Source organism: Phodopus roborovskii, unplaced genomic scaffold, assembly GCF_943737965.1.
Source record: "Phodopus roborovskii unplaced genomic scaffold, PHOROB, whole genome shotgun sequence".
NCBI classification, from domain to species: domain Eukaryota; kingdom Metazoa; phylum Chordata; class Mammalia; order Rodentia; family Cricetidae; genus Phodopus; species Phodopus roborovskii.
This window is the reverse complement of record NW_026126618.1, coordinates 10,279,956-10,424,134: the sequence shown is the minus strand read 5'-3', so window position 1 is coordinate 10,424,134 and position 144,179 is coordinate 10,279,956. Positions and strand designations below refer to the sequence as shown.

Genomic DNA, 144,179 nt, shown 5'->3' with positions numbered 1-144,179 from the left:
CCACTGAAGGTTTGTTTGTTTTGTTTTACTGCTATTATTTCACAAGAATTTTCCATTTAATTCTTATACTCAAGCCATATGAAAGGCAATATTACCCCCATTTGGAGAAAACTGAGCCTCAGAGAAGGGATATGTTCACGAGAAGGAAGACTAGCGGAATACAACATCATATGGTACTTCCCACAGCTACAAGAATGTCAACTTTTAGTTAGCCACATTTTTGTACAGATAAAAAGGACAAACTTTCCAGTCCACTTTGGAGCTAGCTGTTAGTTCTTAACCAAGATAAACCTGGGAGCTCTGTGTTATTGATTATAATCATCCTTAATGGATGAAGACCATCTCACTTTTTTGTTCCTTCTGATTTCCCTAAAATCAAATGTAATAGCTGAAGTTACAGCAAGCCTTTTGATTTCAAGGTAAATTTTCAAAAATGAACATCAATCATTTACACAGGAACATGAAGGCTTACTGAGTCTGTGACAGTGTGAAGCTTCATACTGCTACAGAAAGCCTACGCCTGAATTTATATTGTTCAAATGAGAAAGAAATATGAGCTATTTTTTAGCTCTTTATTTCCCATAATAAACAGCTAATCTATACAAAGCAGCAAGTACGCTGTAGTTACCTACAAGCTAAGACTATGTCATTGCACCTGTTAGGGGCAATATCCATCCATTTGCAAACAAAAAAAAGTGATGGTGGCTATTTCATCTGCAGTTTAAAAGGCACACATTGAAGGTCCCATGCCTTCCAGAATTGGAATGTGACTCCCATGCACCTCAGCCAGTTTTCCAAAATAATATTCTACATTTTCTGATCCCCTTTGCCAGCTTGCCTCCTACCAGGGTAACACTGGTCAGCATCTTGTCATGGAGGATTGCTAGCCCCACTTAAAAACAGCTGGAGGAATACCTTTGTGAAGCCTATAAGCATCTAATACAGGAACCTGAAGTCAGCTAGGGAGTGCATTTATTTTTGGCCACCATTTGTTTCTTTAAAATTCATGCCCATCAACTTTCAGCTAACACATTGCTTGTTTCCTGTCCTGCTGTAGTCATCAGCCGATTCAGAACTTGCGGAGTTCAACACCTGGAGTTTATAGCTGATGAGAGTAAGTGGTAGAGGGCAGATACGAAGTGCAGGCAAGAACTGAGTCTTCTTTGGCCATCAATCACCCCTCTCTAAAGTAATTGTACCCCAGAGGCCATTCAGATTACCTTCCTGCACTTGACCTTTAATCTTAGCTCCAAGCATATAGACACTCAGAAAGTCACTGTGATGCTTTTAAACTGAGCCTAACTTTTAATAATTAATAAGGACAATGATGATGATACAGCTATTGTGGGGGTGTGTGAGGTACTTCTTACGTTCACAAGAGCTTCATGGGGTTGGCACTTTGTCACCCTTACAGACAAGTGAGTAAAGTGGCTTTTGCATTCAGGAAGCAAGCCAGCAGTGGACTTCAGACCTGAATCTACAGATTCTGACTCCATAGTTTGCTCTTAAAGCCTCTCACACCTGCCTGTTGTTACCTTAGCTCATAGTTCAAGTTGTTACCCCATAACAACTCTTACTAATGGAGCAGCTTCCTTCCAAACAGCTTTCTTTTAAGATGGCATGGTAAATGACTGATCTCTCTCTCTCTCTCTCTCTCTCTCTCTCTCTCTCTCTCTCTCTCTCTCTCTCGCTCGCTTGCTTTGTTTTCAAGACAGAGTTTCTCTGTGTAGCCCCGGGTGTCCTAGAACTGGCTTTGTAGACCAGGCTAGCCTGCCTGGAATCCACAGAAATCCACCCGACTCTGCCTCCCAAGTGCTGGGGTTAACTGTATGCACCATCACCACTCGGCTTTCTTATTTGTTCATAATCTTTACAGGCAAGATTTAAAAACTAGGAGGGAAAAAACAGAAATGGGCCATAAAAGATAAATGATAGAAAATTCTAACCAATTATAACATTTGAACATTAAGTTATTGCCAGATGTGTATAGTTACTCCTTGGAAACACTGAGAAAACAAATTGAATTTTATGATGCTGGAGAAGGCAGTCTCCAAATGCTGAAGGTGGAGGAAAGAGAACTCAAGTTTGGTGGTTAAAATGGACAACCAATCGGAGATGTCTGTAAAATGTTTCTCGTATTGGTTAATGAACAAAGCACTGTTGGCCAATAGGAAAGCAAGGTAGGTGAGACTAGGAGACAAGGAGGAGAGAGGAAGTAGTAAGGGAGATCCAAGGTGGACGACAGAGAGAGAAGAACGCCAGCCCCTCTCTCTGGTAAGATATGACCAAGTGGAAGTTAGATTAATAGAAATGGGTTAATATTTAAGACAGAGCCAGCAGATAATTAACTAGTAACTGGCCAACAGCTTTATATCAAATACAGAATCTCAAGTGTATTATTTGGGGCTGGTGCAGCTGTGGGACCAGACCAGAAGGAAAAGCATACTTGTAACAGACAACATTTGCAGGATATCTTCCTTGATTGCTCCCACCTTTTATATTGTGGCAGAGTCTCTCTTGACCTTGGATTTGGCTAATCTAGCTACCAGGTAGCCTTTGGAGATTCCCCTCCCCACATCCCTGCAGTGTAAGCAATGGGATTTCGGATGGGCTCCCAAGCACAAGTAGACATTTACTGCGAATACCCATTGAGCCATCTCCCCTGTCCCATGTCCCATTTTTTCTCCACCTCCAGTTGCATGTTTTTATAAGTAATATTAACATGTAGACATTTTTCTCTCATCTGAAGGAATAATCTCTAATTTTACAGTTTGATTTTTAATGGGGAAAGCAATATCCCATGTGTAGACTTTGTTTCAGCAATCATTTTTATTAGCAATGAATGTGGTTTTCAAGATCTTCATCCTTGTAGCTTCACAGTCAGGATGACAGCCAACCTCAAATTCTCATTTAGCACCTGCCAACACGGTGCATTTTAAGCTTCTGGTAAAGACAAAACAGTTTAATTTTTTAGTAATCCCTGTATAAACTTTATGTTGCATGTTTTACAAAGCCGCACAGTATCATATGGAATCACATGTGATCGTATAAGCCTTTTAATGAATTCTGTTTTCTCACGTAGTGAGGTTTTACATGTGTATTAGACATGAATTATGTTACTGCTAGCAGTTCAATGAGTCTATAAATCATGACTCTTGGTTAAAAAAATTGACTTAAGTATAAGCCTTTTTATCTGTGTGACATGAGTGGAAAATTGCTAAGTGAATAGTAGCAAATTCCATGTTTGATCACGAATTTGTCTATTGGTTGGGTTTTAAAGCAAGTCATAGTCATGCATGGATTTCCTTATTTAGCCTGAGGCAGTGGAACTTTCTCTAAAAGTCTTGCTCAGGAAATAGTCTTCTGTGGTCTTTTCTTTAGATTTGTGACTAGATCAGGAGCTAGGCAATGCTCTTTGGCACATTAGGAACCAGCTGAGGCACTGAATACATGGGAACTTTATGTCTACTGCACCACCATTTTGAAGAAAGGTAACAGGATATGAAATTATCGCTTTACCTATATAGGAGACCCTGTCTTAAATAAAATAAAAGACAATAAAACTGATGGTAGCTTTTTCAGGGTCTTCCCAGAAGTGAGGGAGAGGGACCAAAGGAAAACGTTTCTTGGGAGAGAATGAAAAACAGTTGCATTCTGATTGGACCTTAGTTATGTTAACAGCATCTCAGCAAAGCAGTTAAAAACAACATAGACTTGAAAACCTTGCTGGCAAAAGGTCAGTCTCTGACACATTGCAATATTCCTTACCTTGAAAGTCATCAAGATGAGACAAAGAAAATTAACTTTAATAAAGTATTGTATTCATGGTTTAGAAGCTCAAACTGCTCAACTAGAATACAAGAGATAGAAAACAAAAGATACAAAAACAAACAAAAAACATTAGAGGTTTAAGCAGCTGAAGACTCTTAGCATCCTGGCCTTATTATTATGGTTAATTAAGGATTTTTGCCTAACATTGGCTGAGGATCCTTTAAAGGGAGCTTCTTAGCCACAAGTAGCATAGGCAACATTAAAATGCTAAAACAAATCTTACAAGGAAAGAAGTCCAGCAATAGACATAGGCTGCTAGGGCAAGTTCCCTGTTATAGAGACTGTCCCCTTCTTATTGCTATGTAATCACAAGATGGCTATGGCACATTGAAGGTTTGTATCTCTTCTTTAGGCAGAAAGAAAGGAACAGCAGCAGACAGACTAGCCAGCTGAGCCCTGAGCCCGTTCTGTTCATCAAGAGGACATTTCTTAGGAGCATGTGTCTCTCCACTGTCTGTTTTATTGTGTTGGTCACAATTGGGTCACACAAGACTCCAGAGACTGTATAAGTCATCCTGAAGTGAGTACTGAAGAGGAATGACGTTACATTATGTAATTTAGAGCAGAATAGCAATCAAATTTCCCAGGAACCCTGTCCTAAACATGTTAACCAAACTTCTTAGGGTTTGTGTTGACAGAGAAGAGAGGATTCGAGAGGATGCCAGAGTAGAGTCAATGCTGGCTTGTGTCAGAATTAGCCATGGAGCCCCTGCCAATCTTCATGGTTGAAATCCAATCCTTTTGAAAAGCAATGTATCATTTCAGTGCCAGATCCTTCTGAAAAACAAACAAACAACAACAACAAAAGCCCTTGAGGATATATTGGTAAAATGGGTTTAGTATTTAGATAACTATAAAAAAAGTCTCAGAGACTTGTTTTGTGTATTCATACATTTTTAGGCATGTATACAAAACAATAAAACATAGAATCCCTTTTCCTTTTTCTTTTCTCCCCAGAAGCAGCAATGATCTCTCAGGTTTGCCATGAAATTATGAACTCCTTTCTTTGGAAAGAGAGGAAAAATTTTATTGTACATGGGAAGAAATTTAACTAGAGGTCCTTAGTAGAGACAGTACTCCTTCTTCATGGTTAGGAAAATGCTTTAAAAACTAGGATCAAAGTCTAAAACTCACTCATCAGCATGGCAGAACAGTGGTCATCGGATGCTGCACTCAGTGACCATGGGGCTCTAAGGCCCAGGAGAAAGCTCGTTGTCACAGGTTGCGCAATTGCTACAGGAGGTAGAGTTCAATCTCAGACCTCCTGACCCTGTCTTGGAGTGCTTTTATCTCTAGCTCTCTCAGCCTGCCGCTGTCCAACAATCTGGGAAAAGAATGTGGGGTGTGTAGCCTTAGTTCCTGTAAGAGAAGAACAGATAACAGGAGGAATTTCCCTAGAGAACGGTACCTCTCAGCTATTAGGAGGAGGCCAGAAGGATCCTGATAGCACAAATGGAAAGATAAAGCATGTTTGTATACAACCAGCAAGCCTGTCTGTGTCAAACTTTTCCCTCTACCCTGTCTTTATTTTCACATGCATTTATTCAGCCTCTGTTTTCTGACACAGAGTATGAAGTCAATGCTGGGCTTTGGAGGAAACTAAATTTTAAAGTGTTTTTCCAGATTTTACATGTGTTCACAATCAAAATTATGGCTTACGGTCTGCTAGGAAAGAACTCTCCTCTTCAGGAGTTCAGTGCAGATGGCTTCTCTGCCAAAGAACGAGTGAATTTCTAATTTCATAGAATAACACCCAGTGAAGAAGTTGACTTTTGTTTGGGGGTCAAACTGCCAGTCATGTCTGTCTTTTTAACCATTTGAATCATGTTCGTTGTGCAAGAAATTTTGCCAGTGAGACAACTAGAACTCATGGTAGGTTTCTAGGTTTGAAAAACAGCATTCATAGCCAAGCGGTGGTGGCGCATACCTTAATCCCAGCACTCTGGAGGCAGAGGCAGACAGATCTCTGTGAGTTTGAGACCAGCCTGGTCTACAGAGTGAGTTCCAGGACAGCCTCCAAAGCCACAGAGAAACCCTGCCTCGAAAACACAAACAAACAAGCAAACAAAATAAGTAAACAACAACAACAACAACAAAAAAAAAAAAACAGCATCAGATCTTCTATCTTCCTTTCAACCTATGTGCCCCCACATTGAGTAGAATGGTGGGAAATAATCACATTTTGAATAGTACTATTTTTTCAGTTTTGTTAAATCATGAAATTTACATATCAGAGAGTATCTCAACCCTCATCAGGAAAGTTTCTCCTTGCAGTAGATGGCAATTAACAAACAGGACCCTAACTAGTTAATGTGCAGAGAACAAGACAGCTTGGCATGCTCACCCATAGCTGGGTATCACATTCTTTTCCTAAGGCTCGGGGATTTTTGAAAAAGAGAGGAAACTAACGTTGTGAGAGCAGAGGTGGTGGACAACATCAAGGAAACGGTGTTTTCTGAACACAACTGGGCAGTTGGATACATGAGCTTTTGTGGTATTCTATAAGAAAGATGCTCAAGCCAGTCAAAATCCCAGCATAGAGAGGGGTTGGGTACAAGAATCCTACCACCAGAGGAGAATCTATTGGCATTTGATAGCTGCCAGGAGAAGGAGAGTCAGTGTTCTTTAATGTTGTGACCACTGGTAAGTCAACTACAAACCAGGCAGGCCCCACTCCCAAGACTAGTTTTGCAACACAAACTGGATGTGATTGGGGAAAGAAGAAAGCTCAAAATGGGATGGGAAGTGGGGGAAGGTGAGGAGTGCTTCTAAGAGAGCTGGGGTAACTAGGAGAGTTAAATCTGTTCAAAATACACTGTACGAAATTTTCAAAGAATAAATGTAAACATTGCTTTCAATTTAATTAAACGTATTATTTATAAATGCATAGTGCATAGAAATACTATGAACTATAGACCAGTATGTATATGGCTGTGAATGTGTAGGATTGTAGCTCAGTGTCCTATAAAAGTTGTGACAGATGCAGATCAGTTTTGATGGGGGACAGAAAAAAGCAATACGTAATTCACAAAGGAGTACTAAGAGGTCTATTGCAAAATCATAATTCATCAAAGGAAACTAAAAAGAGCTTCTGCCCCACCAAAAACTGCGTGTATCTTATGCCTTTTGACCCACAAAGAAACAGAAAGAAGTAACTTTTATTTTCCCCAGTTACTGTGATAGAAGCAATAAAAGTTTCAATGGCATACAGTTGGTAAGTGGTAGAGACAAGATTGCAACCCAACTCTATATGAACTGAAAACCTGTGTTTCTTCAGGGAGAGAGCCCTGTCCCCAGAACAGCATAGTTGAAGATCTGTGCATGAAGTTCCTTTCTTTATATGGAGTCATGGATGGCATGTCCACCTTGATCTCCAGTGAAGACGAAAGGCATCCTGAGTAATTGCATATTTATTCTTAGAGATGCACTAAGCAAGTCTACTGTTACAAGGGTCAGCATCAGTTTTCTGACCAGTCTCTTCTAAGATCAAAAAACTATTTTAAGTCTTTTTCTTTTGGTTCAAATCTCATTTCTTACTTTCACTAATTTTTCTTTTACTCTTCAGTCTCTGACACTAGGAGACCTACAGTTCATGAAGACATACATGTCTTTCCCTAGAGCTCCTGGCTCACAACTCCCTCTCCAAAGCAGGCCACATTTCCCAGCAACTCTATCTTAGAGCTACCACTGACCTACTTTGCCTGATAGTAGATAAAAGCCCTTCCTGCCAAAAGAGGTTTTGCTTGAACAATTGCAAAAGGACTGCTGCTGAGAGATGTCACTAAGGATCAGGACAGGTCACACATGGTCCCATGTCTTCTGTTTAGAAGACTCTAAGAGTATGTGTGAACTGCAGTGACTTGTGAGAAGCAGAATAGGAACTCATCTGCATTCCACAACATTGACTCACCCCAGCTCCTTGAGAGCAGCTCTTATGCTCAGGACCCTTCCCAACCTTAATATCTTGATCTGGTTGTTGGATATTCTTTAAGACGCTATTGAATTTACAGAGCATAAACTTTAACACTGAGGACTTGGCTAATCAGCTCATCAACTATAGGAATGTATCTAACAGAAAAATTATGCTTGTTACTGTGTCCATTGTTGTTGGTATCTGTCCTTTATGTTAATGTGTAAAGCGTGAGAGAACTAGGAAAGAAGGACGGATTTTCCAGTAATTAAAAAAAAAGTATGTATTTATGACTAATCATGTCTACTGAGTCGGGCACTATGCACAGTCTGAGGGTGGAAAGATGAGTAAGACTTATCTGCATACATAATGAACAGTGGGCCCCCCTTACTCATCAGTTTTGATGCCTGGATTCCACCCATAGTGGTTCCAAAATGTTCAGTCTTACACTTGCTATACTAAATAATTACGGCCATAGTGGATATGTCTGGACTGAACACTTACAGATTTGTCTCCTTTTCTTTATAAACAGAACAGTACAAGAATGTTCATGAAGAATTCGAATTACATTAAATATGAAGGTAATTTAGAGATGTGACAGATTGTAGACAGATACATTTTTAAGCATCTGAGACGTTTTCATCTGCATGGTTCCTGATGCCTTGTAGATGCCAAGGAATGTGTATATATACATATACATATACGTATACATATACATATATATACATATATATAATTATTGTCAATTACACCTTGATTAAAAATGTTTTCAAAATACATATTTTGGGCTAATGAGATGACTCAATGGTTACAAGCATGGCTGCTCTTCCAGAGGATGCAGGTTCAATTCCCAACACTCACATGACAGCTCACAACTGTCTGTAACTCCAGTTCAAGGAGACCCAACACCCATGGCAAAACACCAAAGCCCATAAAAACAAAACAAAACAAAAATATGTATTTTCTATTCTTAATTTCAAGTAACTTTCATAAAGGATGATTGTGACAGATATGTATAAGAGACACTCTGAGACTACTGCAGGTCAATTGCATGGTCTGATCCTTCTGGGAGCCTGAAGACAAATGTGTTCTATCACTTTTATTTAACTCCTGGTAGTTGTATGATTCCTCAGTTTATAATGTGTCACTCTCTTCCCTGCCCCTATCACTACATGGCCTTCTTCTCTCTGACTTTATCTTCCCACAACTTCTTTCAACTCTAGTCACTGAATTTTAGAGCCTTCAATTCAGCATGAACATATCACAAAGCTACCCACATGTCTGCAGCCCCTATTGACTATTGCACTGAGGTTCCAGGTAGACCTGAGCTGTGGAAGGTGATAATCAACTCCACACATTCACTTGTCAGTTACAGGAATTTAATCAAGAAGCTAATTTCTTTAGATCTCATGTATAAATGGAGACTAATAACAGCACTTAAATCTTAAATCAAGGGGTCATTTCAATAATATCAATGTATTCAGGATACTGTTTGGCAAATGATAATTGGTAAATAAATGCTAAAGAATATTAGTTCTAAGTGCTGGAGTGCACTTTTTTGTGTAATAATAGTCTATTATTGGCTCATCTTTGGGGGAAGGCTATGAAATCCATCCTGCTGAAGATCACTCCCAAGATGCAGCAGAACCCCTTTGCATGTTCACAAAAGCTTTCGAAGAAGAATCAGTGTGCCAAGAGTTTTACAGTTATGTGGAAGGAAAGTCATGTTCCAAGAATGTGTACACTTGGGGACTGGCTGCCACCACTTGATCTCCACATGAAGATGATACTGGGTTGAGTAAATCCTGGGCATGGAAGAATCAGAGGCTAACATTTGGCTGTTATTTCCTATTAACTTGGATAGGAAACCAAGATTTCTCTCCTCTCCCTCTCAGACTTCCAAGTATGATGATGGGAAAGCAACATTTGCCAGAATACAAACAGCTATTGGCCCTTCAAATTGCAGTCTTTGGGGCTTGGTCCTGATGGCAGATCTACCATGAAAGATGGAGACTTCAAGATCCCCTGGGAGATGTGATGCTCAAATTCCTGAAGAGATTGAAGAGGCTGAATGTGTGGCCCCTGATGGGCTACAAGGAAGTGCAGCCAGTTGGTTTTTTTCTCCCAGCCTAGTTCAGTCTTCCCGAGCCTAGGCATTGGCATGAATTCATGTGCCATCCCTCTCAAACACATGGGTCAGTCATTGGTGCAGAACAGTGTCTTCTCCCATTTGGAAGAGGACCCCTCCAAAATGGGACAGAGATCTTTGCCAATGTGCTCAGTGACTTCTAACCATGGATATTGCTGACTGTAACTACCTGGTAATGTTATAATGTTACTCAGTGTCAGCTAGAGTGTGTCATTGTGATAAAAGAAAACTCTCTACCCTTATGATGCTTGACTTCTAATGAAGATACTACCAATAAAAAAGAAAGCTTAACTATAAGCCTGTAATATCTGGAAACCATTAGCAGTGCAAGAGGATGAAGATGCTTCTTTATATTGGTGAATTCTGCTTTATGGAAACCCCACCATAGGATCCTTGACACTTGAGGATTGTCAAGACTGAAGTGAATTTTCTGTATCACTCAATATTTAGGGAAGTGTATGTCAGGAAAAGCAATGAACAAGATCAAATACTCTTAAGAAAAGCTAAATGGTTTTAAGGGGCCTGTAATCAGATGAGTTGGGAGTTTTAAGAAGTTCAATGAATTAGAGGAAAGCAGATAGAAAATGTCCAAGATTATAGATTTCATCATGGCATTTCCACACTTAGATGTTGTAAACTTTGACCCTAATGACCCCATAATAACTCTCATGGTTTGTATTCTTCCTCTCAAGAAGCACCCTTCCACTTTCATACATCTTTAGACTATTATTTTATTCAGAACATACTAATACATTTCCAGTTCCTGGTAGCTAACACATACAAACCTGACTGGCCACAAGTAATCTACTGAGTCTGGTGTGTCAAATGACTGATTGGTCTGGAACAGAGAAGAAGACTTGTGCCACATTATCAGAGCTTCTTGTTGGATTTTGAATCTTTAAACTATTGGTGCTCTTTTGCTTCCACGACAAACACTACTCCAAAGAGAAAGTCGCTCTAGGGATGAAGCAGGGAAGAGGAGAACACAAGAACTATTGGATAACTTCAACCTCAAGGCTGTTGGACTTCAGGGCTTCTCATGACGTGAGCCAATGCTCATCCTCAGAGGCTAAATCACTGAGTCACTTTTATTATGGGTTCATTCAGAACACTCTAATGCACTGTTGTCTATAATTGGGGTAGTCCCTTCTCTCCTTTATAGAGATGGAAGATACCTTTCATTCAGAGGCAAAGTAAAAGATCATATCTTCTATTAATCCTTCCCTATCCCTTGGGCAAGAATCATTGACAGTTTTATTCTCCCATATTTTTTTCCTGATTTTATGATAACTAATATTGTGTCAGTTTAACGAGGTTAAGGATTGTCAGAACAGTTAGTAAAACATCATTCCTCAGCATTCTTGCAAAGCTTCTAGAAGAGATTAGCCTTTAAATACATAGACTATGGGAAGATGGTGTCTGCTAAAGGCTTAAATACAAGAAAAGTACAGACGGGAAGATTCCCTTTCTAAGTTGGGACATCCATCTTTTCTTGACTTCAGATGTGGGCACTTCTGCTTCTCAAATCTTCACATTTGAACTGAACAAAATTGAGACACCATCTTTCGGGTTGTTCTAGGAACGTTGACGGCATATTTTGTGACTTAGCCACAATAATCATGAAAGCCAGTTCCTATAATGACTCTCTCTCTTTTTTGCTGTCTATTTCCTTCTCCCTCTTTCTTCCTCTTCTCCACACATATGTGTGAACATAAGAACACATACATAATTGGTCTGTTTCTCTGTGGGATTCTGAAACACCCTTCTACTGGTCCTCCATTCACTCACTGTGTATTTACTGAGGATTTGTATATGGCAGTTTCTCTTATAGGTCAATCCACATACAAGTAAGTACAATGGTGGAACTCTCACACTTCATGGAACTTATGTCCTCGATGGCAAAACAAACTAAATACCAACATGGAAAAAAATGTTTGAGGGGTATTTAAAATGTTTGCTAGTGAATAAAGCTACCAAAAAAAAAAAAAAAAAAAAAAAAACAAAAACAAAAACAAAACCAAACCACAGGATGGGTAGCCAAAGGGGAGTGGCTACAGTATGAAGAGGGGTAGGAGGATGGGGGAGGGAGGGAAGGTTTCTTTCAGAAGATGAAATGTAAACAAATATTTCAAAGGCATCAGGAAGGCCAGGTGTGCTTGGGTTATACAAGTAGTGCCAGCACCTGGAAGGTAGAGGCAGGAGGATCACTGGTTTGAAGTCAGCCTGGGCTAGGTAGCAAGACTCTTGTCTGAAAAAAACAGTAAGAAGTAAGTGTATATTTGGGGGAAATGAGGCAGGGTGTTGGCCATGTAAACATTAGTGTGCCATGTAAGAGAAAGAGCAGAGAGCTAGGGAAGGCCAGCTTCTATAGTGGGACTAGGACAGGGGAAGGGAAGAAGGAAGCAAATGGGAAGCAGAAGCCAGATGCGTAGCATCTTGTAAGACCCTGACCTGGATTTGGGCAGACACTGTCAAGTTCTGATTTCCGACTTAAAAGCCTCACTCGGTTGCTGATTTGAGAACTAACTTTGAGAGCATATTTCTCAGGCTGTGATTGTCTATTTGTCTCTAGCATTTCTCCCCCTTATCAAGATTGATGCTTATTCATTTTAATATGCTTGTTACTCAGTATTGTTTGATTTACTGAGTGATCTTCAATTTGTTGACTTTTTCTATTTCTTCATTATTCATTATATATATATATATATTTGTGTGTGTGTGTGTATGTGTGTGTATACATATATAATGACATCTATGTGTGTGTGCTTGTATTAAATATAACCTGAAAAGGTGTGCTAAGCAAAGTATATTTCATAGAAGATGAGACTAAACAGGCAGACAAAGTTAAGTAAGGAAAAAGAGAAAGTTACACAAACTTGCACACAGGAAGATAGCAGATTTAAAACAAAGAATAGAACAAAATGAATTAGGACCTAAACGAATTTAGGAAAATAAATGTATCAACTCAATATCTAAAAGGACAATTCCCCTATAATTCAGTCTATTTCCTTTAAAATTAAATGTTACTAAAAGCCTGGGAAGGGACTCAAATGACTGTGTTGAATCACTCACTTTTAGAGGCAGATCACCAGCTAAAGAAACGTGTCACCAGAATCTAAATCAAATGTGAGCTTGAGGCACATCTGCTACTTCCAAGCATAAACTTGCAAATTCATTGAATTGTCAGACAATTGATAGGTTTTACGGAACTTACGCCTTAGCACCAATTGTCCTGTATTTGAAAAGCTGTATTCATGAAATCACTGGAAAATATTTATAAGCTGCATGGTGCCAGGCATTGGCAAATATCCTCCTGAAGCGAAGAAACCATACAGCAACCTCCTTCCCACATAACCCCTATGGTTCAGTAGGATTGGGTGACCTTCCTGGGAACTCTTTACTGGAGTCTGCATGTGTGCCAAAAGCCCAGGGAAGCTTGCTGCGTTGTTCTCATTCAAATACTAAGCTGGCTGGGTTCTCATTCAGGCATCTTTAGACACACTTCCTTCTTGCTCAGCAGAACTGCTAATTGGCACAGGAAACATCCTGGCTTTGTCTGCTTTCTATGCAAGTTGGAAATGCTTCTACCTGACTGTGCTGACGGAATTATACTTTCAATGGTATGAATGCCCCAGACATTTCAATGACAACTTTGGAAGCAAAGTAACACATAATACAGTTAGCTGGTCTTCCACTGTCTTGTGAGACAATGTAAGTCATGTAGAGCAGAAATCCTCAGCAACTGGGGATTAAATAAAATAGGTATTTGGGATATAGCTATTTAAGTGTGGTGAAAGCCGAACACAGGGCTTTTCTGTTTCTATGTCCTGCACCATCAGTGGTCCCCACCCACAAGTTTAATCTGTTCACCACTTGCTGTAACTAAGAAGGATTATTATAGTCACTTTCCCAAGAAATGGTTTTTCATAAGGTCAAGAAAGCATGTGGTATTGCCAAAAAGAAGAGTAAAGAAAATAGTTCTTGTACTTACTGCCAGCCAAAAGCACCGTGTCTCATATAGATTTGACTGTGGAGGCAGGGGTGGGTAAAGGAAGCCTTAATTCCTATTTTTAGGTCCTTCCTGCTTCTCCTGGATTTATGTAGAGTGAAAGGCAAGGGGGAGGGATAATTAATCATTTGTGAGCACACTGGGGACTTGGGCTTAAATTATTATTATTAAGGATGGCATTCACATTCTGAATCTACTTGCCCAAGGCAGCTTAAATTATTAGCATATGTGTTTGCATATATTGGGGGGGGGTCATGTAGCTGTATCAAGTTTTACTTGAGTCTTTAGGGGCTGTCCTTAGAGGATGTTATGTTCTGTTGTGATGATGTATTCTGTTCAAATGCATCACTTTGAGCAACATTCATGATCCAATCAAAAAATTTTAAATAGCAACTGACTCACCAGGTAGATGACTATGTATAGAAAAGTCATCACCAGACTTTTCTACACTCCATTAATAAGAAATCCACTCATGCTACCTTCTTTGCAGTGTCAGAAGTTATTTGAGTCATTAAAATCCTGTGTGCTGACAATATGCCCGGGACTGACATAAACAATCGAATGGACGAAAAAGAAGTCCCCTGGAGAACATTTGTTCAGACAACGATTGAACTGTGATTTGCAATTCTTGTTTGTTTGAGTTAGCTTTTTAGAGGAAGTTTGGAAGGGTAAGATTTTATGCTTCAAAACTCAACTAAAATACTCATTAAATATGCAATGCTAAACTAGAAATTGTTTTCAGGATCACAGTGAGTTAAATAGTCAGTTCTTGAGAGGGCATTAAAATGACAGATAAAACAGTTACAGAAATAAATACAAAATTCTCATGGGGATTTGGTGTGCCACAAAAGCTGTTACTTCAACACAGTGAGGGAAATCAATTATTTACTAAACAGGGGTGAAACAGCTGGCTAGCCATTTGGTTGAAGTTCAAGTGTACTTTACATTTTTGAACTGAAATAAATATTTTAAAACAAATAGCTTAACAACAACACTAAAGGAACATTTTTTAAAAGTGATATAATGTTTCTTTATTATCATGAAACATGTAACCCCTTTTTAAAAATAAACCGACACATGCAGGATACATGGAATTAATGACAGAATTGACTATATAAGACTTGAAATTTCATATCACAGAATTATATAAAACACAGCACCAAACTGGACAGATAGAAAAAAAAATTATCACTAAAGTGTAAATAAATAAATAAACAAGCAAACAAACTGGTAAGAATATCTGCTGAACATAAAAATAAGAATTGAATTTCTAGGTGAGTAAAATTATTCACAAACCCACAAAAATGAGAGGCACTCAAAAACATAGTCAACAAAAATGTAGATAGGAAATTTACAGAAAAGAAAGCATAAAGGCCAATAATCATCTATTTCCCAAACATGTACCGAAAACCATGACTATTCATGATGCTTAGAGAATCTGAGAGAGCAAAGCAGGGGCAAAACCCTGCACTTAGCACACTTCATCGTGATTGGTGATGATGAGAAGCCATTTGTCTAGCACATCAATGCAGAAGGAATTGTACCCTGGGTGGACCTGGGCCTTTCCTCCCAATTGGTATGCTGTTTAAATTGCCAAGGGTCTGAATATTGGCGTTCCCCAGATGTATGTGTTGGAACTTAATTCTCAATGTCACGGTAATCATAGGGGGTATTTAGGGAAATGATTAAGTCATAAAGGCCCTACCCTCACAAATGGGATTAGTGTCCTCATAAAAGAAAACAAAGGAAGTATTCCTACTCTTTTTTACCTCCTCTTCCATGGTCTGTCAAGCTGGTAGCCGAGATTAACCCTCATAAGTAGTCTTTCACTGGTTTCTAAAAGCTGCAGGAAGGACATTACACTAACATGCTTTATATAACCAACATTTCACATTAGTGCAGCTATATTTCATTAGACAATTTTTTCCTTTTGCTTATAAACTACTATAAAACCTTTCAGACCCCCTCCCAATAAATGCACTATGTTGAGATAATTTCAAAATGAAAATTAGGTTACATAAATAAATACTAAAATTAATATTCCTATTCAGATATACTTAAGTCACAGCATGAATATTACTTATGTGTTATCACATTAAGCATTTTTAAGCAAATTAATTTCAGTTGACAAAAATGTACATATTAAAATTTCCTGTGTGGTATATAATGTTTAAATCAGATTAAACATCCCTTCAATTCTTTACAATAAAATCTCACAACAATTTAAAGTTGTTTACATTTATAATACATTATTAATGCCTATGACTATGGTACTGGGCAATGATACATCAGAACACCTTACTGCTACGCAACAGTAATTTGATACCATTCACTGATCAACACTGAGCATCCTCATCAAACAGTTCAAACTCAGGTCCTCTGGAAGAGCAGCAAGCACTCTTGACCTGAGAGCCATCTTTTCATTTCCAGCAGTGTTTTACTCTAGCAAATAACATAGTAAAGGAAGGGTCTTCATCTAAGAGATGTCAATTTAGGGTTTAATTCTTAGTAATTCTAAGAAGCCATTCAGATAAGCCCTGTGTGTGTGATGGAATTGAACTCAGCTCTGTGGGAGATCAGCCTGCCATAGTGGACTGAGGAAGGGAGGTCTAGTTGGATGAAGTAGATCACTTTCTCTCTTTTTACGCCTCCCTCACCTTCTCCCTTTTTCCCCCTCTCTGTTTCTTCTTAGCTTTCTGGTCTATAGTAAGTGCACGGTCTTCTCTAGCACATTCTCCCACTGTTTTGATATCCTTCCTCACCCCGCCCCCCAATAGTAACAGAAAACCTAAGTTCTCCTTTAAAGTATCTTAGGCATTTTGTCACAGCAACTGAAGTCTGACTAATACAGCCATAATCAAAGAAGATGGGAACTGCCTGAACAATCTTACAGCTCACGAATAAGAAAAAATTACATAGGCTTCTCCCAGTTTGATAATTCTATAATTTTACACGGCACTACAAAAATGAGTCATGAAGAGGAAAGAAACTCACTATAATATCCGATGCTAAAAGTTCACCAATCGTATCATCCACGCTAGGAGTGTAACTGTGGGATTGTATAGAAAACATAAAGAATTGTGGGGCTGGAGAGATAGTTAGGTAGCCCAGCAGTTAAGAGCACCAGCTGCGCTTGCTGAGCCTCTAAACTCCTGAGAGCTCTCCAGCCTTCTTACTCTTCACCTGTTGCTAGTTCACCCCTTGCAGCGATGAGCAAAGGGGCGGGGCCAGTTCTACTGCTTTCAGGCTCTCCCACACCTGCACCCTCAGGGCCCGCTCCCCTACTGTCCCAGGCAGGGAAGAGACCCAGGCTGGGAGAGCTGTCCCCACTCTTCTGTTATGCAGCCAGGGAGAGAGATTCCCCTCTTACCTCTCCACTCGTTTCTGCCTTCCATAGAGGAGGGAGCCGACCCTCCCCTTACCAGCTGTAGCATTAGGGAAAAAAAGGAGCCCTGCTCCTCGCCTGGGCAGCACAGTAGAGCTGACCCTGCTGGTAGTTCAGGTGAGCTGGCCCTGAGGCTTGAGAGTCGGATAGCTCCACGCCCACTGCCATGTGGATGGATAGGGCGAGAGAAGGATGCCCTCCCCACTTTTGCCCCTGCCATCAGTGGTGGGCGATGGAGATGACCCGCTCCTCACCAAGCTACACTTCATCTTGGCAGCACAACAGAGCCGACCCTATGCACAGGGGTACACAGGTGAACTGGCTGGAGAACTGCGTGTAGGAGAGCTGCTCCCACCCCTCACCTACCATTTGGTATTATGCGCAGGCGAGAGACGCCCCATCCCCTGCTGCCTGAGACGATGGGAAAGCTGGCCTTAAGGACATAAAATTACTGGTTGCATATGATATGTTTTTGCTAGAATCCGATTCTCAGAAAGAAATAATGCAATTTTCTTTCCTTGGTGATCTTTATTGATTTTTGCTTCACACTTATTTATTTTATGTAAATGTCCTCTCAGTTATTTAATAAATGAATACAGAGACAGAAATAGCTTTTAAAATCTATTTTATATGTTGAAATCAGGGTTGAGTGATTTCTAAATTGTTTCTTATGATACATTTCACGACATCCTTTCAAATTAGATGTGGATAAATTTTGCCCACGTTTTATTTATTTGTGTATCTTTAGGATGGCGTATTATATTCTATTGTCATTAGGATGCAGTATATAGCGTCTTGATATAGAAACCTCTTTTTTAAAAAAAGTTTTCAAGTGTTTAAAAATGTCCCTTCAACATGAGAAACCAGGAGGGGAAACAGGACAGATGTGACATATGGGGACAATCAAACCTTGGAACCACTTACACTGCTTTGTGAGAGTAAGGACTGGACTCATCCTATGAGCCGTGCTCTGTTCTTATGTGCTTTGAAAACAGGGTCACAGATGCAGAAAGCACTGAGGTAGAATGAGCCACTGCCTGGGATAAAATGTGTGCACATCACACATTTAACAATGAACTTGTTTCCAAATTACACAAAGAACACTTAAAACTCCAGATAAGAAAACAAACAGTCCAGCTTAAAAGCCAACAAAAGATGTGAACAGAACCCTCGCTGCACAAGTACAGATGGTGAGTCAGCATATGAAAGACACTGGCATCATTTGTCACGGAGGAACTGCATTCTGAACAAAAAACGATGGACCATTACCCCAGATTAACAGGCAAAACTGGCAATGACAGCTGCTGGCAAGGATGAGGACCTGCAGGAAGTCCATTCATCGCTGCCATGGATATTAAGTGGCACCGTGACTTGGGGAAACAGTTTGGCAGTTTCTTCCAAACCTAAGCATAGTTTTACAGTATAACTAGGCAACAGTATTCTTAGGCATTTATTTATTCAAATGATTTGAACACTCGGGCCACACAGAAGCTTGCACTGTAGTACTTAGAGTAGTTTCAATAATAATGTTCAAAATCTGGGACCAATCACAGATTCCCCTGTATTAGACAGATGATAAACACACACACACACACACACACACACACACACACACACACAGCAACAAAAAACTGTGATATCCACACAATGGAACAATGGAATTATTGAAGGAGACCCCAGGATGAAGGAGGGAACAGACTCCTGCATGCTGTCTTGAGATCTTCACGTGGATATGGTTACACACACACACACACGTTACAAAAGTTTTCCTTTGAAAAAGCCAAGTTTGTTACATTTTATTGCTTAAAGAAAAAAATAAAAGAGTCTGTCCCATGTATAACTCCACGCAATCAGCCCTCTTGTCTATATGACCCATGCCCATGGATTCAATTAAGTTCTGTTAAAAATACTTTTCAAGTATCTGTACAAGACTGGATGTTTATATGTTCTGTGGTTATTCTCTAAACAACACAGTCCCGCACATGTTAATGTGGCATTTTATTTCACTAGAAGACATCCTGAGATGATGTTCTATTTGGGGGATGGGCATAGGAGGAGACACTATGCATTTCCTATATGAGACTTGGGCATCTTAGACTTGGATATGTGCAGCTAGGGATAAGTGGCCTGCCTCACTGTCTCCCAGACAAAGAGAAACTCTGTTTGGCCAGACTTGGATGAAATGAAACCAGTCTCTCTTTCTAATTTCACATAGCAGGTAAATTAGTGGTTATGAAAATAGTCTACAAAGTGTCTCTGGTTCCATGCAGTTCCTAATCTCTCACAAACATACTTCAGCTATCAGATCCATAGAACACGTTTCCACCATTTTACAGCATCTAGCTGTGCATCATTGGGTTGGGACATGTTACAGTGGTCAGTATCTGTCACTGGAAGTAGTTCCTTGATCATAACAGCTCCCGATGAATGGAGATGGCTGCAAAATTTACAAAAATATTCGTGTGGCCATGTGGAGAGATGGCTGGGTCCACTCTCAGGACTTAGTATGTATTTATTTAGTATAACAGAAAAATCAGAAACTAAGACAAGAGGTCAAATAAGGAAGTGACAGTGATCCAGGCACTGAAGGCACTGGGGGACCATCTGAAAAATCTGTTGGCATGTGAAAGGAACGATGAACGACATTAAATGTAGTCTGGCCATAGCTGAGTCAAATTGCGACCCAGAAAGGGAGCCCCAGATGAGGCGATGAGGAGTTGAGAACTCATCTTCAGCTGGCCGGCAGCTGTGGGGGAGCACAGCCACTGACTGAGAGGACTGAGGAGGCTGAGGAGTCCTGATAAGGGGCCACCGTTAATTCAGAAATGATGAAGGGTATCATGCATTGTGTCAAGCATGGACTGAAATGTCAAAAGACACATATTACATAACAACCTTAATGGTTACCTGTGATTTCCTGGATGTTCTATGCTAACACACATTCTTCTAAGTGTAACAGTCAAAGTACAAACCAACATTACATTTGTATGTTACATTAAAATAAAAACTATTCTAGGGTAGCAAGAACATTAGAAGTGGTACTCCTAGGCACAGCCAACTATTCTGTTAAGAGACGATTGTGAGTTAGGGCTAGTAGGGCTGAGTTTAGACTCTGAGCTGTGCTTTATTCCTTAGTTTAGGGTAGTAGTGATTTATTGTAAAATGTAAAAGAGCTAAAATATGGATAAAGCAAGCCTTTGTTATCAGTGGGTTCCAGATGAGTGGATTCAACCAGTTGTAGAAAATGTTAGATAAACTCCTATGTGTATTGAACATGCATTGACTTCTTTTTCATTTCAATATTTCCTAAGCAATTCAGTATGAAGACTTTTCACTTAACTTTTACACTGGGTTACATAAAACAGTTTACATTTTTATTTGTATTTGTGTGTGTGTGTGTGTGTGTGTGTGTGTGTGTGAAGTTTTATTAGAAGGGGGAAAATGGGGTAGTTAGGAAAGGAGATAAAGAGACATGGAGAGAAGACAGAAAAGAGGGAGACAGGAAAAGTCCTGTGTGCTCCAGGGGAACAGCAGGAAGGAGAGAGCGGGAGAGCAGGAAGTGAGCAAAGAGCAGGAAGAGCTTTTTGTTGTTGTTTATTGTGGTTTAATAAAGATCAGGATAATTTGTTTTGTCTTTTAAACACACGTTTCTCTGTGTAGCTCTGGCTGTCCTGGAACTCACTCTGGAGACCAGACTGGCCCCGAACTCAGAGATCCACCTACTTCTGCCTGCTGGCATTAAAGACATGCGCCACCACTGCACCCCTCATGATGTTATGCTGTCTTAGAACTTTCTCCAGTAAATAATTCTGTCCATTACTCTTGAAGTCAGCCTCATGCAAATTCTCAGGACACTAAGCAGAAAGATTCCTTGTCGGGATGTAACGGAGGTGGCCTAGCCCAGTTCCCCTTTGAAATCTCATGAACCAGGATTTCATTGTCTACACTTACAGCCTCTGGTGTTCCAAACTCCCATCAGACTGGCCCATTAAACCCAGCCTGGAGCAAGCGCAGGCTTCTGTAGCCAGTATCACCAAATCCTTCAGCAGTCCTCCTATACATAAGTCAGGCGAGGAAAACACTACCGTAACGCCTCCTTTTAATGCCACTATTTTTTGCATTAGTAACTCTTGCGGCTGTGACGTGATTAAAAAAGACAACTATGAAAAGGTTATCTTGGCTCTTCGGCAGTGCAGTCACGATGATGATGAAAGACAGCGTGAATGCGAAGTGGCTGCTATACAGGGTGTCCTCAGTCAGAGAACACATAAAAGCCATCCAACTTCTGTTTAGGCCGGGACAACAGCACATGGGATGGTGAAGCTCAGGTCATATTCAAGCTGGGTCTTCCGCTGCTATCAGGTAAAACTGTCTTGAAAGGTCCTGTTACAGATGCACCCAGTGGAATTTCTCCTAGGCAACTACGTACAGTCAAATTGACACAGAGATTAATCATTGCATAGTCTCCAGCCAGTGCTAGCCAGGGATTGAGTAAGCTGTTTATATACTGCCTAAGCCACAGACATCATAGTGAGTTTAATTGGCCAATGATTTTCCCCAAAACACACACGAATGTGGACACTAGGGCTGTGTCTTCATTACCTGTTGTACCATCCAAAGGTCTCATCTCTCTGTGTGTCTTTTTAATATAATACATGCTAAGGGTATGCTTGTTTGATTAGGTGGGAAAAGTTAAGAGTTTTTTTTACACTTTTTTGGTTTCAAGAATGTGAATGTATAATCCTTATAAGTTTAAAAAAAACACTTGGCCTGCTTTATCCATTTCTTTTTATATATTTTTTTATTTAATTTAGAAACAATCTTATTTTACATATCAATTCCAAGTCCCTCTCCTTCCCATTTTCCCATGCCCCCTCATTTACCCCCACAACCCTCCATCCACTCTCCAGGGAGGGTGAGGCCTTCCATGGGGGAATCATCAAAGTCTGTCATACCATTTGGGGCAGGGCCTAGGCACTCCCCTGTGTATTTAAGCTGAGAGAGCATCTCTCCATGGAGAATGAGCTCCCATGGTCAATTAGTGCACTAGGGATAGATACTGGTCCCACTGGTAAGAGGCTCCGTAGGCTGCCCAGGCCTCCTGACACCGGAATTCAGGAGGCTTGGTTCAGTCCAATGCTGGCTCTTTATCCACTTCTTAAGTGTACCACAAACAGGTCAACTGGTCCCCAGCTTAGTGTGTAGATAATTACTCCAGTGTCACTTTGCACTGGAGTGCACTGATGTGCACTTTGCACATCAAAGTGGCATTCACCTCTCTCCCCCACTTATGTTCTAAAACTCTCGAAAGCAATGCACTTTTTAATCTAGATTGCCCTTGCCTATTTTTATGATGAAAATTTCTTATCAATTTGCATTTATATTTCTATGAAATGCTGATTTGATGACAAGTGTCCGCAGACAAAGAGATTTTTGGCTTCATGAGTGCTAATCCATGTTATTAATAATTTGATAACCAGAAGATACCAAATAAGAGGGCAGATTTATGAGGGTGCATAAAATTCTTTATTTAGAACAATAAAGTATATGTTTATATAATGTAATTTCAAATTCAAACCTGTATAAAAAGGGTCAGGACATATACCTATTTTAAAAAGTACACGTACAGTATATACACATACACATCACATTTTACAACTTTTATTTAATTAAACTTCAGTCATAAACTATTTAGAATAGTGTGGACATACATTTACATTACAATATGCAAACTCCAATCTATGACTGAACTAGCAATATATCTGTGAAGCCATCTAAATGTCTGAATACTTCTCAAGTCTATTGACTTAAAAAAAAAAAACAGTGGCAGGTGGACATAATCATCACACACCAATCCCTAGACTACTGGAGGATAAGACTATAGTAATTTTGATTGGAAAGGTTTATTTAGTGAAGTCTCATACCCTAGAAATTGAGTAAATGAAAATACCATGGATTTTTTTTTCTTTAGACAACTTTTTTTTTTTCTAAAAACAGTATATAAGAAAATATTTGGAGATGGCAGTTGTGCATTTGCAATAGTTAGCAAACATTTCAGGATCATAAGTGTTCACCTTAGTATGGATCACTCCTAAACCCACACCTGTTTTGAAAGCAGTGCTGCTAATTTTACTCTGACAAAGACATTTTAAGACCAGTTAGTGAAAGGCAGTAACATGAGTTGTGTAATCAGATCCCATAAATAAATTTTGATCTGAATGGTGAAGTGTAAAGCCAACATCACAATATCATTCCAAATATAAACCTACTTCTGCCTTCCGAGTCCTACTTTTCCAATTTTAAATGTAATTTATGGATTATCGTTTTACAAATTGGCTCGAAAATATCTCTTGGCATCCAAGATCCTTAGTAGCACCCTCCATTTTTTTTTTTTGTTCTTAGCTTTCAACAAAATGAGAACATTGACATTCATACTCAGACACATTTCCAAATGTTACACACATCTTGTATCTCTTCCTGATCAAAATTCACTGCTGGTTTTCATTCCTCAGAGGTGATCCCAAACATTCATTTAAGCAAAGGTAAAAGCCATCTCATGTGTAAATGGTTATCCAATTCACCCTACTTAAGACTGAATTTCACTTTTACTAATGGACCCTATTTACATTAGAAACTAAAACAGAAAGGACTTCTACGGGGCCAAATGCTTATGCTGCAGAAGCAAGAACTGGGTATTTCTTAGGACTGTTTCTGCTGTTTTCTGATTTGTTAATCGTGTGGCATAAGGGCTCACTCCTGAAGAGTGACCTAAGAGCTTACCTACACACAAATACAAAACTAAGATCCAAAGGGGAGGTGACTTATTACATACATCCCTGGGTGGCCAAGTAGAGCCCCGGACCATCTTTCTCAATAGTCACCTGACTACACCTAACTGCCTAATTTGAAAAATATATTTCTTCAAGAATGTGTATAGGATAGCTAAGACTCCATGTCAGAATTAAAGCATGAAATCAAAACCTACTGTAGAAACACAGTGGAAACCATCACGATTCCCCAGCGGATTTTTCTGTTCATTTATTACTTCCATTGAGTTAAAGAACCAAGCTATGCTGCACTGTTTTTTTTTTTTTTCAAAGCGCATGAAAGCTCACTGAAATATGTTTATTTCTTAACTAAAGCCTCAGTTCATTGTGGATACATGCGTTTACATGCTTCCGCTTTTTCTCAACACTTTTTTGCAGTGGAGTTCTTTTTTAGTTATTGTAAAGAAAAATTCATTTTCCCCCTCTGATTCTTTACAGTGTGGCAGTGTGTTAAGCATCTTAGACAACAATACAAAACCCAGTACTGCTCTAACACAATTCACTGATCACACAGATAGCACTGTTATAGGCTTGATTTCTCCTATGGAAGTGTGAAACTTTTAATACAACTTACACTCTGCAGATTTCTTAGTTTTCATTACAAAGCAAATTTTAACCATCACCAAAGACATCTCTCAGAAAAATGGGCTAATTTAAAAGGTGATTTTACAATTTATCTTCTCAGTTGGGTTTTCACAATTTAAGAAAAATATTTAGAACAAACATGGAATAAGATATGCAAAGATATGTATTTTTTAACCTGAAAGCAGATATATCATAGTTAATGTCCAAGCAGCTAGCATTCAAAATAATGTTCAGCATTTTCCTATTGTTCATGCATTTTATTGAACTTTAGTATTTTTAAAATATTGGCAATCCATGTTAACGCTCAATGAACCAACATACTTAATAGGTAGAACACATATCCTGAACTATACCATATCAGACTTTATAACCTGTTAAATTTGTTTACTCAGCACTACTGACCATGTTTTGAGTGTTAAAGTCCAACTGCTAGCTTTGAGAACCAATGTATATTTATTGTACTTTCAAGCTCAGCAAACAGCATTGTCATAAGCCTGAGCAAAATGAAACTGCCAGAGAAATAAATCAAGCCACAAAACTGAGAAATAACAGCAGCTTCAATCTATATACACCTATGATTTGTGCTACCCTACACCTATTATTATTCTCAAAGCAATCAATGCCAAACAACAAAATAGGCCCTTTCACTAACTAACCTCATTTCTAGTTCATTACTAATAGGTTGCATCCTGGGATATCTGAGGGCTTGAACAAGTAAGTAAATGCAGTGTCTCAATGCACTTGGCTTCATCTTGCAGGAATGACAGCCTTGGAGAAGCCTTGGAGCTTTAGATAAGGAACTATAGAAACCATCTGAACTCTTTGGTATAAAGTCGAGCAGCGGCCATGTACTGGAGGTGGGTTTGAACTAGCTTTGAATGTAAGCTAGAAGTTTTCATGTACTTTCAATACAGAATAGAAGTTAGCAGTTAGGCTTCCATGCACATTTGCATAATTACATCGAAAATGGCTGTTTTAGCACCGGGCAAATAAAATTAGGATTAAGCTAGAATAAAAAGCTTTTAATTTTGTATATGTCTGTGGTAGGTGAAAAGAACCTTCACCAAAATAAAAGCAGAAGAAAAACTACTTTTTGATTTTAACCAATTGTTTTCACTTAAAAAAAAAAAAAAAGTTCAGGGGAATCCATAACACATCTTGTAAGTTCTTCTTTTTCAAAGCACAATGTTCATTGTGGAATTACTGCCGATTTCTGTCTAATATGAGAAATGCTGTCACACATTTTAAATAGCAAACTGACATGCATAACTACGTAAAGCTCTCTTTTTATTTCATTTCATAAACCTTAATGAATATAGAGTGTCTGATTTTAAATAAATGGCTACTTTAAAGAGATAATGGTTACACTGTAAATAACTAATGTTTTTCTGATTCCTCGAATTCTTGTACAATCCGAGTTACCTAGTTTGCAACTTATTAGCATAAAGTGTACATTCCTAACCTTAGTTACTACACACCATCATTTACTTTTATTCTCTCCCATGATGAAATTTTTTTAAACAAATGGGACCCTTACACATTCAACATTTCCTCCCAAGTCTGTTTTCATAACTCTGTAGTAGTTTTGAAATATAAACATGTCACATTATATTTTTGCAAACATGATTTACACAATCTAGAGTGACGGTCAAGGGAAAGGACCGGCTTCACTAGGGGCCAGATGTCTTCCTTGGCATGTTCTTCCGCTGGTCCATATGTTGACAGTTTCTGCTGTGGTGACTACTGGAGAGTGTTCCGTATACCATGGCATCATACTTTAGTTTAGCACTGGCTCTTCTGAATGTATAGAACCAGCCAACCATGTCCATTTTCCTGGCAGGATATGGTGCACATGGTTTGCGACAGGATGAGCCAAAGCTTAGACTCCTCTTGTTAACCACAACTACAGAGCAGATGTACCTGCTCAAAAGAAAAAAATATTCCCCATGGCTTTTAACTCCATACAATGGCTAATGCTATGGAGTTACTGTTTTTAAAACTGCTTTCTACATCCCTTTGTAAAAAAAAAAAAAAAAAAAAAAAAAAAAAAACCCTCCCCCACCCCACTATCTAGGCTGAGATCTACTTGCAGAGACCAGAATTAACTACAGACTGCAGGTTGTAACTGAAGAACAAAGCTGTGTGGGTTTCAGCACTTAGACGTTTCCCAAGCCTTGCAAATGTCGAGAGTGGACAAGACACATGTTCTCTTCCCCATCATCATTTGCAAAAGCTTCAGAGTCCGGCTCTTTGTGCATTCTTCTTTGTAGATGATAAATTCAGTGCTGGTTTCACAGATGAACACTCTGCTACAACTTCTGAACCATCCATACAAGGTCACGGGTAGCAAGAACAGGTAAAGATGAGGACTGTCACTTGAGACAGAATAGGAATTGGTTTAAAGCTGCTTCATTTATGAAGCAAACATGAACTGTCACCAGCCTAGAGAGGGAGAAAGAGGAGAAGGATTAAGATGTGTCTTTCCACCTTATTGTCCAGGTCAATAGCTAAATCCACAATATACATAAAACCCCAGAATGAGTAACAGAGTTAATAATGTGTTACACTTAGCCTTAAAGAACTGGGCAGGTTCTATTGTTTTATTTATTTATTTTTTTAATCAGCTGTGATGATCAGCCGCTGGCTCCTTGGGAAGGCATATTATCTCAAATGATCTTATTCATGGTCTGTTGTCCATTTCTTCTCATTAGACTACAAGCTCTAAAAGGTCAGATGACTTTGTCTATTATTTTCGTGGATGCAGCAGAACTCTTAGAATAGGGCCTGACACATAGTATAATATACACACAGCAAATATTTCTTTGATGTAAGAATGGATAAAGTTTCACTGCTTTTCTATTCATGAGAGCAAGAAAATGGAGCCAGCTGAGGTGTCCATTGACAGGTGGATGGACAATGAAATGTGGTGCCTATACACAATGGAATTGTATTCAGCCATTGAAGAAAGGGAGATTACAAAATTTGCAGGAAAATAGTTGGATGTAGAATGTATGATATTAAGTGGGATTATCTAAACCCAAAAAGAAAGGAAAGAAGGAAGGAAGGAAGAAAACAATGTGTGTGATCTTCTGCACATACACACAGGCACATACGAACACACACAAATGGGTGCAAATGTGGATAACACCTAATAAATTGTAAAGCAAACCGGAAGGGCAAAAATAGGTGATGAGGAAGAATGGAGGTGATGGAAGATGTCATTCTGTAAATACGTTTCTCTTATCAGTTAATGAATAAAGTACTGTTGGCCAATAGGAAAGCAAGATAGGAGGGACGAGGAGACCAGGAGGAAAGAGGAAGTGGTAGGGGGAAGATCCAAGATGGAGGATGGAGAGGGAACACCAGCCCTTCTCTCTGGTAAGGTAAGACCACCTGGAAATACTTAGATTAATAGAAATGGGTTAGTATTTAAGACAGAGCTAGCTGATAAGAAACTAGTAACTGGCCAACAGAATTATATCAAATACAGAATTATTTCGGGCTGGTGCGGCCGTGGGACCAGACTGGCAGGGAAAAACCTACTGGTAACATGAGGGTGGGGTGGAGAAAGGACATAAAGGAGACGTGAAAGAAACGAAGGGGGTAAGGGAGCTCTCACAAGATGAGGACACTTGGCTTACTTCATATATGTGCTGTAAAAATCCAAGGTAACACTATAAAAAAATATGTATTTTCCCCCCTCTGGAAAAGGGCTGTAAACTACAGGAAGATAGGAGAAATGAGCAGGCAGAGAACCAAAAGCATGCTTTGTTCAAAAATATGATAATGTAAGACCAGGATGATGATCACTTAAAAATTGAAAATAATAATAAATAGGTAAGTGGGCTGGGGAGACAGCTCAGCTGATGAAGTGTCTACCAGTCAAGTATGAGAACCTGAGTTAAATCACATATATATCACACACACACAGACACACAGACATACAGACACACACACACACACACACACACACACACACACACACACACACACAACCATACCAAAACCCATTTCTTTGTAAGGTAATAAAAACAACATTTAATTTTTTTTAAAAGATATCTAGATGTGATGGCATGTATTTGTAACCCCATCACTGTGGAGACAGGGATGGATAGAACCTGGACATCACTGGACAGCCTGCCCAGGGGAACTGGCAAGCTCCAAGATGATGAAAGACACAGTCTCAGCAAACAAGATGGCTGACACCCGGGGAATGAGAGCCGAAGTTGCTTTCCTGTCTCAGCATGCATACACGTACATGAACACACGTGCACAAGAAAAAACAATGAATTAATACCTGTGTCTTTCATGCCCCCTAACCATCACTCATCATGGCTTGTGGCAGGAGAATGAGCAATCTGTATAGCTTTGAAGTTCTCTAGCACCCAGGGTAGTAGATGGATGATGAGCTAAGAAGGGTGGAAGCCCAAGGAAGAGTCTGGAAAGTGCAGAGGTGTAGCACGTGGAAAAGTTGGCTAAGGGCCACCATACCAGCCTCACAGCTGAGCAGCTCCAGTGTTCCAGCTGCCTAGCTAGTTCTAAGCAATTGCTTCTCCCAGTTAAGGAAATCCCGGCAACAGGCTCGCACTCTGTATTTCTAAACCAAGGAAGAACTACTGAAATCCCGGCATCACACGCTGAAGAATTCACTTGGCTGCAGTCTAGTTTATTGTACTTGGTGAAACACGAAAGGCATACTTTGTTTTAGTTTTTCAGTGCTGGTTTTAAACCACTGAATGCTCAGATTTCTGTTTTCCAGTAATTTAGGGAAGCAAATTTAAATACTCACAGATAAATGAAGAGCGATTAAAAGAAAACGTCAGAGACCAAGGATACACAGATTTTTAAAGATAGAGCTTGGCAAGACAAGCAAATTGGAATAACGGGAAGCAAGGAAGCTATGCATAATTTGAAATTCTAGAGTTAATTAAATATAGAGAAAACGGATTGGAAATCTATTTTGGATTTCGTCCTTGAGTCAGTAAAGCAAAGATAAAATAGGAGTCCGATGACAAAATTTTCCATCAAGCAAAATAACAATTTCTTTATAATGATACCTTGGATTTTGCAACACACTCATGAAATAAATAGATTGAGTACTATTTATTTATTAGGTGCTATGAGACAGGGTTTCTCTGTGTAATAGCCCTGGCTGTCTTGTAACACGCAGAGAACCACCTGCCTCTGCCTCCCGAGTGTTGGGAATAAAGGAGTGTACCATCACGGCCAGGCAGAATGGACACTATTATTCCATCACTATACAATGGTGTATCATTTGACGATGGGGATGCCATCTTGCAAATGAGTCATCAGGTGATTTTGTGGTAGAAACAGTGTAAGGTCTACAAATCTAGATGGGGCTAACATGTTGCATAGCTAGGCTATATTAAAATGGTGGCATTAAATTATAAGTCCACCCTAAGTATGGTACATTGGCTGAAACATCCACATGTGCTCTGTGCCTGTATATGAAAACACAGAGGCGGCAAGATTCCAGGATGCTACAGCTAGCTGCAGAGCCACGGCTTGAACTCAGGCCTAACCTAACTGCTTCTAATCTTTTCCTTTAAAGTACAGAAACAAAAGAAAACTCACAGGAAAAAAAAAAACCTGACAATTTTAGAAAATATCTCCTAAAGCAATGAGGGACCTTGATCCATTTCCAAGCCTGTGCCCTAAAATATCTAGGAGTGGCTTGAACTTGTTCCTCCAAGTCCTAGATCTGTTCCTCCCAGTATAGCTAAGATCTACAGGAAAATCTGTAGCTTGTGCTGTTTTGAATCTTTCTTTATGGCTTTCTACTCATATATGTGCATGTGTATTTATATATACAAATGGTAACATATATTTCACAAATTCTTAAAATTTCACATACCGAATTATGATAAATATATAATTTTAAGACTTTCTGAAATCATAATAATTAACTTTCTACTATTACCATGATGAGGTAACTGAAAGCAGCTAAGTGCATGCTCCAAGCACATGCTATTTACTACCAGCCAGCCTGGGCCTCTCTGGGAGCCAGCAGTGTTTTTCCCCAAGGGCTTAAGTAAGATTCTGTGTAGATGACACTCAAATTCCAATCTATAGTTCCAACCCCAAGTGACCTCCATACTGTGAGGTCATTGTATGTGGTAACTTCTCAGAACTGTCAATACTCATCAAGAGCTCTCTCTTGACTTCAGGCATCCCATTTCTTTTAATAGCACCGCCATCCTTTCTTCCTCAAATTCCAAATCATCCCAGAGACCCATCAAGCTGCTCAGTCTACCAGTAAAGATTGGTTGATACTTCTACTGCAATGTCTCCAAATGTTCCACCTTTTTTTTTTTTTTTTTTTTTTTTTTTTTTTTATTGCCATGACCCTCACCCTGGTCCTCATTCTCTCTCATCTGAATGGAAGACAGTTCTCCTAGGCATAACCTCTACCTCCAGTTCAAATCTCTGTCCCTCCGGCCACACCAGTATCTGGTGATTTTTCTTAGGTGTCTTTTCTCATGGCATCAGTAGCAACTTTCCATGCCCTCAAACAGCTTTTAGACTACCGAGTCCAACATCAGCTATATTCCCAGAATGTAAACCTGCTTTCAAACTGATACCCACTCTTTCTTTTCAGCATTGAACCTGTGTGCCAGATTTTTTTTCTTTTTTTAATTCATCATTTCATTTATTTTACATACCAACCAGTTACCCCTTCCCTCTTCTCCTGCCAATCCCCCCCCCCAACTTCCTTCTCCATTCAGAAGAGGTAAGGTCTCCCATGGCAGTCAACAAAGCATGGCATATCAAGTTAGGCAGGACCAAGTCCCCCGTTACCCCCCCTCCCCCGCTGTATCAAGGTTGAACAAGTCATCCCACCATTGGAAATAGGTTCCAAAGAGTCAGCTCATCCATCGGGGAAAGTTCTTGGTCCCACTTAGAGGGGCCCCACAAAAGACCAAGCTTCTCAATTTTCACCCGGATACAAGGACCTAGGTCGGACCCATGCCAGCTCCCTAGTTGTCCACCCAGAGTCCAGGAGCTCCCACAAACTCAGGTCAGCTGTCCCTGTGGGTTTCTCCATCAGGATCTTGACTCCCTTGACACAGGTTAAAATCATCTGAGAGGAGGGAACCTCGTCTAAGAAAACGTCTCCACAAGAACCAGCTGTAAGGCATTTTCTCAATTGGTTATTGTTGGAGGAGGGCCCAGCCGACTGTGGGTGTTGCCATCCCTGGGCTGGTCTAGGTTCTATAAGAAAGCAGACTGAGCAAGCCATAAGGAGAAAGCCAGTAAGCACTACCTCTCCGTGGCCTCTGCATCAGTTCCTGCTTTCCAGATTCTTGCCCTGTTTGAGTTCCTGTCCTGACTTCCTTCAGTGATGGATTACAATGTGGAATCATGAGACAAATAAACCCTTTCCTCCACAACTTCTTTGGTCAATGGTCATGGTGTTGGATCATAGCAATAATAACCCTAACTGAGATACTGTGTGTGTATGTGTGACTTCCACTGGAGTCAATTCGTACCAGCTGTATGGCTTTGTAACATAGGTTGTCATCTGAGCCCTTCCTTACTTTGTGCATGCAATGTGAACTATATACATTAACCCTCTGTATTGCTAATACAATCCTACCAATCAGCCACCATTTGCCATATCTAGCATAAACATCACCTCTATCAATCACAGAACCAAGCCTTCTGTTACCACTGGTTTCTCCACCCCTTCAGATAAAGACATTGCCTGTGAGTGGCCCTGGCACAACCCTAAGAGATTCCGTCCATATCAATATCTGGGGTTGTGACACGTTCACGCCTTCTATTTGTGGTGGCCTCATCTCTTAACTTCTTACTGTGTACCCTTTGCGAATTCTGCTAGTTATTTGTGAATTTTGTAAACATATTTGCCTCAAAATATGATTCTGTATTATTACCGTCTGTAGGCCGTAGTTCACATAAGGACACAGCTAGGCTATTCTTTTGGGTATGTACCAATGTGCCTTTTTCAGTTTGTTGGAGTAACATTGTGAAAAGAATAAAGAACACAATTTCCCTATTATGTACCAACATAAACAAAGCTTTCAATGGAAGTTATCTCTATTTTATTCCTGTCTTTTAAGCTCTACTCCATACAAGCCAATTCACGAGTAAGCTACTGTCTGGGTAGTTAATACCATCTAAGTGACAAACTCAAACTCTAATGTAAAATACATATTTTTCATGTTTGATATTAACCTTAGCAATTAAAAAAAAAGAAAAACAAAGTAGTCTTGTTTCTAGTTCATCATTTAATTCCTTCCACATTATTTCCTTTCTTTTAAAATATTACTCTTATTTTGGTGTACAAATATTATTTCCTTTGGAGAATTAACTATTCAGTGTTGAAATAATTTAAGCTTCACTAATTCATTCACTCAACAAACATTCATCAAGAATCCATCTTGTACTTGCAATGCACTCAGTGCTGGGAATAAGGAGTGAGCCAGACAGACCCAGCTCCCATCCTCGCATGGTATAAGACCAGCAGAAGTATACATGACTCCTTTGATTATGTTTGCTCTAAAATATTGTCAATTCTTTTCTTCCTAAGCAGTGGCTTGGGTTCCCTCAGCATAATCCAAATGTCACAGGGCAAAGGCCACAATCCAAACCACAGGATTGAAGACCTACTTCTCAAAACAGGATCCTGGAAATGCAGTTCCCAATCCAAACAAGGGAGGGTATCACCTGAGTTTTTGGGATGCAATTAACCGTTTAAGGGACGGTGTGTAAACGACAGGTATAAAGGGCATGAAATGACAGTTATGAGAAACAGTGAAGCTTGTGTTGGGGCTGAAGGACAAAGGAGCTTCAAGGAAGAACAATGACTTCAGCTTAAAGAATACTGTTTTAGAAAACAAGGAGATTGCCCTTCCTTATATTATAGAGAGGGGGAAAACATGATCCCCAAAAGACTGGAGGGGAGCAGGTGAGAACCATAGCCATACTCTCTCTGCGCACAGTAGTCAGGGGCAGTGTCACTGGCAAATGCCAGTGACAGCAAATGCCAAATATATATGGAGCAATTATTAACACCTGTTAAGTCCGGTTGTTAAAAATGGTCTTTTATACCAATCAAAGTGAGTTATTAGAGCAAGAGGGAGAGACTATGACCCAGGTTCCCCAGGGAAGATTCATTCTGGAGATAATTTTGGAATCTAGGACAGAGTGACAGCTGGAAGGACAGTGACCCTACAGGGAAAGGAGAAGAGAGTTCAGAAGACGCTTTATCCAGAAATAAGAAGTAAATGGTCCTCTGACATGAAAGCGTGTAGGAAGACCTGGGGCTCTGGGGGAAGAGGGGCAGTCATCCCTCCTGGCAGGGGAAAATGCACACGAGGCTAGAAGAGCAATTATTAATGGCCAGGTGCCGGAAGTGAAAGTGAGTCAAGGGTTGAACTGATGTTGGATCAGGTTGATGAGTTTCTGGGCATCCCACCAATCCTGTCTGTGCCTGAGAGCAGGAAACGTAGATATCATGAGAGATAATGAACATCTGTCCCTTTTGGTCATGCCAAACTCTCCTTTCTTGAGCAATCACATCAGGTATCTGTTCTTGGTTTATAGAATCAGAACATGGAGCAGACCTGCACCAGGTGGCATTTGTGGCTATAAGATGCTGACTTTTTTTTTTTTCAAGTGGTAAGAATTTGCTAGAGAGAGACACACAATTCAACTTTGTAACAACTTCAGCTAACATTTACACATCAGTGCCACCAAGGACATAACAATAAAGTTTGTTTCTAAATGTTGGCCCTTAAGATTCTCTATAGCTCTTGCTGGCTCCCGAGCTTGATTTCCAGCAACTTACCACTGTGCGAAGGTAACAATGTTGATACATCCACAATTACACCTCTTGAAACTCACTCTCTTTTTGTTGCAACATACTGAAAAACAACAAGAAAAAAACCCTCATTTGCTTCTGGAGAGATTCAGAAGTACATCACCAGAGGAGCATTGTAAGATGCTCACCTAGAACCACAGTAAATACAGTGGCAAAAGACTGCAGAGCGGGAAGGGGGTAATGCAAACACATAAGAAGATTATCTTCCTGGGATCGATATGTAAAATAAGAAAAATAAATAAATATATATGAAAAAAGCTTATCTTCATGTCTGTGCTATAGGGAGAGGGATGATGTTGTCTCAACATCATCAACTGAAGTGGTTAAAAAATATACTGATAATATTGATTGTGTGTGTGTGTGTGTGTGTGTGTGTGTGTGTAGCACGAATAATAGAATAAAAGAAACCCAGAGACAGATATTGGTGTTCAAGCTGAAGATCACAAAAGGAAAGCAGCCAGCCAGTAGCTCTTACCTCTGCCAAGGCTGAAATGGAGATCCTGTCTTCCCTGTGACTGGAAAGGGACTCTGGAAAGGGACTCTCCCATGAGACCCTTTGCTTTTTCCTTATATACCTCTCTAGTGCTGGGATTAAAGGTGTGAGCTCTGTTACCCTTTTAGACTGATTCACTCTCATGCAGCCCTGGGTGGCCTTGAACGCACAGAGATCCATCTACCTCTGTCTGCTGTATCCTGGGATTTAAGGTGTGTGCCACTCCTGCCTGGCCTCTATGACTGACTAGTGTGTCTGGCTTTGCATTCTGATCCCCAGGCAAACTTCAATGTATTGCCGTGTGTGTGTGTGTGTGTGTGTGTGTGTGTGTGTGTGTGTGTGTGTGTTAAGATAAAAGATTATAATCTAAGGCAATAAAGCAAAGTACTAGGGAGAGAGGGTGGAAGAGCTATCTGTGTCACTTACAGTAGGTTGGAAAACATTTAAAATGATACTTTTGTTTAGCTTTAGATAAAATACTAAATAAATTGGGCAAAGTTCAGGGCTTTAAAACCGGATGGAAGCAAACAGTTGCTTTAAGGCTTCAAGAGAAAGTCATCTAAGGGGTTTTGAACAGGAAGTACAATCACAGAGATCTAAGAAGTTACACAACAAAATTTTTTTTTTTTTTTTTTTTTTTTTTTTTAACAAAAGCTCATGAGAAAAGGTTCTGTGATAGCAACTCAGGCAACAGATACAATGTAGACACCAGACAGGTGAAAATGTTTGTCTCCAAAGGAATGGGCAAACCTGCCTTCAGAGACTTCAAGATGTAGGATTGAGGAGACAGTGGAAGGTCAGAGATAGGGAAGGATCTGGAATACGCTGAATGGGAGGTACAGCCCAACAATGAACACCAGCCTAAAGATGTTTACGACCATGCCCAGGGAGAGAAATGGCGGCAACACCAAGCTTATCTGAACACACAGTTTAGAGAATTAAATACCTTATCTCATTATCTTCTTCATTAATCTGTATATTTTCAACGGCCCTTGTAAGACTTGACTGTTTCTTCTGGGGAAAATAAAAACAAAAACAAACCAATGACATGTGTCGCAGAAACACCAATCACTGCTGCAGTGCTTGAGGTCAGAGGGCTTCCCTTGTGCCATTCAAGGCCATCAAATGCCATCCCATGTGCTTTTTCTTAAGCATCCAAAATAGTGTGTGTGCACATGCCATGAGAGCACCTCAAGCATTGTCCCCTCAACATTTTTAGGCTGTTCTATAAACAGTAATCATATTTAAAAGGTAACTTCTTAAAGCTGAGTCGCAAGGATTGAGTGCATCAAAATTTTGGACAGACTTCAGTCAGAGAAAAAAAAAGAGGTGGCATTCAAAGTAGCAAACATATAAAGACACTTCCGTTTGGCTTTTAAGCACAGCATATGCTTCTCAATATATTGTCTTCCCTTTTCTATTTATTTTGGACCATTAAACTGGGTCCCATTCCTTCAGCATGCATTCTCTGTTACAGGACTGCTCCAATGCACAATGAAGGATGATGGAATTTTTCTAAAGCTTGAATTTCATCAAGGCTCTACCTTATGATAAGAATGATGTTTTTGTTTATGTTTTTTCTTGATAGAATCATTTCTTGGAAAAGAGGAATATGTTCATCACATTATATATGTTTATATGGTAGGAACAAACAAATATGCAAAGTTTTTGATGGGGTGGGAAGAATAGCAATGCTCACCTTCCAGTATAAGGCTCCAAAAGCAAAGCCAATTACAAGAGAAATGAGTGCTGGCAAGGCCACGGCTGTCCATTGTAGTCCCGGGTCTTCAGGGGACTTTGCAGCTTTCCCTGCAATTCAAAGAGCATGGTAGTGAATTGAGCTGCTGCATTCTGGAGGTCTACCCATTAGGCTGTGGCTGTTCTCAAAGCTTTCCATACTGACGTGTACAACCATTCACTGTTTTCAAAAAGCCGGCCCTTCTGTGGAATTTTGACTTTTGCAAGCAGTATAAATCTCTAAAAGATGAAGGCATTTAAAAAAGAATGAGAGCCAACAGACAGAAGGAGACTTGAAGGGGTTAAGGTTCATACATATTTGGAACTCAGATTTGATATGCTCCGGAGCAGGAGAATTTCTACTATTAAGCAACTCTTTCTTCTCTAATCAATTGCTAATCAATGGCTCTTAGCATTCTGACCACCCCACCCCACCCCCAACTTTAAAAAGTCCTGCAAGGTAGATCAGATCCTGCATGATTTCAGCTGGGGTAAATCTGACAGTAAAATTATGGCTCTTTGCTTATTCACACCCTCAGTATACACAGGGGAATGGGATTTTTTTTTTTTAATTTTTACATTACAAAGTTTAAAACTACAAAGAAGAATGACTGAAGCTACCAGTGTCACCCCCACTCAGAATAATGACTTAAAGACAAAAAATGGCACTGACTGTCGATCCCTGATCCTGCTTCACCTTTCCTTGAGAAATGGAGTGAGTCACAGAGGAACCTTTCTCCTACAGTGAAACTGACTCTGATTTTCCTACAGGACTCCTTATAAAGAACAATTTAGCTATGTGGAAACATTGACACATTTGCTACCTTGGAATTTCCTTTCAAAGAAATTAGAAATTTCCAGCCATTATAGAACTCAAATTAAAATAGGACCAAGGTAAAATGACTGCTTTTAGCTAACTTTATAACAGGAATTTGGTCACAAGGTCAGTTTACAATTACTTAATATCTACTACCCCTCTAAGTGATTACTATAAAGCAACAGATTCCCTGTATATTATAAACCCATGCTCATAAGGGGGAAACTCATAGGGTTAATCTACTATTTTGAGAACAGCAATCAGCTATTCCTTTAGCACATGTGAACCACAAGGAGGGAATTTCCTTATTTCCTGATTCTTGTACTTCCAACATCATGTTTTCTTGTGAGTTCACGCACATGCATGTGTTAGAGGGGATGCTAAGGATGGGTGTTCAGCATAAAATGCAGGAATTGTGTGGGGAGTTATGGGAAGGAGTGCCATCCACTTACACAATAATAAAACTACCTCAAGACAAAGTTAACAGTCCTCTGGCCTGCTACATCATATAGTCTTGGGACAGACATGTTTTAGGCATCCTAGGTTAGGGACCAATGTGCATTTATCTCTCCAAACAAAATAGCCCAAGTTAGAAACAGATTGAGTAGAAACAGATTGAGTATAACTGAAGCAGTAATGTATATCACAAGCAATTTTACCAATCTAGGAATTTCAATGTCACTATCTACAAATAAATAATTTGGTTATCTGTGTTTGCGTTCCTTGTGAAGAATGACCAGCTATGGCCACCACTGTCTATTGGGACTGTTCACCCTAGGACCATTGTTAACCACAAGTTGTGCAATCTAAAATGCAGCAACATTCCTTCGGCAGGAGAGGAAGAGAAAGGGACCCTAATGACAAGGGGAAGAATGATATTCCTTCTCCAGACATTAAAGACAAGGGGAAGAAAAGGCATGGATGATATTCCTTCTCTAGAGGTCAATGTTTGGTGTTTTACACTTAAAAACTATGCCTCAGATGTATACCAATCATGCCAGTCCCTGCAGAGAGGACAGAGTTATCAAAAGGCTCACGTGCACCGAGTTCTGGGAGAACTTCAGCACTACCACCATGACTGTCCACCAGAACTGGATGCCTCAGAGCCCACATGAAGGGCCCATGCACATAACTGAGCTCTGCTTTAGTTCTGAGACTGCCTGCCAAGACCTTGTGGGAGAGGGAGGGAGGGAGGGAGAGAGAGAGAGAGAGAGAGAGAGAGAGAGAGAGAGAGATGATCCAGACAGGATCTGAGTCATCCTCAATCCCTGGGTCATAACTGCATGGAATTTGTCTCATTATTACTAAAACCTGTCTGAGGTTGAAATAGCTTATGGACTGATTTGTTTGTTACAAATCACAATAATCAATATCTGGAAGGCACCTGGAACACAGACAACTGTGCTAATCTTGCCTGTGCTTAGGAATTCCCTGACAATGGCTCTCTTGGAACTTGGAAAACGGGCATATGATTTAGATCTCAAACTCAACAGAGTCGCTGTCCTACAATGTCTAGTTGTCTTCATATTAATGACTAACCCTCACTAGACATTAAGTAGGGCTCCACGTACTTGCATACTAATTCTCTTAAATTCACAGAAGTCCTGTGAAGGATTTTACACTAACGATTTAGAAAGCATAAGCAACGTGCCCAAGGTCACCCAGCATGATGTCATGTGTTCATGTATTGTAACAGATCTCCAGGAGATATGCAGGTGATCACCAAACAAGGTTTTCTTTCTACTATTTCAACTCTGTTTGGAAGGCTCTCAAACAAGTGTTCTGGAACCACTATTTTGCTTCGCATAAGGAATGCTACTATTTACTCTGTAGTTATAATCCCATCCATATAGATAGTAAATCTGCATATGTCTCTCCCCTATCCATATCCATTCACATCGCTCATACATCCTAGTCTTCTGGTTGTCACAGCTTATAACTCCTCCTCTTTGTCTTCTTCTTTTTTGGTCCTGGAACTCATTCTGTAGACAAGGCCAGCGTCTAACTCCCAGAGATCCACCTGTCGCTGCCTCCTGAGTGCTGAGATTAAAGGTGAGTGACACCACCACCTGGCTGCTTATAACTCTTTTGTCTACAGACTATGATGCTTTTTGTTTTTCTCTTTTTCACAATTTTTTCTGACCATTCTCCCTAAACAGATTAATTTCCTGATGCTACAAGTAAAAACATTTTAAACTTCTATGGTGATTCATAGCATATACTATGTTTCATTTATAACTCTTAGAATGGCTAAGCTGTGGCATATAAGATCTATGTCTTAACAAAAGAAAGAAAAAGGCATAATAAACTGGAATGGGGAAGGAGAGGAAAGCTAGAAGAGAATGTCTAGTTTGTTTTAAAAAAAAAAAAGGCTCAAACAGGTTTTGGACTTTGCATCCAGGTTTTTTGTTTGTTTGTTTTGAAGTTGTTAAGTAGGAAATTCTTTGCTTCGAATCATGATGGTGATAGCCTTCTCACTACATAATTATAATCTTGCACACATCATATGAAACAACTATTTTCACAGTTTAGCCAACAAACAGTACAAAGGTGTGCCTGCTAACAGAAAGAAATACACAAAGTGAGATCCACTGCTGATTTATTAATTTCTAGCTTTTGCCTTCTCTGGGCTGGGAAGACAGAACACTACCAAGGCTCAGTGTTCTCTTGAGACATGGAAGTTCAGGGTTGCTGACTTGGGTAAGGTTGACCCAAGGGATGAGAAGCATCACAAACCTTTTGCAGAGTCTCTTTTGGTTATCAGACAAATAATAACCTGCACATGCACAGGGAGATACATAGCAAAGACTGGTAAGAACACAGCTCTTGAGGAGCAGACACACTGACATTCTCACGGCAATAAAAGGAGATCTGTGGCACAGATTGTTTCAGAATTCTCTAGAGACATCTCAGAAAGCCTAAGCCTTAAGAATGAGGTTACCCTTTCCTTGTCCCTAACTAAGTTTTAAAACAGGCCTGGAAAGGAAGATGAAGTTTATCCATCAATAAACTCAACAAAAATCAACGGCCTCTAAAAAAAAAAAAAAAAAAAAAAAAAAAAAAAAAGCTATGGAACCCAGAAGCTACCTAACAATATAAGTCATAATGTGTGGCGTATTTTAAAAATTACTGGCTGTTTAGAGAAATATTTGGCCACAATCAGGAAGGCCAAAAATAAAAATAAAAAAATTAAAATAGAAAATGTCTTGATATGAAGATAAAAAAATCTGAGCACCAAAACATAAAAAGTAATCAGATGGAAATTCTAGAACATAAAAAAGAAACTGGAAAGGAAAGCAAATTCTGGTTGTAAGATTCAGTCCAGAGATGGTAGAAGGAAACCTTAGTGAACTGGAAAACAAAGGGGTAAAAGTTATATATTGAGGTCAACCATGATAAAGAGGCTTCATAAAATTAACACATATAATGCCAGAGGGGAAGTGGATGATAAGAAACCTATGAAAAGCCTAGACACACACTAAACACAGGGCTAGCCTGGATTATGTAATCTTTTCTTAAGAGAAGTTTAAAAGAAAATAAAAACAATGCAACTTTTGTGACACATAACACAATGCGAAATTGACAAAATTATGACAGACTGGTTATCTCAGAAGGACAGGAAGAAGAGAATAGAGAAGAAATGTTTGCAAAAACTATGAGCAAACTTTCGTTAGCTTTGGGATTGGAAATAAACTTAGAAATCCAAGAAACTAGATAGACATCAAGAAAAATGAATACAAAGAAAATGACCCATCATTGGCATCTTACACATTACTCAAAAAAGAATGAGGTCTAATATAAAGTTCAATATAAAGTACAAGGAGAAAGACAACTCAAATGGTTGCTTCTGCCTTTCAGATGTAATATCTGCAGAAGGAAAATGTAATGGAGTCTTTAAAAGAATAAAAGAAAACAATTACTAACCCAGAATTTACTATCTAATAAAAAGTACCTCTATGTGCAACAAGTACTACAAACATTTCTCAAAATTAAAAAAAAAAAAAAAAAAGATTTGTTGCTAACAAATCTGTGTTACAGAAAGTGCTAAAGAGGTTCTATTTCCTGAGAAGAATTTATGTTAGATAGGAACTTGGATTGAGGAAAGAATGGAAGGTATGAAAATAACATAAAAAGTGGCATACTTTTTTCTACTTGAAAGGATATAGAGCTGCTTAGAACACATTTTGAAAATTCTAAATATGGGCGTTTATGACTTAAGGGTGTGACATTTATAAACACAATAGATTGGTTCAGGTAAGGCCCAAGTGTTTTCTTGAAGTACACCAATATTAACTCTCAGAAGAATACTACAAGTTAAGAAGTATATTTTAGTCCCCTCCAAGTCACTTTACCTAATGCAAAGAGATACTGAAGATCAAATAGAAATGAAATGGATACCTCAGAATAAAGGGGCTAGAATGAAGAAAGGGACAACAAAACTTGGAACTGGGAAGCGAGGGAAAAAGTGACAGATCCAAGTTCAGCCACAGCAATGACTTTTACATATGAAGAGGTGAAATTCCAGAGACAGCTGGGTGTGGAACACATACCTGTAATCCCAGAGGCTGAGACAGGCAGATAGCAAGCCTGGTTACACATGAAGAATTTGTTTCCAAAGAAACAATGCACGTACGCATACTTTTGAAAAACCATAGAAACGCAATATACAAAAATATATGGGCCTCACCAACACCTGTGCATACAAAGGGACTTTTACCCTTAAAAAAAAATTCACTTTAAAATCAATAATGTAATTTTTCCAACTTAAGAGTCTGGGACAGGTTGAGTAAATTAAAAGCAAAGTAAGGAGGATGGAAATAGTACATATTAATACCAATGAACCAGAAACTAAGGGTATGAGATGCTAAAAAGTAGTTTCTTCGAAAAGATGAATAGAAAACGCTTATGATGACACACACATACAAGGTCCAGCCCCTTTTAGAAATCTATCAGGTCCGATTCGTTACACATGCAGTTCAGAATTTTAGGTTTCTGAAGACTATCGTCCTGCAGAGACTGGACATTATTGACTTGTAGCCAACAAGTCCTGGCAGCATCCATCCATCAAACGTATTAAACATCTATTCTCTGAAACATATAGATGTTTTTTAGACAAATATAAGACTACATATAGCTTTATTTTAAGTTCTGGTCAAGGTTTGATGGGGAAAAAAAATCTAAAACGTGTGCTTCAGAGATTCTTCTTCTAAAACTATGTAAGTTACTATAAAGCTGTAAAAAACAAGGCCCAAGTGCACAGAGCACATTCAATAGCCTCTGTAATTATCATTGCATGGACTTGAAAATAAGACATAGGCTTCCAGGAACCTGGATTCTTGGATGAAGAGGACAGACATTTTAGGGAAAGAAGTACATTCTCCTCCAGCACAGATTCTTAGGTAAAATAACAACATCACCAAATTTTCCAAACATGCAGTAGTAACTGCTGAGACACAAAACTAAAAATATCCTGGGAATTGAAGAGAGTTAGCACATGCACTTGAAATTTGACAACTCCATTTTGGCCAGGGACATTACCCCACAAGGTTTATTTTAAGCCTACATGATTAAAAAAAAAAGTCTTTATCATATTTCTACAATTAATTTCATGCCTTATTTAAAATAATCTCACAGAAAGTTTATTGGCCTAATTCCTTCATCATTATCTTAAACTCTAGGGAAACCCAATTCTATAAATCAGATATTCACTTGTCAAGAAGACCATACAAGGAATAACAGTAACAGAACAGTATTATTAGTAATAATGTATAAAATTTCTTTAACGTTCATGCAATACTCCTATAGAGGCTACTTGGAGCCATGCATGCATTAAGTCAGATATGTGTACTTACTATTACTGCTACTGCTGTCATTCCTAAGGGAGCTGGCTGCAACAGGGGGTAACATAAATGGTTTTGTGACACTGACTCTGGAATCTAGATAGAAAGCAATAATGTGTCAGTGTTACATGGTGGTTTATATGAATTGCAGAGTCCCCAAAAGGTGAAGTGCAACACCAGAGTTTGTGCTGGGCCTGCTCCCCAAATCTAGATCATTCAGGTCCTATTTATTCCATACTCAGCCCTGCTGCTCAGTTTCACCAACAAATCCACCATAGTCATCTTGTAGGCCAGTGATTTATTGCATGCGTACACATGCTAAGAGACATGAATTATGAAAAGTTGTTGGCAATTCATCATGTTTTAAAAGAGAGCAATGAAGTTAGTCCTATCATAAGGACCCAGCTCAGGGAGAATATGGATTAGAATTAACTAGTGAGGATCAGAATTCAAGTCTTAAGGGAAAGATATGCAAAGTGAACATTAGGGACACAGGAAATGAAGAATAACATAATTCTATTCTACTAACAAATAACAGATAAGAAAAAAAGGGGGAAGCCCCCATCATGAATTGGTAACTCACACAATTCTTCAATTTAAAAATAGCAGGTATTGTTTTGGTCTTGGACACCTCTCTTGTGATTAATAGATGATGATCAATAATAGTCATCAATATTTGCTCTTTAATTAGGAAAACACACCTGCTCTTACTATAGCAACACACTCAGCTGATTCAGTAGAGTCTTACAGAAGCCCTGGCTTTCCATTTACATGAAACTTGAAATGCTGAAACGCCTTACCTTTCTCAGGGCCTAATGTTGATGAAAGCATGCAGTCACTAGTGTCGGATGCCGAAGTAAAGTCCTTGAAGGCATCAATGGATCTATTGAAAATACTGAAGAACTCTTCAGGAGTAAAGAGTCTGGCTTCTGGCCTCTTCGGTGATTCCTTTACATTCTAGAGCAATAAATAAACAAGCCCTACTTAGTGCAAAGGCACCATTAAGTGGGACTTGAGTCTTGAAAATTAGCTAGAGTTTTGATTAGAACAGGGAGAAAAACATTCAGGACTTTAAAAAAAAAAATGTGTTTAGGCTCCTACAAGTTCACTAGGCTAACCTGGGTAGTTGAGCCCACTATCCAGTTAGATAACTGGTTCTCAACCTCCCTAATGCTGTAACCCGATATGCAGAGTATCTGATATGTAGCCCCTGTGAAAGGGGAATTCTCCAAAGTGTTGCGACCCACAGATTGAGAACCACTGAATTAGATCCCTTGAGACCTAGTCTATTACAAAGATAGTGCTACAAATAACAACATCAAGACACATCTACATTTATTTTGCCAGATCTGGCGCTAAAGTACTCATCAGAGACACTGTTATTGACCCTTGGGGGAGGGATTGTGTCACCGAACCTATTTTAGGCATCAAGAAAGGAAAGTACAGAAAAGTTAAAATACTCAAGGTTGATTAGTGACAGACTTAGGATTTGAACCTCTTACTGTTAGTTCCTTAAGTCCTGGGGCTCATTACTATCCCATAGCCTCAGAAGCCAGAGCAGAATCATGTCACAACCCTGAAGATGGACAAACAATGACCTGAAGAATGGACGTCCACTGATGATGTCACTGTGTGTGGTAATTACATCACAGATAACAGGGCAAGTTGCCTGAGTTTTCCAAGAGCAACATTGGGTTTATATACACCGGTAACTTACCAGGAAGGTGGTAGGAACTTCATTGAGTATGAAATGAAAGCGCAAAAAGCAAAATTATTGTCAGCATTACTGTATTTTCACATTAGGTGGCAATATTTAGACCTGGATATCCGCTTTAGCACTGCAGTAGAACTACAGATTATAGACCCCTTCTAAACTATTCTTAAATTAAAAGTTTACAATTCAAAATAACACAAAATAAGGAGGCTCTCATCCCTCCAATACCATTGAATGGGAAAGGGCTTACGAGATGAAGAAGGAAAATTAATTCTGATGACTGCCACATTACCTTAGGCGCATTCTCTTCCATACATTCCACGAGGTCATCTACTATTTTCCCAAGCTTGTCTATGATGGAGTAATTACTCAGGCCTTCAGAAATATTTGAAAACTTGTCCAGAAGGTCAGTCAAGCTGAGTGACAATTGTATTACCATATCTCGTAACCAGCAGTGACTGGGCTGGAAGACATTCAGAGAGAAGACCAAACATCCATGAATAAAGTAATGCAGGCCCAGAGTGCTATTCAAATCTGCCAGTGCCTTCGTCACTGACTGCAGGGCAAAGGGTTTCCTTAGAATTCTTGTCCTGATCAAGTCAGATTTAACAACCATTTCAAAATAAACAAATGCACGGAGATCAGAGGCAACGATCAATGATGCTGCCCTTCCACAGAAGAAAATGAAGCCAACACAGAGCCAACCTTTACCCCACACAAAGGTCATCTATTAATGGCCTTAAATTCTATGGAAGATTATTTATGTTTCACTCACTGTGTCCTCAAACAAGCATTAGATACAGGTTGGATTACCAAAAGTTACTGGGGAAGGGAGTCTTAGCCCTGAAGGGAACTCCCGGGCTAAGATAAATTAACCTGAAGGTCTTGATAGGTTTCAAGGCTTCCAGACAGAGAGATTACATGGGTAGGGACATGGTGTGAGATTTGAATCGAAGCACTTCAGTCTAGTGACAGAACCAGCTGTGTTATTTGTGGGAGTGAGTGCAAAGTGAAAGTGTATTTCTTGTTTAAAATTATCATTCAGCAGTTTGTTCACAAACTATCTAAAATTTCAAGGTTGTGATAGTAGAACAGTCAGCTGGGCAGGCCCATTTCTGCCCACTTGTTAGATAACTCCTAAGAATTTGGAATCAGGCCTAACTGCACTCAGGTCTAGCTGAGAGACTCTATGTAAACAACATAAACTCCCAATCACACGTTGCATGACAATAAGGAGATAGTGAGGATAATTTGAATGTAAGTTGTACAAGGGCAACCTTTAAATGAAAAGTCTTGTTCTCTGTGGTGTGTCTACTGCAGAGTATGCTGGGGCATGTAGGCGTTGCTCAGAAACGATGTACTAAAAGGTTATATGAATGAGTTGGGGGGGGGGAGAATTAATTAGAGGCTGGAGAAGCGACTCAGTGGTTAAGAGCACTAGTTGCCTTGGCAGAGGACGTGGGTTTAGTTCCCAGCATCCTCAGGATAGCTCAGCAACATCTCTAACTCCAGTTCCAGGGACCTACTGACCTCTTTTGGCCTCTGAGGGCAGCTGGCAAACACATAGTGCACATGCATGCAGGCGAACACTCCAAGCTCCTACTTGGGTTGCTAAGAAGTCCCTTTCAAAGCCTTCCAAGCTAATCCACTGCGTGAGTGTCTTCCATCAGGCTGTGAGAATGCCTCTCAGGTACAGGCGTCTGAGCAAGGGCCGATAGGCTAGGAACACAGCAGACACTACAATACCATTTATACAGTAGAACAGCCATCACCAATCTGGACAATCAGCTGGCGCTGTGCAAATTCTCAGCGATAGCATAGCTCTATACCATGCTAACAATATTCTTGCCAAACCCTTTGAATCTTCTGCCACAATTACATTCCCTTGTTTTGAATTAAAGCACCCCCTTTATCCTGTGGTGGTTTCTTTAAAATATAAAAGTGTTCTTTCTCTCTTCTCTCTTTGTATGTCCCCCTACCCAAGACCTCCTGGCTACATTGGAAGACTGCACTCACTTGTTTCTTACTCACAAGCCTTCATCTTCTCTTTTCTATTTAGTTGTGATTTCTCCCATTTTCACAGACCTACATCAAGTCTGAGCAATGGGATATCCCAAGACTTATCCTTTCAAACACAGGGACAACTTGTCTTTATTATAACAATTTCTTTAACATAATTTGATTCATTCAGCTAGGCGATAGTAGTGCACCTTTAATCCCAGCTCTAACCCAGCAGAGGCAGGCAGGACCTCTGTGAGTTCAAGGCCAACCGGGTTTCAGAGGGAGTTGCAAGACAGCCAGGGAGTTTCGAGACAGTGCTGTCTCGAAAAACAAACCAAAAAAAAAAAATTCATTCATTCATTAATTCATTTCTTTCGTTTATACTCACTTCCCACCCTGCTACACAGACAGGACCTTGCTATGAGGTCCAGATAAACCACCACTTTGTTATCCTCCTGCCTCCGTCTGTCTCCCAGGTACTGGGATTAGAGAAACATGCCTCCATAAGCCAGACTTGCTATACAGTTTTGGGTATCCTGTTAAAAACGTACATGTTTCAAAGCCCTTGCTATATATATTCCGCAGTCATTATTGTTCATGGCATAGTTCCCTTGAAAGGACCGCATCTTTAACTCTGCCCCATGCATTCACTAATCTGTTTACTCGGCTATGCAGCAGCTTTTTAAGACTCTTGGATCTATTGGAGAGACAACCAAAGTAAACAAACTGCATTCACTGTGAGCCTCTTTTCACCTTCCTGACAGGAACGGGGGGGGGGGGGGGGGGGAGGGCGTCTCGGGTGGAACGCAGGGGGAACCAGTTTTGACTAGAATATCAAGCAGTTTCTCTTCCTTCTTTTTTTCTTTTTAATTAAATGTAGTCAATGATTTGCCAAGAGAACAAAGCACAGTGGACTAAGCATTTCATTTGTGAGATGATAGGAAGTCTGTTTCTCAGTTCTTCCAAGATTATGATTATGAAATAGATGATTAAGTGTTGTCAAAGTCACAAACAGAATCCTTTCTCCTTTGCCTTAAAATGGCATTATGGCTGTTTCTTATCTTTCCGAGGCCATTAAAACTTTAATACTTAAAAACAAATATTAACTTACAGCAGTCATTAGAAGACAGAACATTCTCTTTCACTCAAAGAATGCAAAGGATTGGGAAAGCTACCAGTAACCCAAGATGTCAGAGACAACACATGGCTTGTACATTTCTGAAGGACATATAGTTTGACTGTTTTCCTTTTTTCCAATCTGTACATATATCAATCAAAAGAAGAAATTAAAAGTGCTTAGAACAGGAAGACTTGCCGGAGTTTTTCCTTGACACCACACTGTATATAATCTTCCTCCCGGTCACCTTCTGATTTCCATTCTCTAAGTATTTCACTTGTACGATGATAGGAGGTTAGAGTGGGCCTGTCTGAGACTCCTGAGACAGCCTGTGCTTCCTACTCCTGTACATTCGTAACCTATATTGACCCAAAATGTTAACTGACATCTTTGGACCACGAGCAGATCACTACCACTACTGATTTAGCTACGAATTTTCTTAGGGATTTGAATGAATCGTGGGCACCAAATATCGTGATTTCACTACACGACTAAAGAAAAGACACAATGAAAGGCATATATAATCATCAGTGTCCTAAACACGAGTGGCGATATGAGAGGCACTGATGAAAAGACTCTTGTGCTCCTAAAGCCAGACAAAAGTTAAAAAGGAGATGCATGGATCCTGTAAGGGGCATGGAGCCACTCTGCAGTACCAGTTCTAGTCAGTTTGTGGTAGAAATGCCTTGGGGCTTGCTAAGTCTGGCATATTTTGGCCTCTCAGACTCTGCATCAGTTTCAGAAGTACAGTCTCATTGTGGTCTCCATAAGATTCATGGTAGTCACGTGCTTTCTTAGGGAGCCTAAATCTGGTATAGTGCCGATACCAATCAGATTCTGAGGGACAAAAACCCTAGCTGATAAACTATGAATGATATTCACAGGGAGTATTCACCCAGCTTCTTTTCCTAGTTAAGCTTGATTTCACTATTGTTAAAAAAAAAAAGGTCCAAGGGGGCCCTTATCAGTGTGACAAGATAAGCTTCTTCAATACTCAGAACCCTGACCTTTTCACCACAAGGAAATGTTGTCTAGGAAGCAATTTTTGAGTAAGTACATAGAGTCATCTAGAGAATGGAGAAGGGAGGGCAAACAAAGAAAACAGCAACATAATTATGCCATTCGAGCATGGTGGCACACCGGTGTAACAGCAGCCAGCACGTGCGAGGCAGAGGCAGGAGGACTTCGAGTATGAGACCTGCCAAGCTGTCATCATCAAAATAATGATGATGATGATGATGATGGTAGTGCAGAAAATTGTTATTCACCTGGCACACATGAGGCTTTTTTTTTAATGTCTTAATTATTCCTCACAACTCTGAGATGAGTACATACCACATACTCTTCAGTCGCCCTATGAGTAATAGGCTATCCTACCCACAATGAATACCTTTCAGGAAATCCCACGGAAATCAAGAGATAATAAGACAACATGCCTTCAGCACACACAGGGTCTGTCTTCAGCATTAATCAAAACACTCAGTTCGGACTATGAGGTGCTAATGTCATAGGGTCCCAATATTAAAGGGAGAAGATAGAGCACAGCCTAGAACTGTAGATAAATGCCTTGTATGAAAACAAGACCTTATTCTGCTCTTAAAAGAGCCATTAGCTAAGACACATTCAGTTCCCAAACAGCCACAATTCCATGGTAGGGTAAGTGGGCAGGAGGAAGCTACAGCACAGCACAGGAACGGAGAACAGGTAGGAAGGACAGTGATGTAACATCAGCCTGGGGTGATGAGTTGGTGTAGAGGGAAGATGGGTATTACCATGGCGAGCTAAGATTATGGAGAGCCTTTTTTTCTTTTCTTCTCTCTCTCTCTCTCTCTCTCTCTCTCTCTCTCTCTCTCTCTCTCTCTCAATAACCCCAGGCTTGGGGGTTTGGCTCTCAGCCTTCAGCAAACTAGCACAAGGAGATGGTTCTTGAACAGGAATGACTCAATACAAACAGATTAGAAGGCCCAAATACAGAACTTAAACCTCTTACAACCGAGACCTCATGGCACATGCACTAGTTTCAAGACAAGATAGGATCTATGCTGAGGTTCGGTTATTGTGTGATGAGTTGCAGGCATCCAGCATCCAGCCATCACGTCACCTGGGACCTCAAGGAAATGACAAGTGATGACGCATCAGCAAATGTTCCTACTTCCTTTCCTTGCATCCTTCCATCAAATATTTATTTGTCTACCGCCCAGAAGGTACTGCAGGTATAGAGTAGCACAACGAAAGAAAGCAGCGTGTATGTATAGTCTGCATTTTTATAAAGTGTGTAGGCTGGGGGGATTATCAATCAAATAGCCCTGTCACTGTCCAGGTAATAATAAAGGCCCCCAATCAATCATTGCTACTCCTAAAAAAAAAAAAAAAAAGCTTTATGAACTGGGCCTATGACTGAGTGTGCCTGGCTTGAGCACAGTCCTGGGTTTGATCCTAAGCACCAAAATAAACAAAAACTGAAAACGATGTAGCAGCTGAAATCAGCTCAAGTAATAAAGGTCAGCAGCTATAAACTGTGATGAGGAGAAGGGGTGTGTTCATGAGGACTTCAAGGGTTAGTGAGCTCATGCACAGAAATTTGGTGAACATCCTCACCTGGGGAGAGAAACAGGCTGCCTTGTGGAAGATGGCATGCATACCCAGGAAGGGCAATCTGAGCAAGTGTTATCCAGTGACCCCATGGTTTAGAATGCCCAAGTTCCACAGAATCAGTAGGAGCCATCAGCCACATTTGAAAGGGAAGGCTTTGCCAAGAGGAAGGCTGCATTGCCATGACGACATACAAAGGCTCAGGGACTTCTGAAGGGAACTTGAGGATAGGATCTATTGATTTCCTATTGAAGCTGTAAGAAATTACCACGGAGCTGGTAGACAAGACCAAGTTTATTTTACAGTTCTTGAGGCCAAACACACTGGATCAATCTTACTAAGCTAAAATTAAGTCATTCACCAGTAGGCACTAAGGTAGCCCCGCCCTTTCCAGTTCCTACAGACCAACCACCAGTATTCCTGTAGCCACTGCTTTTCATCTTTAAAACCAGCAGAGAAATATTTGCAAATCTCCCTCTCTATCTCAGATCAGATTCCTTGATAAGGATGCAAGCTCATTCATTGGCTGGGCCCACTTGCCAATAAAATCTGAACTGAGCTACTTCTTGACAATCCAGGCTAATCTTCTCATCTCTAAATCTCAACTGAATTACTTCTTCAAAATCCCTGTTGCCAGATAAATTAACTGGAGTGTCTTTGGAGGATCACTATTCTTGATATTAAGATCATGTTACTGGAGAGATGGTTCAGCAGTTAAGAAATGTACTTCTGTTCCATACCCCAAGATTAGTTATCAGCACCCATATTTAGCAATACCTCTAGCCTCCATGGCACCTGCATTTGTGTGTGTGTGTGTGTGTGTGCGCGCACAATTTAAAATAATAAAAATAAATCTTTGAAAGTTAAAATGTAAGTCACGATCATAGAATGGACCATTACCAGTGAAACAGAAATGAAAACAAGAAGCAATTAAAGCTGAAGACAGTCAATACATTAAAATATAATGACTTGCTAAATTTAGTGGAGTTGAAAATGCCTGGCTGATAGGTAAGAGAATTATTCTGTACTCAAGAAACACGTGCTAGTCAGGCAGTGGTAGTGAACATATTTAATCCCAGTCATAGGGGCAGAGGCAGGGAGATCTATGTACGTTCCAGGCCAGCCTGGTCTACAGAGTGAGTTCCAGGACAGCCAGGACCATTTCACAGAGAAACCCTAAAAAAGAAAAAAAAAAAAAAAGAAAAAAAAAAAAAAAAAAAAGGAAAGGAAAAACACATACTAAAATATTTAGAAGCAAATGGCCATGATTAACACAATTTACTTGGAAGAATAGTAAAAGGAATATTTATATAGAAAAAAGAATATTTTGATAAAGCAAATGGATGTTGAGGGGGAAAAAAACCAAACCAGTTGAACCTGGATTAGAGCAAGAGTATTCTCCAAATATTCTGGCAATTACAACATATAACGAAAGGAATTTGCAAAGAAAAAGAAAACTGTGACTCTCTCTCTCTCTCTCTCTCTCTCTCTCTCTCTGTTTGTGTGTGTAATTTACTCTAATTAAAAATGATAAAGAATTTATTCCAGCATTTCCTGGTATATGGGCTGATACATAGTTTAGCTGTGTATGGAGTTTAGGGTTAGGGTTAGGGTTAGACTTAGGGGTTGGGGTTAGGGTTAGGGGTTAGAGGTTAGGGTTAAGGTGAATGAAAGGTTAGGGTTAGGGTTAGGGTTAGGGTGAATGAAAGAGCCTGCTATGCTCATTCTGGTATTTCTAAGCTTACAAAGTTGAAGGGAAAATCCTACCATCCTACAGTTGTGAGGATTTTGAATTGGCGATTACCAGTGGACTCAAATACTAACTGGATATTCAGAACCTGCTATTTCTAAGAGACAATCTGCTAATGCCCTTGAGAGAGGAAAGTTGACTTTTTCTTTTCAGTATTTAGCTGGTTTTTAACAATAAAAGTGAAAAATAAACAAAATCCTGCCCAGTGCTTGAGGCTGACTTTTTATTGCTTTAGCCCCAGGGAATCTTTCTGGCATCAAGTCCCACCCCACCCTCCATTGTTTAAAGACAAAAGATTAGGCAGCTGGAGCTCTGACCACCAACAAATCACCACAGGCCGCTCAACTGGGAAACGCCTCTGGTCTTGGCAGAGATGAACCCCTTAAAATGAAGGTAAAGGGTAAGACCCCAGTTTCTATGCTAAGCCCTCCACACTAGTTTGCTTTTCCTGCCAACGGTGATGGCCAAGAACAATGTTTCTCAGTAGTTCCATGATAGCATGCCAAGACCAAATAATAGCAGGCTTCTCTCAATTGCAGAAACACGCACAAAATATGTGGCAATCAGTCGGCTTTATTTATACAAGCCTGGCTCTAGCTATCACCAGCCCAGACAGAAATTTATGATTTAGCACCATCTATGATGAGACCAGCACAAAAATCATCTATTTAGTTATTTCCCACTCCACACTTGCTTTTGCAAAGAGCCGCAGGGTTGCTTTGAGCAAGTCTGGCAATCGCCAGGCTCTAGGGAGCTGCAGTCAAGAGCGGGAAGGAGTCTTTATTACCTAGAAACTTCCTTCAAACACTTGGCTCACCACTATAATTATTCACATCCCCATTTTCAGTAACCCAGGGTTAAGAATCAGATGGGTGGGGTAGGATGAGACTGGGGCATGCTTCTTAGGTCTGTCGTGTTCAAGCTGTAGAACCCTGTTCAAAATAAGTCTGGGCTGTAAGCCTCCTTGAGTCTTTTGTAAAATATGAATAATAATTATGAATAATAATAATAGTCTGCTTAATTCACAGGCTCTCTCTCACCTTTGTTGGGGGGGGCAGGGAGAGTGGCATTTTCCATTTCGAAAATGAAAAAGAAATGTTACAAAAAAGGCTAGGTACTCCTCTCTCAGATTTTATTAAGACCTTTTCATCATTTGCCTTTTGGGGGTGCTTCAGATGGAATCCAAGACCTTACACATTCTGGGTAAATACTGGGATGCTGAGGCCAAAGTTTTTGGCCTTGTGAGCACAGGTTTAGTTGCATTTACTTGCTGACTACGTAATCAAATGACTCATTATGTAATTTCCAAGCCGCTATAGATTCATGTCTCTGTTTGCAGAAAACTCTGCCACATGAATGGACTGACAGTGGCCAGGCTCAAGGGTGGGAGTTCCAACCTGAAGATCCATGTTCTAGGGAGTTCTAAAGAACTTTCGGTAGTTCATGCTAAAATGCTCACCAAGTAAAAGAAGTATAGCCACGGACAGTCTCTTGAAATGGAAACCACGTGTAGTATTTGACAGGCAATTTAAAGAATGTACTAATATGCTTAAACAGGCAATCATTTTGATTGACTGATACACAAAGCCCAGAAACTACATAGGCAAAATCAACACGCAGTGAGCATTTGGTATAGGAAAATACGGGAGTTGCAAAGGAGAGAGCAGTCCAAATGGCTTTAAATTTACTTCAGGGTTACAACAGCTACAGTGAATCGGCACACACACAGCATGTATGTTGAAAACATGTGGTTAAGTTGCAAGCTGGAGCACACAGTATAACAGCATTAGTATTGCATCTTTTAGTATGCCAAACCTTGAGGTCTTATTAGTGTATAAAAGCTTGCAGAGTTACTATGCATCTTTTTGGTCTACATGATTCTAATGGAGTTTGTTCTCAGCCCAACATTCAAGAACCTGTATCAGAACAGAAAACCCCAGCTCAGAATCACTTCTATCACTAAGAGACAATTCGGGGAGTAATGGAGATGGGGGAAGTGTGTATGAGGCTGATTATTTTATCATTGGGGGGAAAGATCTGAAGCAGATACTGTGCAATGCCAAGGTTTGGTAAGCTCCGTGAAGAGGCTATTCATATATACCACATTCAATTCATATTCACAAATTCTGATACTATGTCATAGTGTTTTTGTGACAGGGTAGAATTTTTAATTATTACCATTTTTAATTATTACCACATACTTTTAGTCAAATATCTATTGCATGGCTAATAAGCTCAGAAAAAAAATATTCCATGCTCTTAAATGAAATGGAAATGATATATAACATATACATATTATGTAATACATATGACATGGTCAAGGAAAAACTTAATTAACATGACTTTACATGAAAGCCCCTTTGGCAAATGTTCAGGGGGAAAAGGGACATCAGTTGCTAAGTCTAATGAAGATGGTCTGTTTCTTTTTAGTTTACAGGCCTAAAATACACACTGAAATGCCCACTGTTAATGTAGCAATGGCTTGAGGGAATTTTTTTTTAATTGTATAACTCAAAACCTACATATATCATCTTCAAATCAAGACAAAGAGCAGAAAAATTTCTTGAGTGTAGATAATCTCCCCCCCCCATTAGCTACTAAAATACAACTCAGAAATGTACAGATTACATACCAAAACATCCATCCCGGTGACATAGTTGAGGGCTATCATATAGTCATTTGGAAGATTTGCCACCTACAGAGACCAATAAATAAATAAGTAAATACAAAAGAATTCCTTGAGAAAATCCATACATTCCACCTGTCATATCATTTACATTCCACTCCCCTTTGTCATCCAAAACACAGTGATAAAACAAAAACTTTTGAAAATGATCATAGGTGGCTAAGTAGGCTCCATACCTGGTACTGGAAACCTAGCCAATTACCCATGGCTAGTGAAGTCACGGATCTTGGAGAAGAACCTACAACCATCACTTTATTAATTCTACTGGGTTTTGGATATGTAACATGAATCTTCATTTCCAACAGTAGCCCTGGAATTCCCCCTTAGGACAATTTTCCCATTTGTTTCTACATAAGGCTATTATGCCTTCCTCGTCAGGAATTCTCAAGGCGATAGGTCAGGATGAAGGAGGAAACTGCTAGAAGTGTAAACTCCCAAACCTCAGCAGATGTGCATTTTATCTAACAAGTCCTGCGGGGATGCTGACAAATACTCAAGCTGGAAGAGTACAGTTCCATGTTGACCCTAGGAAGAGTCAGGAAAGCTTCAGGAGGACAAGGCTACTCTTGTAAGAAATGGACATTAGAATTAGAAAAGTTTGGTTTTGTGATAGGACTCGGTTCAGTTACCTTGGGTTGGACACGGTATGCTTCACCAACCTGGCTTACTTCTAAAGCCTTTGAAAAACATCTAACATGCTTAAAGCACTAGGCCTGGTATCCGAGAATCAGCAAAGGGCTGATGGCTTATACTAGAGAATTTGGAATTAAGCTAAACTCTCTGGGTTTCCTTCATTTATAAAACAGAGATACAGTTACCTGATACTAAGTAAGTGAATGTGTCAAACACATTGTAAGATAATAATCCATGTTCTCTATTGAGAACTGGCTAGGACACCAATGTCAAAGGCACATAATGTTTTTATCCTCTGCTGTCTTCATTGTTCCTATAGGAATCTGGTATCACAAGCATATTTACAAGGGTAAGTTATCCCCGACAAGTTTTCTATGACATAAAACATATGCAGTCTCTTGTTCCAGCCAATAGCTTTTAGAATCTGAAAGCAATTTGGTGAGAAAATGCCAGTCAAACACAAGTGAACAGAGCAAAGCTAAGATAGTAATTAGCCCCACAGTAGCATTATTCCACTGCCCACACATTTCAGCCTCGGTGGACAAATTTAACAGTTGTGCTTTCTGCAACATGTGTGATGATTAATAGCAAAGGGGATCTAGCTGTTTTTTTTAAACATTTATGATATCCTAGGCCCTGTACTCTTCAGGGTGCAAGTGGCATTACCATCTCTCTTCCATGCTATCTCTATTTAACAAGTGAAGGAGACTCAAAGAGACTAAATCACCTGACTGAAGTCACTAGCCTCTTGGGTGTTACTTGTGGGCTAGAATCCCAGCTTTCCCAATAACAGAAGATGCGTTGCTGCATGGCTCAGCTGACATATGGTCATCTAGTGTTTGGACCCTTGTGAGTTGGAACAGACTGTACCTAACAGTCTACATGTAAAATACTACGTACTAGCCTAGCATGGTGACACATGCTGTAACCCTATAGCTGTGAGGCTTAGTGCCCAGATGGTAAATGAAATTCTCCTTGTGAATCTCCACCATTATCCATCTTATACTATTCTCACTGTCAACTGGAAATAAACTTGGGCTTCTATAGAAGGTGGTGCTGTTTTATTTATTTTAGAAGTTAACTCTTCCGTTGTACATTTAAACTTTCTTCTTCTCAACCAGTTTTCCTACCATGCTTTTATTACTTTGTTTGCCTTCTGTATCTTTACCCCCACTTTGAAAAGAAAAACAACTCAGTCATTGCCCACAAGTCCCATTAACAAAGACACAGTGCATACCTTATATACCTTAACAGGCATGAGAGCGAGAAGTTATTTATAGTTCATGATGGACCAACCATGTAGACTAAAGTCATTCCATAAGGAACATACATCAAGGAATGGTAAGTATGCTAAACACAGGTTCCTGAAGAACTGGATTATATTACTTTTCAAAGTAGAAGTTTAGAATTAGTATTTAAAAACCTTAGGATCAGGGTATATGAAGAGTACAGAGGTAAGGGAGACGCTGGCCAACTTCATTTTTATGAGAAACTGACACACAAAAGTTGATTTAAAGACACCAAGGAAAGCTCACAAAGTGGTCTAAGATGAGTACATTAGCATATCCACTGTGTCAGCGAGAGGATATAGCTCACACTCAGCTACTTTACCCATAGTTGACTCGTGGTGGGACCAGAAGAAAGAAGAGACTGTGTCTGAATACAGCTTTACAATTCATAGTGCGTTTTCATACAGTCACTATTGTAACCCCACAAGACATGCCTCATTAGGCCTATTTCACAAGTGAGGATGGGGAGGGAAGTATGAGGGGATAGAGGTCAAGTATGGAGATGAAGTGATTCCTCCAAGATCAGAGGTACCAGGAGGGCCTGGAAGAAGGAAGAACCCCTGGCTAACTGAGCTGCTCTCTGTCCACCAAGCCACTGGGAAGGCTCTTGTTAGTGCTTGGCTTTCCTTGTTTGCTTTCCAGTTACCTTTGGAAGACATTTTGAAATACCAAGCTGCAGAAATTTATGATCATTTCAAAAGTCCTTGCGTTGCTTTCTCAGTGTTTGCAGTATGCTGAATAGGACTGCGAAAACACGAATAACCCAGAGGTAAGTTCCATGTCTCTATGTTTATTGATCTCTGGGGAAAGTTTTATAGAGAAGAGAGAGCCTTGGACCTGACAGACAGATGTTGCTGGAAGGTGGGGAGTTTGAAGTTGGGGCCAACAGCACAGCTTCTGAAGACAGGCATTTACATTGAATGCTGGCCTGCCACCAGCTGACTCAGGTCTGGGAAGTTCCTTTAACTACTCCATCATTCCTTTCCACGTTCATAAATGGAAATTAGACTAGACTGTGGGTAAAGGATTTACGAAGATTCAATAACTCATACTAAGGGCTAACTGGGCATGATGATGCATGCTTTGATTCTCAGCACTTTGGAGGCCGAAGCAGAGGGATAGTCATGAGTTTAAGACCCCAGAGATACACAGTGCGTATATAGCTCTCATAAGTTACACAGGGCACCGAATCCACACTGGGAGAAAGGAAATGATGGAAAGGAAATAAGGAAGGAGGGAGAGAAGGGAAGGGCTTGGATGTGGTGTATAAATGAGTGCAATAAAATGGGGGAATACTATGTCCAGCGTATGTAAGGGAAGGAATGGAAAGCTCGTGGTATATTTGGGAGACTAGATAGAAAAGAGACGTTGAATTCGACACACGTTAGAGGGATAGCCAAATCCTGGGCAAACAGATTCCTGTGGGAGGCAACAGCACTGAATGGGAACAGTGGCCCTTGGGGACATCACATTACCTCCATGGACTTTCCGCTTTGTCTGTGAAAGAGGATTAAGTGGATAATTACTAATATTAAGCCTGGTTTAACTTTCTGGCAAGCAGGCAGTAAATTGAGGATGAATAGTTTAGAGGAACGGATGGGAGAATGGAGCGTCAGAGACAAACCAAGGAGTTACAGAGGTCCTAGGGAAGTGCTGGACGCCTGCTCAACTTTCACACGGAGAACAGACGCTCTAGAAAAGCAGGAACTAAAGCCAAGTGTTGGTACGCACACCTGTGGTCTAGAACTTGGGAGATGAAGACAAGAGGATCAGGAGTTCAAAGCCATGGTCAGATATAGACTGCACGGAGAGACGGTAAATACAAGCCAGCCTGGGCTTTGTTAAATGTCACTGGAAGAGGAAGAGACAGAAAGATGAAGGAAGAGAAAGAGGAAAGAAGGAGAGCAAGAAGAAAAGAAAAACAAGGACACACATGATCTGTATTCGCCAGAGGTAGCTAGATGGTGTTAGGGACCACACGATGTACTAGAAGGACCTGTTTACAGTCTTCCTTGGAGCTAAGGATTGACCATACTCAGTGACACTAGAGGAAAAAAAAAAATGGCATAGGAGAACAGTTTCCGGAAAGGCTCAAAACTTTGCCAAGAAAAAAGTCTTGGCAAGGCACGCTGGCACTGGCTGCTCACCAGCCCCTACAGGTATTTGGACTCAAGAGAAAAGAACACAAGGTTGGTACACTTAACTCCAGCTCTGGGTCACTGATCTAAAATGTCTGGCTCTCGGAACTCAAATGTCATCAAGGTCCCTAAAAGTCATGGGATCAATGGGCACTTGGACATCTGTGACAAGACCCTAATGGTCTCAGTGTTTCTCTCAAGTCCACAGTAGTGACTCATGGTTTCCTTGGTAGCATCTGTGCAATGTTTTCCTTTTCTGACCTCTCTGGGAAAGAAGGTCATGATCTTTGGTCTCATCAGAAGCAGAGATGTTTAAGAATCGTGGCTGAAGCAGAGAGTTCCCAACGCCTACATCTCAGTTTGGCCGGCTTTCTCTAATGTGGCTTTTGGTTCTCAGTATACTTCAAGAAAACACTTTTTAGTACCTTTAGACAAATTTTCCCCATTAGTAATGTCTAAAAATCTAATTAACTAGATCAGCCACCATTAACTTTTTTTTTTTTTCAATATCTGGCTAATTTCAATTGTCCTTCTAAAAAGTAAAATGATGACTTCAGAAAACCCCCCTTGTCCCTCTTTCTCTTCTCTCCCCCCCCCCCCGCCCTGCACATGTATGTGCATGTGTGGAAGTTAGAAGACAGCTTGTGGGAACCAATTCTCTCCCTCCTCCTGGAGGTCCTAAGGTTTTGACATAGGTCCTCAGGCAAACAACCTTGTTCACGAAACTAACTCAACAGTCCCTCTTGCTGAGATTTAATTATGAAAGGTATTGGGACTACGTGGGACCTTTAAGAGGTAGCTAGGATTCCGTCCTTAGAAATGTGGCTTGTTCTCTTGATATAATCTATGGATTAATGGGCTATCTCAAGAGCATGACTGCCATATAAGCCAGCTCGACTAGGTCTTAGCTTTGCTTTCTGTATCATTTTGTGGTGCACTTCTGCCAGACAGAACCACCAGATACAATCTCAGACTTGGACCAAAACTATGGGCTAAATTAGAACTCTTCATAAACGACCAAGTCTGAGATATTACGCTATAAGCAACAGAAACAGAATTAAGATATGTGTGTGTGTATGTGTGTATGAATATATATATATATATATATATATATACATACATACAAATATGTGTACCTTATTATGATTTCAGTTAAGTTATAGTTACATAGCTTCTAAATGTAATAGCTTCTGTTCACAATGAGAAAAGGCGGTTCAAGAAACAAAATTCATTGTCTCGCCCTGGTAATTCATAAACAACAGCTGAAACATTTACCACAGGCTACTGGCAAAGCCTTATCAATTGCGAATATCAATCTACCACAAGGAAATAAAAAACAGTTGAGAAAGACAAATCATGACTTAGCAGAAAATCAAAGATTAAACAGAAAGGTAAAAAGAATTAAACATTCACACTTAACTGAGTTCCCCCAAACGAAGGGGAAAGAGTACCACAGAGGTAGAGTGGGGAGAACAGATGGGAAGAATGCCCTGTGACTATTTCAATATTTGGATGCCTTCCTACATAAGCAGTGACAAGCATGCGGCACTGGGCACTGTATCCCAACTAGTCATACACTTTTTCAAGTCCATCCTTTCCCCAGAGCCTACTCCTTCCTTAGGTAGGGCCTGGGTTTGCCATTTAAAACAAGTCTTGCAACTTTTTTTTTTCTCAAAAACAGAGCAAACTGTTCTGTAAATAGATGGACTATTATGCTAAGTAAACATGCCAGAGGATTTCAAATAAAAGCCGTGGGGACCACAGAGGCAGTACAAAATGTCCAAGAAGAAATTAAAAGGAAAAAAAAAATGTAAAGCTATAAATCATGTGCTCATCTGGCACGAGAATCACCCAAGCAAACATTCTTTAGGTCTGTGGGCACAGCGCAAGTTGTCACCTACTGTAAGGACACAGCTGGCAGGGAGTGCAAAGGAATGATCTCCACTGGAGAAACAGCTGTGAGCACAGAGCAAAAACAGTACAGGTTCACATTCTTCCCATCACAGCAAAAGCACCAGGGTTACGCCTGCAAAAACCTCTTCTTCCATACAATTTCCTTTGGTCTGGGCATGCTTGATTTATTCTAGGTGGTACAACCTAATGAGGCTTCACTGCGGGATAAAATAATAGAGAGCTCAGAAGGGCTGCCAAATTCTCTAATCATAACAGATCTTCTTCCTGAGTCCCCGGACTTCTCTGAGGAGCGAGGAAAGCTATACACAGCCCACTCAGAAATGGACATAAAGGGTACCAAAGCACAATTTAGAGTTTGAAATGGTAAGGGCTCTCAGTCATGCCCATGTTTCTTACTTTGACATTCAGAAAAGTGAATCCTACATAAGCACCGTGGCTGAAGTAGCCTTGCAGCCGTCCACTTTCACCCTCCATCCTACTTTGTAGCCTAGCAAGCCTCGAGCTTCCTAGGGCCACATGCAGGAGCCACACCCCAGCACTCGGTAGCAGCCCCCACACAGCCGCCCTAGAGGCTGGTGGGGCTGTTCGGCTCCACACGACCAACTTTGGTGACAGCAGTGGCTCTTGAGCAGTCTTTCAAAACCTCACCTACGTCAAGCCAAGTTTTATCTGGATGCACAGATCTCTAAAGAAAAGTCAAAGGGCTTGGTGACTCTAGGGACCAGGGACAGTCACTGCTCCCGAGGACACAGAAGAGGGCAAAGGCCCCAGAGCTGGATTTCACCTCTCCTCTCCTGCAGTTTCTTTTTTTGTTTCACTCATCTTCACCTTCCCTTCCACACCCAGTACACTACCACCATAAACGGCTGAGCATCAACAGGTGCTGGCAGAGACGCTCTCCTGATTTTAATCCCCACAATCACGTGGTAAGATTATGCACAATTAGTTTATGGTGAGTGGTAAGAAAAAACGGAGGCGGAGAGAGGCTATGTGATAATAACTGGTTAAAAAAAAAAAAGGAACACCTTATTTAATATCTAGCACAAAACTGAGAAGTAGAAACAGAGATTTAGAAAGGTAATTACTTATCTAATTAGTTTCAAAGAGCTTGGATGGAAACTCAGATGTGCCAAAATGTGTTATTTTAACCAATGTACACGTTAGCACAGATGGCTTCCTCTGCTATGCTGCTGTGGAATTTTAAAAAATTAATTACAGTTAGTGTGTGTGTGTGTGTGTGTGTGTGTGTGTGTGTGTGTGTGTGTGTAGATCTGAAAGCAACTTACGGATATCAGGTCTCTCCCTCCCCCACATTGGGTCCCAGGCTAACCCTGGGTAGGGTAGCTTATCAGAAAGTGACTTTGCCTGCTAAGCCATCTTGCTGGCCCTGCTGCTTTTTATTTATTTATTTATTATTTTTTAATTTTTTTAACATACAATGCTGCACTCACTTTGTAATTCAGAGAGTAGATCTATTAAACTCCACCAATAGTTCTCTGTGCTCAGGATATTGTTTCATACATTTTAGTTTCCTCCTCCATGAATACAGGCTGTGGATTATATTGGTCTTAATTTAGTTTTAAGTGACTTCAGAGTCCTTTTTTTCCCTAACTTGACTTATTTTCAAACACCTTAATATAAAATATCCAAGAAAATATTGATTTCATTAGAGGAACTCTTGGATGTTTTCCCCAAATCAAACTCTGGAAGGCAGAAAAATCTGTTTTTCTTTTTCTTTTTTTTAGAGACAGTGTTTCTCTGCCTTGACAGCCTGTCCTGGAACTTGCTCGGTAGACCAGGCTGGCCTCGAACTCACAGAGATCTGCCTGCCCCTGCCTCCTGAGTGCTGGGATTAAAGACATTCACCACCACTGCCTGGTTATTAAATACACCTTTTTCTTTTGCTTAGTGATTTTTACATTTGTGCTCAAAGTGAGAAATTATGTTTTACTGTCAATATTAATAAATGCCCCTTTCTAAACATTTCTTTTTTTCTCAGCCTCTTAATGATTTTGGAGTTTTTTCTTTAATGTATCAACTTATTATTAAAACGAACTCAGAGTATCAGCTAATTATTAAGAGGTAATATGTGGCAGACAAAGACAAGAACAGAGAGTCTTGGAAGGTATTTGTAATACCCACCTGTGCTGCTCAAAAATACCACTTTGACATTTACAAGAAGTGGTGTTAATTAATTCACATCCCTTCAACACTTTGCAAGGAATGTCTCTTAAGCACTGCATTCATCATCACACGTTCAGCCTGTGGTCAGATACACCTCATCTTCCGACAAATGGACCCCCTGCTTTTAAATTTATTTCATTTTGTGTGTATGGGTGATTTTGCATGTCTGAATGTTCACCTCTGCACCATGTGTGTCTGGTGTCAAAGGAGGTCAGAAATGGGCATCAGATCTCCTAGAACTCGAGTTACAGGACCCATGTCCTCTGGAAGAGCAGCCAGTACCATTGACCTCTGAGCATCTCTCCAGTTCGTGACTACCTATTTGAAATTTGTGGCTCCCCAAGCTTACTCTCAGCATCCACCAATATAGTAACAGCTCCAGGAGGTTATTTTCCAGTGACCTACTTTAAAGCATTCTTCGGAGCTTTGTGTTAACCGATACTCTTAAAATCTGTATAATGGAGAATCACTTGGAGATAAGAATTGGAGACTGCATATACAGCAAAGATAACGACCTCTTGACCAGTTTTAAATTACTAGCTATTTGTTTGTTTGTTTGTTTTTTTATTTTTGCAGCACTCAATATTGAACCTAGGACATCACATATGAAAGTTTTCTATCCCTGAGCTGCACCTTGAGCTTTTGACAGAATAGGTCATCTAAAGCAAGCTGTTCTGAAACCTCCTTATAGAACTTCATGAAAAATGCAGGTGCCTGGACCCTTTCCCAGATGTACAGAATATGTTTCTTGGATCTGGGCCCTGTGTTTCATAAGCTCCTCAAGCAATGGTGATGTGCATCAAAGTACAGCCTGTGCCTTCTCCATTCATCCAACAACACTGGATGTTGATGAGTGTGAGGGTTAGCTTCGATTGTCAACTTGAGACCATCTAGAATCACCTGGGAAGGGAGTCTCCACATGAGGTTGCTTTGTGAGCAGATCTGTGGCAGGTTATCTTGGTTGTTCTAATTGGAGGGGAAAGACCTACCCACTGTGGGTGTACCATTCCCTAGGCCTGAAACGCCCACTGTATTAGAATGGAGAAAGTGAAGTGAGCTCTGGCTTTCACGTATTAATTTACTGCTCTCTGCTGACTGTGGCTATGATGTAATCCTGACATCTGGACTTCTCCTCAGTGATGGACTGTAAGTTGGAATTTTGAGCCAAGTGAACCCTCTCTCTAAAGCTGTGGCTGTTACAACCATGGAAAGGAAAACTAGAACAATGAGCCTGATGTGGTGATGGCATGGATTGAAAAGATCACAGCTTCGATGAGGCCAGTCTAGTCTACACAGGAAAGTCTGAATTCAAGAAACGACACAAACAAAAGACAACAACAAATTACCAAACTTGAATTTTGTGCTGGCGATGCATATAACTCAACGATGAAGCACTTACTTAGCAAACCCAGGGCCTTAATACCGCATATGCCCACCCACCCCAACACACAGGGTGGGAAAGTAGATAAACAAATTAACATCTTCTATTAATATAAACAAAACTTAGATTATAAACACAGATCATTTTTAAAATATTGTTTCTTGGCTTGTCAATTAACAAGAAACTTGAAGAAAAGGACCATGATCTCTGTTTCCAAAACTACTCCCTCCTCACTCCCCACATATCTGGTACTCAGCACTGAGCTGGAGAGCCAATGGTGGTATTGCTTTGCTCACCAGACCTTCCAGTGAAACGTGCATACACTGTCAGCTATTTTATGACTCTCAGTGCTAGGGAACAGACTCAGAGCCTTGTGCACACTGGGCAAGAATGCTTTTAAATCTGGAATGTCTTGGCATGCTGAGGAATCTGCATAAATCGTGTGTGTGTGTGTGTGTGTGTGTGTGTGTGTGTTTCTAATTCTTCACTGAAGCTAAATTAACCAAAACATCATTACAGAACTCACCTTCTATTTTCAAGTTCTGTTATGAACAACACACATGCACACACACAATCAACCTATAAACCATTAATGTGTATCTAAAGATGGAACTTCATCTATTTCATATACTAATGCCAATAAGTGTGTTTTATTCATTTGTTTCATATAACAACTCTTATTTCTTCCCCTTTCTTGTGTTCACCTATGTTCTCTAGTTCTCTCTTTTCAAATAACTGAGAGCCACATAGTTAAGGAATTTTCACTCAATTTGCTTTTCTTTCTTTTAGGTCACCATATAGAACTAGGCTGTCATCCACCTTATGATTCTCCGATCTCAGCTTCTTGAGTCATCGAATGTGTATGTCATCATACCCAGCTCAAATTTTGATGGCACTGAAATTGTACTCAGTCATACAAGTAAGTATAAAACATCTCTCTCAGGTCATGAGTGTATGGCCCAGTGCATCTTAGTTACACTTTGCTCTGACTTCCGTCTTGACTGAAGCATCAAGAGAAACAAAGCAGGAAGCTGGCTGTGGCCAAGCCATATGTGTGCAGAATCACTTTTTGCTGAGGGAAAGCTTCCAGTGTTACAGGCATGGAGCTGAGTTGTTCCAGAGACTGCTACATTCACTGGGAGCACATCTCTTGCCACACATGACAATCTTTTTGCCGATAGGGGAACACGGCCATCATACGTGTCCTGTGGCTAAACTTCCTACAAGAGCAGGAAGGCTTATGGCAGAGATATTCATGCAGAGAAATCCAACTCAGCAGGTAATGGGAAAAGCCAGCCAATGTCTTTGAGAGGACAAGACCAGCAAAGAGCTAAAGCCTGCATTGGTGTTCAGCGGACCAGTTTTACAGACAACTCCTCCAAGATCTAAACATCTCTCATGTGCTCTGTAGAACCCCTTCAAACTTACACAGTCCTTGTCTTACGAAACTGTGAATGCAGGGCAGGAGTGCCCAGCAAGCACAGGGAAGAGTTGTAGCAGCCCAAATCGTTCCTTACTTACCAATTTTGTGATGTCTTTTACATTATCAGTCACGGGATTCCCGCAGATCTCCTTAGTTTTGACGAGAGGATTAAATAGGAGCAGTTGAAGATAAATGCAAGTGATAATCCAAGTCTAAACAAAAACAGAAACATTTCTTGGAGCCCATCGGTTAAAATCCATAATTATGCAAACCAGTAACCATCTTATGCCATATGTGGTAAATGCAAATATACTAGTGCATTTTTGAAAACCTGATGGCTTAAATATAATTAAATGTTAAGCATCCAAGCTGCTCTCACCTAACTTAAAAGAAAAAGAGCAGTAACAACAACAAAATACTCCTGGATACAATCGTGATTGAATTATTCTTTCAATGGCTTTACTGTTAACCTCTGTTGTAAACTTTCTAACAGCCAATTTCCTAATAGCAATTAGGAATGAACTTGTGGCGACATGTGGAGGAATTATCTCTTTGGGGGGGGGGGCTCGGAAAAAGGAGGAATGCATGAAATTCATACCCTAAGGCTCAAGGGAACCACTTTCATTTTAAATGTAGACAGTTTGGCAAGCAGGAACACAGCCTTGAGAGGGACTTTTCTTTCAGTCCTCTTCATTGGTACCATACCACAGTGAGGCTGGGATGCGTCTTCAAATGGGAGGCAGACGCAAGACAGCAAGACAGCAAGAGAACTGTTGTGTGAGGTCCGTTTGTTAGCCACTTTATAGGGAAAACGGTTCCTTAGGCAACAGTTAGATAGTTCTGAACGCTGATGGAAATTCTCTCTCCTCTCTCTCTCTCTCTCTCTCTCTCTCTCTCTCTCTCTGTGTGTGTGTGTGTATGTGTCCCTCCCTCCCTCTTTCTCTCCCTCACCTCCTCCTCTTTCACAGACACACACACACCTAAGAAAATAGCACCTTCCACCAAGGGTTAGTTATTTTTATACATGACTTGTTTTTCTTTCTTACAGTAAATATATCATAGAATTTTCAGAGCTTAAGCATCTGGTTTGCTTTTTTTTTTTTTTTTTTTTTTTTTCCTTTTCTTTCAAGCATCTCTGAAACATGCACCCCAGTGCCTTGCATACAGAAATTCCTCAATACGTGTTTGCCGGATGGATCCATGGCCAAGATAAAAAAAAAAAAAGAAAAGAAAAAAAGAAAAAGAAAAATCCATTCTAATTCTCTACTTTAGTAACCATTTACTGAACAAGTGTCAGCAGGCAGTGACTGCAGCAGTCGCCAGGGAAACAAAGATGATGAAGATGTCCTTGAAACTCAGAGGCAGGTAAATAAACAATACCTCAATCCACGATAAATGTTCTGGGAACACGGGAAGAGAGCAATTAATCAGTTAATCTTAAGGGGAGACAAGGAATGAGAAGGCAGCTCCAAAGAAACCGAGAGAGAAAATGTGACTCCGTTAGACCTGAAAAGACAAGGGCTTTGTAAACAATGACAAAGGAAGAGTATGGCAGAGCAAACAAATAACAGAAAGAAGGGCATGGGAAAGTATTTAAAGACACATTCGATTCTTATGAACTAGTCTTCATCTGTGGCATTTTAAAATTATACAAAAACACAGGTGCCCGTGGCTAAAATCTCACCTACTTCTGTAGCTTGCCACACATTAAAAGGAACACGGACACACCAAGCCACATGACCACCTTCAGGTCACTACAATAGCTCTTGCATGGGCGTAGTGGCATGACCACCTTCATGTCACTTGAGTGGGCGTAGTGGCTTACAAATGAATTAAAACCTCTCATTCGTTCACCACTTGGGTCTGCTTTAGCAGTAATCCTATTTTCATTTACCTAGGCCTACTTTGAGCACCGTGGGGACATACTCTCTTATACAACCTCCCTTAGCCCACAGCAAAGACCAAATTGTGCAAATGACCTGTCTGGGGATCCCTGTTTGGGGAAATAACTTGGCACACATATTTTCCCCTTGATATCACAGTTTTCCTTCATGGGTATTTATTGCATTATGCCTTCCTCTTATATTGCTGATGCTGAGATGTGACTCCCCTTGAAAATTATTTCTCCAAGGCTCTTTATCCTGATAAGATTTGGGAAGCCTCCCCAAGGACCTTGGTAACTGGTCAACCTGCCAACCTCTCCAAGAATAATGTTCATATTGTAGGTCCTAGGAAACACAGAGGCAGATGTTTCTTCTCTTCACTATGCAGTATGCCTGGCACTGAGTGAATAAAAGTTGGGAGGGGAGCACAGAGACAGAGAGAGATGAATTTCTCAATTCATTCAGCGAACAGTTATTGGGTACTTTATTGAGTGTGTATCATGTGCCATGGTCTTGATACTAGGACTGTTACTGAACAAAAAGGCAAAATACCTCTTCCTCTATAAACCTCACCTTTAACTTAGGTAGATGAACAAAAAACAGGAATGAAATTGTGTTATATACTTGTTATAAGGACTTAGGAAAAAGAGTCACTAGAGCCACGGGAAGGGGTTGGTACTAAAGCCATTCAAGTGAGCTAGTTGGAACCGAAAACCACAAGTAGGCAATGATTCTGTAACAAAAGATCTGGGTATGGGACAGTCATACTGAATTTCATTGGGCTCTACTCTGTTGTACTTCAGAACTATTGCAGTTTTTACAGGCTGAATGTTGGTGACAAACACACAGTGAAGGAGTCTATGGGTGCCAGTTTCCCACACCTCTGGTGAGCCTCAGCATTTTTAGCAATAATGTGTATTTAATTAAAATTTCATCTTAATGTGTACAAGTGTATTTTCTGCATGTATGTCTGTGTACCACGTATGTTCCTGATGCCCACAGAGGCCAGAAGAGGGTGTTAGACACCGTGGAACTGGAAGTATAGACAGTTTATCAGATAACATGTGAGTGGCAGGAATCGAACCCAGGTCTTCTGAAAGAACAGCCAGTGTTCTAAGGACTCTGAGCCCCCCGGTAAAAAGTATTTTACTTCAGCTGTGCATACTGTTTTCTTGGACATAATGCTGTTACACACTTAGAGCTATACAGTGTAGTATGGAAATACATGAGTACAGGAAAACCAAAGACTCAGTGACTCTCTCTACTGTGAGACTTAGCGACTCTTTTTACTGTGATGGTAGTTTTGATACGGTGTCTGGAATGGAACCCACACTATATCCAGCTTCGGAGACAAACTCAGGACAGACAGCAAAGGGCAGATATAGCTGAGCTGAAGTCTCACAGCTTCCAATCCATGTGTAATGTCTGCAGGTCGCTGCATGCTTGGGATGCACATGGCAATGACAGATTAAAGCTATGTAGGATCGCCCCTCTAGCTATATGTCCCAGTTCAGTGGCCCTTTAGAGACTCAGAGAAGTGTCATCCTTTTATCAGAGTGGCTTCCCCTCACCAAAATTTAACTCAGCATTTAAGCACTAGTAATATTTAATATCTTCAGCTATATTCTCTTGGATAAAAAACGGACATGCTACATGCATATCTTGAGTTCATGTGTTTAGAAAGAATTATAGGGAAGACAAAATTCCCTGGCATCCCTGAGTCTAAAGAGAAGACCATCAGAGCTAGCCTTTACCATTGTCCTTCCAGGGCTAAAGAATGGGTGCATACAGACCGGCTTTTTAAACTCAGTGACCAGTAGTTCACTTAAGACATCTGTGGGGAAATGCTGCTAAAGACAATGGAGGATGCCAAGTCCTGAAGGTACACTAAAGGGATCGTATTTATTTAAAGAATGGTGATAAATAAGAGTGGCGGTTGGCATCAGAGAGAATGGGGAGGCAAAAATCAAGGGCACTGCAGTCCTCAGCCCAGTTTTATTGTGAGTGGGACAAGATTCCCTGAAGACAGAACAAGATTCACGGGAGGGATATGAGCAGACAGAATTAAGTTGAGTAAGTGACTTCGGGGAGAGTGCTTGTTAACATGCCCAAAGCCTTGAGTTTGATCCCTGGAACCATATAAACCAGGCATGTCGATGCACACCTGTAACCTCAGCCCTCAAGAGACGGAAGCAAGTCTAAGGGTCACCACTGAAGGCTATTCTCAACTAAATAGCAAGTTTGAGGCCAGCCTCAGATACAAGCAACCATGTCGCAAACTAAACACCTTCATTAATTGAACAGATTCTTTGAAATAAGTAATTTACGTAAAATCGAAGTGTTGGCTTTAGGGTAACAAAAGGTAGCGACCTTTTAAAAAGAAGTAAACAGACACCAATGAAGAGTTACTCCTTTCAAGCCACCAAAGGATGGTAATGAAAATGCACTGATCAGCACTCGGAGTCTGGCCCTCTGCAGGCTGAACCCTGAATCCAGAGAATGACAGCTGGAGTGTGAATTGAGTCTGGAGGGAACTCAACGGTTTGCACCTGAACAAGAGATTGGTTGTAAGATGAGTACAGGACAGACTAGAAGCTACACTGCATTTGAAGTAACTTGTGTGGTCTTCCAGTAATGACACCAGATCAGGACACTGGAATCTGGATTTGCAGTATGGGATTGGTTGGGACTGGAAATGAAAATATTCAATAAATACATTGGACTCTAAACAAAGAGGATGGATGAGGTCACCCTGGGATTCTAAATGGAAAACTAATGAAGCACTGAGCATCGTATAATGTCAGAGCTCAGGTGCCCTAGAAGATGAGAAAACTCATGCAGGAGCTGTACGGGCAGACGTCGAAGGAATAGGGAAGGCAAGTATAACCCACAACTAGGAGCAGAGGGTGGTGTCACATAACTACAAATCCCACCCAGCACTTGGAGCCCGAAGCAGGTGGATCAAAATGCTACCCTGGATTTGCACAGTGACAACCATGACTCAATAAGAAAGGCTGAGAATCAGCCACCCGGTTTAGCAATGTGGATGCCATTGGTAATACTAACCAAGTATTTTGACCGAGGAAGCCCTGGGAGGCTGGGGGGGGGGGGGGAGGGAACACTTGTCTGAAGTGGTTTAAGAAAGCATGAGAAAAAGGGAACCAGGCAGAATATGAAACGCTTTTGAAGACTATTCGTCCAAAGGAAAGCAACTTAATAAACAGACTACAAAACTAAAAACAAAATGGAGTGGCAGTTGACAAGGCAGTAGGAGTTGGTGGGGGGAGCATTTGAAAGAAGGTGGAAACATCAACATATTTGTATGTGATTCATGATTGTCCAGAAAGAGGAAACAACTGGAGATAATGGCCAGAAGAAAGGAAACTGTTAATGTGGTGTATCTGAGTAGACAAGACGGAGTAAGACCTGTGTCTAAAGTTCAGTAGCTGGCTTTGGATACAAGTGTAGATAGCTCACCAAATCTAGAAAATATTAGAATGTCAGTGCAAACATCGGGTTTATCTAGGAAGGGAACAATGCAAGGAATAAAGCTAGTTGTTTTAAAGATTTACTATGTATTAAGCATCTTGCATACCTAAAAACAAATAAAACGCAATTTTAATGTACCCTAATTTTAAAGAAGATGAAATTGAGGTGATTTCTGAATAATGAAACCAGTGCACTAACTCGAGTCTGTCTGATTCTAATTTCTGTCCTATTAAGTACAACATACTGTCCCAAGACTACAGGAAAGCTGTCAGATCATGTATGAGGACATTAAGGCATATCTCTAGTACTTTAATAATTTTGCAAATACCAAGCATATGGGATCCCATTTGTTCCATACTCCATGCACAGCTGACTATTCAGCACCATTCAGATGACTGCATTTTTTAATCGATGTCCTTTGATAGTTTCTTAAAATACAATTAAGACAGATTGCTAAATGTGCAAAATAATTTCACCTGCACAGCCTCAATTTTTGCTGTCAGTCAAATACAAATGTCTATGAAGGTATTTTTGCTAATTTTATGAAAGTGTACTTGAATTAAGGTAACAATCAAATCTGTGCTAACTTAATCCAATGTCTCACACACACACACACACACACACACACACACACACAAACCCTCTATTTCTTGAAGAACTTTCCTTCAAAACTATTACAAATAAGTCTGCATTGTAACGGAGTTTTGCAGAGAACTTGCTCTTTAGTAAAGCTCAGAATGAGAATGAAGGAGCAGAGGCGAGAAGGCAGAATTCGCTGGAGACGTTCAGGATCAATGACGGGAAGAAACTTCATGGTCCACTCTCCTCCCTGATATCTTGAACCTCAGTAGAAATTTTAAACTCGTATTCAATGGGAGCCTTGTAAGGCATCTACATTATGCTGTTATAACAATGCTCCAAATTACTGACTTACAAAAATGTCTGATTTTCGATTTTCATTTCAGTTTGTTTCTGGTCCTCGGCCCTGATAGGAGATGCCATTATGTATATATGTTTCTCATACTGGTTAATAATAAAGCACTGTTGGCCAATAGGAAAGGAAGATAGGAGGGACTAGGAGACAAGGAAGAAATAGGAAGTAGTAAGGAGGAGCCAAGATGGAGAGTCTGGAGAAAGCAGAATGCCGGCCGGCTCCCTGGTAAGAGAAATACATAGATCAGCAAAAATGGGTTAATAATTAAGACAGAGCTAGCCGATAAGAAACTAGTAACTGGCCAACAGCATAATATCAAATACAGAGTCTCTGTGTATTATTTGGGGCTGGCGTGGCGGTGAGACAAGAACAGAGGCAGCGGGCTAAAAAACCGTACTCGTTACATGGTCCCACAGTCGGTTGGCCATTACACACATCATATTCTTATTGAATTTTTTTTTCTAGCCTGCCAAAGGCCTTCTTTTTCTTCCTTCTTTTTTCTTTTCTTTCTCTCTTTCATTTTTTTTTTTTGTTTTTGTTTTTGTTTTGTCATTTGCGTGCAATCGGCCTTTGTAAAAAATTTTTCATTACTTCTTTTATTTTTTGAGCTAATATAATTACATCACTTCCTCCTCCCCTTCCTCCCTCCAAACCCTCCATATACCTCCCCTTGTTCTCTTTCCAGTTCACGGCCTCTTTTTTCATTAACTGTTGTTACATGCATACATGTATATGATATACATATATATTTTTAGATACATCAGTAGACCTGCTCGTTCTGTGTTTGTATGTATGTTTTCAGGGCTGACCATTGGGAAAATGGAAAACCAAATGGTGTGCTCTTTCTTGAGGGAGATCTATTTCTTCTACTCTTCTGCTAAAGGCTTTCTTGCGGTGTGTGAATACAACATGTCTTGTCCATCATGGGTACTCATGGGCACAGTATACTAGCCCTGAAGGTAACTGCCCTAATACTGGAACCTGTGAACGTATAGTTTCATGTGCCAAAGTGGACTAAAATCCACTATCTTGGGTTGTGGGACCCAATTATTGTTTACCCACATCCTTAAAAATGGAGAGTATTTACTGTCTCTGGTCAGAGAAATGATGGCATGAGAAAGATATGATTCACCACAGCCAGCATTGAAAACAGAAAATAATCCAAGAGTCAGGACCAAGGCCACTTCTAGAACCTGGGAAATGGAAGGGGATGCTTTCTTCCCTAGAGCCTCTGGAAAGGAATACTTGATTTTCAGACTCACAATCTCAGAGAAATCATAATGCATTTGCATTCCATTGAGCCTCTGAATTAAATAGTGATTTTCACAGCCAAAATATAAAAGCAAAGCGGACCTCAAAGAACATTTTCTGAATGGATTAATGATTGAAGGATATAACATGGCCACACCAAGCCATTCTTCCTGGGGAGAACAGTGTGCCTTGACCAAAATTCTAGATGGCTAACTGTTGGGGATCTCCTGCATTGAGGGGGAGGAGCGTTCCAAACCTGGTCCTCAGTTTGACAAGCAGCAGCTCCCTGGAGCTGTCCTCTCCAGATCCCGCCCAAAGAAATCCCTCCAAGGGTCAACTCCTCCCTCGGGGCTGCCCAAGACCATACCTACAGGTTATTTAAGACCTGGTCACCAGACCCGCATGTGACTTTCTCTCCTGACTCAGAGTCACCCAGGAGCTGCTTTGCTCTGTTTATTAAACCTGGACTTGTTAATTTGGTTTGATTGGCTTATTGCATCATCAGAGGATACCCAATAACGAGGGATCCAATACTTATCACTAACCTCTATTTTAACAAAGAAGTTCAGCTTCTTCTTCTTCTTTCTGTACTGTCTTATTTATTCATGCCTCCGAGTAAGATTTGGTTGGAACAATGTTTTCCAGGGGTAAAGAAACTCTCTTACACACTTCCTCTCAGAAACCATGAGAAAAACATATAAATTCCCAAAACTCATGAGTGAGCCCCTTACCATATAACCTTGAACAAATCAGTTTATTCCCCTGGTATACATACCCACTTATCAGCCCCACACGAAACAAGAAAGTAAAATAAGTGAATAAAAGCCTCACCCTTCTCATGAACTGGTGGTAAAAAATAAAATGAAGAAGTATTCCAACCAGAGAACTATACAACCATTCATTGTGTGCCTTATGAACTTTGGATTGGTTAGATGAAAAAAAAAAAAAGTCGAGGGATGTTTGAATAAGCCACAAGCGCTGGCTCACACCTATAAATCCTATCACTTGGGAGGCACAGGATTGCTATTAGTTCAAGGCCAGCCTAACCACCTAGTAAGTTTCAGGCAGCCTGGGTATCACAGTGGGATTTTGTTTCACAAAATAAATAAGAAAAGATGAAGAGCCTGCATAAAAAAAGACTTTGGGAGTTCCTTTACAGAGGGAATTAACAGTGAACAGATGGTGGTTTTGAAATTATAGATAACATCCTATTTGTCATGTGGAAGGTGAGATTGGACTTTTATACACAGATATTGTGACACTGCTCTGGGGACCAGACACCACTCTCCATGCTTTACTTTTCAGCTGTGATGAGAGCGAAGCTTGCCAAAATAGGAACAGAATCTTGTCCTCGTTTCTTTCTCCTCCTCGTTCACGGAGTTCTACCACCTTCAAGGAGAGGCTGTCCAGCACCGCCTCCCCCCAAGGGTGTGCTCACAGACACAGACGTAAGCACACAACCCTAGGGGAGATAGGATGCTGAAGCAAAATGTGACTTCTGTTCCAAATGTATCTCTTCTGTTAGAGGAATCATCTTGCTTTTTTGTTCTGTAACATTCTCTCCATTGGAGTGGCATTTCCTTTGGCTACTTTGTGTTAGTGCTGCACAACTGTTCTCTCTGGGCCACACTCATGTGTGATAACCTCCCCTTTGAGATAACCTTTACTGCACAGACACACTAAACAAATCTTACTGAGGACAGTGCTGGACTTTTTTTTAAAAAGAAGTAGGGATCAAAAGTACCTCCCCACACTCCCCATAAAACTTACTACAATACCCCTTCGTTGCAAAAGATTGCTTTCAAGTTATAGGCATACTAGGAGGGAAACAGTGAAAAATCTTCATGTCCTAGTAGGACACAACCCATCTGTAGAAACAGTCCTGGGAGAAGGAAGTAATTAATAGAGGCTACAATCACACTCCATTGAAAAGGACAGGTCTCAGGTCTTTTCTAAGAGGTTTTACAGTCCAAGTGGGTACGGAAGAGACAGGAGGAGGAAGCTGGAGCCCATCCTTGCCCCCTCCCCCAACAAAGCATTGTTGGGGAGTACATTTTAAAGGATTCCACTGGAACATTCATCTAATCACAGATCACTCTGAGCGCTGCTTGCCGCAGAGTCCAGAGCTACAAACCAGCTAGAGGGTTTGCTGTGCCCGAAGTAAACTATTTACTTGACCATAACATGTGCCCTCACAGAGAAGTCTGCTTTGTGGCACTGCTGAGGTTTCCTTCGTATGTGGCATTAGGAATCACCGGGGACACGGGCCAGGCTGTTCAAGAAACCAGAACACCCCAGTTCTGCAAACCCAAACTACAAAAGCCTCTTCCCCATATGAGTGAGCAGTTTTTAAGGCCTTACAAGGCTCCACATTATGGGCGCTGCAATGTCACAAAGTGATGGGGGGAAGTGGCTCATGCTCTGTACAAAATGGGTATCAGAAGTGCCATGAACAAAACAGCCGCTGCTACCAGAAACGCCATTCATTTCCTCTTTAATTTCACCAGCCCCCTATGGAAGTCAGCAGCTTCCTTGTAGCCCAAATGTGTCTTGGAACAGAGCCAACTGGCTTAGCCACCCAGAGCCAGGATAGTAAATTATCAAGACACAGGTACAGCAATTAGTCCTAAGCTCGGGTTCTCTGAGGTCATAAGCAGCGAGGACTTTTCCCAAATAAACCAACAACAGGATTCTCACTTGGCAAACACGTGCTTCATGTTTTACAACCTTTTTGTTTTTTCAGATTTTTTTTTAATTGCTTAAAAAATTAGCATCACCTATTGTCAAGAGCACAGCTACCCCCTGTCCACTGACTCACACTTTCTCTAATTTCTGTCCTGTCATTTCCAAGGAAGAAAGGAGTCGGCAGAGTTCTTTTCTAAGTGTTCCTGCTCAGTGAAACCTGCTAGCACTTTTCTGTGGTGTTACTCTGCCACATCTTTTCGTCCTCTTGCAAAGATGCACCAGAGGCATTTCTGGAAAGGAAAATTAAAGGTGTTTTAACATATGCCTGATAAGCGTGTAGTGAATAAACTCTTGTAACAAAAAAACCTAACACCGATCTTAGCATGGTGGTGGATACCTGCAACCCCTGTGTTTGGGAGGCTGAGTGGAAACCTAGATTACATAGAAAGTTCTAGGCCATCCTTGGGATACGAGAGAGATGCTCTCACAAGCAGCAAGCAAGCAAGCAATTCGGCATTTCCCAGAATGAACTGCTTAATATAAAAGGCAGATGAATTTAATAGGAACTTTAAAGCATTAATCTATTGTAGAGGGGAAAAAACATTCAGAGTGAAATTCTTGTTACATGTAATGGCTACTTAAAAGGTAATTCAGCATATGTTTACTAAGGGCTTTTTCACAGAATGAATAGTTGGCAAATAATATTGTATGGAACACTTTCATTTACCTAGCAAACACTGCCCTGTTCTGGAGGCCAATAAAACAACATACTGAGGAAATCAAGTAACTTCCTTAAGGCCCTGCCCAGAGTAAATCACTGTTAGGTTTTTGGCAAGACTATACTATGCTGCAAAGAAAAATACTGGACCAGTGTGATAATAAAGCTGATTCCATTTACATGCAATGGGCCATTAAGTTTTATGTAAAGATTTGTGCCACAGGAGAGATACAGCTGCCTTTAATTTAATCAGTTCCCAGGCAAGTACCCTCCTGAGCTCCACCCCTAACCCTTTAATGAGTTCCTCACTAGAAAAGCCACAAGGCTGACATAAACAAGCAGGGCAGGTAAATGAAGGTATTTTAAACCCGTAGTTTAAAAGAAACAAGTTACATACCTAGAAGGAAGGGAGAAGCCCAAAGTTTAAATGGAAAGGTTCCTGCCACTAACAAATACAGACTTCTAAAACTCCTCTCAAAGCCACCTACTCAACAAGCCAACTTCTGAGTACCTGAAAAGTAGATAAGATAAAAGCAGACAAGAGAGCTGCTCACAAAGCAGCTGCGTGGTATCGGGTTAGGATAGGAGGATGGGGGGAGGGAGGGGCTGGGACCAGTACTCAACAATCGACTTCTAATTGAGAGAGATGTTCAATATGCCTGCAATCCTCCAGAGACAGGGGTTCTAAGCTGGTTTGTTGGAGACAAGAGTTATCTTCAAAGGTATACAGGAGATAGCCGGGGGGAAAGAGCTGTGAGTAAAGTGCCCAAAGGATCTAGGGGGACAAAAAATGGGCACAGAACGCCCGATTAAGAGATCTGAATTCAATTCTGACCACTTCTCCCAGGCTGTGGGGGGGGGCTGTTATAGAATGAGGGCCACTGATGAGTGATACAACACTTAAGAAAATGATGCCTTCTCCCCACAGCATCCAATAGCTGTCCATAATCCCTCAGTGAGGGTTGGGGCCACATGAAGCGCTCTCCCACACAAGATAAAATGGTGTCAGTTAATCTTGGGCTGCAGTGGGCGCAATGGCCAGGCCCTATGCAGACAAGGCACCATTCCGTAAGAGGCAGCGATTCCTCCCAGACATCACCCTCATTCTTGTCTCTTTCAAGGAGTTAACTGAGCCTTGGAGGGGATAATACAGATGTTATGCTCAGGGCCAGTCACGCCTCATCATTTATTCCCCTCCTATTGGCCAGCTGTGAGTCTCCGAATTAACTGCCACCTGCTGCAGCAGGGAGCTTCTCATGAAGGCTAAGGGTAGCATTCATCCCCGAGCAAAGACAGGCAGCCTCACCAATCGTTTCAATGTTCTTATAAAGGGACTGGCAGCCCTAGAAAGAGACGAAGAGTATCAAGATCCGACTCAGCTCTGAAAGGTTCATCAGGCATCAGACCGAAGGCCTGGGAATGGGGAGAAAGTGTAAAGGCTGGAGGTCCTTCAGGAGAGCCCTGGCAACTCCGATCCACATTGGGGCAAGATGGGAGACCACGTTAGTTACTGTGGAGAGAAGTGGCCGAGCGCCACATGACCCGGAGCTAGAATGGAGGGCCTTCTTGACTCAATGAGTGGGAACAAAGGGCAGGGACAACCGGTTTTCGGGTTACAAATCGGCTGAGTGGGCAACAAGCAGTAGTGTTCCCTGAGCCATACGGAGGAGACGTCCGATCCGAAAGGCCCATGGCTGACAGAAAAGAAAGAGTTGCGCAGGATATCATGATTAAACTACGCACTAACGGAGGTCACACAAGTGGCCGTTTCTTACAGTGTGGAAAGCCTTCACGAGGACAGTGGAGTCATGGAGCCAAGATTGGTCCCCAGGGGAGAGAGGGGTCACAGAGTTGAGGACTGGAGGGACCACAGGAGCGCCGGCGGCGAACAGCTGGCCATGAAAGGACAAGGTGGATGAGCAGCATCTGCAATCGTAGAAAGTTCACCTCTGCCTCGGGAAAGGGGGAAAAGAGGAGTGACAGTCTCAGCAATTCTGTTCCAAATGGCCTAGAGGGGATGACTCACCTGTGGCTGCGGAAAACTACCTCAGCTCACACTGGGCCCCGAGTGCTCGAGGTTTGCCGATTTCCGAGGCATGCGCGATCAGCATTTGCGCTGGTGTATATTTTATTCCACCAAAGACAACAGCGAACGTGCAGGTCACCGCATACTCCAATTAGCGGCTCTTTATTAGTTCCAGCAAAGTTGGGGTGAGGTGACCTCTGCTGAGTAGTCCACTAGAAAATGGGGGTAACAGCTAATTCTCAACAATTTTTAGGAAGATGGGCTGTGACAGAATTAGTCCAGAAGACTCTGAACACAGAATGGCGCATCTGTGGCTGACTCTTTGGGATATAGTTAAAAAAAAAAAAAAAAAAAAAAAAAAAAAAAAAAAAAAAGAACTGTTACCCAAACTGGCCAGAGTATGGAAATACAGTTTAAAAAAAAAAAAAAAGTCAAACAAAAGCCTCCTGACCCCTTTGAAACGTCCATGACCTCTATAGGCACTGTCTCTTGTATAATGACACTGTTCAATCATACACCACTTGGCTGCTCTTTAAACTGAACCACACAGATGTACAAAATCCTGATGTTTGTAGCTGCCCCAACCGAGCAACAAAGTCATGAACAGCAGTTTGTAGAATCCTACAGAGGAGGCTGGATCCTGAAATGAGTTACCTTGTGAAAACCAAGAGCTTGAAACTCTTTATAAAGTCTGTAAAAACTGCCCAATTGCAAACAGCTCAGGGGTGGGAAATGGGTGTGAGCTCCTACTAAGTCTGGAAGTGAGTGCCCAGAACATCCTAGGACCCCTTATGTTTCCTGTAATTAAATGTGAATTATTGTCAGGTTAGCTGCCAAGATGGCGGCATGGGGGTGTGTGGCTCATGGGCCATTTCAATTTTTAAGAAACTCTATATCAACCCTGAGGATTCGTACACAGTTAATGGTTAGTTAGGGACAGGTAGACATTTTTGTTAGCAGTGTAGGGACCGATAAGACAGAAGCTGATGCACACAGATCTCTCACCCACCCATACTTTTGTAAACAACCCTACTAATGAAACGTTGAGTCACCCCCAGCCCCCCAAAAGAAAGAAAATGATGGGAGAGCAGAAAGGGGCTAGTTGGGAAGAAGAACAGATTAGCAAGGGGAGACAAGGAGGGAAAGGGGAAGCTAGTGTAATTAAAATACAGTATGTCACAATCAAACCCATTACTATGTATATAATTCCTGACGTTAATAGAAACATTAAAAAGGCCACACCCATTACTATGTATATGATTACTGACGTTGATAGAAACATTAAAAAGTCACCATTAGGAAGCAGGTCAGGCAGTCTCCAAACACCCAAACTTTTCTTCTTCCTGGGTTTTTTACCCTATTATGATAAAAATCAACTTTCATAAAATTTGCTTTAGTCCTTCCCCAAAGTCCTCAAAACTTGCAGGGCTGAGGGCATGAACTCAAGGAACAATCAGGGTCTCCATCATTTTCTTCCTCACATCAGATGACAAGCCTGACACGAACAGGTCAGGGGGACTAGCATTCCAGATTGCTCAATGTGTGCTGGACACACCAATTGCCTTCTGCTGAACTGCATAAATTACAGAGACACTCCCCTTTCATAGACTGTATCCCACATGGAAAAGGGGGAGCAGGAAATGGAATCAGTTCGGAAGCCGACTGAAGATGCAGATTCTTGATTGTCACAGGGTATCCAGATTTCTCAGGGCGCATCTCAGGCTTGTACCTCACATGGTCTATGTGACTCTTAAGCATGTTCTCTGAAGTCTGGGACGCTATCTTAGACAGCTACTAAGTATAATATGATTGAGGAGAATACAAACAAGTGGCTAAAGTGGTCCACTGGGTTTCATCCCATTCAAAAGGCATCCAGCCCGAGATTACAGTAACTCATACAAGTGAGTGTGGGGACTATACCATGATTAGCTTTGCAAATCCCACTCTGTACCTTTCTTCTAGCATATCCTGTCCAAAATGCTTAGAAAGCTAAAAGTGAGAGCTCTCGGCCTTTGCTTAGTTTGCTAGGCTTGCAGATGTAACTTAGGCTCTGTCAGGCTATGGAACATGACTCTGCAAGATCTCCTATGAGAAGGGAAAGTGGAAAAGAGGCTGGAGGCTGGATGTGTCTGCTGGCTACACCTGAGCAGCGAGCAAGGCTCTGTAGGCAGCAGCGGTAATGCCATTTAACACTGGCTTTCGAAGCCTTAACTGGGTTCTGAGTGTTGGAAGCTTTCCCATGCTCAGCCCATACCTGTGTCTTCGGTCCTTCCAACAGTTTTATAGATCAGCCATTGCATTTCAGCAGGCCCCTTTCTGTTCTATGCCAGCCATTGCACATGACATTATCTGCAGAAGCCTGACATTAAAAGGCAAAGCTATTAAGCATTTATTCTCAACAACTATGGTCTAAAGGTTTTCCTGGGAACTTTTTATTAGCAGCTGACAGTGTAAAACGACGATCATTTGAAATGTTTTTTTTTTTTAAAGCGAATTTTTTGGTAGTCAATTCTCGAGGATTTTAATACACATTTGTTACTTGAAGCACAGTAACACGTTTATAGAGGATGCTAGAGACACGTTCTTATGGTGAGACACTTCAATAGGAGCTTGTTCACTGATGTGCCTGGGATATGTTCACCTCATACATTTCAAGGGTAGGGGTTTGCTGCTGTTGCTGTGTGTGTGTGTGTGTGTGTGTGTGTGTGTGTGTGTGTGTGTGTGTTTACAAAAGTGATGGTGTTTCAAGTAGAACATCATCAAAATAAGACCTGGGTTCAAATTTTGGTGTTATCACTTTTGTGCTTTGGCTAAAAACAAATTATGAGAACCCCTCTGATCCTTGGTTTTCCTGAGATGACATTTTTGAATTTTTTTTAAAGCTTAAATAAGGCACTATATGAAAGTACCCATAAAAGGAATGGCAGATATGAGGCCATTATGTGACAGTTAATGCCAATTGCTATTTTATTAGCAGTAGGAACGCTTTAAATGTTGACATCTACAAGTTGCACCTAAAGTCAGAGAGACTTTTCTGGGCAGGTTCTGTCTCCCTGTAGGTTAAAGACCAGCATACAGGAGTGATAAAAAGTTGTGCAATCACTCCTGAGTTTGAATTTGGATCAGCAATCCCCAAGGAAGCAGGCTCCTGCCTACCTGCTGTAAAAATGAGGCGGCATTGCTTGGGCAATAGCTGAATGTTAACCTAAACAGCAGCTTCAAAAGTCAACTTTAGCTTCAGTGACAACACCAAGACAGCCTGAGAAGACCAAGTGTTGGTTTATTCTTTTATGTGGGTGGCAGGGTGGAATAGAGGAATATGGGAAGCGTCTATTTCAGAAGCAGATTGCTCAGACATTCCTCTGTTCCGCCGCCAACTAACCTGTGGCCTTAAGAAGCTTATTTAATCTTTCTCTGCCTCAGTTTCCTTACGTGCAGCATGGACATAAGAAACCACTTAGGCGTGTGGAAGACTAGATGGCATTGTAGGGATTGTGTAGGTAAGACATTTGATACATTAGTTGAGAAGTGTCTGATTAATTCTCCGGCTATCACTATCAGTTCCAGCCATATGTTAAATAAGCATGGCCAGTAATACTATGTCCAAGCTTGCAGGGTGGTGGCTCAAGCCAAAAATCTGAGTATCATTTTTATTCTTTCCATCCCCCTATTTCTACATCTTGTCTGTCATGTTCCTTAATACCACAGACACACACGACCTCCAAACAGTCACCCTTCTTGCCTTTCTCTTGTACCTACCACAGTTTCACCAAGCCCATCACCCTTGCTGGGGGTATTATAAACAGGGTGTTTTCCCTTTTGTGCTTGATACCATAATGGAAACGTGAGCTGTCACTGCCTGCTTGAAATGCCACAATATTTTCCCATCATACCCGCAGTAAGATTTAAACTCGAACCCAAAACTTGTACAACTTACCACTGTATTGAATTCCTACCTCTTACAAAGCTTTCTCTCTCTTATGCTCTGGCTACATCAACCTCTTTAAATGCCTGGGACTTATGAAATAGTACACTTGTCCCTCAAGCCCTCTGTGCTTGCTGACGGTGGCAAATCTTTCTCATTATTCAGAACCACTTCTCAAGGAAAACCTTCCAATATTTGGTTCTTAGACATGGTTAAATATGATATACACTATGCAGGCTTTTTTTTTTTTTTTTTCTGTTTGAGTGCTTGTCCCCAGCTCGTTAAGGTTAAGACAAATTGAATAGTAAACCCCTCATTCTTAAAGTGCATATGAACTCACTACAAGGGGCAGATGGTAGGTAGACCTACCAGGTTATTGGGCTAATTTATGCCATGGTTATAACAGTTTTGTCTTAACCTGCTCCTTATAGTTTATACTCTTCTGCATTTGTGAGTAGTATGCACTGTTCACTATGTCTACACTACTTATAAGAGTTGTAAAATGTCAGGAGTGATGCTGTTATACTCTTGTAATCTTATCAATTAGGTGTCCAAGGCAGAATGATTGCAATGAGTTTAAGGTTAACCTAGACTACATGATATGTTCCAGGCCAGATATAGATTAAAACACACTCTTCTCCTACAATTGAATTCTTTTTTAATATAATGTAGACCATGATGGTGGCAACATCCTCATCAACCTGTACTGGCTAGTTTTGTGTGTCAACTTGACACAAGCTAGCATCATCAGAGAAGGATCCTCAGCTGAGGAGATGCCTTGATGAGATTCAGCTGTAAAGCATTTCCTCATTTAGAGATAAGATGGTACCATCCCTGAGTTGGTGGTCCCGGATTTTATAAGAAGGTAGGCTGAGAAAGCCATGGGAAGCAAGCCAGTAAGCAGCTCCTCTCCATGCCTCTGCATCAGCTTCTGCCTCCAGGATCCTGCCCTGTTTGAGTTCATGTCCTGATTTCCTTCAGTGATGAACAGCAATGCTGAAGTATAAGCCAAATAACTTTCCTCCCCAACTTGCTCTCTGGTCATGATGTTTTGCAACAGAATAGAAACCCTAACTAAGACACAACCATATTGAGAATAATCCTAAGTATGTGAAATGGACAGAGTGGACATTTCAGTAGTGTTTAGTTCACTCCTTAGCAGATGGTGTCCATGTTTACATAATGGGGTTGAGTTGCAACATCCCTAACCAGTTTTGCTTATCCGTCTCACTCTGGAGTGTAAGTACTGTCAGGACTTTCAAATTCTTCACTGTTCTTGGGAAGGTGGCTGGCCTAGTGTCAAGTTTGAAAAAGCCTCTTGCAAATATTTTAAGAATGAATGAATGAATGAATGTCAGGAGAGACTTCTCATGGCCTCTTAACTCTTGAGTCTAGTCACTGTAGAATTCTAAGAGCTAACTGATCAATTAACAAACTCCTTCTCTGTTTGAACCTCTAGTTTTCCTTCTCCCTTTAAATTTCCTTTGAGCCAGGTAAACAGAAAATTAGTGTCTAAAACCAAAAGCAGATTGCAGACTCCGTGGAAACCAAAGGAAAAAAATTCAAGTGTTTTGCTTATTATCGAATTTCCCAGTTTCAGATCAGGGTAGAAAGTAAGTTTTCCTGAATAAACAGCCATTGAATGCCTCTTCTAGTAGATGGTGCAGGAAGGTAGTAAATCCAAGTGTAAGATCTGGAGTTCCCCTTCTGAAGAAGTGCGCAAAGATAACCTAGTAAAGTAACTTTCTTTGTTAGTTTGAAACATTGTTTCAACACAGTGGTAGCAAATAAGGCCACTACAGTGTCTTGCAAAGCAAGTCTCTGATTGCATTTTGCAAAGCAAGCTGCAATTCCATGCAGCTCTAACTTTTTCTCTATAATACAAATGAACTGCAATCGATCCTAATTTCTAAAGCAGCGCTTCATAAAATAAATAAATAAATAAATAAATAAATAAATAAATAAATAATTATTCATGGCGGCGGCTCTGCAGAGGGAACGTTCACAGGAAGTAAGACTTCACCCAGGGACAGACCCATTTGGAAGTGATGACATAGGTTAAACTTTTAAATGCTAATCACATTCCTTCCCAAAAGCTTTGGATGATTCTTACCTATCTGTCATCCCTACAGATACAAGCCAAAAAAAAGAAGACTCTTAGAATAGCATGTTGGTATACCAGTCCAATTTTCACTTTGACTCAAGAACAACACAAGCTACCTTTCCTTCAAGGTCATGTGGAATAGTGCTGACTGCTGACACACCCCTCTCACGTGACTTCTCATAAGAAGCAGAAAGTGGCATGCCAGATAATTCATGTTGATATCTCACTCCCCAATTCACACACACAAATGGTTGCATTTTCATGCTAATAAGCATTAGTAAGTGAGGCAAGCTCACTTTTTAAGCTTTTCTATTCAATTTTTGTTTTTCACCATAACAGCTGGGAAATTATACTTAACATTCTGTATAATATTGTAAAAGATAAAGTCGTGCATGTCTGAGATAAAAAGAAGTAGACATTAGTTTTAGAATCTATCAACACAGCTGGTAACGGCAGGCATTCTTATTATTATTAAATGTGTGTTGTTTGTTTAGGGAAATGGAGTCTCATTGTGTATATCCACGGCTGGCCTGGGACTTACAGAGATTCACCTGAGTCTGCTGTCCAGGTGCTAGATTTTAAGGTATGCCACACCACTGGGATTATTAAAGGTTCTGTATCTGTTCTTTTTCCGATATTCTAAATTCACCCTCACTCGAGACTTCGGGAAGATTACCAATTAATCTAAGTTTAGAAATGAGAGGAATAAGAACAACGGCCTTCAAGAGTTCAAGTCCCCCCACTAAGTCATGCTGGGAGAAGAAGAAAGTAAGTTTCTCTGATAGACAGGAAAGACGGTAAGTGGGTAAACCATCCCAGGGTAATCCTTTGGGCTTCTGTTCAAAGCAGCTGCTTTGCTGGGGATTCAGCAGAGGATAGAGGAAGAAATGTAAACACGAGACTGTTTGGAAAGCAAAGAGACTCTCTCACCAGATGGCAGAGAACGGGGATGGGATCTTGCCGTCCTCAGGAAATGGAGAGAAGGACTTGTGAGCAGAGCATCCAGCTAAATGAAATTAAGACGACATGCTTCAGCTGCTACAGCGTCCGAGTGCCAAGTCTGCACTGACCTTCCTACACACAGGCTTCCAAGTGCAGTTTTCTTTGTTACTGCCCCTGTCACTAATGGTCCCCTCTGGAGGTATGCCTGCAAACTGAGGCAAGAGCTGAACTTTGCCGTTGGTGAGAAAAGTACCCAAAGTTTGAAAAGCACTGGTTTTGGAACTGCTAACATGTTTGTTGGGTTTTGATTCTTTGTTTTGAGACCAAGTTTTGCTAAGTGGCCCAGTTAGTCTTGAACTTGCAGCAATCCTCCTGCCTCAGACTCCTACACCACCATATCCATCACTAAGATAGCTACCTGCTAACCAGAAATACCCCTTCTTGCAAACCCTTCTCTAGAGATCTTTACTCCACATTGAAGTCATCTCTAATTGTAACCGTGGGAATATTGTTCTGATAGACTCCTTAACTACTATATGCTTTTCATTCATAAATAACGTTCACATGGAACCATCTAAAACTTCTCACACCATTACAGTCCTGAGTTTTCCAGTTACATACATCACAACTAGTATATATAGTCATAGCATCATCTGCACGTCTACTGTTCTGTCAACCTTGGATACCTACAATCTAGTCTAAAATATAGGGAAAGTTTTGAAGGAAGCGCGATGAATATGGGTAACCTGGGGAAGGGAAAACATTCCCTGTAACTGCCTTGCACAGCATCTACACTAAACAAGAAACTGAGAACAGATGAGACTCAATGACTGACATATAAAATGCTAAGCAACATGCTCAACCTCTCTGAACCCATATTCCTCTCCTGTTCAAAGGAAATGTCACATTGCCACTCTTAGAGATGGAGGCAAATTAGGACATACAGTATGTGACACATTTAGCTCACAGTTAAGAATCTGGCATATATTATGGACAGTTTCAGCCCTAGAACTCTGGCTGGCTCTTGATTCTTCCATATATCCAGAATCAGCTTTAACTGGCATTTGCCTTTCAAGTTACCACACTAGGTCCTTAAAAGAGTAGTTTTTAACTTGTAGGTCAAGACCCCATTGGGGATTGAGAGACCCTTCCCCAGGGGTTACCTAAGACCAACGGAAAACAGTTATTTATATTAGGAATTACAACAGTAGCAAAATTACAGTTTTGAAGTAGCAACACATTTTATGGTTGGGGGGCTCACCCCAATATAAGGAACTGTATTAAAGAGTCACAGCATTAGGGTGAGAACCACTGCCTTAAAGAACAGCAAACAACTGCCCGCTGTCTTCCAACACCTCAATAGAACAGTCATCATTTTTCCCTCTGAGCAGAATTATGTTTGAACGACACACGTATTTATGCAGGGACTGATATGTGCAGGCTTTCATGTGTCTCCACTGACATTGAGGTGTAACAGTAACAGCCTCCCTTCTTACTTTTCAACCTACTCTCCTTGATGCCCAAAACATGTGAACTCATGTCAGTAGGAATGAAACTATTAAACACCCAGATCTATGCCTAGAGTACTGGCAGAGGATGTTTTCCCGGGGGCACCAAGCATGAGTCCCTAAAATCTTAGTTCAGGGCTGTTGAGAGAGTTCAGCAAGGAAAGGGACTTGCTGCCACGGACAACATAAGTTTGATTTCAGGAACCCACATGGTGGAAAGAAAAAAAACTAGTCTGGCAAGTTTCCCCCTGACCTCTAACATTCCATGCTATGCACACACTAGATAAATGTAGTAAAATCTTTAAAAAAAAATCATAATTAAGAAAATCTTCGCAGACATTGACAGTGTGTTACTATAGGAAACTTAGTTTAGTCAAGTAAGTAAAACAGAATTTCAAGTCATTATGAATAGTATTTCTGATAGGACTCTCTCTCTCTCTCTCTCTCTCTCTCTGTGTGTGTGTGTGTGTGTGTGTGTGTGTGTGTGTGTGTGTGTGTGTGTGTGTGTAGGAGTTCATGGAGGGAAGAGGGTGAAGAAGGGCAAATGGACCCCCTGGATGAGTCCCTGGAAAAAGATTCATCTGCATTAAGCAAATGAGCCACGGGGCCTTTAAGAACATTTGCTATGGCATGAATGTTCATGCGCGCTGGTCATAATTAGAATATGCTGAAGTGAAATTTATTACTCAGGGTGTGGTAGAGATAAGCAACAGCCAAACCACAGAGGACCTTGCTTGGTGCGCATAGTCTTGGATTTTATCCTGGAACTACAAGGACCAGTGGAAGAGTCTAGCTGGGTTAGTCATAGATTAGCCTTGCCTAGACAGCTCTGGACAGTGCACACTACAGAGAACCTCTAAGATCCCAGAACCCACTATTCCTTTTGCCTCTAATGAGATGGACATCTTCTCCGTAACAAACTACAGGGCAATACAAAACACTTGAATTTAGAAGGGAGTCTCCTGTGCTGCACTGCAGAGTCTTAATTCTGCTTTTCCTGGGTTCTCCCTTTAAAAACTAGGGCAACCCAGACCCTTGGGAAAAGGGGTAACCAGCTCTTTAAAAATCTCATTCTGCTCCTAAGCCCTTTATAGGCATGTTCAGAGTGTCTTGTTTGTTCTCTTCCTTGAGGGGAGGACAGCACAAGTAGATTACCTACCTCTATCATCCACCACCACCATCAACAATACCCTCCAACATCCACCACCAGTAGCACCCACTAATGTCCACCACCTCCTACCATTACCATCTACCACCACCACCAACATCCACCACCACCCACCACTACCAACACCCACCAACATCCATCACCACTCACCATCACCATTCACCACCACCACTCATCAACATCCGAGACCACTACCCGCCATTACTACCCACAACCAACAACACCTACCATTACCCACCACTAACCACCAACATCAATGACATCCCCATCACTACCCCCACCACCCACCACCACCTCACCAACATCATACATGAGAGATATCCCACCTATTTTTTCTTGGTTGGAATTTTTGTGTCTTTGCATTGAGCCCAAAATGACTTTACACTCATGGCTTGGTGAGTTTAGTCAAAGGTATCCTAAGTCTGTAGTCAAAGACTCAGGCAAGGAGCCCTTAAAAACAACTGAGATTGGAAAAGATTATAAAGTAGGAGCTGTTTTCTCTCTTTCACGAGTGCTTTGGACAAGTCAGCACACCATCAAAGAAACATAACAATTTAATGTTCAGTCAAAGAACGGAATGCTTGTTTACCTGAAGTAATGGACTGATAAAAGAAACTTGTGTCTGTCTTGATTGATACAAAACTTACTCCAAGACTAACCTGCACAATTAAGGCCTCAAGCTCTCAACAGAACCACTGGCAAGAGGCTTGGGGTTTACTTCAATTGTACAGCATGTGCTTAGCATGTGTGAGGCCCTTAGGTTCAATCACCAGCACCAAAAAAAAAAAAAAAAAAAAAAAAAGAATTCACTGAGAAGAAACAGAACATGAATTTATAAGAGGGATGTTTGAAACTGTGTCTCCTACAGTTACTAAAGTAACACTTTAAAAATTAAACAACATTACACTCCCCCCCCCAAAAAAATACATTTAACTGGAAACATGAAGAAGTTACCTAGGTTTCTGGGAACCAGTTTTTAACCCATTGCATATTTAGTTATTCAATGATGGGTCCCGCCTTAGGAATTAAGACTCTAACCTCATTTTACAAATGAGAAAAATCTAAATATTAGAAAAATAATGTGCCTAAAGGCTCTCACTTTGAAAAGCAGCCTCTATGACAAAAAAAGAAAAAAGAAAAAAGAAAAAAAAAAAGGAAGGAAGGAAGGGAGAAAAAGAGAAGACTAAGAAAGAAAAAGAAGACGTTAAGGCTCATTTTTAATAAACAGGTATCCAAATAATCTGTTTGAATTGTCCCCGTAACTCTCAATAATATGCCTTTTGCCCTAGAATAGGACAAAACATTTCTGTAGAACACTACCCTACTAGTCATCACTGCCTCTCTTTACTCTCAACAAATTATATCAGCATCCTTCCTTACAAGACATCCACGCCTTTTGCTTGGCTGTTCGTAATGAATGACACAGCCCACATTTCATACTGCCCACAATCTTGCTTTGCTTTTCAATGAGAACAGCTTTTACAGGATGATAGCCATCCTACACATGGAGTAAACTGACAGAGTAGGCAGACAATGCCCCTCCTTACAGAGAGGGGCACCTAAGTTGGGCAATTCCCCTGTACTACCTCATTTAATCTTGTGTTTTAACTGTAAGTTACCCTGATCATCCAAACCAGTGGTTCTCAACCTATGCATCCTGACCAGGGGGAGGGGGTTTGACATATCCGACTATCTGCATATCAAACATTTACATTATGATTCATAACAGTAGCAAAAGTACAGTTGTGAAGTCAAAACAAAAATGATTTTATAGTTGGGGGATGGTCAGCATAACATCAAGGAACTTATAAAAGGGTTACAGCATTAGGAAGGTTGAGAACCACTGAACTAGATGAAGATCTAGTTTGGAGAAGGAAAATCATATATGATGACATAAATGATTGACAGAGGTAGGATATACACCTCATTCTGGCTCTAAATCCCACTTACATTGCTCCGCTACGTTCAAGCTATCAGTCAACACCACAAATACAGAATGTGCTCGCTACCCTTATAGTAGGAAACTTGTTAGCTTTGAAAGATTTCTTCCTATTTGCTTGTTTGTGGCTAGGGATAGCACTGGGCTAGCACTCCACCACTGAGCTGTGTGTCCCCAGCTCTGCAAAAATACTTATCGTAGAAAAATGTTGAGAAAGTCCATCACATGCATACATGTTATTTCTAAATTTAAAGGGGGGAGGAGAGGGAAGGGACAAGGGAAAGGGGGGGGGAGGAAAAACAAATAAGTGGAGGAAGAAAGGGAAGCTACAAAGTCTCATCACTCCATTTTGCCTAAGGTTACAGAAAGGTTAAGCAAAGTTAAACACATTGCCTAAGACCCCACAGGAACCTAGAGTCAGAGCCAGAGGAAAATCCAGGTGCCTTTAACACAAAGGCCACATTCTTCCCACTCTGCCTCAACAATTAGGTGGATTTCTTCAGATGTTAAAAATGACGTCTCTCAGATTAAAAAAAAAAAAAAAAGAAAAAATGGCAGGGAATTACACTCTGAGTCAAAATGGGAAAAGGTTAACATTGAGCCCCCCCACTCCCTCCCCCTCCCCGGGACCCCCCTCCCCAGGTTTCCGGCGCCCGGCCCATGTGAACTTTGGATACAGACCTGGTTCACGAGCCAGCCCACCACTGACGAGCTCTGTGACCCTGGGCAAGTGACAGAAAAGGAACTTTGCTCTTGGTAAACTCTCTTGAGACTGGATTTTAAAAAAGCTTCCACTCTTCCTTCTCGTTCAACCTCACAGTCGGGGCGGGGCTTGACAACTGATTTCTTTAGGAAATGAGCCATGACTACAGACGGACACACCGTTCCCATTTTCTTGGTGCTAATATAGTAACGACCCTGGGTGTTTATCCAGTGTTTCCTTTTTACCAGGCGCTGGCCCAAGAGCTTTCTGTGGGCTTCGTCCTTCATAGTCTCCTGTGAGAAATGCACATTCACCCTCTTTGACAAAAGGGGAAACTGAGGCAGGGAGATCACATGAAAGAACAGACCATCTGTTTGGCCTAGTCTCTGTTCACCACCCACTACACTACAAACTAGTTACATGGTGATAGTGTTGCTAAGGATGCTGGAACAATTGTCGGTAAAAAGCTACACATTGGGCCAGGTAGAAACTCAGTCAGTATAACGCTTGCTGTGCAAGGATGAAGACCTGAGTTCAGATCCTCACATAAATTATCAGGCGTGGCACTGCAGGCCCATAATCCTGGTGCTAGGTTTTAAGTCTCTTAAATTAATTGTGTTGTGGTCTTTGCTGAGTAAGTATGGAATCCTTAAGTAAAGAACAAAGCAACACAAATGAATTACAGATTTAAAACCCAGACATACTCATATAGGAATTTTAATAAAAGAGTTTCCTTATTTGACTGTGGCCATTTATTTGTCTTTAAAAAAAGTATGAGCAAATTGATACACATAAGCTCTACAGCACCCCTCTTTCTCCAATGAGTTATCCAGAAGCATAATTTTAAAAAATTTTTTAAAAATCTGCTTCCCCGCCTTTCAAGTACTATTCATTTGAAAGATGCCAAATCCATCAAGTAAAGTGACATTTTTAAGTTTATGGCGGGCCTCCCCCACAACAGTCAGAAGGCTTGGGTACAGAGCTTCCATGTAAGAGTTCCGGAAACAGGGGTGGGGGTGGGGTGGGGGTGGAGAACTGCCTATGAAGGCCAGGATCCCTGACTTGCAAGCCCTGTTCAAACATAACCATTGACATTTGTGGCTGGCCCTGAGGAGCTGGAATCAGCATATTTTCCACTTAGCTGGAAGCTTTAACTCAACTTTGCCTGCTTTATGGGTGCCCGGAATGGAGGCTCCTGGGTGCCAGTACTCCCTTCAAGAACATGGACTTTTAAAGGATCCCACTTCCTTTCACAACATTCACCCCAGAAAGGCTCTACTCCTTCCCAACAGCTGGGGACTGAGCCTTCAGCACCTTGCCTAGGGGGGGCATAGCACTAAGGCATAGGTGGTGTCTCTACGCATGTGTGTAAACATGGGTGTGTGCCATGTCAGTGATTAAGAGGGATTTAGTCTTTAGGATTTCATAGGTGGGGCTTCCAGGTCTAAACCCTTAGTCTTCCTTGCATCCCCTCCACCAATCCCAGGCAAATGTTCTGAATCTTTCTGAATTTTATTTATTTTGAAAAACTCAAGACTGGCCAAAGGCAAGGGGAGGGAGGGTGTGTTCATCATGCCAATGTATTGTGTACTTCAAAATAGTTTTGCTTGAATATCTTGTGTAGTCTGTGGTTCAGTGTCTCTTTCATGCTAAATTCAACATACACTAACTTCATAACTAGTCTTATTAATTATCCTTACGCAGTGAACTGCTCGTTAGCTTCTTAGGCAGCTGCCCCTTTGGGCACCTTTCACAGAAATGGTCATATGTGAAGTGCCGGTTGCTAGGACAGTCTGTTGTTTGATTTTCTCCATGGATGTGCTACCTCATATTTACTTCTGCCCATTTAAATATGGGGAAAGTAAAATTCAGAGAGGAAAAACTAACTGAGGTCTACAAAGCCAATAATGTTTCCCACCCTGAGCTCTCTTCACTCATGTGGTCACTGAAGATTATTGCTATATCTGGTGGACAGAGTAGCCTGTAGCGCTATGTGCATATGAAACCATCTGCATATAAAACATGTTTAAATTTAGTATTTTTAAAAAGAAAAGTTTGCAAACAGTTGTACCGATAGTCAACAACCCAAATCATCAGATCTGCGTTAACTTCCTTGTGTGTTGACTGAGCATCTACCATTAACCACTCTGCTAGGCAACAGTAACTATGACTTTTTTTTTTTCTTCAAATTCTATTTCTGGCAGCTGTTTTCACTGTCTGAATCACTTTTGCTTTCTCCTCACTGTCCCTGTAAACAGAATCTGTATCTCCAAAGTACTGCACAAGCCACACGAATGTGCTTGTTGAGTCACACCGCATCTCTTCCAGTGACCATAGTGACAATCTCACAAATTCACGGAGGAAATGCCTATTTCAGTTACCTCATCTGCATAATGAAATTTAAAAAGAAATGACATCTACCTCCTAGGAGAAAAGTGAAAGGAACTACTTAATTCTGGAACTACTTCCTACTAAGCCCCATTTTGCCATGTTTTATTTGTTACCAGAATGGTTCGGTTTTCTAAGGCAATGGTGGGAACTTTGAAATAGCATCACACTTTAATACTTTATGTGGATTATAGCAAAGTTCAGTCCTTCAGGCTGCATCAATCCTACGTGGGCATGTTCACAGAAGTACTAACAATAAGTGGTCAAATCAACTTTGCATCTAAGAGTCTATCTAAATTGTTTAAAATGTTGACTCATATAAAAGACTGGGAGCATGGTAGATTTCAAAACTAGATGTAAGTATTAGAAACTATTTCTGATTTTTTTTTAAAAAATAAAATTCTTCACAGTGAAATGTACATTTTCATAAAATAAAACTCTGAAGCTCAGTAAATTACCAAACATAATCCTAAAAGTGGAAAAGAGGTTTTTATTGTTTTCTAAGTTATGCTATGGTATAGATCACTGTGGCTTTTAGACATTATAAACACATACAAAAGGTTTAGAACTACTCTCCTTGGAAGGACTTAAATGAAACACACACACAGACACACACAAAAGCCAACTTCTAATTTGTTACAAAAATAGAAAATCTATGCAAATTGTATTTTTATACAAAATTAATTTCATGTAAATATTAATATCTCCCTTTCATTGCTCATGACCATTGCCATTCAGCCCCTATAAGGACCATCTGGAAACAAATTGCACCAGCCCTTCATCTGCTCAGTTGCAACTTAACAACAGGAGAGACCTGTGTGATAGGGTGGAGGCTCTCCACTGAGGAGAATGCACCAAATGTCTCCAGCACCAGCGAGGCCTACCAAACACAAGCGTTTGAGTTGTGTCACAAATCCAGGCCAAAACAGCCACAGAGGTCTGACTTGGTTGTGAAAACTGGAAATGCCTCATGTGTTTATTATTTCATAAGTGCTAAAGTGTGAGTTTATATGGAAGCATAAATAATGGCTCTGCACGTGACTCCTGGGGCTTGTTTTGCAATCCTTGGGCTTGGGTTTTCTAGATCATATTATAAACTAGTTTATATGGAAACACCTCTGCTCTCCCTTCCAGGGCTCATCCAGCTATCATTCTGCAGTGACTTGAGTTTTAAAACGCAGTTGCCCACACAGGACAGACCACAGGTGGTAGCAAGACCTTTAGAACAAAAGCATGCTTTCTCTATTAACTTTCTTCTTCCAAACCCAGGGATCGGTGTGTTCTCACAGGATGGCTAATGGGGAGGGGTGGGGACACCCCAGAATCCGGCAGAAAGCTCATCACAGTAGACTACCTAGGGACACCCCACATGCATCAGCCACTTTGCAGTTTAGAGTGTGGGCGGCAATCTTGTCTGAGTCCATCCAAACACACACCAGCCAGCAATGAGATGTGATTCACCCTGGCATTCGGTAAGCACGCTGCAATGGAGAAGTTCATTGGCTTCAGGGATTTCATGTACATCAAGGCAAAAAAGAAGAAGGTTCTACGTACCCATGGGCCCATGGGGCTTTTGTTCCTAAGATGAACTTCTGGTGGCAACAGAATCATGTGTGTACAAAGCAAATCCCCTACCGTTCCCCCCCCCCACGCCACCCTCCATGCAGGGTTGTGCTCTTCCCTCCAGGGTTTACACGGGGACACACCAGAGATGCCCTGTCTGCAAAGATGACCCAGCCTTATTTTGTAAGTGGGTACTGTGGATGGATGGGCTGCCCTGTGCTCTTTGCTCACCCTCTTCCAGGGTCATCCTAGAGGGCAAAGGCATTCTTCTGCAAGGCAACTAAGAGACATTTCAGCTGCAGTCTGTGTACAGAGAACACACACACAAAGGCCACCTAATCGCTCCCCTCCCAACAAAGCCGGGCTCTAATCTGCAGCCCTCAAGAGAGCCAAGCATAGCCAAGAGCCACAGGTGCCCAGTCAAGTGCTAAGCCTCCAACCCCATAGCCAAAGGGCTGCTATTGCTGTCTTTGGTTTTCAATTGTCTGGAGTGTTGCCTCAATTGTGAACTTTCTTTTAATAGGCAACTCATTACTCTCTGGCAGCACTCGGAATTGAGCATTATTGCCATTACCATGGCACAATTTTTCAGAGGAATCTCTAGCCTCTTGGCTGCAGGAAGGTCCAGCTGGCTTTTAAATATTCTGATGTCAACAAGGAGAACCATGGCTTCTGACATCTAAAGAAAATCTGTTGCCAGCTCTGGGTCCTGTATCCAATATTAGCCAGGGAAGTGAGGTGGAGGGGGATTGCTCTGGAGGCGCTCTGGACTCTGGTAAATGCGGAGGCAAGCAGGGACTTGGCAAACATCACTACAGAGCTAGCCTTCCCCCAAGGCTCCCAGCTCTGTCCATTTCCACGACCTCAGCTACTGCCTCTCATCTCCACTGTCTTCTCAGCATTAACTCCTGGATACTATTTAGGGTTACTAAGACTCGGTGGCTTGTCCAAGGTCACGTACCTAGACAAAACAAAGCCCCTTCCTCTGGCTCTCTCTGCCACATGGCCAGATTTGTCTTTCTGTTTTCACCCCATACAGATGTTGGAGCCTGGCAGGAAGGCACAGGGAAGCACGATGTCAGAAAATGTATGCCGTGGGGCTGTCTGACTCTGTTTAGGATTCATCCTCACTCAGAGAACTCAAAAGGTTAGACGAGAGTGGAGGTCTCCTTCAATTAGAAACACCATTCTTGTTTCAGAGAAATAACAAGCAGCAGGAGGCATTCCCAAAGAACAGTCTAAACTTGAATCTTAAATCTCTCCCCATCAACTGGTGCATCATCACAAAACAATGGTAATCCACGGTATTCACACTGAAGCAATGGCCACATAAATCTCAAAACCAAAGGAAGCTCCCACGCCAGCTGGTTCTGATGTCTCTCTTAGAAGTATTTCAGAACAGATGGATTTTTAGAAGCAGAAGCATTTAGAAATAACTAGTCCTACTTTCCTTTCTTTTAGTTGAGGAAACAGAGAGGTTCAAATAGTTTCAGGTTAAGAAAAGAACACAGAGGCTCAGCAGAAGAGCACTGGTTGCTCTTCCAGAGGTCCCAGGTTCAAATCCCAGCAATCACATGGCAGCTCACAACTGTCTGTAACTCCAGTTCCAGGGGATCTGACACCCTCATACACACATACATGCATGAAAAACACCAATTTACATGAAATATAAATAAATACATTTTAAAAAGAGAAAATATCACAGTGTCCTAATAGCCAAGCCAATGTGTCAGCCTAGAAACAGCCAGTAAAATACAGCCAAAGGACACAGGCAACACATTGGATGAAACATATCATGCTTTTGGGGAGAGAGAGAGAGAGAGAGAGAGAGAGAGAGAGAGAGAGAGAGAGAGAGAGAGAGAGAGAGAGAGGGAGAGCTTAATTATATGAAAAGTGCTCCACCTTCTTTTTTTTTCTGGACAGACAGAAATAGGTAGGGAGGGATAATGATAATGCCAGCCCTGTCCCCTGTAAACAGTTTTCAGTGTGCCCATAATTAAGTCAAAAGGCAAAACATCTACTGCATCTATAAATCATCAGGGCTGGAGTTGATGGTTTCCATGAAGCAGAGCCTGTATGCACACAAGAGCTCTGAGAACACTTCCCAGTATCTGGTCCCCTTGTTCTTCCCCACACAGGTGACTAAGACCAAACACAGACTCCTTGCAGCTTCTGGTGATTCACATGCCCGAACAGATAACAGATCTCCATGCAGAGATTTATATCCCAATGCCTTACCTTGGTTTACAGTGGGGGGCGGGGAGTCAAACATGGATAAGGGCGGGGGTGAGGTGGGGGGGGGAATATCACTGATCATTGCCTGGTCAAGGCAGCAAAGAAGAAATGAATGAATGCATCCTCACTGAGAAGAGCAATGGCAAGAAGCTGAGCAGTTCTTAGTCTTAAGGAAGACAGACCCTCAGAACCATCGAAGACGAAACTTGGTGCACATATACAGACTGGAGAGTAAGTCAAAGGAATGCCCCCCCCATTTCTGTTTCCCACCCTAGACCTCTCTCATTCACTTTCAACCTGAAAGAAAGCTTGAGAGAGCTTCCCACCCCACCATCCTAGTTTCTGGGCTCTCCTGGTTTGGCCTGTGTTAAGGACAACTGATAATCAGATTGTCAGTTTGTAATGGCCAGGCACTGAATTAAAGGACCCAGATTTAGACAAGCTTGTACTCAGCCTCAGCCTTAGAGGTCATTTTCCTGGGGCTTTTAAGGTGGAGGGAAGGCAATTCCCTTGTCAGGAATGTATTTCAGACTGTACTCACAGTGAGCTACTCTGCGGGGACAGGGACTAGTATCTATCCCCTTTAGTCCTTTTAGCCACCATCAGAGAAACATCTTTACAACAATTTTAGCAATATCATATGGATTACAAAAAGGAAATCCCAAGATGTTGTTTGCCTAAGGTCATTTATCTCCCAAGTGGTAGAACAGGAACTGGAGCCTAAGCCTTCACAGGCTAGAGCCAGGAGATCTCCCACTACGGTGTTGAGGTTCTCCACCAACGGGGGGGGGGGGGGGGGGGGGGGAGAGGAACATGAAAGAAACTTCCCAAGCTATTTTGGCAGGGATTTTATTTTTAATGTTACCTAAGGAGGCGCTAAGATTTCAATCACCTGTCATTAAAGAACAAACGTTCACTCACAATTTGCTATCTTCACATCAGCAGTTAGACATAAATAAAATTTAGCAATTTTAATTGGTTTGGCACCAACTTTCAGATTTCCATATGGTTATTTTCCCCGTTTTATGGTAAATGTAATCGACTTAGCACTTGCTTCTCAACGTCTTGGCAGGATGTATCAATTAAAAGCTACATAAATTAGGACTATTGGAAACACACACTGAAAACTGAGTGACTGCAAGGACGGGATTTCAAAATGCTCTTTTCACAAATATGTTAATTTTCCTATATTGTTGCTGCCATCATCATAGGCAAAAAAGAGGGTATTTTTCTAATATAGTAAAAGCTACACTTCAATTTGTTGCTTCCGAGAGCTTCAGTGTTCTTAAAATAGACCTTTCTGCATTGTTTTTAAGACAGATCTTTCCTGTCTCAGTAGTTCTGACATTGACAGCACTCACAACAGCTCTGGAAATCTGTAGGGAAACCAAAATGCAAGCATAACAGGTATAAACATGAACACCAACTGCACTATTGGCATTGCAATATGGCCTCTCAATTGCAATGTAATGTATTATAGTCCTGTGTTTTTATAAACAATAGTTAACTTATTAAGAGTGATACTTTTTCTAAGCCAGACTCACACTTTTCTTTAGATACCATAAATTCATGCAACATGGGAAACACACACATACACACACACAAAGAGAGAGAGAGAGCTCAAAAAATACAAACCACATTCTTCATTACAGACTTAAGACATAACTGCTTGTCTCCATTACTCAGCATGACTGCTGTGTGTACTTCCCAAATACAGACGTCTATCACTGGTACTAAGTAAATCAAAGAGACATCCATGAAGCCCCAAGTGGCCACTGATGGGATTTTCACACTTATTTAAGCTTGACTGAGGCTCAAAATGCCTGGTGTCCCCATGATCTTGCCACGCCATAGCTATATAATTTAGATTAAAGTCCTTTCAGAGATTATCATTAAGTTGTCCTTCAACTTATTGGATAATGGGAGCATATCAAACAAGGGAAGTTGTTAATCATCCCATATTTACAGTAGACTATTTAATAAAAATATTTTCCTCCTAGGTGTAGATAACATCAAATTAAAAAGGGAAAACAAAACGGAATCTTTCTTCATGTGCAGTTCCCTTACACCATGCCCTGCGCATGCAGAGCTGGGCAGAAAATTCCTTTGTGACTCTTGGATTAGGAGACTTGACGACAGGAAAGAGAATCTAATCCCCTTCTTCATTGCCATGGATTATTTTATTGATTTTGTGCTATTCCCAGTGTCCTCTTTTTCAGGGACAAGGATGTGAATTGCTAGAAGTATCCTTTAAAGGAAACCTTGAAGGTCATTAGAGACAATGAATGCCTTCATTCAATGAGAGTGCTGCCCTCCTTTTGCCTACAAACCCTTCAGCAACAGCAACCCCCCCCCCAAAGGGGCCTGCACTTTAACTTGGTCCTAACAGGTCACATTTCTAAAATACTTAAGTTGTCTCAAATATCTCTGGTCGGCAGCACTGAGTCACTCATGCCACAGCCACAGTATTTCAGGCTAGATCTACCTCTTTCTAGTTTTCAATGGAATTATTCCATGTAATCCTATTTACACAGCCATTTCATCAAAGCGAGAAAGGCGATTACAGAGCTCGCCCTTGTTTTGCAAAGAGGGTGCAAGGATCATCAATCCTACCGGCTCTCAAAGTGACCCCATAGCACATTGCTGGGCTTTGGCGTGTTGGACATTAACCTTGCCTGTCTCCTGTTTTCTTGTTTAAATAAGAAGGTTGGGGCTCTCTTCCTGAACCAGAGGCTGCTTCACTCAGAGCCGCCACCATTATTCATTCAAGCAGATGCTATTATAAAAAACAAATAGGTACCCCGCCCTTGTTTATTATTGCACAAGGCAGAAGGTACAGCACTCGCCAAGCAATCACAGCAAAAACTTTTCTTTGTTGCAGGAATCGTTAACATCCGCATCTCAAAAAAGGATACTTCAGGGTACTCAGGTGTGCTGCCTTGGGTAAAAACTAACCTGCATGCAGGGACGGATACCTGACTTCTATTTCTCGCCCATCCTCACTGACTCAGGGAGAGTGTTCTGGTGAGAACACCTCTAGTATGTCAGCCCATGCTCTCTTCCCCTATTCCTTGCCAAGCCAGGGATATGTGCTTTATTCTTGCTATTTCCTAATGGGTCCGTCTCCAAGTCTAGCTATCTATTTAAAATAAGACGCTGTATGACTAATTTAATTAATTCCTTGCAACCTCTACTGATCCTTGATCAAAGCTGAAGATGAGTACCAACCCATCCCCTTCCATACATTTCAGAAATTACAATCACCCACAGAATGGGGGGGGGGAGGGAGGCGGTGTAAAAAGCACAGCTTTAGCCAACCTGCTGCAGCTAATAGAACAATTCGGAAAGGAAGAACCACGAAGAGGTAGCAACTGCGAGGGCCAAAGGGACTATAGAGAAGAATACTAATACAGTGGCTCTTTCAAACCCGCAGCCAGATATGTGCGTCAAGGAAGAAAAGACATAATTGTACCCCCGGGCAATGTTTTATGCATAAAGGGCAATTTAGCGATCCTGGGCATTATCTCAATAACTACCCTTAGGAGGTGCACATTAGAGAAAAGAAGAAAAAAGAACTTTTACTCTTTTGTAATGGGAGAGGGCGTCATGCAGTGTGGAAGCACTACTACTCCATCTAGAGCTTTCTGGAGGGCCCACCCAGAGCTGTGAACCCGGCAGACTTCTCAGGCTGCCAAGTTTTCCCCGCCTGCCGGGCAGGTTCTGCACCCCGCCTGGCGCAGCCGCCTAGGAGCTCAGGGTTGGCTTCACTCCAGTGGCTGCACCCGCGTCCGCACCGCGTCCCGCGCCCACCTGGGGACTGCACAGACAGATCTGACTGCGAGAGCGAGCGAGGGTGGCGCGTGGGAAGCTGTTTCATAATCTCACCGAATCCACGGGGAAAGACCTCCCGTGCAAAAAAAAAAAAAAAAAAAAAAGGCCTTCCCGGTGATAACTCGAACTCTCTGGCCAAAGAGCGAAGCCTGCATCTGTGGTTTGAGACTGACAGCTCCAAACTTCGCTGCTGCGGCTGCAAACTTGCCACCAGCTCCCTCTCACCCCTGGCGCTCCCCAGCTCCCGGGCTCACCCCCCCCCCCAAGGGGGGGGAAGCTCAGGCTGGCACACCACGCCTGCCTCCCCCGCACCTTCCTGGCTCACCCGGCGGGCGCAGCCCCACATGGCCCGGCTGCCGGTCCCAGGACGCGCCGCGCTGCCCGGAGCTCCGGGTGCGATTTTCTTGGAAAGCCTTTGAGGTCCTCCCGGGCGTGCCCTACTCACTTGTGTCTTCTTCATAAGGAAAGGCAGCACTGCGATCCAGCCCAGGCAGCGGTGTGGCGACTCCGTTTAGCTGTTCTGGAGCTCCAGCATATTGCACGAGCAGCGGCTGCAGATAGTCCCAGCATTGGGTAGCCCGAGCGCAGCGCCCCGTCCTCGGCCGTGGCTTTCCCGCGGCACTCCCGGTCCCAGTGACACACAGCAAATGAAGCCCGGACTGCTGCGCCGCCAGCGCTGTTTATATAGCTCCCTCGTCCGCCCGCCCGCCCGCTCCGGACACGCCTCCTTCCCTTCCGGAGCCTCCGGGAGGCGAGCGGCGCGCTGGAGGGCGGGGATCGTCCCGGAGGTTGGACAGATCGGGCCTCGTGCGTCCCCTGCCTGGGTACTGGCCAGAGTCCACCCGGGCGCGGGGCGTCTGGGACGCAGCTGAGCAACCTGCAGCGGCTGCCCGCGCGGCGCGAGTCCCAGCTCTGCAGCAGGCTCACCTCGCACCGCACCGTCCGGGGACCGGGTTACACCCCCGCGCTCCCGAGAGGGTCCCGGTTCTGCCCCTTAAGGTGAAGCGGCGCTGAGCGACAGACTTCACCTGAGTCTGAGCAAAGACTTTCCCCAGCCCCGCCTTAGGGAAATAGAACCAACAATAAAAAAGTTTAATTACAATCTATGGTTTAGCCATGGTCTTAACCCGTATTCTTTCCTTCCTTCCTTCCTTCCTTCCTTCCTTCCTTCCTTCCTTCCTTCCTTCCTTCCTTACCTTCTCTCTTTTTCTTTTTCTCTCTCTTTCCCTCTCTCCCTCTCTCCCTCTCTTCTTCCCTCCCTACATTCTTTCTTTCTCTCTACCTTCCTTTTTTGCTCCTTCCCTCCCTCCCTTCCCCTCTCTTTTCTCTCCCCCCCCCTCAGTTCTTTAGTGAGAAAATTATTGAGCCAAGGTCAAATGTTACTAAGGGAGATGTTGTTTTCAAGTGTCTCCTACCTTGCCTTTAGAAAAACAAAATTGAAAGAGATTACTAAATGTGTGTGCTGTCCTCACAGCAAGGGTTTTTGAAAGGTCCACTTTTTGGCTAGGAAAGTTTGTAAATTAGGAATGATAATGCAACGGTCACAGTAACGGTCACAGAAATAGCTAACACCATTATGTGATGGCTTGGTTATTATGTTCTAGGTGTTGTGCAAGAACTATGCATAAATTATTTCTTTAAATCTTTCCTATGGACCTAGTGTGTAGAGCCTAGTACGGTGTGTGCCTGTGTGTTTCTGTGTTTCCCATTTTACAGATAAAGAAAAAGCTTCAAAAGGCTAATTTTCTCAAATAGTCAAGTGCAGAATTATAGTTTAAATCCAGAACTTTTGATACACTGCGTTTCAAAAAAAAAAATGCCAAATAAAAATGTTCTTGATTTTCCAAAAGCACTTCAATATTTTTACACTCAATTGAGAAATAATAAAGAAGCATTTGGTTACTTTTATAAAGACAATATTCACCCCAATAACTCCATCAGTAATCCTTTGGAGCAAAGATGTTGCATAAATTTAGGAGTCCAGTCATTCTCATAAGAGAGAAGTATTCCAAATTTGCTCTGATTGGTTCAGTTGCCATTGTTGAAAAAGAAATATACCCAAGTCACTCACTGTGCTACCAGCCTACTGTGCTAATTGTGACAATTTAACACAGATTAAACGGTAAAAGATCACAATTCTTAGTGTTGGGGGGGTCAAAAGTCCAAAATGCCTCTTGTTGAGGGAAAATCAGCTGTTGCCAACACACATTTCTGTAGGCAGGGTGAATGAGAGAATTCATTTCCTTGCCTTTCCCAGCTTCTAAGACTGCCCAGGTTCACACAGTCACAGCCACCTTTATCTTCAAAGCCAGTAATGCTAAACTGAGCCTCACATCACACAATGCTTACCTTCTGGCCTGCCTCCCTGTGGCACTTCTAAAGAGTTAGGAGATTGCATTGGTTTACCTGGGTTATCCAGAATAATCTTTCCACTTTAAAGGCAATTGTTTAGCAATCTAAATTCCACTGACAGCCTGGATTCTTGACGGAAGTGCTAGGGAACATAAATCACAGATTGCAAACACCAGAGAATGGCCACTCTGGGGCTAATATCCTGTCTACTTCTCTCATCTGCAAGTTTGTGGAGAACAGAGCAGAGGTAAATCTCTGTGCATCCTTTGTGGGAGCTCCCAGCTGGGAGAGTGAGTCCTTCTTCAGTTACAAGATTATTAATTTTTGGTGGGGGAGGCCAGAAGAAAAGCTGAAAATATTTTACAACTGATTGATTTTTTTTTCTTTTTAACTTTCAGCCCAAAAGATGCAGCAAACCATCTTGATGGGAAGCACGAGAAGGCTAAAAAGGCACCAAATGCAACCACAGTGGGAAACCTGTAAAGTAAGGGGTCCCTCATAGCAACCCTTGTCTTACACGGCCCTTCAGTGCCTTTGGTTTGTCAGACAGAATCGTACAAACACCTGCTGTATGTACAAAAAAGTTTTATCCCTACAATTTGCACTGAGATCTAATGAGAAATGATTTTTAAGAAAGGTTGGTTTTTCCTTCAGATTCCCCTGCAGACTGTAAAACTTATCTGCAAGGTTCAAAGCCAGGCAGGCACTCACAGCCACAAGAAACCCTGAGATGATTCATGTGGTTCACGGTTTACAAAATGATGAACTTGTTTAGAACATTAGTTTATGCTAAGAAGTATATATATATATATATATATATATATATATATATATATATATGCTAAGAAGTATATGTAATAATATAATATAATACATATATGATTATATATAATATATATTATAATTATATATTATATATAATCATATATAATAATATTATATATAATATAATATAGTAATATAATAATCAACATGATTTTAAATTGATGCTTTTTGTATAAATTGTCTTCCTCTAGAATTAGTATTAAGAATGTTGGCCTGTACAATCCACACCTCCAGAGAAGCTAGGAAACAAGGAGGACCCTAAGAGAGACAAACAAGGTTCCCTGGAAAAGGGGAAAGGGAAAGATCTCCTGAGCAAATTGGGGGCATGGGGAGAAGTGGGGGGGCGTTAGGAAAAAGAGAAGGAGAGAAGAGGAGCAGGAAGGAAGACATGAGGGACCAGGAAGATTGAGTCAGGGGAAGAACAGAGGAGAGCAAGAAAGGAGATACCTTAATAGAGGGAGCCATTATAGGCTTAAAGAGAAATCTGACACTAGGGAAATGTCCAGAGATCCAGAAGGATGACCCCAACTAAGAATCTAAGCAATAAGGGAGAGGCTACCTTAAATGCCCTTCCCCAATAATGAGATTGATAACTACTTTATATGCCATCCTAAAGCCTTCATCCAGTAGCGGATAGAAACAGAAGCAGACACCCACAGCTAAATACTGAGCAGAATCCCCAGAATCCAGTTGTAGAGAGGGAGGGATGATGAGCAAAGGGGTCAAGACCAGGGTAGGGAAACCCACAAAAACTGTTGACCTGAACAAGAGGGAGCTCATGGATCCCAGACTGACAGCTTGGAAACCAGCATAGGACAAAACAGGACCCCTGTACGTACATGGGTGTCAGTTAGGAGGCCTGCGCAGTCTATGGGTCCTCTAATGGAACAACATTTATCCCGCGTGTACAAATGAACATTGGGATCCCATTCCCCACAGAGGGATACTTTCTCAGCCTAGACACACCGGGTGCAGGGGGGGGGGGCTAGGCCCTGCCCCAAATGATGTGACAGACTTCGATGCTTCCCCATAGAAAGCCTCACCCTTCTTATGGATCAGAAGAGGGATGGGATGGGGACTTGGTGGGGGGCATGGGAGAATGGGAGGGAGAGGGAACTGGGATTGATATATAAAATAAGATTGTTTCTAATTTAAATAAAAAAGACAACAAAACAAAATAGTGGGCTTGGTGGTACATGCTGTTAATTTCTGCATTTAGGAGGAGGCACAGGCAGGTGAGAGGTGAGTCTTCGTACCAGTTTAGACAGGGCTATGTAGTAAAACTGTGTCAAAGAAGAAAACGGGGAGGGGAGGAGTATGCATATAAATATGTAAACTATTAAAAAGAAGTGCTCAGTCTGAATAGCTGGGGCGTAGCAAGTGTTTCCCTCTATTAAAGTTACTTTGTAGGGCTGGGGAGGCAGCTCTATTATTAAAAGCACGTATTGCTTTACTAGAGGGCCCATGTTCGGTTCCCAGAACTATTAGGTGGATGTAACTCCAGCTTCAAGGAACCCAATCCCCTGTTCTGACTCCTATGGGCACCTACACGCCTGTAACAGAAACACAGATATACACACAGGCACATGAATAAAAACAAACATTGTATAGAAAGATGACTTTAATGTGAGCCAATGGGATGGCTTAGCAGGCAAAATGTTTGCAGTGCAAATCTGATGGCCTGAATGAAATCTCTGAAACCCACGTGAAAGTCGAAAGGGGCATCGACTCCACAAGGCTGTCCTCTGCTCTCCATATGGTCACTGTGGCATATGGGTATCTCCCCACACACACTGTATGTGTGCATGCATGATAACAATAAATGGAAAAATTAAAAGTTATTTTGAAGTCAAATATTCATTTTCCCTAGTGTTAATGCAGTGCATTTGACAAGTAACAATTGCACACGTGTATCATGTACATATGTATGTATATATATAATATATATACACATACATACATATATATGTATGTGTGTGTATACACACACATATATATATATGTATATGTATATACATATACATACATACATACATACATACATACATACATACATATATATATATGCCCAGACAGGCAAGAATAAAGCATCGGGTCCCCGAGAGCTGGAATTATAGATGGTTGTGAGCTGCCTTGTGGTGCTAAGAATTGAGCCATGGTCCCCTGGAAGAGCAGTCTGTATTGTTAACATTTCAGCCATCTCTTTAACCCTACATTGAAATTTTAAAATCAAGCTAATTAACATGTCAGTACTCTCAATACTTATAATTTGAGGGCTGAGAATATTTAAAGTCTACTTTCTTTGCAATGTCTAAGAAGACAGCAAGATCATTGTTAACCGCCATTACCACACTGTCATTTCCATAGTCCAATCAACTTACTTGAAAGTCAAAAAAATAGAACCAAGACATGAGAGGGACTGGGAAGAGCTGATAGTAAATAGGACATTGTAGGTCAGCTCATCCTAATCTAAGGAATAATGGCCTTTACAGCTGGAAGTTTTCAGCAAGAATAGATAGGCATGCAGTACTTATCACCAGAGAAACAAGGACCTATTCATATGGCAAGATGATATCCCAGTAGACAAAACCCATGGGGTATTTTGTCATAGAAAAATTGAGGGGTTACTATTTTTGTTGTTGTTAGGCATGGTGAATTTAGAAAACAAATGTTACAAACCCTTGTCTTGAACACAGGCCCTAACTTGTGTTCTTTGACCATCTGTGGGTATTCTCATCTGTGGGTATTCTCAACATGTGTTGGCTTTTATGTGTACATTTGTATGTGTATGTGTGCACATGTGTGATCTATTTGTGTTTATGTACGTGTGTGAGGTGCATTCATCCATACATGGGAAGACAGAGCTCTGCACTTGGACTCCGCCAGCTTATACTTTTTGAGACGAGGCCTCTCACTGGACCTGAAACATCATCTAGACTGGCTGAGCACCCATAACCTGCTCCTACTCTCTACCCTGTTGGTGTTATATGCCTATGTGTTTATGCCTTTTTTTTTTAACCTGCATATCAAGGATTTGAACTCAGGTCCTCATACACTTTACCCATTGAGACCCCTCCCCAGCCTCAGGTACCTTTTATGTTTGTTTGTTTGTTGGTTGTTGCTTTTTATGGCACCCTGAACCGAAACCTGCACTGTTTAAGCAAATTGTATGTGAAGGGCACCATCCATTTCCATTTTAGATAACCAAAGAGGACAATGGGCCAAAGGGCAAGAATCATTGTCCGATTATAGAAGACCCTTTGCCAAAAAGTCTTTGGTGGCTTGCCACTGCTCTTGTCCTAGAGAATCCAGACCCTAACAAAGCCTTTGAGGCCTCCCAGGCATTTGCATCCTGAGCTCCTCTAGAGGTAAGCCATTTTCCTCCTCTCTACTCTTCTCTCTCATCTTAGTGCATTTGCATATGCTCCCTTCCTCTGCTTGGACCACTTTACCCCACTCTCGTCTTTGCCTAGGACGTATCTGCTCAGTATTTAGGGATGAATCAATGCACCCTGTATTCCCTTCTCCAGCGAAGCTGCTCCTGATGGCTTCCGTTTGCTCAACTCCTCTTATTATAAACTGGATCATAAATCCCTTTCCTTACACAAAACAGCTGTAGTTTTACATTTGTTTGCTCTCGTGATCATTTCACTAAAACCAAAGGCTGTGCATACCTTCCTGCATGCATAATTTCATCTCATGTCTAGGACTGTGAGCACCACACTTCCAAATACCAGTCTCATAAGTTACAGAGACCAGCTATGAGCCAGGCACTGGAAAAATGAGTCTTAGGTATAGAAGTTCTAGGTACATACGAGAAGTACTAATTCCACTTTACAGAAATAACTCTTGTTATTTTTTTCACCGGTTCACTTCGTTGACAAATATTTCAACGCCTCTATATAGTATTAGTACATTTTCATAAAATTAACATTTTCCTAAGGCTCTGTTTTTACCCAAATATTAACAATTAATAGTCAATAACTTATTTCTTCCAAGGTACTTTAATATTGTTAATAATTTCTTCCAACTCATTGCCCATTCTTATCACTTTAATATTGCTAATATTTTTTTTCCAATTCACTGTCCATTCTTATCCCTGTCTTTCTTTAGATAAGTCTTGTGAATCTCACCTGTCTGTGGATAGAATTTCAACTGTGCTGCCAACTTTTTTGTTACATGTGTACAAATCCCGCCATGCAGCCTCACTGTCAGCACACATATTTTTATTTTTGGTACCTGGGAAATAAAATGTAACGACTCACAATTCGGCCACAGTACATGTAGACAGCTTCCTGGGCTCATTCATCTATAGCGGTATTCACCTTCCGTTGGGTATCTAACATTTTCTCTCGTATGCTTTTTGTTCCTTTGCCCACTGCTCTTTTAGCAAGGGGCACCTTTTCTTCTATTTTCTGCCTGACATCTTCTTTTCATTACCGAAGCCTGGCTCAAATATCACTTCCTCTTTGGAGCAGAGTAGTTGTTCATTCCTTACAACTTTAATTAGGTTCACTGTTAATGGAGACATTAATTTGTAAGACACAGACCTCCACCCTGCGAAGAGTAACAAGTATTGCTCAAGGTAGACTGAGTGAAAGAATAAAACAAGCTGCAGAAAGCTGGATGGAACATTCTAGAGAGGGCATGCATCTAGCACCTGACGAAGACTGTGTGTCATTTCTCCACTGAGTGTAATGTTACTTTTAACTTAATGCAATTTGTTTTCAGATGAAAGAACTGTGATCATTTTATTTAATTTGCCTATTTGTGTTGATCTGTTTTCTGCTCTTTAATGATTCCAGAAATGGTTATTTCATGAACATAGGTTAAAACCTGAAACATAATTTTGCTAAAATGTAGTCACACAACTAACCTGCAGCTAAAAGAACAAAACCCTGAGGACCAAGATGAGGCCATTTATAGTAGAATGAAGGCACTATTCACTTGTCTAGACCTAACTCAGGAGAACTAACCCAGCTAATCCGGAAGTAGAGCTGCCAATGAAGATGAAAGAGAAAACATTCTCTCTCTGAAAGTGATTTAAAACAAAAAAAAAAATTTTTTTTTCTGTTTTGAGACATGGTCTCCTCATGTTGGTTACTTTTATTATTTCAAGTTCCTAGGTTCCAGTGAATAGCTTCCTAAGTTGGTGGGACTACAGTAGGCATGTACCACCTCAATGGAATGAGTGGTCTTTTTAAAAAACATTTAGTTATTTGTGTGTATGTGGAAATATGTTCACATGTGTCTGCTGCAGGTATGCTCATGTACAAAGAGGTTGGCATTCCAGGCCCTTGAGGGATGCCCACCTTGTTACATGGATTATGGAATCAAACTCAGGTTGTTAGGCTTGGTGACAAAAGCTTTACTAAGCCATTTCACTGGTCCAGCAATTGTAGGGTTGTTTATATAACAACTTTTAAAAAGAAGAAAGGGTAAAATTAATTTTCTACATGATGTGTTATTATGGGAATGCCTTTATATATCTTATTTTCTCACAATATAAGACATTTGGATGTTCAAATATCTTATAGTTCTACAACTTTCATGTGTTTTATTATATAACTCTTCTCTATTACCATGCACAACATATCAGATAATTACACATTATTATATAACTTTAGTTATGCCTACTACATGTCTGATAAATTTTATGTGCACTAGATAAATTTATTTGGGCAATGATATTGTCGGTTTTCAATTATTTGGTTATAAGGAATTTTATGGGCCTAGTGATCTTTTCTCATATTCAACTTTTGAAACATATGTCCCTTAAAGAATCATTTAAATGAAAAATTGCCAGAGCAACTTTTAGGCTTATCGCCTAATTGATGACTTTGTTCTGTATGGCTCTCTCTCTCTCTCTCTCTCTCTCTCTGTGTGTGTGTGTGTGTTTCTAAACGGGAGCCGAATTGTTCTTTCATCAGGACAATTAAAGACCACCAGTGTCTCCACAGGGTGTATGGCTTTGGGAATGGTTAATTTAATGAAGTGTGTAGGGGTAGAGATAATTGTACTACTTTGAAATGTGCTGGCTGAAGATATAATTTTCCTGTAAAAATGAACAGGGACCTTGAGGTGGCTCAGCAGGTTAAGGCATTGTTCTGTTAAACCTGGTGAGCTGAGTTCTAGTCCCAGGACCCACAGGGTAGAGAGAACCGATGCCTTAAGGTTCTCACTGAGGCAAGGACAGGGGCCCTCCTCCCCAATAAATACAGTAGTAAAAAATAAATAAACCGAGGAGAACCTGTCATGTATATGGTGCTTTTTTTTTTTTTTGTTCTGAGTGGAGTGGGGCAAAGCAACTAGACAACAGATGGACTTCACAATGGGAATTCCACAATCTGAAACAGACCCTGTCGACACTTTTTTCTCCCTTTCCTTTTTAGTGTATGTGCAACTTGCTCCGACAAGCAATGGATTTTCATGTGTTCTTCCAACATCATCACAACCCTTATCAATTTGGATAAGATACTTGTCAACAATGTGCCTTATTGTCTGAACTTTCCACTAGAAATGGACGGATGGGTTGTAAATGACCTCCTTCTCTGGAGGTTATGTGCAGCTTGACCAGTCTTGAACCAACTTTCCAGAAGCCTTGAGGGAAGCCATGGTGTTTGGGCTTTAACGATTCCAAGCTTAGAATGGACTGTAAGCTCCAGAAACTACCATCACTAGTGACATGAATCTCCCATTTTCACCCACCCTCATTTTCTCATTTCTGGTTCCATCCAAGACTGTTACTCTATGTTCTGGAGGCTTCCTTGGCAAGTTGCATAAAACCCGGGTTAAACAGTGAATGGAAACAAGGTGATCATTGGCATTTTTGAGGACAGAGGATGCAAGCTTACATTGGATTCATTATTGCTATGATAGCCTCCACTCCCCTTATTATATTCAAAGTAGTGCTGTGTAGTGTGATGCAACCCAAGTGTTAGAAGAATTCTACAAAAGAATTCAGTCCATAGGTAAGTAGACATCAAGTTCTACCAGAAATTTCCAGGTACTAGGGCACACTAATGTAAGCACTTCAATCACACGAATCCATCTTAGGATCTAGCTCATGTGTGAACATTGGGAATATGCTACAAATAAGAATGTGCGGGCATATTCACAAAGAGCATAGTATAAGGGAAAGAATGGCGTTTGTGCTGGGGGGGGAAACAGTGGCTAATCCATCATTATCACTAGACTAAGGAAAGAGCTCTCATTGGTAAACCGCAACTTTAGGATTGGTGGACTAGCTAAAATTAGTTTAGAGATAGTCTTTCTTAAGAAAGGTCTGAGGCAGGAGGGGGAGTGGATGGAGGGTGGGGGAGGGACTGGGGGGAGAGGAAGGAGGGAAAACTGCAGTTGGGATGTAAAGACAAGCAAATGAATAAATACACAACCCCAAACAGAAGGTCCGAGAATTCAAGGAGATCAAAACATTCCAGCAATAGAAGCAACACTAGGGAATTGATTCCCAGTACACCGGCTACTGATGTGGGAAGATGTCTAATGATGTAGTTATCTTAGACAAATGGCGCATCCAAGAATTTAATGGAAGGATTCAATCAAATCCAGGTCTGGTGCTTAATCTTCCAAGAATTTTTCACGTGGCCTGAACTTTGTTTACACACCAGCGTGTTATTGATGGAGAATGGGGATTAGCTCTGTCACGACATGGCTGTCCTTCCAGCATCGGTCCTACAGTGACTGTAATCCCAGCATTAGGGAGATGGAGACAGGCAGATTCCTGGAGCTTGGCGGCCAGCCAGTCTAGCCATTCCTGGGTCCCAGCTTTGGTGAGAGGCCCTATCTAAAAAACAAGTTGGAGAATTAATTGAGGAAGACATGTATGCCATCGGCGCCCACACTCACTCACGCATGTCCACACTGAAACACACATATACCCTCATCCTTCTCTCAAATTCTATAGTGGCTTCACTAGCTATATGATAGAAAGTCTTCTTTATTCACTGAAGTTGAGGAGTTCTATATATTAAACATGTGAGCAGTATTTTTAAATTTTACTGTGAACTTTACATACCTAGTTTACATTTTATAACAGGAATACTTATAATGTCTATATACGTGGTAATACTTAAATCTATCATTTGCTCTCCACTTACACCATAAAGAACCTAAGTGTCGTGCATACTTAGTGGATTTGAAGCCAGCTCATAAATGCTTATGAGCACCTCCCAAACATTAGATACTATACATGTATTAATGAATATTCATTATTTTTCACACAATAGTGCTCTCAGGGGTTGTATGACAAAACTTCTCCTGGGGAAACGAAACTCTACTATCGTTCCAGATAGGGCTCCCAGAGCACACCAATGTACAGATTCCACCAAAGCCCATCTTGGTAATCCAAAGGGTTTTATTGGGGTAACTTACAGGAATATGAGTGAGGGGTTATCTACAGGAGCAGAAATGACTCAAAGACAGCTGCACCACCAAGCTGGGAATCTGGAGCACACTGCACAGCCCCCAGGCAGCTCACCAGGTTGGAGATTGCCTTCCAGGTGGCTCAGATGCTCTAAACCTCTTCCAGGCAGCTCTGCTGGCCTCTGCTTCTTCCTGGCAGCTGGTCTGGTCTTAGTCTCCCTTGCAGCCTTTCTTCTCCGGGTTTCTTGTCTGACTGTCTTCTTCACACCTGGCGGCTTACTGTTTACTCTTACAGGGAGGGGCTTGTGAACCTGGTCAGTCTCAGGGAGTTCTTTAAAGTCCTTTATTTATTAATGTGTTTTTATTTTTATTTATTTTTTGTTTTGTTTATTTGAGACAGGGTTTCCCTGTGGCTTTGGAGCCTGTCCTGGAACTCCCTCTTGTAGACCAGGCTGGTCCAGAAGTCACTGAGATCCTCCTGCCTCTGCCTCCAGAGTGCTGGGATTGAAGACTTGGGCCACCACCTCCAGGCTAAAGTACCTTTTAAATTGTTTACCTCCCTGCTCTAGGACCTCCCCTGCAGGGTTTTAGTGTTGGGAGGAAACTTTTACACCACACAATACCCTCCCTTGGAACTTTGTAAGTCATTTGTGCATGGTCATTATTTATAGAAAGAGACGTGGTATGATCTTGTTTTACAGATGAGGGAAGTAAGCCACAAGATAGTTAAGGGACTTCAAGGTTAGAGAGCTGGGATTCCACTGGACTCTCAAGCCCATCGTGAGGTTTTACTGCATAATGATGCATTACAAGAATACTTTATGTCAAATAAAGACATATATGGACTAGAGAGTAAGAATACATATACAGTCCAGCATTTACACTGCAGGGTTTTCCTATCTAGCTGAAAGGTAAAAAAGGTAACCTGTCAAGTCCTAAGGCATGCTGGGTAGCTCCCAGGACTGCAGGATAATTAACCACCTCTCAAAGCAGTGCTCTCAGCACGGAAAATGTCCCTAAGGGCTTTGATTCAAATGACTGATTTCATGACAATGAAGGTCTCTAAGTGGAACAAGTTTCTTTTATGTAGAGCAAAGGCAATAATAGTCAGGGCAGCAATGCACCCTTTCGCGGTGGCGAACATGGGAATCTGAAGATTACCGGTACTGATTTTTCCCTTAATCCCTGTTACTGGGTCTCTGGTTACCCGACCTTAGTGTGGCCCATACAATATCATCTCTGTAACCTTTGTGTTTGGCGGTTTATCTTGATGAACTCTCAGCGCAAAGTGAGAAGCTGCCTTCTTCTCGCTTCCAATGGTGCTAACTAGAAAAGCAGAAATGAAAGAAAGCTTGCGTTGAGCAGAAATAAGATATGAAAGCAGCGACAGTGAACTTAAAGAAGGTGTTTGAAGACGGAAAGATTCCTAGGGAGACGGTTCACTAAAGAATAGCCTACAGCCCTGGACATTGGGAACAAAGAGCGGTGGCTACAAACCCGATTACTTTCAGAAGTACAAAGTTTTACTATTTGAACTTTACTAAAAAGTTTTTGTCAATTCATCCTTCTGCTGAAGCTGCCCACCTAAATCTCATGCATCAAAGATCGACATTGTTAAGAAAGATACTCCTTGAACTCCTAGAAAGAGACAGGGAGCGCTGGTGTGTAAAAAGAGAAAAGGGGGTTAGTCAATGATCCACACCCCTTCTTTACTGGAAACAGTAGAAGTTTTGGGTCCTGGAGACCATGGGCCCCGAAAACAAAAGAAAAAGTCTTCATAGCCAGGAAGAGAAGAGAAAGCGAACAAGGATGCTCTAAGACACAACACGAATCCTTTACAGCTGTTAATTGAATTAGAGGGAAGGTACGGCTTGCATATCTAACATGGATCCTTCTCCCCAGTAATAGGAGCTGCAGGAGCTACACCTGGGATTAGATCTCCCTGCTCTGCTTCCTCTTTGGGAAGCTTGGGTAGTTTCTTTAACCTGCCTGTACCTCACTCTTTATAAAGAAGCAAAACTTCAGAGTGTTCTCAAAAGTCCCTTGGGGCCCTGCCTACCTTTTCCCAGTCTTCTATGTGACTCTGAGCAACTCATTCTGCAAGCCTCAGAAACTTGATCTCTAAAGAGAGAATAGTAAGGCTTTGTGCCCCTCATTTTAGAATTTTGTCCTGAACACAGGGGCAAAACATATGGGACTGATGATCCTTAAAAATTTATAGCCTCTCAAATGATGATAACAATGGCTACCTAGTACTACCATTTTAAAGATTGAGCAATGTTGAAGGTCTCCAATTCTTAGTCCCCAGGTAACAAACACAATCGATAACATGATTGTATTATCAATTCTATGCAAAGTCTGCAAATGGAAGCATTTGCTTACTCAACATTTATGTTTATAGAGAAAAATATGTGGAAGCCACAGCAGAAAACATATAGCAATAATAGCCCATTCTTAGCTTTTTTTTTTTTTCAGATTTCAAAGCACAGCCATAACTTCATAAGCAAGAACACACACACGCACATGCACACACTCTTTGTTTCCCAAAGGAGGGGGCCTAGATCTAGAAATATTTGGTGATTTAGAGATGATTTCATTTTGAGTAGAGGAGTAACAGTAGAATTTTAAGTTCTACTGGGAAGATGGTTCAGGAGATAAGAATGCTTGCCATGCAAATATGAGGATCTGTGTTCAAATCTCTAGTTAGGTGTGGTTGCATGCAACTGTAACGCCAATGCTAAGGCCACAAACAAGAAGATCACTGGAGCTTGTTATCTAACCATTAGTATAACCCTGTCTCAAGTGAAGAATAATCACAGAACAGGACATAAGACAGTCTCTCTTAACTTCTGTACATAAGGGCATTATGTCGCACCCATATACACATAGGCACACACAGTACACCCATAGTCAAGAATGTATACATGCAGGAAAAAACAAAACAACACATCCATAAATTCCTAAATTCTGTCCAAATCACACTAAATTCTTGCTCTCCTATTGACCTGTGACCCTTCTTACACATGCTTAGTTAGACTAAACCTCTAACAACAAGAGAGAAGCAACTAAAATGGACTTCCCTAGTGTACGCTCATATGTCAATAGCATTACCTCTAGTGTCAGTTTGTTGGGGGGGGGGGTAAGAATTTGGCTACAGAGAAAAAAAACTTGAGTGAATTGTACTATTATTAGTTTTAAACTTTGAACTAATTTCCAATTCTTGAAAGTTGAAAAAAAAAATCACCAAATTGAAATTAAGAGCTCATAAAACCAAAAAAAAAAAAAAAAAAAAAAAAAATCAAAATTTTAAACTCCAAAACTCCAAACATCCAACAGCTAACTAAGGGAAATATTGGAATATTTAGAGTGGCAAATGGAATATCAAAACTATTAAAATTTCTTTGAAATACATATTTCTAACAGTAGATCACTACTGCCCATATATTGCTTAAAAGTCCTGCTTCTTTAATATATTTACTTTCCACAAGTAAAATATTTTAATATCAGCTTTGAAGTTTTGTTAACAATATTAAAATGCTTTTAGAAAACTACAGGAATAAGGAGAGGAATTGCCATGTACATTGATGTATTTTACTTCAGGCCATGATGCTCATCATAAGTCTATACCAACAAGCATGAGACACTCAGAGGTAATCATGGTTGCTGCATGTCAGAGAGTGGGGTCTGACTTTTATGGTGATACGTGTGTATAGTGCTAACTTCTACTTAGCTCTGATCTATATGAGCTACTCTGCCAAGAATTTTGTACATGTTTTCCTTTTTAAGACCTCCTTTGCAGGAGGTGTCCTGCAAAGTCCTTCGAAGACAGTGTCTCACTTTATAGATGAGGTAAGAGTAGTTGAGACTAGGAAACTTATCCAGAGACACACAGCTTAGAAATACAGTTCAATCTGCTTTCTTAATTGACATACAAACGAATATACACAAGCGAGTATAAAAACACAAGTATAAAAATATTGCATAAATGCACTTTGTTTCTTTGAAAAAAGGAGTCTTTGCTGTTCCTCCAGCCCGCTCTTGTTCAAATACAGATGATCTGTGGGTAGGATCAAGACCACTAAATCCAACCTTGCATGCTCTTACCTCACCCAGCAGCCTTGTTTTTATTTTGAAAAAAAAAATTGAGATAAAGTATAAACAAAATGGTATTATATAAAATTCTCTGAAGGATGTTCATGAGTCTACTGGAACAAACTGGTAGGCATTTAATTTTCTAAATTTCAGGGCCAGCTATTTACACATTTTTATAATGGTTTTACATTAATTTAAAAATAAAAACACCGGGACAATAACTATAAGTCTATGCTCATAAAACGGGAAAGCAAATTCTATTAAATTGAATAAAACCTAGGTATAGAACTGCTAAGTTTATCACCTGGTTAAAAACTGGATTTTTCTAATCTGTTTCACAGTCACTCAGTCTGAATGATATTATGGCAATAGTTCTGGAAAGTGCAGTGACAAACAAGAATCCTGAAAATCTCTAAAATTAGGTAAAGGGATCAACAGACAAGTAACTACAGTAGAAAGGCTAGAGTCACGAAGCTGTGAGAGGTACGCAAGGACATTCACCCAGAACCCTCAAGGGTCCTGGGGCCTGTTGACACCTTGGATTTGGACATCTGGCTTCTAGAGCTATGAGATAATTATTGCTTTACTCAGCTGCTTTAAGCCACTTGGCTCCAAGGTTTCTGTACCTTCTGGCCATGACACAATGGCTGTAAATGGAGCTTTTCTTTTTCCAGCCAGGTCCCGCCACTGCTTCAGCCCTAAATAAGCACACAAAGACATATATTAATTACTAAACTGTTGGCTGATGGCTAGGGCTTATTACTGGCTAGCTCTTTCTTAATTATGAACCCGTAACTACTAATCTATGCATCCCCATGAAGCCTTATCTTACCAGAGAATGCGTGGCGCATCCTATCTTCCTGGTCTCTATGTGGTGTGTCCCCCTCCCCCCAACTGTCTCTCTCTGCCTACCTTCCTCAGAATTCTCCTTGTCTCCTAGCCCCACGTATCTTCTTGCCTCTACTAGCTATTGGCCAAACAGTGTTTTATTCATCAACCAATAAGAGAAACATATACAGAAGGATGTCCCCCATGGAGTAGTCACCGCCTTTGTCCTCTAATAGCCTTTTCTTTCTGATTTTCTATGAGTTTTTGGGTTTAGTCTTACAGTATTTCTCAATACAGAATAATATTAGTCCTTTTCTCTATCTTAATACTAGGAAGTGAAGGCAAGATCTCATGCTTGGTAGACAAGCACCCAGATATCATGCTGACAGCCTTAGTTTTAGCTAAGTTGAGACATTAGCTATAACTATTTAAGGATTTTTTTTAAAAAAAAAACTACTAAATGAGGGGCTCAATCTTAAATTGTAATGTGGTATACTCTAGAATGCCTTCTTAGACAATTGTAGAGTTATTAAATCTTTGAAGTTTTGTTTCCCCTGGCTCAACATATCTCAGATTGTTCCATATTTAAGTAATGGACATAGCTTAGCTTTTCTTCATGCTTCAGAGACTGTTCAGTTATAAGGTTTCTCCTAAGAAACAGAACAAATAAGAGATAGGCATAGGCAGAAACACACACACACACACACACACACACACACACACACACACACACACACACGCACATGCACACACACTCAAATTACATAGAGTATGAAGAATTGACCATGATTATAGAGGACAATCTACCACCTGAAAGATGACGGTCCAAAAAACAAACAAACAAAAAAAAAACAAAAAAAACAAAAAAACATCATGATGGAATTTAGCTTGTCTAGAGGCCTGAGACCCAAAGGAGACAGTTTTGGTAATTCCAGTCCTAATGCAGAATACTCGGTTAATGGCCCAATCTGGCAGAAAGCAAGGGATGGGTCTCTCTTTCCATAGTACTGTGTTTCACTCAGACCCTCAATTATGTTGAAGATGCTTTACACTGGGGAATATCAGCCTCGCTAAGTGTACTGATTTGTGACATTTGGAACATCCTCATAGACCATGTTTAATTCGGGGTACTCTGTGGCCCAGCCAAGTTGTCATTCAATGTTAGACATGAATGTTAGCATATCATTAGAAGAGAAATCATTGGGTATGCTATTGGGTACTGTGGCTGGCTGACATCTCAGGTGTGTCTAACAACTGACTCTATTAAATGAGAAGTATGGGAGCAGGGTGTCAGCATGAGAAGAGAAGAGGCTGGTGTGTAGTATACTCCAGTCCTTCCGGCATAAAAACTCCCACCACATCCAATGCCAAGCTACCAAAGCAACCGTCTCAGTCTTGACGGGCTAGTGAATCTGTAAAGCTCTGTTTTTATTTTACTTTTCCTTCGGATCTGCATGTGCTTTTTTTTTTTTTTTTTTTTTTTTTTTTTTATATTTACATTCTCACACAGATTTTACAGCCATTTTTTTTACTCAATATGTAAAACGAAATCCTTGCCATTGTATTTACAGACTAATTTCAAGACAGTAGATATTAACAAGTACTGGAACAGCAGGAATGCCACTCCGCCTTGGGATTTCCAATGTGATCTGCTGCACTATGGCACCTAAGTATGTTGGGAAGTGCGAGCCGATGTATTAAGAAGTGGTTAGCTTACTGACATGGACTTGGGACTTTCTCAAGGGCTTGGGTTAACTCTAGAGTTCTTGTTCTTGGCAGACTAGAGGACCAACAAGAGAAGGTTTTTTTTTTTTTTTTTTTGCTTTTTGTTTTTTTTTACAGAGTGAGTCTGTCCCTTGTGCTTTGCCTAGGACACTTTACTTTCCACCTCAATTGGAAGCAGCCAAAGTCCTCTCTGGAGACTGAGAAGAAACTGCTGCCATACCATGCCTGTGGTCAACCTGGCCTTTAGAACTGTGGTTCTCAACCTGTAGGTTAAGACCCTTTCACAGGAGCCTCCTAAAAACAGTTATAAAGTAGCGATGAAAGTAATTTTATGGTTGGGGCCACCACAACATGAGGAACTGTATTAAAGGGTCTCAGCATTAGGAAGGTTGAGAACCGCTGCTTTAGAATTATGAGACCTGATGTTACTGCAGCAGAAAATGGAATAAACAAGCAGATGCTGTGGGTATCTACAAACATTTTAACTCTTTGGCCAGGCTGTTTTATCCATTTCCGGATTTTGGTATTTGCTCTCTAGAACTGTCATTGAAAATTCTCACTCATTTGCAGTTTGTCCAGAGAAGCTTTATATTTTCAAATTTCACACACGCGTTAAAGGATATATATTCTGAAAGTGTAGTGTAGTGTTTTATACATGTCAGGCCGAGTCTGATACTTGAGTTGTTTAAAATTTCCATCCTCATTGACATATGTGTTTGTGTGTGTGTGTAGATGCCATATATATATTATATATATATAAATATTATATATATAATATATATATCCTTTTATTGAAAACATATTTTTTCCTCACATAATATACCCTGGTTACTGTCTTCCCTCCCTCCACTCCTGCCAGCTCCTCCCCATCGCCCCTCCCATCTGGATCCATCCCTTTTCTATCTCTCATTAGCAAACAAACAGGCTTCTAAAGGCTAATAATAATAGAATATAACAGAGTAGAATAGGATCATAAAACAGAATAGAATAAACTATAATATGTGCCAGTCTGTCTCTTCAGGCCACCAACCAGCTCCCAAGTCGTGACACAGAGACTTGATAGTTTTGAATGCTAGGCCTAACTTAGGCATGGTTCTGGTTAGCTCTTTTCATTTATAGTAGCATTCAGGGCTTATTACCTTTCTTACTTCTGTGTATCTTACTCCCACTGCTTCTCTGGCTGTCTAGCTGGTGTCTGCCTGGCTTCTTGCCTCAGACATGTCCCCCATTCTCTCCTTCTCTACTTCTTCCTTCTCTCAAGCCTAAATTTCTCCTCCTATTTATCCTCTCTGCCTGCCAGCCGTGCCTATTTCTCCCCTCCTATTGGACATTCAGCCTTTTATTAGACCAATCAGTAGGCAGGCAAGGTGAAACAAGTCTAATCCATCTTTACATAACTAACCACACATCCTTACATCATTAAACAAATGCAGCATAAACAAAAGTACCATGCCTTTATACAGTTAAAGCAATATTCTGCAGCGAAAACAAATGTAACATCTTTGCCTACTTAAAATAATATCCCACAACAATAATATTGGAATTGGGCTAAACAAACAACCAGGAGAGGAGAAAAGAGCCCAAGAGAAGGATCAAGAAACAGAGACCCATTGGTTAGCACAATCAGGAATCCCATTAAAACACTAAACTGAGAGTCATACTAATTTCAATAAGCCAGTGTGAGCCAGCTACCACCAGCATCTACAGAGTTGTATTACAGAAAAGGCAATGCCAGGGATCAGACACAAGAGACAAGATGAGGGGTGGCTAAGCATGAAAATTAATACGGCAGCTGGTCTAGGGGCAGAAGGGTCCTTTCCTAGCAAACAGGAAGATCTGGGAGCAATCTCTAGCAAGACACACAAAACAAAGCAAAAGATAAGTAAATGGACAGATGAACAAAAAGCAAAACCAAGTCCATAATCATTCGCCCACCTGTAGTCTTTTCCCAGGTCTTTCTGTGAGGTTCTAGAACCAATATTTGTGAGACAAATCAGAGAGAGGGGAAGGCAAATAGGAGCATCTACCAAAGCAAGAGTGAAGAGCCTCAGGATGATCTTATATTTTCATTCTCCTGAGGAGAATTTCTCAAGTGCCTGCCCCCTAGTGCCTGGCTCTTCCCTTTGATGAACCCTCATTCTCAAACCTATAGCTCAACAAGTACAGTACAGGGAGATGCTGGCCCTGATGGAAACACTTCTAACAGTGTGAGCAGGGTGTGGTCTGTTCCAACCTGCTCCAGAATGAGATGATTAACATAAATTAGCCTGGCTCCTCTGCTCCTCTGCTCTCTCTTCCTCCTTCCCTCCTGTAAATGTTCTGCTTCCTTAAGACAACCTATCCTGTCAAGTGGCCTCATTCACAACTATGCTGTCATAAGGATATTCTTTAATTCACGGGCCAGGGTGGGAGGTTTTAGTGTTTAAATATGAATTTATCACATAATTCTTACCTGATAAGTTTACTCCTAAATGAAATGTATACCCTAAATAATGGTAAATACTTTCTAAATGGTATATGTCTAGAATTCTGGAAAATGTACCTGGAAAAAAATAATTTTTATTTGGAAGAGATTAATGGCCCTTATACCAGTATTGCTACATGCCTCAATCCCAGACATTTTGCACTAAAACTACTTTGTTACTTAAAAATTGTGCTGTGCTACTTTCTGACTAATAACCTTAATTGATTTTCTATAACCTGTAGGGTAAGTCTGAAGATGTATGGCAGCCTTATGCTATAGAAATTGCTGACATAATTTTTTAAATGATGCATATAGAAAATTAATTATTTAAAAACATTGGAAGCCAGAGAATTGGCAGGGGTTCAGATTTATTTCTGTGGAAAGAACAAAATAAGATTAATAAAACTTGGAAACATCTATTTAGAGTCACGCTGCCCAAGCTTCCAGCCCATTTAGTTTCTCATTCTGCCATTCCAGGCCACCTCAGCTTGGCTGGGGAATCAGCCTACACCTGTCCCAAATAATGTACCTGGCTTTTCTCTAACCCGTGAGCCCGAGGCTCCAAGCTTTCTGTTTCTTTAAAGTCCTGAGATCTGTGTTCCTTTTAAAGATGCACAGCTGTCTCAAGAGGATGTGTGACCCTGAAGTTGCATTCCCAGATTGTTGCTATGTCTCCTGCTCATACTCCTGAAGCCTTTCCACCTGGTGGGGAGGTAGAGGACACTATAGATTTCTCACGCACCCACCTACCCACTCTCCCTCCCCCCCATTTTAAAAAGCAGCTTCAGTAGATTCTGTGCCCTTCTTGTCTTAGATACACAATAGCACTCAGAATCACACTACCCTAAAACAATCCTTTTGAATTTTCCCTACAATGCACATGCTCATGGTTTGTAATACTCGGTCCATGTTTTTGTCACTGCTAATACTCACCACTAATTGAAATATACTCTTCTATATTAATCTATGAACTGTTTTTTCCACTCAAAGTTAAGGTATAGGAGTTATTACTATTTTTGTCTTGTCCAATGCCTTCTCTACTTAGTGATAGAATATATGGAAAAATGAAAGAATTAATAAATAAATGCCAAATGACAAAGGTACGAGGCAATACCCTTCTAAATGTGACTTTGTAGCAGTTAGCCTTGCAAGAAGGAAGATAAAGATCATTTCTAGAGAGAGGGCTATAATTTATTTCAATGACATGTATCATTACTTTAGTAATTGTTAGAAACCTTGAGTAGACAAAGGCATCTGTGTCACATGACAGATTGACGTAGGGTTCCTAATTAGTACCAGGACAATAGAGGTTTAGAAATGATTGCACTGCACACCACTGCTCCTTTTGGTGTACACCCCTGGTTACCTGTTGGCTAAGGGAGGTGTGCATAAATCCAAGAATAAGGGAACTAATCGTGCTGTGGCAACACACAGGCTTTGAGGAGGTTGTAGACAGACGTGGGTAGGCACGAATGGACAGAGGAGACAACCTTTATCACACACACAGAAGACGTTAACAACAGATGGGGGACCTTTCTGCCTGAGCAAACTGAATAGTCAGAAGCAAAGATGAGAGACTGGAGAGATGGCTCAGTGGTTCAGAGTACTCATTGCACCCACATGGTAGTTGGAAAATATCTGACCCAGGGAATCCACCAGGTCTGCATACATATGTACATACATACATACATGCATACATACATACATACATGTGAAGAATAAAGCAGGAGAAGGAGTGAAGAATAGTGGCGTAGCCTTTAACACAGACAGTTGGCACATTGCTTTATCCATAAGTCTTGTGGCTCAGACATGGGGGAGAGGGTTGCAGGCTTGCTTGAAAGGTACCACGCTGTGTGTGAGCTGGGAGAGACTAGGAGGAAGCACGAAGTGCAACAGGGAGGTACATGACATTTGGCAACACTACTGAGACCTGGATTTTATCAGTTCTATCAGATGGAGAGTGATGAAGAACAATACCCTAGCTTATGTTACACAGAGCTCAGCAAAAACAGAATGAAGAGTCGGGGGGGAGGGGGAGAGAGAGAGAGAGAGAGAGAGAGAGAGAGAGAGAGAGAGAGAGAGAGAGAGAGAGAGAGAGAGAGAGGCATCTCTGCAGAAGAAAATCGCAGCTGAGAAATACCGTTCACCATGAAGATGAAGTTCAGCCGTTTAACAGTCTTGGGGACCTTCCTGAGAGCCATCACTGGATCAGAAGGTTGGTAAGGTGAGAAAGAAAACAGTATACATTTCACATGAACACACACAGCATCCACCATTGTGCCCTCCACTCCGACCTTCTTATGGAAACAAATTCTCTGTCACCTAGAACTCTCCAGGAGATGAGTTCATTTAGCACCTTGTGTTTCCATGAGGACTATAACAGCGTTCACAAGTTTACAGAATGTGACTGCCGCCCTTTCCTGTTCCCTCAGCATCCTCACGGATGCTTTTTATATGCCCAAGGAGCCTCATTTACTGACCAAAATGTATTGGAGAAGGCAGGCAAGGTCTTCATGCTGAGAAAGGTCAGAAGCAGTCAACACAGTTCCGAGGAAGAAGGAGCAGTCACAACCCTGAGGTGTCTGTAATTTAAATTTGATTGCTGTTATGCTGGCCGTGTTCTCTTTCATCTGTATAGCACATGAAAATGCCTCAATCCTTGTGTGACTACAGCTTTCTAAAACCAGAAAGTCAAAAAGCATACATTCATGCACACACCCACCCATGCACCCACACACACACACATTCGTGCATGTGCGCGTGCACGCACGCGCGCACGTATACACACACACACACACACACACACAGAGGGAGGGGGGAAAGGGGGAGAGGGATTAAAGGCATGCACCATCATGCTTGGCCAGAAATTTTTGCCTTTCAATGTGTCTTCTTCTGTACTTCTCAAGTTTCAATTAGCATATATTTGGGTTTTATTTGAGTACTTTAATAGTTGCGTGCATGCATGCAATGTCCAGGTGAAGCTTCAGTGAGCACATGTGTTAAGGCTGGAAGTAAATACCAGGTATCGTTTTCTTTTGCTAGCCACCTTATTTCTGTGTGGGACAGGGTCTCTCACTGAACCTGGAGCTCACTGATTCATCTAGAAAACTTCTGGGACCACCTGCTTCTGCCCGCTTGTGCTGGAGTTACAGGTGTGTGCCACTAACATACAGCTTTTGCATAGTAGGTGCTGGGGATCCGAACTTGCATCCTAGGGCTTGCAAAGCAGGAACTCTGCCAGTTGTGCCTTCTCCCCAGCCCCATTTGAGAAGTTCTTTAGAAGACAGAGTATCATCTTAAGTGACAGGCTATCCCTTCCACCACAATACCCTGTCACAGCCTACAACAGAGAATTGATAATACACCGGCTTCAAGCATGATCTCCCCTCTCTGACCAGTTAGTCTTATCTACAAGATTGTAGGTGAATGAAAAACTATGAGAGGGCAAGGGAGGATAGAACAGAAAGTGTGTGGTCCAACTACATCATAGACATTTCACTACATCCAACACATAGCATTCTTGGAACCCATTCTATAGATCAGGCTGGCCTTGAACTCACAGAGCTCTGATTGCCTCTGCCTGAGTGCTGGGATCAAAGGCATGAGCCACCAACATCTGGCCTAAAGAAGCATACATAAAGAGCACCACATATGGTGATTCACATGTGTATACCAGCAACGGAAACAACCCTGCAAATATAACACATTATCCACATGGGACTCTAGGACCTGCATGTTAGCCTTATACCTGGTTTGGGGGGACTGCTTTCTGTTTAAGTATTTCCCTTTTAGTATCTCTCTTTAAGCATGTCATTACTCTTGAAGGCCATGATTTGCAACATTGTGTATGTAACAAAGCACTGTGCACAAGACCCTTTCCTCCAAAGAACACTTTCCATCATAGGGTTGACATTTGTGCTTGGTCCTACAAAGGGAAGGGAGCCCTTAATGAAGCCATGCTTATTGAAGGCAAGCCAACTGACTTTATTTAGTGTCTCAGACCCTTGCTTTAGCTCTGATAAGAATCCCCGCTGCTCACGGTCATCAGTGTGGGCCTGGGAGCGATCCTTGCCACTGTGACAAGAATGCAGCAGTCATAAAACAACCCCTATCTCTCCCTACTTTGTAAATATTTAGAGGTGAAGTGTCCACAATGGCTCGAGGAGGAGAAGGGGCTGGTAGAAGAGGCCCAGGATCAGAGAAATCTCGTAAACAACTCATTTTCTTTCCATCATGCTCATGGAGTACGCTGCTGCCCACTGTGGAGATGACGCCGACTGTCCCATCTCCTCCCCCCCCCCCTTTGTATGCTTAGAAACCCCATGGAAGGGTTCATTGGCAGCTTCCTTTGCTTCAATGTCAGCACATTGGGCTGAATGCTTTGCCCCCTGACACACTGGCCAAGGATTTAGCCCCGTGAGATGGAGATGGCTTTAGATGTATAAACTGATCTGAGGAATCCGGACAAGCAGTTGCAGAATTCCTGTCAGGAGAGAGAACCTGTCTTCTGGCCTTTGTTCTACTGACTAAGACAAGAAGAGGGGCGTGGAGGGGGGGGGGAAGGAATGGAGTTGTATTGGGGAGAATTTTCTGAATTTTGAAATTAAACAGTATAAATATTTACAAGAACTTCCCTTCTTTTCTCCCCTCCCCTCCCTGCTTTACCCCTCTCTTTCTCTCTCTTCTTCTCTTCTTCTGTTTTTTTTTCTTCCCCAAAAGTCTAGTTTAATGAGAGGGAAAGGCATGTAAAGCCATCATCACAAAAAAATGACAATTGGACAGATATGTAAGTAAGACTCCATGAGAAATTCTTACAATTGTTTAAAATCATTAAGAACATAAAAATGTGGTTTCCTTATTGTTATATAATACTCTGCCGAATTCAGCACAGCCAGCTATATCGTAACCACAATGAAAATACCCTTTACCTCTTTACAATACCCTGAAATCTCCGACGGCACTCAGGGAATCAGAGTTCCAAGCGTATTTTGCAAGACATTTGCCCCTTCTTTGCTCTGTTCTCCCCCCCCCCAGTCCAAGAACTATTGCTGTTACTGCTTTTGACCCTCGTCTCTTCTTCCTCCCTCCCTTCCTCCCTTCCTTCCTTCCTTTCTTTCTTATTTAAGTTTTTTGGTTTTACAAGACAGGATGTCTCTGTGTAGCAGCCCTAGCTGTCCTGGAACTCCCTCTGTGGACCAGGCTGGCCTTGAATGTACAATCTGACTGCCCCTGGGATTAAAGTTGTGTATCACCAATGCCCAGCATTTTAATTTTCCTTATTTAAAAGTTTATTTGTAGACAATACAGTATGGCTACTGTATAACAATGCATTGCATTCAGCAGTACAGAACCATTTAAAATAGTTGCCAAGGTGTGCATAGATTATATGCAAATAATTTGTCATATTAAATAGAGAAGTAGAGCATCTGTGGATCTGAGTGTCTGCAGGGGGTCATGGAAGTAACTTTAGACTATGATTTTATAATTAAACCCCCAGTTAAGCCCTCTTGATCATTGAGGCTTAGAGTAAACTTTTTCTGAGAGATACTGGAACATAACTCCTTGATCAGAGCAGGAATCAGCTCAAGACCTTAGTTAGTTGTTCCCTTTTCCTGAGGCCACAAGAAAGGTGACAGCATTCTTTCAAGGGACACGTTGAAAGCATCATCTGTCAAATTCCATCAGTTGGCTATAGGAACTAGAGAGACATATGGAAAAGCAGAAAGGCGGCTGCCAGCCATTGACCAGTAGAATGGGATGTAACAGTTCTCCAGGACTGCCAGTAAACTGAGAAAAGAGAATTTGAACAGGGACATGCATACTGGAACCCGAGTAAACTGACCAACCACCACACCGCTGATGTCTGAACTTCCATTGGCTCCTTCGTCCCCACGAATACCCTGCCTCTCAGTAGTGCTACCGAGTTTTGATGTCATTGTTCTTACCAACCCCTTTGCCATCCATGCTCTATAATGGTTTGCATGGAGTTGGGGCTGTCCAGGGAGTCTGTGAGTTTGAAATCCTCTCCATCTTACAGCATCCAGGCATGGGTGGTAATCTCTACCTCCACCTTGACCTTCATGTTCAACAGCTCATCTTACTGCTGGTCCTTATGTAGGCTGCCCGCTCAGGTCTGTGGCAGCTCTGAGCTGTTCCATCTGCATGTTGCAGCTGGCCTCTCTGTCCCTCAGGTTAAGCTAGTCTTCATGTTTCCCACGGAGTCTGAGGCCTGAAGAGTATGCCTCCGGTCTGTAATTGCTGTCTCGGCATCGCTGATCTCTGCAGTCTGAGTGGTGACAATGGCAGTCCTCTCCTCAGTCTTCTGGGTCTGGTGCCTGCCCAGATCCTCTTTGTTCTTCTGAACCAACTGCTCAGAGTGGGCCTGTCTACCATGTCTACCATGACCTTGCTGAGATCTTGCTCCTTAATTTGGAGAGCATCAACTTCCAGTATGGATCCATAACTCACCACTGGGGCTTCTGGGATTTTGTCTTCCTCATCCTAGTTCTCCTTCACTAACAGTAGCTTCTCCTTGAGAGCTTCAATTTCTGTCTCCAACTGCAGCTTGTGACACTGGCATCATCAATCGTCTTTCTGAGTCCATGGCTGCCATTCTCCTCAGACTGACACATAGCCAGATGTCTCATAATTGACTCACCAATAGCCAGAGGAGCATTGCCAATCCGTAGGATAATGCAAACATTGTCCACCCAATACTCAAAGGGCTGAGTCTTCAGGACCTCAAGGGTCTTGAGGTTGTATCTGAACTTCTGGGGTCTTTCTCCAGCTTCCCACTCTCAGTCTCCAGGCTCCCCATTCTATCCAGGTAGGAGGCCAGGCTCTCCTATGAGCCTTGTCTAATTTCCTTCTGTCTGCATGCCACCAGGCCCCTGGGCCCTGAACCTACCTAGAGGAGCAGGATATCAAGATGCCAGACCCGGAGCCATTGGTGCCTGGATAGCCACTGACCCCACTGTTCACTGGCTGGTCTACAGACTGGGAAACCAGAGATAGCCCAGGGAGTGGTAGCTGATGCACGGGTCGGTGGGGCAGATACTGAAGTTCATACTGTTTCCAGAAGATAAAAGACCAATAGTCAGGTGCGGGGACTTGAACAGTTTTTACTTACCTGTTACGTAAACAGAAACCTGAAGATCCTACAAACTGTGAGGATCCCACATCAGTCAGCTTTACCACATCGTGCAAATGTGCTGACTGGCTGGGTTGTAGACATGAACGAACCCGGTGCTAGCACATTCTGTATGCTGGCATTTTTTCAGAAGTCTTTCAACTCCAGGGATATCTTGTTAGTTAGTTCAGATGACAGTACACGCACGGGACCTTAGATGTACAAAGTTGGTATCTGCAAAGGACGAAGACAGAAAGTACCAGAAAGGCTGACCCCTTATAGATCATCCAACTGGTTAGAAATGAACAGCGTTTATTGGATTGACAGCTCTCCTGAAAGGGAATTTCAGTGGAAAAACAATCTGACTTTGTCAGCAGGCACAGTGTTGTTTTCCACGGTCCTCCTGGAATTCAGCCACGGATACAATGCTGGCCTTACAGACTCACTTTTTCCCCCCTTGGTCCCTGCTGTATTCTCCAAGAAACACAAAACACACTGAGTATCAGTGATTCCCTAATAAAACATTTACAATCCATAGGCTTACAGCTTGGATTTATTTTTCTCATCCTTGAGGTTTTTCAGTTTAAAGATAACTAGAGGCACTTCTGGGAAGATTTCAATTAATTTTTGTCTCAAATTGTTGTCATCGAGTTAAAAATCATTCAGTCCACATAAGCCTCTTTCTGTCTCAAACAATGGTGGTTTTATGTATAATAATCCGTAAGTATAGCAATTTTTGATGTTTTCACTTTGGTGAAAAACTCTTTTATTAGTCAGTAGTCTGGTTTCTGGGATCAGAGGTGAACTGGGGGTATTAATTCTGGTTGTCACTTAACATACTGCATCAGTGCTGATATCAGGGGCCAGGGGCCTTAGAGAGAGAGAGATAAATTGGTGCCACAGGCCTGGCGCCAGGCACAGACAGGGCCTGGCCTCAGTCATGACAGATGTCCTACTGTCAAAGTGATTTCTGGATGTTGTGACCTATTAGCAGCCCCCTCTGCCCCGAAATGCACAGCCAGAATTGAACAAACTTGTCATTAATTTGTCTGTTTGCTTTTATGTTCCTTTACTTTCCTGGCCTCCCTGGCTCCATTACACCTTGTCAGTAAAGAGACCATCATCTGGATAAAAGTCTGTGTGAGGGGATGCGATCGGGGTGGCAGGGGGCTTGAAGTAGCATGCACCTTAGAATCTGGAAGCTAGAAAGGGACACCTAGGGCAAAGGATGAATTGGAAAAGAAAGCTTCAGAAATAAAGGACATCTTCAAAGGATGTCACTGGCAAAGAGCAAATGCATGGGGGGAGGGGTCACCTGGTAAAAGAAAACACAGTAACAGAGAAAATCAAAGACAGCCCAGCTAAGAAAAAAAAGAGGACTGGGTGGGGGAGAACAGAAGTAGTCGGGAATACACAATTCAAGAGGGGAGAGAAAGAATAGTCAAAGATAAGCCCTTAGGAAGCATGTGACACAGGTCGCTCCAGGGGCTCCCCTGTCCGTCCTTTTTCCAAAGGTCCCCTGGGTGTTCAAATGCTCTCCAGCCATGGCTGTCTTTGTAAGTGGTGTAAACTTTAGGATGGGGGTCTACCCAGAGGAAGTGGGTTGCTGGACTGGGGGCTGGGAAAGGATGATCCAGACCCAATTTCTCCCAGCTTCTGGATCCTCTGAAGAGGGGACAGGTCCCTCCCTCTTCAAGCTCCCACCACAGAAGGAGCTCCAGCTGTCAATCCTCCTTCTCCATAACACAGAGCTCAAATAAATATTTTCTTTGTTTGTTTCTCTAAGGTCTCTCTCAGGCAATTTGTCCCAGACATGACAAACGTTACTAGCAAAACCACATTACACACTCAGGTTCCTGCTTAACCTTCCTCTAATCCATCCACCTTTCAGGGTAGTCATGGTTCTATCAATCAGACGTCTCTGAAGAGGTGTACAATAGTATCCATAGAGATACATTTGATTAGTAGACCAACTCCCATCCCTGAGTTGATGCTTTAGGACAGTGGTTCTCAACCTTCCTAATGCTGCAAGTCTTTAAGTCTTCATGTTGTGATGACACCACCCCCTCCCCCGACAGTGACAGCTGTAAAATCAGTGTTGTTGCTACGTCATAACTGTAATTTTGCTATAGTTATGAATCATAATGTAAACATCTGTGTTTCTCGATAGGTGACCTTCGTGAAAGGGTCCTTCAGTCCCCTCTCCACCCCTGAGAGGTCACAACCTACAAGTAGAGGACCATTGCGACCTAATGAATAGGGAGGCTTGGAAGGCTGGCTTGTTATTTTGAAACAAATCCTATCCTCTTCCGTGATGCCACTTTAGTATTACACAGCAATGGATGAAAGGACATTAGAAACACATGGACATGTAGGCAACGAAGCCTGTCACAAAGCGGAAATGGCTCTTTCGGGACTGCATTGCTCCTATGGATCATAGCTCCCAGAAGCCACCACCATTTTTCTAAGTGTATTTACTGTGCATATTCATTTCTCAATTAACTGGAGATGTATGCTTATATTTGGTTACTTACAACTTATTTACATTTACTATCCAAATGTGGTATAGGTCTGGAAGGTCTCAATTTCCTGCCATTACGAACTTGGTGTGTAATCGTGAAGAAATAGGTGATGGTCCGCAGAACACAGGAAATATTGATTTGGAAAAACAAAAACATAGCCACGAACTCACACACATTTAGAAAATCCAGTCTTAGGTGTCATCGTCAAGGCTATCCATGGTTTGAAATTACTTCTGTTACTGTCACTTTCCTTTAATTAGTAGGGCCACCTGGCACTTTACCAAATTCTGGTGCTTGGAACACAAGTTGTGTGATTATGTCTATGAAGGTATATATGGATGACCTTAATATTTGAATGTGCAGATAAGGTAACGTCACCTGTCCTTTCAAACAGTATCCAATCAACTGAAGGCCTTAGTGGAACATAAAGATTGAAAGAGAGAGAATTAAGTTTCCCTGTCTGGGGCTCTTTGAGCTGGAGTATTCTGTCATCATTTGCCTTCAAACCTGGATTTGCACTCAGCTGAGACCTATGCCTGAGTCAGATGAGACCTATGCCTTCCTGAGTCTTTGGTTTGGTAACAACAGATTCTAACATTTCTTAGCCTCCAGAATCTCATAAACAACTCCCTTATACTATCATTCTCTCTCCACTTCCCTTTCTGTCTGTCTGTCTGTCTCCATACCTATATACCCCTATCTGTGTGCAATGCTTGTTTGTATGCATGTATCTCTCTCTATATGAAATGTTTATCACCCTTCATTCTGATCCCTATATAGCTTTTTTTTTTTGTGTGTGTGTGTGTGTGTGTGTGTGTGTGTGTGTGTGTGTGTGTGTGTGAACCTAACTCACAAGAGTTTGCTGGACCATGGAAACACCACGTTCAAAGACGTGTACTCCATTTAAGGAGTCTCTTTAAGGAGAAAGCCCCCAAGGGACAAGAAGAGCCATGCCCTTCATGTATCTTCAACTCCATCGCAAGGCAATTCATTGGAATAAAGAAATGTGGCTTCCTTATATCTCCTCCCCCAGCCTACTTCATTAAATAGCTCTGTCTATTTCTTCCTGGCTTGGAGTCCCAAAATGCTTTTAGCATCTGGCAGTGATTGCTCGGTTCCCAACTGCTGAAAGGATGCGGCTGGTGCCTCGCTTAGCTTCTGGAAGAATCCCTCAGCTTCTGGTTGTCTCTGCGCTTGTTATTTTCAAAGCCTACAGCCCTGACAGTTTCTACTGGAACTGCTGCTGACTTCCCCAATGTTCTTTCCACCCACATGTACAGATGGATGGGCTTTGGGAAACCCTTAACCCCATGACATTAAGAAGAAACTTTGTATATTAATTTGTGGGATAAACAGATCATGCATTTTGTTTTCTATTGAATTTTCAACCCACCCCCACCAAGATGAAGACTTGTCCTAGGGAATGCCAGGCATTTTGCTGTTGTTGTTTCTTTAAGGATATCTGATTCTTATGCCTTGGGAAGGGACATTAATTCAAAGTTACATCTGCCCAAAGCTAAGCATGCCATAACACTTTGTCCTTTTTTTTTTAAACAAAGCATATTTATCACCTCCAATATTTACCATTTCTTTGTGATGAGAATATTCTAAAACCTTCTCTTTGGGTTATTTAAAAACATAATTCATCTAGTCTTCTTCCTCAAGGACACCGGAAGTCACTGGCAGCATGAGGTTGGGAGGGATATCTCAGTGTCAAGCACTGCCATCCATGTTTTCAAAGAAACGCTGGAATCCCTATGCTTTCAGAGTGTGACTCCCATGAGTCCACCATTGATTTAACTTGCAAAGTGCTCTGTCTCCCAAGTAGTCTTATTAGTGTAAGTTGTGTTTCCCCTACTTGCCCTAAAGTGTCCTATATCAAGATGCACTAAAATTCAATGTCAGTATTATCTGCCAACACTCACGTACTTCTTGGATGCCTGCTTTATCTGTTTATTGGCTCTTGAGGAAACGGTCTCACTTTGGAACTCAAGTTTCCCTCAAACTACTAATCCTGCCTCAGCCTCCTAAATGCTGGCACTACAGGCATGTGCCGATGTGCCTGGCTGTCTTTTTATTTTAACGCCTGGGATTTTCCAGTTGTAAGTTACAGTGACAAAGCAAAATTTACCGCTCTACTTTCCCCCAGAGGAAAGGACTTTCCCCGGAATCCTCCTGTGTTATGCCAAGCCACTGCTAGCCCATCATGAGAACATTCCAGGTTTATCTCCTTGATGTTCCTATCACCTGAGTTTGGGACTGGTCCTTGTCTGCATGGAGCTGTCAGTCTCATGAAAGAGAAGGTATGTAAATAAATAGTGACAGTAAAAGAGCAACAGCAGCTATAAAATGATGTCTGTAAAATGCAATGGGACCTCAGCCTGAGGAGCAATTAATTCTGCTTCTAGAAGGAGACTGGAGGAGGGCTTAAAGAGCTACAAAGATGAGAGCCTGGGTCCTGGGTCCTGAGGTAATTTGGCCAAGGAGACCAGTAGGATGGAAAAATAAGAGATCTGCTAACAGTAAAATATACTTGATATTTGGAAAGTATTTAGAGAGGCTTGCACATGATTACTTTTTGAAAAGAACATTAGGTGTCCCTATCAAGCAATACTTGATCCAATGAGAAAGACCAGGAAATTGTGCACTTACCTTTGTAATTGGCAACACCTCTCTCTACCTAGATTACTTTACGCTGTTAGCAACAATTTGAAACCACTTTTAAGAATTCAATGTTCTTTGACTCTGAATAAAGTGTTGTCTTCTCAGGGAGAGGCTCTCTATTTCCTTTATTTAATGTTTAAAAAGTTTTTTACGTATTTAATTCACTCCTTTGGTAAAGGATTTAATGTTTTCTAGGAGACAGATTGTTACTGCTAACCATTGTAAGGCTTGACTTATTTTAGAAGATCATAAGTTCGATTCATTAATGTGTTCTTTTAAATGGACCATCCTGAAAGATTTTTTATAATTGTTTCAAGTTTTAAAATAATTTCTGTGTGGTACTTCCTGAAGTACCTACTTCCCTATCTCAATAAAAAATCAGAACATGATATTCTTAATGGCCACACAGTTAGGCTATTTTGGGGCAGCTACATGAGGGAATATATTTGAAAATTTTTATGCACAATAATTTAGCCAATCTTATTTAAACACTTCAGTGACTATAAGAATTTTGTTGTTTCAATTTTCTATTATTAACTTATTATTCTCATTAACTTACTCTTCACCAGTCTGTTATGGAGACATTTTTTTAGCTTTTTGACTGCCAAAAGAACTTCCCTCTAAAGTAGAAAAACTTGAGTAGATCATGCAGTGTGTTCAGTAAAAATAATTCATAGTCTTAATGAAGAATAAAATTGAGTCAGCAGTGGTGGCACACACCTTTAACCATTAATCCCAGCAATCAGGAGGCAGGGGCAGGTGGATCTATGTGAGTTTGAGGCCAGCCTGGTCTACAGAGTTCCAGTACAGCCAATGCTACACAGAGAATAAAATAAACAGAATAAAATTCTAACATCAGCCTGTAAAGGAAATATGCATAGAAATATCAGAGACATATCAGAAAATGTTAAGTTCTGCCTAAGGGGCTAGGGATATGACTCAGTTGGTTGGTTGCTTGCCTGGCATGGTGGTACATGCCTGTGATTGTAGCACTTGAGGTATGAGGGCAGGAAGTTCAGAAGTTTAAGGTCATCCTTGGCCATATAGCAAGTTCATTGTCAGCCTGGCCAAACATGAATCCCTGTCTTACAAAACACGGCAATGGCAAGCACAGTGGCACACACCTTTAATCCTATCACTTGGGAAGCAGAGGCAGGTGGATCTCTCTGAGTTCCAGGTCAACCTGGTTTACACGGCAAGTTTCAGGAGAGCCAGGGCTACATAGAGAAACCCTGTTTGTGACCCCTGACCCTCAAAAAAAAAAAAAAAAAAAAAAAAAAAAAAAGAAAAAGAAAAGGAAAAAAAGGAAGGAATATATTCTGGTCGAGAGTTGACAGGTCTGAGAAAGGCAAAGTGCTTGGAAAGGACTTGGGTCAGTGAGGTAAAGGGAAGACTCTAGGGAAAAGCAGACAAGAAACCAACAGCACAGGCACCGTGGCTGTGAAGAAGGAGAAGCTCCTCCAAGCAGGCAGTGAGGCTGGGGTTGGAGCTGGGGAAGGGATTACCAGGTAAGCTGGAGAGAAAGTTGCTAAAGATAGGCCCTGGAAAAAGAGCATGAGGAGTAACGAGGAAAGAGACTAGAGCCTTCAGTAAAGACCAATGGCATGGATCGGCTGACAGGTGATAAGAAAAGTTCACCTGTGGTCCTCACAGTGGAGGTGGTGAGGGGGCCCAGAGGAGGCGGCCGTGGGATGGAGCAATGTTCGCAGAGAGTGGACAGGACAAGATTGGGGCACCAAAAGCAGAGAAGGAAGGTGGAAACTTCTTAGAAAAGGAAGAGTGGCCCGTGGAGACAGCATGAATGTATGCTAACATGCAAAGGAATGAAGGATTTTGGAAGACGTCAGAGTCCTTAGTTTTTGCCTAGGAAAAGCTTTTGTTAGCAACAAAGAAACACGGGTGCAGGCTTCGAGTGAGTTCTTTTTCCAGGTCTTAGAAACTTGGAAAAGCCCTTTACCTTGTCGGTTTCTTTTTCACCTGTTGAAAATTTACTTTGTAGAGTTGTTGAGTAGGTCAGATGGCAAAACGTAGGTACAGAAACTTCCTTGGACTCTCAGAGGCACTCTGTCCCCAAATGTTACTTTCACTTTCTCATTTTGAATGTGAGAGGCAACAAAGGTCCAAACTAGTTATCCAGCTGGAGAGGAGTAAAAGTCATGGGGGGGGGGAGGTGGGGGGGAATATAAAAGCTTCCTGAGAAATTTCCAAAGATGCGAAAACAATTAATTCTTCATTACACACACACACACACACACACACACACACACACACACACACACACACACACACTTCTTGTTCAAGATTGCATTGAAGTATGGAGTATTTGACTTATTTTTAATGTTACAAAGTCCAAAGTAAAATAATCATTACTCTTATTACATTGTCTGTAGTTTAGATAAGAATATTCCTAAAACAGTTAGCTTGGCGGTGGTGGCGCACGCCTTTACTCCCAGCACTCGGGAGGCAGAGGCAGGTGGATCTCTGTGAGTTTGAGACCAGCCTGGTCTACATGAGCTAGTTCCAGGACAGGCTCCAGAGCCACAGAGAAACCCTGTCTTGGAAAAACCAAATAGAAAAAAAAAAAAAAAGGAATATTCCATTATGCTGTCGATAGCCTCTTTAGAAGTACATGTTATATAGAGCATGATGTCCATTGTATTGGCTTATCCTTCCCAGTTTAAGAAAATAGCTAAGGAGTTATGGAAACAGATAACCACTTATATAACTGAGGAAATAGATTCTTTAAAGTCAATGTATCCCCAGAGGAGCACATTCAAGACAATCTATGGTTGTGGTTTTTTCTTTTTAATGTGATGAGATAGGAAGGGAGGAAGAGACAACAAAATTGTCATGCAATAGGCAACTGATGATAATTTGCTAAGTGAATAAACAGATTCATATTCTACTGAGCATTTGGAAATAAGTACTTTTTATATGAGTCCTTTCTTCCAGGTCATTCTTTACTTGGATTTTTAAAAATACAAATACAGGAAATAGTAATTCCCCTGCCCAAAGAGCCTCTAAATAATCTGTATTTCTCTCAATTGCCAGGTTGAATTTGTCAACCAGATTAAGTGCTCAACAGGTGGCCATCCCTGCCTTTTCATTATTCCCCACCCCAAGAGGGCATGCGGTGCATCTTCTGTTAAAACTAACTTTAAGATACAGAGAATATGGAGCATCTTCATCCTGTCTAGTTGTCCACCTTGTTCCGAGATTTGAGATTACCAGAAAGAGAGGTTCCTTACTGCTGCATGGATGCTTTGGGTAGTAAGAGATCTATTTAATTTCAGATACTCTGTTTGATACCATAACTGTGTTGTGTGCTACCTAGATACTGTTTCTCTCTTTTTGCAGTCTTGAATTAGTCCCGTGTTCCAGGCAAAAACATGGCATTGCCATCTGTTCGATTAAACACTTCCAGATTATGTACTAAGTCACTTGCCTAAGAGCCAAGGAGGGCTGTCATCCTAATATTCTGCAGCTTGACCAGCAGATGCTATTCTTTGTGCCAGTTTTATGGCCCCATGCAATATCCTTTTTTGCTTCTACTCCTTTTTCAGGAGACAACCCAAAATCCCAGGGGATCTATAGCTTACTTGTCGCTCTTAGCTACAGAAGAAACAAGTTCATGAGACAGTGTACGTCTGGTCTTCTGCCACATGGTTCTTGTTCATTTGTTTGCTTGTTATTTTGACATCCAAGTTCATTCTAAAACCAATTTTATTTAGTTTTTGAAATTAAATTAAACACTATCTCCTAGAGTCAAGTGGGGGTTTATTACATCAGAAGATGGCTGTTATCCAAGCCGATTTTGTCCATTGGAAGGTTCTGGTTTTGCAACTGGCAGCTTTGTCTGGTGATTGTCCCTCAAGCTCCCAGGAATTTGTTTTTCAATTACTTTACAAACCTTCCAAGCCACCTACCATACAGTTCCTATTTTCTTTCAGGACATTCCCTTGTGTCTCATGAGTTTCTTTTGCTTCTAAAGTCATTCCTGTCTCTTTTGTCTGAGCAAGACATTTTTTTCCCCTCTAAAATAATTCAGCTCTTTCAAATGAAAAGGTAGAACAAACACCTCTAGAATACAAAACCTTTCAAAGGGAGAGTCCATTTATGGTTTTTAAAAAATTAAAATAACTTTTTCCATCAATATCTATTTCTTCATCTGAGATCCCTGTCCTCCGTGGTTTGGTGGCTGTACCTGCTTTCATAGTGTATGAGCGTCCTAAGTGGATGCTTATGAAGAACTGGCATTCGGGGTACAGAAGTCTCATAGGTTGAAATATTGTGATTACAAGCATATTTATATGTTGAAATACAATTTAATTTGAAGTATTGTCAAATAGATAACTGTACATTCATCCCCAAAGGATTTATGAAGCATTACTGTTTGAAGTGCTGGGATTGGGATTGTGAGTGTGGCTGTGAACAAGACGGACCGCAGGAATGCAGATCTTACATTCTACTAGGAATGCGCCTGAACAGAGATGGAAAATGAACCAAAGATAAGCATTGTTGTAAATACTGCACATGCGAGTGTGCATGTGTGTGCGTGCACCCCGCCCCCCAGTCACTAGGAAGGAAGTATGTAATGGATTCTGTCCCACAGCTTTCCAAAGAAACCAATCAAGTTGCCTGTCTGACTGTGGAATTCTGGCCTCCAAAGCAGTGAGACAAAATGATTTCTGTTGTTTAAGTTACCTAGTATGTGGTATCCTGAAACCATCCAAGCAAACTCATATTGGAAATAACACACTGTGATTCATGTGCTATACATTTTCAACTTCTCTTTGTGAACATGTTTCTGCTTTTATATTTAATGTTTACCTCTTTCAAAATCGTCAAATTGAGTCTTTTTTAAAACTTGTCTGACAAGTCTCTCCTGATCATTTCGTTTTATTTGATAATTAATACTGTATTTACATTTGGTGGCTTCATAGATAGCTGTAGAGTAAGTTTAGGTTCACAGAGATTACCTATATCTACCCTGCCCTACACTGCAGACTCCTCTATCTCCAACACACCTCCCCCCTCCCCAGCCCCCCCCAAGAATAGCTTGTGTGTTACAATGGATGAACCTACATTGTTGTAGTATTATAGTCACTGTATAGTTTGTATTCTTTTTAACTTTTGAAATCACAAAATTTGTGGGCTTAGACAATTGTATGGTAACATTTATTTATTATTTTTGTATCACATAGGGTAGTTTCCCTGCCCTAAAACATCTCAGCCTATTCATCCACCACCTCTTTCATTAATCCCTGGTAACCACTGATCTACCAACTAAATAGCTTTTCCTTTTCCATACAATTAGAAATATACTGGACAACAGTTGGTCAGAATGGCACCTTCCACTTAGCAATATATATTCAAGTTCTGTTCGTGTTTTTGCATGCTTTGGTAGTAGCTCAGTTATTTTTAGTGCTCGATAATATTCTGGGATTAACCATGGTTTTATTCATTCCCTGGAAGATATCAAGTTTGTGTATATGTTTTAGTAATCGTGAGTGAAGACTGTGATCAACAACTCTATGTAGCTCTCTATGTGATCATAACTTCCCTGGGTAAATAACTACCAAGGAACCCAGGGTCAAGATTACCTGCTGTCAGTATGTTTAGCTCACAAATGGCCGTTCCATTTTGCATTCCCTTCTGCTACAACTGTAAGTTCCGTGTTCCATAAATTTACTAGCCTTTGCAGTCATCAGTAGCCAGGATCTTGGCTGTTGGAATAAGTATCTAGTGTGATCTCGTTCCTTCAGGAGAACATCCTGTGGAAGCTTGTTTTCTGTCCACCTTCTTTGATAGTTGTCTATGAAGATCTTGGGCTCTCCTTTTAAATCAATTTTTTTAAACCACTGACATGATTATTCTTTATGCTTTTTATGAATGTTGTATTACTTCTCATTTGATATGTCTTTGGAAACTATTCTATTCCACTACTACAAAAAAAAGCTTCTCTTTTTATTCTCTTGACAGTGTTCTTCATGAAACAAGAAATTCTCACCTCAATGAAGCCTTGTTTATCCTCCTTTCCTGGATTCTATCTTCAGTGGAGAGATGAAAAGGTAATTTCACAGTCCAGGTCATCTACACATCCTCATATTATCTTCTGGGAGTTTTGTAGTTTGGCAGTTTTCATTTATGTTTGTGACCTGCTTTGGGTGTTTGTAAAGACCATGGGTATGGTTCCTGTGAAGGATTTATCAAGATATGTATGTATGTATGTATGTATATATGTATGTTTGTATGTGTGTGTGTATATGTGTGTATGTGTGTGTATGTATGAATGTATCTATGTATGTATGAATGTATGAATGAATGAATGATAGTATGTATGAATGTGTGCATGTATGTATTCAGTTGTACAGCACCAACTGTTTAAAAGATTATTTCAAACTGTATTTCTTTGCTCCCACCAAAGATTACTTGACTATCTTTCTATGTTCTTCAGTCTATTCCATTTATTTATTTATAAACATCACAGTCTCTTGATTACTATACTGTTTGATTCTTAAAGTTATGTTATTAGTCCTCCAAATTTATTCCTTTTGTTTTTTAATTGCATAGTAGTTATTCTGGATCATTTCCAACTTCATATGAATTTTCGACTCAGTTTGTTCATAAATAAAAAAGGCCACTGGAATTTGGGTTAGAATTATTTTGATTCAACAAATAATGCTACAAAGAATGTTGCCATCTTGAAAATATTTAGTATCTTTACTTATAAACATGATCTGTATCTATTTTACCAGTTCTTTTTCAATTTATGGTATTGGGGTTTTATACTTTTTTTCATTTCCCAGTCAGCTTTTATGCAATACTTTATTCTGAGAAGGCATGAGTGGAATTCAGATTATTTTTAATTTTGAATGCACGCTACACACCTGGACTGTACCTCCCTCTTATTTATTAACAAATGCTTGTAGGATATAAATTTCTCTTCATGTATCTCCAACTATATTTACTGAATCTATATTTTGAAAAGTTGTATTTTATTTACATCAGTTCAAAGTGTTCAAAAATACTAAGCCTCCTCTTTTGACCTATTAATTATTGTTTGAAAAACTACATAGGGTATTGAATTTGAATTTTAGCAAAAACAAAACTATTTGCTAAATACTAGCCATATTAAATAAGCTCAAGACTTATTTTAAAAAATGTACTTTTCATTTTACATTATCAACCCTGTTTTCCCCTCCCTCCCCTCCTCCTGCTCCCCTTTCCTTCCCTCCCACCCCATCTGCTCCTCAGAGGAGGTAAGGCCTTCCTTAGGGAGTCAAAAGTCTGGTATACCAAATTGAGGGAAAATCAAGCCCCTCCCCCTGTATCAAGGCCGAGCAAGGTATCACACCATAGGGAATGGGCTCCAAAAAGCAATCTACAGGTTCAATGCAATTTCCATCAAAACCCCAACACAATTCTTCACAGACCTCAAAAGAACAATAATCAACTTCATATGAGTAAACAATAAATCTAGGATAGCTAAAACAATTCTGCACAATAAAGGAACTTCTGAAAGCATCACCATCTCTGACTTTAAGCTCTACTATGGAGCTACAGTAATAAAAGCAACTTGGTCTTGGCATAAAAACAGGCATGTGGATTAATGGACTCCAACTGAAAACACTGATACTAATCCACACACCTATGAATACCTGATTTTTGACAAAGGAGCCAAAATTGTACAATGGGAAAAAGAAAGCATCATCAACAAATGGTGCTAGCTTAACTGGATGTTGACACATAGAGAATGCAGTAGATCCATAACTATCCCCATGCACACAACTCAAGTCTAAACCTCAGTATAAATCCAGGTACACTGAACCTGATAGAACGCATTGGCACAGGAAACCCCTTCCTAAATATAACACCAGTAGCACAGATTCTGAGAACAACAATAAATGGGACCTCCTGAAATTGAGAAGCTTCTGTAAGGCAGAGGATATGGTCAATAAGATAAAACGACAGTCTACAGAACGGGAAGAGTTCTTCATCAACAGCACATCTGACAGAGGGCTGATTTCCATAATATATAAAGAACTCAAAAAGCTGGACAGCAAAATACCAAATAATCTAATTTAAAAATGGGGTATGCTCAAAACTTACAGTTATGTGAAATCAATTGTCATGGAAGAAATAAGTATTTTTATTCAAGATGACTAATTAAAAACTTCAGTTTGCATATTTTTATAGACAATTAACTATGCTTTTACTACAATTCAAAACATTTAATATCTTTTCTGAAACTCTCTATGAAACCAGGATGGCCTCAAAGTTACAGAAATCTACCTGTCTCTTACACCATCATACCCAGCTAATTGCTTTCTTTTAAGTAGGCATTTTGTAGACTAAATATGTAGAAATTTAAAATGGACTCACCATGGATGATCTTTGTCAAATATTGCATAGTTAAATTTTATTTCCTTTCTAGTGTGATTGCTAAGTAATATACCTAGGCATGGACTGCAAAAGTGGTTAAATTAAACAAATAATCAGTTGGTTTAATCTGTCCAAAATAAATCAGACCTAAATCTTTTAGTTAAATGTGTAGTACTTGTGTCCTCATCCGGCTTTTCTAGCACAATAGCAGCTACTATCTATCCATCTATCTTCTATCTATCTATCTATCTACCATCTATCTATCATCTCTATCACTATCTATCTGTTAGCTGTCTGTCCATCTCTTTCTCTTCCAGACAGGGTCTCACTATGTAGTCATAGAGGGCCTGGAACTCACTGTGTAGCTCAAGCTGGTGTGAACTCATGGCAATCCTCCAGCCTCAGCTCCTTCCAGACTTTTGAGATCATAGGCACGGGTGGAGCTTCCAGATTTCCTGGTCTGAAGAACTTCTCCCTTTCTCTTTCTTATGTTGAGATTCAAATTGCTTGAGCCTTGACCAACCATTCTGCTTTCAAGAATGATATCCCCATTCTTATCTTCATTCTCTTGGCCTCTGTTATTTGGGTAAGTAACTGACATTGTTTTTAAAATTGTAGAAAAGAAGTATTTGAGAGGTGTTAAACCCTGAATAATATTTTCTTAGCTCTGTCTTAAGTGCAGTCTTTGTTGGTGTCTATGGAATCCTGGGAAGCAGTAATTCTGGAAGAAAAGATAATCTTCCTGTTATTATGAAATGCTAACGTATATGTGGTTTCCCTTATAATAAATCACCAGCCTTTTCTGGATAGCTTTTAGAATTCATGCAGCAAAAAAAAAAAATCAGTTATAGGAGGAGATGCTTTTCTTTTATTTCATTCCATAGTGTGATTGTAAGCCATTTTCTATTTCACTTTGTGGAGTCATAGAGCAACCCAGAACACATCTACTTCCTCCATGGGAAAGGAAGGAGCTGTAGCCCTTAATGGGTCTGATGAAATTATGAAATTCATACTCTCCCTTCCCGAAGAGAGTATGGTAGTAGTATTAACAGCTTAAAAGTGTCTCTCAACTTCTCGCTGTGCTCATTAAGGAAGCACTGAGAAATTCCCACGTGGAAAGTATGGATTTTCTTTTTCCTTTAACCACACAAAGTAGTTTCTCGCCGCTTCTCTCCTTTCAGATGTCATGAAATGGACTAAACCGCAGGCTATTGAGCATCTCAGTGAATTCCGGTTGCCTTTACCCCCA

At 41.1% G+C, this 144,179-nt stretch overlaps 1 protein-coding gene across 3 annotated transcripts; it reads right to left on the bottom strand.

Moving 5' to 3' along the window:
- Positions 1-26,753: 26,753 nt before the first annotated feature.
- On the bottom strand, positions 26,754-102,234 carry Kitlg (KIT ligand). Of its 3 annotated transcripts, XM_051206372.1 has the most exons (10): positions 102,008-102,233; positions 66,369-66,482; positions 55,255-55,317; positions 45,455-45,625; positions 44,249-44,405; positions 43,461-43,544; positions 36,754-36,863; positions 36,001-36,068; positions 34,529-34,604; positions 26,754-27,138 (listed from the first exon to the last, which is right to left on the bottom strand). In XM_051206372.1, exons 1-9 carry the CDS (start codon positions 102,020-102,022, stop codon positions 34,565-34,567), a joined length of 822 nt encoding a protein of 273 aa, XP_051062329.1. In that variant the 5' UTR covers positions 102,023-102,233; the 3' UTR covers positions 26,754-27,138; positions 34,529-34,564. The 3 variants fall into 3 exon arrangements, with proteins under 3 accessions (XP_051062329.1, XP_051062331.1, XP_051062330.1); XM_051206374.1 differs by lacking the exon at positions 43,461-43,544 and having other exon boundaries at positions 102,008-102,234; XM_051206373.1 differs by lacking the exon at positions 55,255-55,317 and having other exon boundaries at positions 102,008-102,234.
- Between the last annotated feature and the right edge of the window lie 41,945 nt (positions 102,235-144,179).

Excerpts from the sequence above, each read along its gene's own strand:
- Kitlg (XM_051206372.1), bottom strand. Across the intron at positions 45,626-55,254 it reads TCACCGGGATGGATGTTTTG|CCCAGTCACTGCTGGTTACG; the intron begins GTATGTAATCTG and ends AATGTCTTCCAG. Across the intron at positions 43,545-44,248 it reads AACATTAGGCCCTGAGAAAG|ATTCCAGAGTCAGTGTCACA; the intron begins GTAAGGCGTTTC and ends CTTTCTATCTAG.